Here is a 144179-nt window from a genome sequence, read left to right as displayed (position 1 = left end):
TTTTTAATCAAATATTTTGTCCCAGAATCTTTTAACTTATCTCGTGAAGATTAATAATGACATAAAAATGCTGCTTAGGTCAACAAATGGATCTGTAATATGTTGTAGACTTTCATATCTGGGGGATCTTGTGAGCTATCTGAAACCTGTGTGCAATAACACCGCAACAAGATATGCAGAAATGTTTTTGCTGACTCATACCGGCAGGTGGATCTTGGCCAGTAAAGACATGGATCGTTATTTTTATGTTGGGGGGAAATGGGAGGTGAGATAGATGAGTCCTTTAGAGTTTTGCTGTTGAAAACCCCAAGCTCTCGAGAACCAGTAAAACTCAGAGCACATCAGAACCTTCAAAAGCAGCAATTAAGCATTTGGTGTTTTCAGGGCAGGACAGTAGGTTCAACTTCACTGGGATACTTGCAGAGTGTTGTGGCTATTTATTTATTTATTTATTTATTTTAATCTCAACATTAACTGGTCATTACTTGGTGAAGACCTGAACAAACAGATCAACTTATAACGTGTCAGAATCTTTATAGTTTTAGAAAGGTCTATTCATATGGTCTGTTCATTTGTATGTAGCTATCGTGACTTGTTTTGCTTCAGGTAGATGTCCTAAGCTTTGCCTGTCCATTAATACATGCTTAAATGCATTTTTGTGGTTTTAAAACTGAGACCAATGTATATTCAAGAGGTATCGTTCTGTCTTCAGTGAGTGATGAAGCCTTTTTTTCTGACCTGATCAAAGATGGTCGTGAAAACATCAAGAAGCAAGAAAAATTGAAATATTACTTATTATCTCTGCTTTCCTCTTTTCTCCCTTTCCATTTTCCTGCCTTCCCAAACACTAATTTTCACATTGGCAACTGTAATCATACCTGTAATTCTTTGGTCAAGTGTTTGCTGATATAAAAGTTGAGTATTTTAGGAAGAGTCTTCACAAATAATGATTTCTGAGCAGACCATGTATTCCTTCAAGCTATTCTGCCTCTTTCATTCACAAATGTAATTTTGTGAAGCAAATTTTGAGCTAATGTATTTGAGCTCACTTAATATAAAAAGGCTCTAATTGCTTCCAGCAAGAAAATAAGATCATCCATAGAGAGACTGTCTGGAAAGAGAGAATTCCTGTTTGCCTTGTGAATCAGAGCCAGTTCGGGGATTATAACCCTAAGACCCCTTCTGCCACGCTCCCTGTAATGGTCAGTAAAGCTATCTGTTAAAGGCCCAACTTCTTTAAACAGCAGCGTAAGGTCCTTGTGTTGCTAGAGAATCACAGGCTGACGTTAGGGTCAGTGTTGAAGCAATCACTCGTCTAGCTGAAGGCAGCTGGCTGTCTGGAAGGAGTGATGACAAACTTGAGTTTGTCACGAGACAATTAGTCTTTTGAATATGGGGGTAGTTAGGAATATTGTAAGATATTAAAATAGAAAGAAAGGTGGACTCCCCCACTGTCAGTTCTTCAAAATCTTTTTTTTTTTTCCCAGCTCCTGATGTGCTTATTTTCTACTTGTTCTTAGGTTTATAAAAATACTTTTTGCTTAGAGTAATTTTTTAAAAAAGTATACTTAATGGACTTGTGTTTCCAATGAAGATATAAGAAGCAATCCCATGAGCTCGTTTCAGTTTGAGTACCCAGTCGCAACTGAGATGATCAATTCAAACATTCTTCTCACACCTTCCCCATCCAAATGCCCCTTCTTGCAGTGTCCTGCATGGCAATTCGTTATTTTTGTCTATATAGACAAATGCCTTCTATGGGAAATGTGTGTTTGTTTATTTATTTACTATCTTTTAGACAATTCTTAGTATTTGATTTAGGTTGTTTCCCATACAGAACAATACATTCCTCTTTAACTCTGTCAAGAGAAAGTAACTTATGGCTAGGAGCTACAGTATACTTGCTACTCCTCTGCTTCTCCTCTTTTCTTTTATCCAAACACTGCAGATCTGTGGTAATTATCATGTTATTAGCCTAAGGAAAATATATCTTGAGGGAGTATCTGTGCATTTAGTAGAGACATCAACTCAAAGGCACGTTTCTGTTTCACAGATCAGAAATATAAATAATTTTAATCACTTTTATGAAGATAAATGCGTTTCTATAGTGAAGCCACTCACAAAAAGGCAACGTTTTTAACTTCTATGAGGTATTAGCTTGAAAATGGAAAGACTCAAACCAGAACACGATGGATATTTTTTTATTTAGCTCTCATTGTTTTATTTAAAACTTTTCTTTTTCTTCTACATGTTTTTATATGGAGTTCTTGTTTGCAATCAGGCAAACAGTACATTCTGCGATCTGCTGTTCCATATATTTTCTGTTGCCTATAAAATGTAATGCCTTTTCCTACCCTTCTGCCGCAACCACAGGAATATCAAGCTCAAGTAGAAGAAATGAGGCTGATGATGAATCAATTAGAAGAGGATCTGATTTCAGCTCGCAGGCGTAGTGATCTTTATGAGTCGGAGTTAAGAGAGTCCCGAATGGCAGCTGAAGAATTTAAACGTAAAGCTACTGAATGTCACAACAAATTGCAAAAGGTAGTTTAAGGCTTTGTGGGAGAGGGGGATTGATACTTGCTTACTTTTCTAGTGTTATTTTACACACACAAGTTGTATGTGAGTTCTCTAAAGATTAGTGTGGCATTGTACAACTAATGCAAAAAGTCTTTCGGTTGTACTCTTGAAACAGCATAATTAATGCTTTGTGTAACTCCTTGTGTTTAATTTGCATGAGGTGATGCCTGGGTAGAAAACCAGTGCACTAAAGCTTTTCCCGAGACTTTTATATATTTTATATTTAAGTTACAGGTTAAAGATCAAGGAAAAAGTGAAGCAGGAGAGTTGTATTGCAAATTAGAGAAGGTATGCTACTTTAATGTCCTGGAGTTTGCTTCCTGGGTATTTTGTATTATGCACAGAAACCAAGAATGTCTTTGATTAGCCAGTGGCATGCACAGCCTCGCATCCTCCCCCTGCTCCCCCTGCACACACACCCGGCCCCTTTTTTTCTGGATTTTTTGTTCTTGGTGTGATTCATTGTTATTTCTGGTTTGATATAAAGCTCCGTTCTGGTGTCCTGTGCTTAATGGGTTGTGCTCTCAAGCTAGGCAAAGACAGGCCATTATGTTTAATCTGAATTTGGTGTTGGGTTAGTGATACATAAGAGTTTTGTTCATGAATAGAGAATAGCAAATAAAAAATAAAAATAATGCTGAGTATAGCTCTGTCACATTGAACAATCTAGTTGGTGACCAAAACATGAAATCAACCAGAGGTTAATAAAATGGGAGCGGATTTGCCAAGGGACATTTTGGATGTTGGAATTTATAGGGAGAAACAAACATTTTTAGAAAGTGAATTAAAATAAGTAAGGTATCATAAATCAAGAGAATTTTCTCAGTTTGGTTTTACCACTCACCTTGCCTGTCCTCGTTTCCTCCCTTCCCCCCAATCTTTTTATTTAACTGTAGATCAACACAGAGCAGCAGGCCAAAATCCAGGAGCTGCAGGAAAAGCTGACAAAGGTAATGTCTGGGTGGTGAAAGTGAATTTTCCACGAGATTTTCCAGTGAAACCTTAATGCAGAGGAGGGATGCACTTTGTTTTATCCTCAAAAATAGAATTAGTCATAGCATGGGGGATGATAAGGAAAAGGGGGTGCGAACTGGTATCTGAAATCATTGGTGTTCTCAATATGCTTTTGGTTCTTCAGACATGTCAACGGTGTTTATTTTTACAAATGAAGCTGAGTCAGAACTGGAGTAGTGTAGAGAAATTCTAATTAGAATGGCCAGTTTGGGTGTGCCGTATGCAATGCACTGGTCCCTTGCTTCTGAAGACAAGTGTTCAGATCTTTTTAGCTCACTAGTGTAAAGAAAAAAAGAGTTGGATTTGATTTAGTCTCCCAGCATAGTCTCTTTTAATTGCAAAATCACTTTCCAGTTCAGTTATTTATGGTAAAACGGTTGAATGATAAGGCTTCACAACAGAATTAAAATACTTCAGTGATACAAGCTGAAGGAGGTACATTAGGTATAATGTTTGCAATTGTGGTCAATCAGTCACTGTGAGAACAATGTGAGAACCTGTTTGTTCTAGATGTTATGCTTTTTGGGGGTATCTTTTAGCAGAAAAGAAAGAGGTTGGCATAACAATTCACCAAGAGAGCTTTATCCTCACCTTGACAGCTGCTCAGAAAGGGCATTTCCAAGGGTTAGTGGTCTGAAATATGAACGGGAGGTCAAAACTATTTAGAAATGTTATTTTTAATATTTCAACGGAGACTTGTTTTATCCCCTTTTCTCTTTTAGTTAATTCTATTATCAATTATCAGTAGGCCAAAAGGTTATTTTCCTAATGTTTTAGCAGGAATATTTTGTGAGCCCTATGCAAAAACTTGAACTGAATTTAGGGGCACACTTCATAAAACACAGTGAAAACTAGAAATTGCAGCACAGCAAGACAAACGTGTAGATCTGGATTTTCTGTGTTTTTTTTCTTTTTTTTTTTTTGTGAAACAGAAAAGAATTAGGTAACAGAAATTAGAATTTGGGTTCCTGAACATGTTTGTAGGCTGTCTTAATTTTAGACTGCTAGGCCAAAGTTCTGTAGCAATTTTGGACAGCACATTGACCATCTTGAGGTTATGAACTTCAACACAGTTTTTGTATGTGTGTTTTTCTTATAATTTTTCTTTTTTCCTTTGGACCTAGGCTGTGAAGGCTAGCTCAGAGGCAACAGAACTTCTCCAGAATATCCGTCAAGCAAAGGAGAGAGCTGAGAAGGAGTTAGAGAAACTGCAAAATCGGGAGGATTCTAATGAAAGCATGAAGAAGAAATTGCTTGAAGCAGAGGTGAATGGAGAATGTCTAGCTAGTATAAAGTAGTTACGGGGATGTGTCTGGGAACCCTCATCTGGATGACTGTAAACAACTTGTATTCCTGTAGTAACTCTTAATAAGAAAGAGACATTAGAAATTAATCAATTTTTAATTAATTATATTAATTAAAGTTTTAATTAATTAATTTGAGGAAAACTTACTGAGAGGCTGATTTTATTTTCAGTGAGGAACCAATAAGGACTTGTGGTTAGGATGAGGGATTTGAGCCATGATGAGGTTTTCAACTATAAAAGACGGCTTATTGCTGTGTGGTAATGCAAAGTTGGTTAGCCTAAATAACAGTTAATAATTGCTCTGCAGGAGCGGCGCCATTCTCTGGAGAATCAAGTGAAGAGATTAGAGACTGTGGAACGAAGAGAAAACCGTCTAAAGGAAGATATTCAGACTAAATCTCAACAGATTCAACAGATGGCGGAAAAAATTCTGGTGAGCAGAGGTGAAAATGAAAGATGAAGGGTAAGAGTTGGTAAGAAAGGAGTAAAAAAGGAAGAGAAGACACAGAATTGCATTGAATAAAGTGGAAATTGTTGAATAAAGGATAAAGGGATTGCTTTTGTATACAATAATACTGGAAAACCTGAAGTTTGCAAATTCTGTTTGCACCTTTAGTTACGAACTAACTCCTGTACCTGTAATCTTAAGACTATAAAATTCTAATCATCTAAGTAGAAGCACCTTAAAGTCAACTTATCAGTATTTTAATTAATTACCTAATGTTTTGTTTCAGAACAGGATACTCTACAGGACACTGCAATAATAAAAGCATTGATTTTAAACTAAATTGCAAAAGGAATTTAGAGGTCAAGTCTACGTGAAGTGCTTATACCTTGTAGCAGAGAGAAATAAGTCATCTAAACTGTTCTTCTCCAAAGATAATATTTGTCAAGAATCCATTTTCACCCATATAGCTCTGTTGGCAATTTCTTATTTCTCTCCTTGTTAAACCTATTAAGACTTTATAGTGAGTTGGTACTTGAGTCTACAGTGAACCCAACAGAAGGTGTTTCTAATACTTTTACTTCCCTGGGAGAAGAAGCATAATCTTGGAGCAATTACATTAATTTGCATTTCTTTCTGTGTTGCTAATATGATAAGGACAAAAAGGTATTACTTTTTCTTGGTAGTAATCCTGAGCATAGACAGGCCTGAGGAAGGCCAAATGGAAATATATAAAAGAACCATGTTTGGACAAGTGTGACCCATGCATGTTCTGAGTAATAGCTGCACAGGCAAATTTTAGCATCAGAATGTCTGAAGGGTCTCAAGAAAACATAGAATCAGGTCTTTGGTGGTGGTGTTTCTTTCAAATTATTTTGATAACGTGAATGCATGCTAAGTAGGAGACTATGGCTTTGCTGGGGCACAGAGACAACTTTGCATTTAGAAATAGTGGAAAACTTCAGATAGTTTCATAAGCCTCTTTTGTATATATGGAGATTGTTCCTTGATTTCGATTATATTTTCTGTGGAGAGAAATCTGGAAGGGAATGCAGAAATACCTAACTAATTGTTTTACTCCATGGGATATGTTTAGCAGTTCTCATAGATAGTTTCAATGGACTTCTGACAGAATGTTGGATAGTCTTTCCTAGTCCCTTGCATCTCGGATTTGGGAGCCATGGGTAATACATTTTTTTCCTCCTCTTCTGCACTCTTCATTCTCTCAAGTTGATCTCCTCAAACACTTTTGACATTTCCTGCTATAGAAAGGACAGAAAGATAGCAAAGGAGCTGGCAATACAGAATAAAATTAAATAGAATTGTATAGAATAAGGTAGAAATTGTTGAATAAGTTGGATTGGTTTTGTGTACTACTCCTTCAGTGATACTTTAGAAGACTTGCTGATCTGTCTGTAGAGAATTAAATAAGAAGTAAGAAATAAGTTAGGGAAGATACTACTTGAAATTGTAGATCATGGCTATGATGCTAATAACAATTGAAAGTTACAGCTACATAGAGAACAGTGGGAACTGGAACGGTTAGAGATTACCTTTTAAGCCCACACTGGCTGTTAAGTGCCACTTGAAGCTGGTGAATCTTCTACAATATGAGCAGTCTGATGCTGGTAGCTTTGAAGCTGCTGCTGATCTGGTTGTCTGATTCTATGCCAGGACCTGAAACGTGTGGGCTTCTGGGGGAGGTGAATTGTCCTTCTTGTTGCTGGGAGACGTATTTCAATTGCAAAAAGCAGCAATCTCCATTCCTTGCAGAAGTGTCGGGTACCAGGCACTGTAGATGACCTACTTTTGGTGAACCTCCTTTTTGATTTTCACTTCTGGAAAAGGAGGTCTACTGCAATTACTGGAGCGAGGAAGTCTTAGTATGCTCTCAAGATGAGGGAGGGAAGAGAGAGAGTACGGGAAATGCTCAAGTAGAAATATCAGGAAATTTTCCTGTGCTGTGCAGTAGTGGGGTAGGCAGGAGACCTGGATGCATCCCAAAACCTGAACTTGTCTGTGCAACAGTCAGCCCAGTGGTAGTGAATGACAGACCTGGATCTGCCTGTTGTACTAAAGAAATTGTTAGGATGGCAAATATGAAAATGAAGGAGCATAAAGCTCTAAGCTCAGCTTTTGTGAGGTGTCATGTTGAAAGGTGTTTATAGATAAATTCCCAATAATATATGCAGACAGCAGAATGTTCCTCGTACTAAAATAGCTAATTTTGGAGATGCAGAATTATCTAAGTCCTTACTGTGCACAGCTAAAACTATCAGCTGTGAGGTAAAGAGGTTAAAAATACTCTGGTACCATCTACTATGTATACTGCATCCTGTACTTCTCATTTTCAAAGCAATTTATAAACAGTTATTCTGACAACACTCATCTGAGAAATGTGGCAAAGTAAATACTATTCCCACTCTATGAATATAGAATGAAAAGCAGAGACAGCAATACCCCATTATTGAGTCCTTCTGTGACAAAACAGGTGAGAGACCTTGATAAAAATAGGTCTGAACTTCCTGTGATGCCACTGCGGCTATAAAGTGTTTATAACCGCTTGTTTTCATAAAACATGCTTGGCCTGTCTTTGGGAATAAGCTACTGGGGAACAAATTCTTATTGTGCAAGTGGAAATCGTTGACTTTAGCAGTGTGTTGGCTCTGCAGTGGATGGGTCAGCAGCAATATGCAAGGCTTAAAACTGATCACATGCTGCTGTCATGTCATTTAACTATGACAGCCATGGTCCAGAGATTTTCATAGTGGGGAGTCTTAAAAATGACAACAAATATGCAATACCTGTGCAACCCGTATGCACAACACCTATTTCTATGTCTGAATATGAATCTCTGCTGCTTTTAGGAGCTGGAAGAAAAGCATCGTGAAGCTCAGATCGCAGCACAACATCTGGAGTTGCAGCTGAAACAAAAGGAGCAATTCTATGAGGAAAAACTCAAAGTAAAATATCTTCTTACCTTCCTACAAGCTTTTGTGGTTAGAATGGGTTCAGGGAAAAACTGTTGCCTTTAGGCTTTGCTTTGTCTTATGAGTTGCCTTCTTGCTTACTGCTGCTGAAATGTTCAGAGAGATTAGTGAAATATGAGTGAGTTTTTCTTCTAGTCCATGTTATTATACCTCATCTGTTTTTAACATTGTATTAAAACAGGTGGCATTTGAAATCAGAATTACAGAAACCAGTTGCTGATTGTAACTTGTTCGTTGCTGACTAAATAATTCTTTCTTAATGGTGTTGTATCTATCATCCTGAAAAAGATTTCAGTTTCTACTGATGATTTTCTGATTTATTTAAGAGTATTCACACAGCCTACCTGCAAGTTTTAAATTCAGTAAATAATAGAGCGTTTCTGAATTTCCATCTTCTTGGAGCTGTAACATCTGCCAAGAATCCACAGAAACCACCCACTTTGTTTTTGTCTTTTCCAGGGTAGCATAAGACTTTAACATACAGTTAGAAATAGAATTATAGACACGATCTAAAACGAGGAAAAACAAATTGGGAAATGGGAGTATGTGCTGTAGTTAAGGATTTTTCTATAGAACCTACAGTGCGTCAGCCTGTAAATGCATTTTGTAAGGATCTTTGTTTCTACTAAAAATAATCTATTTTCAGCAATTTTTCTCTATTACATTTACCTAGGACTTGACTTTTACATTTTAGCTTAAATATATGAGGATGTAGTATTTAAGAGGAAAGAAGGAATTTCTGTGGGAGAAACATGATGGGAAAAAAAAAAAAAAAAAAGAAAGAAGATTTCCTGGCAGATCAGAGCATGTTTGTTCAGTAATGAGAGGAGGGTGACAGAAAGCAGGAGGAAGTAGAAGTAGATCTTGGGGAAAGGAGAAGTACTGACATAAAAACTGGAGAACAAGATAGGGCTTGGGAAAAAAGTTAAAAGAAAAAGAGAGACAGAGAGATGGTGATTTATGGGAACATACGATATAGGGTTTAGTAGGAGATCAGGAAGCTAGATAAAAGCATTTCAAGACACTGAATGTTTATAACTGGGACATTAAAGAGTATCCTGAGAGATACTGATTAAATAAGTTCTAGTAAGAGTCATGTCCATAACAGTTTTGTGCCTTTGAAAACTGTCCTTGAAGGAAATGACATTCAGTTTAACAACCGATTTAAAATTTTGGACTTGTGTACAGAACACACATAGCTTATTTTAAAAAATAAAAAAAAAAATAAAAAAAAAAAAGAGAGAAGAATAAGACAGTTAATTTACTTCAGTCCCGTTCCTAATGACAGGTGTTTGTGTCACAAAAAGAAATCTTAGCTCTTCTATTTGGTGTCTCTGACCTGAAGAATTCATGGGGTCTCAGTTAAGTTCTCATGCATATTTACAGAACTTAAAAATCACTTTTGAGCCATGTTGTTAAGGCAACCAAAGGATGCACAATTCTTTACCTCCTCTGCTTTACACACCGGGGTACAGGTTTTTTTATTTGTTTTCTGTTGCAGTAGCCTGGAATATTTCTTGAGCATAGATTATACATTATTATTATTATTATTTAGTGTCTCATGTCTTCATAAAACACCATCATTAAATTCAGTCTTCCAAGGTAGCTGAGGGAGCATTCTTTTTTGGAGTTTGCTGTTCCAGGGTTTCATGCCATTGCATCCTGGGTCTAATGTTGCTTGAGATGTGATGAATTCCTTAAAAATTCTGTCTGTCTTGATGATTTTCTCTCTGCTTGCCCTCTGCCCAGTGAAACGGATATAACTTAGACAAAAGAAATATCTTCATTTAGGTTTTGGAAAATCAGATGAAGAAAGATCTTGCTGATAAGGAAGCACTTGAGAATATGCTCAGAAGACATGAAGAAGAAGCACGTGAGAAATGTAAAGTCCTGGCTGAACAGAAGGCGGTATGTGTAGTTGAATTGGAAATCAAAGTGTTTGAAGAGTAGCTTTTTGAGGCTGTGATTTCTAAGCAAGATAATCTTGTTAGAGGTTTCTCATTGCTCCTGTCTTGAAGGAAATGTACTGATTAAAAGCTATTTTAAAAGATGTTGATTTTCTTACAAGGAATCTTCAAGAATATTTTCTGAAAGTGGCTGCATAAGTTGTTGTATACCACTCATTTTGTGCACTGACGAAACAATGGTTGTTTTTCCCTAATATTTAAGCAATGGAAAGCAGCAGCAAACAGCTCCAGTAATTGTATCTGTGATACTATTTTTCTTGGTTATTTGATCAATATTCTTTTATTTTTGTTTCTGGAAATTCTGAGACTTGTTTGTTTGTTTAATTTTAAACATTGCTTTTAAAATCACTTTTGTTGTGCAGTCTCAAAGGCACGTTGCTCTGTTTCAGATGATCAATGCAATGGATTCAAAGATTAGGTCACTGGAGCAAAGAATAGTGGAATTGTCTGAGGCCAATAAACTGGCAGCAAATAGCAGCCTTTTTACCCAGAGGAACATGTAAGTACAGCAACTGCTATCATGTTGGTCACTACTGAACATTTCTCAGTGAGATCTGTTCTGAAAACGTTAAAGTGATTCTTTGTTACAGGCTTGTTGTGCTTCCCTGCTTGTTTTCCTGTAATGCAGAAAATGTGCTTGTTCTTCAAATAGTTTTGGTTCTCTGCTTATTTTGTGTTTTCCGAAACGTGACAAGCAAAACTGATTTGTATTACAGTGTCCACTTTGGAGTCTTTCTTGAGGTTGGTGCTTTATGCAGGTTTACCAAACATTAAATGAATACCAATACATTAAATGTCTAACCTCTATAGAAGCATATATTCCTTTTTTAACATGTATATTGTTAATATATTTATATTTTCCTGGGTTCCTATGGAAGTTACTCAGTGTTGAAATTGAAAACATTACATACCTTTCATTGTAAACATTCTGTCCCACCCAATCAATGGCTGAGAAGACAAAATGAAAACTAGATTTTAAGCCAAGAGTTTTCCTGTATGTTTTTGAATTGCTGTTTGCAAGAGAGATCTTTTTTACTGCAGCGGGCAGAAATAATGTGGAGCAGGAGATATCTCAGCTTCAACTTCAGAATGATATTTCAATTCATTTTTTCTACATAACTCAGCTAGTACGTGAATATATTTTTTGTTCTCTCAACTTGAGCCTCTCTTTAGTCCTCATCAACGACCAGTGTAATAGTTCAGTGTTTTAGGGGATACTACTGGACAAGCTCTAATGTCATCTTTGTGTTGCTGTGTCATCAGCAATTATTCTTGTGAATTTTTCTTATTTATTAACACAGAGGAAATCTTGGACCTTTTCTCTTTTGTGTCAGACCTTCCTGTCTATTTGAACTTTATTTTGCTTTTCATTTTAGTTTAGTTTCCTTATTGTCTTTAAAATGCTTTTCCTTCCTAAATGATGTAGACGTTCTACTTCAAGTACAGGAAAAAGCACAGAGTGTTTGATATGCCTTGCGAGATAGTGCTAAAGTAGTATATGCTCTTACTGAGTTAAGAGATTCATCACATTTGGCTGTCTGCATAAATGTTTCCAGTGTCCATCAGCTGCTGGATGCAATGTTAGGCAGTATCTCTGTGGGCAGCTCTTGGACAGATTCACGTATAATATTGAATAGAATCAAGCAAGATTGAATTTTGGCGTAGAGTTGTTTTGTTTTTGATCTTTTCAGTGCTGATTATGCCTCCAGATTTGTAGTAGCTCCAATTTTTGTTATATTTCAAATATCTGGCAAGTTATTCTGGCTTGAACAGCCAAAAATAACCACAGAAGTAACTGAAAAATTTAACTGAGTTGCTTTATGCTCCAGATGACTTCTAGTTATCACCCAGGAAATCTGTCGAGGTGGCAAAAGCCATAACTTACCTTCAGTCTGAAATAAAACACAAGCAGTGTCTCAACATGTACCTGGGAAGGATATGCAGAGTCGTCATTGCTGCTGAACTGAGTGTAAGAACTCAGCTGAGCTAGATGCATCCTCTGATAGCAGGACACTTTCCTTGAGATGAATAGAAAACAAGAAAAAAATATATTAATGCTTTAAAATATGACTTTGAATAGTTTATTGTAAGAAATATTGTCAAATAACGTAATTTTGCAGGATTGGTAGGTGATATTACAGAATCAACAGCATTTTAAGAAAAAAATGCTTTATTATGCCCATGTTTATATATGCAGATAGCTAGTGAGTTTCTGCTTATTTTACGAATTGTGGTGGTGAATATGTATAAATCTGTTGGACTTCATTTTGAATCTACAAAGGCTACAACTAATCTGAGCATGTTTGAAGAGATGAACTAGTGATTAAACCCTTCAAAGGCTTGTGGAACTTGGTTAGCTTTTGTTCTGCCAGTATCTGAGTACCTGAGCAGGCAGCCCAGGAAACAGTAGAAAGCAAAATAACAGATTATTGACAGCTCTTGCTGCCAATAGTCTGTAGAGATAAATAAAAAGAAAAAAGAAAACGGGGGGGGGGGGGGGGGGAAAGTGACTAGGGTTTTGTGTGCAAAGCACAAAAATGTGAGTCAGAAGACAAGTTCCATTTTTAGTTTTGTTAAGTCTTCCCATTCGATCTTGGGCAACCCACATAATTTCTTTGGAATTGGATTAATAACAGTTTATCTCACAGTGAACTTCTTAAAATATTAATTCATTAATATACGTAAAGCTTTGTGAGATTTCTAAATAGAAAGCACCCTGAGGCAGAATTTTCCAATGCATGATAAAATGATTCCAGGAGTTGTAAATAACGTAGGGGTGGTTTTTGTTTGTTTGTTTGTTATGCATGAGGATATGCATTTCAAATTCTAATTGCTGCTTTTAGCAGACATTGCCAGCTCTCAAAATTCTTATGCACACAAGTAATTATTTTCATTCACTTTATAGATGGAGACTTTGATCAGAGACAACAAAGTTTTGCTTCAATGTAGGTCAAGTTTAGAACTTGTTCTGGGTCCATTACAGCTTTAAAGAACACACAAACTAAACACCCCTCCAAAAAAAACGTAAACCATAGGATTTCTCTTATCTCATGGAAATATATAATGTGAAAACAACTATTCTTAGCATTTATTTTTCCTGCATAGGAAAATACGTAACAAGGAATTGGTGAAATGAAAGCAATTAAGTACAGCTTAAATACTGTTGTAGACAGCCACATGTAGAATTTATTTTTCTGTGCAACTTGCAAATATGAAATATTAGTGCTCTGGGCATATGTCAATGAATCCACTAGTATGTGGATGTTTTGCAGATGGTAATGGAGTTGACTTACTTTCATGCAAGGGTGTAGAATTTAGGCTATTAACTTAACTGTTCTGCTTAATAGGGAGCTTGTGGTGTGTTCTTCCCTACTTCAGTCCAGTGACATATTTTAAGGACATTTCATGTTTGTCACTTGTGTTTTTCTCCTGTCAGGAAAGCCCAGGAGGAGATGATTTCAGAGCTCAGGCAACAGAAGTTCTACTTGGAAACACAAGCTGGAAAGTTAGAGGCCCAGAATCGAAAATTAGAGGAACAATTGGAGAAGATGAGTCACCAAGATCACACTGACAAGAACCGCCTGCTGGAGTTAGAGACTAGGCTACGAGAGGTGAAGGCTTGGGTTTAATCCCTCCCAATGTATTCCATTTGCTTTAACGTAACCCATTTGGACTATTATAGTAACAACTAGAAATAAGCTGTCATAGTTCTGTGTGTCTTAATAATGGTGTTTTAAGATGTAATTATTTATTATAGTCTAGCAGTATGTTCCTCCCCTGAGGTTATTATTTTTTTAATGAAAAAATAATAAAAACAAAATAAAAAGATTGCTCATTAGAGTAAGTATTAAGCTTTTAGATCATCTTGCTTTCTCAGAGACTTTTTTTTTTTTTGTACAATATCCTTATAATGTTTTCTAGCTAGAGTGGTAACGGGGTAGAGAATAAAAGCTTAGCTATGTGCAGTGACCAGCTTTACTATAAAGAGTCTACAGAATAGAAAGCAAACGGCGCGACAGAGGTGCTATAAGAACACAGGAGACGTAGCGCTTCATGCATATTTTGCAAAAGTTTTCGAGAAAACTAACAATAATATGAAAATATGCTTTTTAAAAAATAAATAAATTGTGAGCTTTGCTTCATTTTTAGTTCTTTAGTTTTGTATCAACTAGTTTGGATCCACTTCAGGTCTTCTTTTTACCTTCTCCAGTCTCACTCCACTAATTTTCAGCTAAGACTGAAATTTTGCCTTTAGCTAAGAGGGTTGGATGACTAACGTGTGTCCTTGTTTGGCCGGAAGTTGGTTGGGACCACTGTAAGATTTCTAGCGGGCTTGTCTTGCATCTGCAGCACAACAGAAAGATTCACAAGGGATAGCAAACAGCCTGAAGAAGGTACTAAGGTTTGGAATTGATTTTGAGCGCTGAGATCTGTTCTGCTGCTTGTTCATTTCTTATCCATTTCTGGAAATGAGATGTTTATCACTGAGGATGCCTCAATAAAACCTTGAATAGAAGCCATTTGAGTAAACCCAGAGCAAGGGGATTTGGTTGGTTTCTTCAAAAAGAATCTAAATGTCTACATGCACATAAAGATTAGTATCGATGTTTAGGCGTAAAGATTCTTAAATAAAATAACTTCAGTGAAGAAAGGTCATCACAAACCACTTCAGCTTTTCTGCTTTTCATATCAACATTTGATATGTGATATTTGAGTCACAGCTGGAAGTATTCTTGTGCCCATATTTTCATTTCAAAATGCCATCTTGTTTTTGATCTTTTTTAAAGCAAACCAGTCACTTTTATTAGGCAGTAGGCAATGCTGCATCCTTGACTTCTCAGTCACTTAAGCAATCTGTGAAGATATGATTTTGGGATAGAAACGGCAATGTCATCCTAAAGTGAGGTTTGAAATGAGATTACGTTGCCTGTATTTTCTTTGTTAGTAACTTATATCTGGATGCTGCTTTTGCATTCTTCAGGTTGGTCTAGAGCACGAAGAACAAAAGCTGGAACTCAAAAGGCAGTTGACGGAATTGCAGCTGACACTCCAGGAGCGGGAATCTCAAATTACTGGGCTGCAGGCTGCACGGACAGCCCTGGAGAATCAGCTCCGTGAAGCCAAAACTGAACTAGAGGAGACTACAGCTGAGGCAGAGGAAGAGATTCAAGCTCTCACGGTGAGCCCTGAAATTGGCACTCGATTAGAATTATTTAGGTGCACATTTCATAATGAGGTTAAATATCGATTTTTACTATATAATTTTTTCAATTTTCAGAAGAAGACATGAATTATGCCTTGTGTTAATAGAGGCAGGAATGGCTAAAATGTCAAATTTTCTCTTATTATCTTTAACCATATGTATGCTTCCTAGTAGTGGTTGATTGGTGCCAAAACTGCTCGACTCTGCAAGTGCGTTATTGCTTTGTGATGAGGTGAAAGTTGCATGTGAAGTTGTTATTGACAGAGTTCTGCTCTCTTATTTACTTATTTAAATAATTTATCACGAGTTTGAAGGTACTTGATGATCATAAATGATTTGATGATTTCTTTCTATGAGTTAACCTGCTTTATACTTGCTTTGGAAAAAAAAAGATCCTATGAAAATAATGGTAACAACACCCTAATTTTATTCCACCCTAATTTTATTTCATTAAAAATTGTCACCTGTATCCTGCAGTCTCTGGTGAGGTGTGTGAATGATATAAAGGAAAAAAGATATTCCTTCCTTCCTCCCTCTTTCCCTCCCAGGAAACAAAATTCTAAATTATATGCTGCTGGTTGCTGTCTCTTGAATACAAAAGGATGCTTTCACAGTGCTTGATTCTAAGAAATATTTTCTTCAGAAAGGATTCCCAGGGCAGTGGGGGGAGAGAGAGGAGAAAAGTGTGTGACCTGCTACTTCGGCTGACAGCTAACCCTCATTGAAGAGGCAGTCTTCAATGACCTCCGAATCCAGTTATTCTGAAGTGTTGAAAACGTGCATTTTCTTGCTCCAGTGATACAGAACTATTATTCTGGATATTTCTGCCATTGCTGTTTTTTAGAAGGGATAGTAGGCTTTGATGAGATAGTGTTTCTATTAGATGGATGCTTTGGGTGGGTGAACGGAGGTATTATGCAGAGCTGTTCTTAAGCAGGTATGTGCTGGGAAAGTACGGCAGCAATACCAGGCCGTAAGAGAAACTGAACAGAACATGGCTGGCATCGGTTTCTTTCTGCTCAAAATTGAGGTCGTCTTCCACCCAGCTGAAAGCTTTGCATAACTCCTAATATCACTGCTAACAGGATGATGATGTGCTTGATATCTTTACCCTATGCCACCAGTGAAACAGATGAATGTATATGACCTGTGTTCACTCAGTTACTGCTTCTGTTAATTTGGCAAAATGGTAGTGCTTTTGGACCAGCTGTTGTAAGATAGTCCAGTTCAGTGGGCTTGGAGAATTTCCGATACGGATTTTTTTGTATATACTTTTTTATTTTTCACATTGTGGTAAGATAATTTTTTAGCTCTCATTATTTGATTTCTGCTAAAGAGTTTGTCCTGTTTAGTCTCTTGGCTCTAACAAAAATGTTCCGAATAAAGAAAGGTAGCTGGTGCACTAGTGCTAGTGCACTGACCTTTCATTTGTTAAGGTTTCAGATAGCATATGACATTATACACTTGTAAAATCACTTTGTTAGTCTAAATGAATTTTGAGAGGGGCCATGAGGCTGAAACAAGAACTTTGCTTTGTCATGCTTTGCTTGTAAATGAGGAGGTAAAATGGTGCATGCAATACTGCTTTCTTTAAAATAAGCATTTGCCCTTTTCAGTGCTTTGGATGCTGTGTTCCAAAGAATTGATTATTGTGTTTCACCACTGCTGCTTAGAGAGGCTTAGGATTAAATGGTACTCTATGGTAGGATTCAGGTAGATTGGCAGAGCTGTTTGGGATAGCTTGCATAATGCTTCATTGTAGTTTTTCTTTGCAAGCGTTAAATTGTATGCAGTATTTATTTTATACAAAACACTAATCTGGGTATGGAAGTAAAAGCGACTCATGAATGTACAAACTTAACATGGAATCTATATATCATCAGGTGACCATTTATGATGGAACTTTTTATATAATCAGTTCTTGAGTTTGTACATTTTCCTAAAGTAGTTCAGAATTAGGAGCATTTGATTAAGTAGGATGTGACTTTTGCTAATCAGTTCTTTGCCACTACAGAGTGCTTTCACAGTGTGCAGCATCTGCCTTCCAAACTTTGCTTGCTGGTAGATTGTTCTGCAGTTTGTTTAGCAACAGCTGTTGGATTCTAATTCTAATGTATGAAAAATTGATGATTAACTTCTTACCTCCTTTAGGCACATAGAGATGAAATCCAGCGTAAATTTGAAGCCCTTCGTAATAGCTGCACAGTGAGTATTAAATACAGATCATTGAATTATTTTGAAATTAAGGATAAGGAACTAAACAACTTACTTATTTACTCCTTGATGACATTAGTTACTAATGCGGACTCCTGTCTTCAAGGTGTTAGTAGGAGCTAGGGTGATTGGATTTGATTCCTTTTAGGCTTGAGGTAAACCTCACTTGTGAGGTTTTATTTGGATTATGAAATTGATACTATTCTTCTTTTTGGAGAAGAAAGAAAATTAAAATATCTCATTGCAGTGCAGCTAATAAGAATGGTGTAGCAGCTGCAAAAATGATTGTAGGTAAAGATTTTTTCTACTCTCAAGGAGAAAAGATCTACCTGTCCAAATCCTGAGCTGCATTGTAGATCTAGGCCAGAGCGAATGGGAGAGCATTTATGCTACTCTGGGTTTTAAGGAGGATTTCAAGCCTGTTTGAAGAGACAAGAAAATTTATGGTTCCAGATGATGCAATGACATGTGGTCATCTGCTCAAAGAGCAGAAAGGACTCTAGTATCTTAATTTGCACCTTACATTGCCTGAGATCTTTCGACATGTTTTTGTATTCATTTCATCAGTCCAGGAGAGATGTCCTAGGCTTTGTGTATTAGTAGGTATTCTTGCAGATTACCACTTCAAACTTGCTTATGATGCTTGATGAGAACATCTGACTTCCAATGACATGAACTGCAGAAGTGTTGAATCCTCTGGATCAGCATTGGTTGCTGATCTCCTTAGGCTTTTTCTCCTTACACCACCCTTTAAGCAAGGCTTAACTGCTGTTTTTTTATCTTGATTGTTTCCCCACTTCCAGTGATTTCCTCAAATCTATTTTTTTGTGCTGTAGGACTAAATAAAGGACTAAATAAGTATCTAACAGACAAGTTTTCATCTTTCAAAAATATCTTTTAAGAGTTATTCTGTTTCCCTCAGTTACTCTTCAGCACTAAGCAGTGCTTAACTTCTCTTCTGTTAATAGAATATCACTATATTCTATTGAAGGAATGAGGAAGTAGAGCAAAATGTATTAACCTCCATCTAAAAGAAAGTCTTCAAAAGAAACTTTGCTTTTTGTAGTTGTCTTTGCTTGCGCAAGTTGGTTCCATATGTGTTGTCATGTATCCTACATCCATAGCTATATTTTGTGTTCTTTTGTTCTGTCTTGGCCTTTGTAAAGAATGACAGCTTTCTATGAAAACACTTATGTGATCTCCACGTGGGCAAAAACCAGTTGCGTTGGAAAATCTGTAGCTTCTTTTCACTGCGTGGTAGGCTGCCTTTCAGAGGTTGTAACTCATTATCTCACTACTGTAGGATTTTGGCTCCATAAGTGTGGCGAGCAATCTCCAGCAGTGAGGAGTGACCCATAGGATTACAAGAATGTCAAGAGCTTTGAATGTTCTGCATGAAAAGATTTTTAAGTGTTGTGCATTGTATGTCCTTTAGTGGGATAAGTGGGATCAGGCATCAGAAAACATCTTCATCAATAAGAAATTAATGAAATAGTTCCTACATGAATAATACATGCTCATCATACGTTCTCTTTCCAGCCTGGGAGAATGTATGTATAATTTAATTGACCATGGATAGAAGCTTTCTGTGTTATAAGTAGTTCTAGCTGTCCATCCTTTTTACTGTGGGCCATTGAGATAAATGATAGGACAATCTTCTATTGACAGTGAGGGATCAAGTAACGTTTATTATGGTGCCTTCACCAGATATTTCAGCCTCATTTTAATTGAATAGGGACTGATATGATGCAGGTTTCACTTCTTGGTGACCATTTGATTCTACTTGAAGGTGGTTAGAATATACACTCATTTTAAAATAGCACTTCAAGAGAATAATTGTAATATGCTGCTACTTATGCAGCATAGCAATAAGTAGGCTTATTCTTTTAGCAAGTTTTGAAAATACATCCATTTTGAGGTGAAACAAACTCCTTGAGCTATTCTGGCAAACTTAGTATGGAATTAATTTTTGGTATGGAATTCTGGTACGGAATTAATTTTTAGTTAATCTTATTAAGTAACCCAAGGCAGTGTAAGAAAAAATGAAAATAAGATTAGAGAGGGAAAAAAGCACATTATTGAAAGACTGCATTACTTTGATATTTTTCTTAGTGTTCAAAAGATAAATAAAAATACTTACTCTACTTCTGTAGTCTAGCTTTACAAAGGTTGCAGCTTCCAGTTATAGAGGAGGCTCACACCTCAGATGTGCATCTGCTTTCCTTGTACCTTCATTGCACTCCTGTCCTTTCTTTTGCTGAGGCCTCTGACCCAAGTCAATACTCTTTTAGGTTCTCCTATTTTCAGTTTTAAATTTGCTGTCTTTTGGGGTGTGTACATGAAGACCATTGCTATATTGTTGGTCTTAATTTCTTACGTCTTTCTGAATTCATATTTAATTGCTTTGGTAGCTCTGCATTGTTTCATCTTGTAACTTTTTTTTTTTTTTTTTTTTTTTTACTGTTGGGGTCAAAAAGAAAATACTAGCTTTTGCTTTCTTGTACAAAGACCTCAGTTATGCAAAAAATAATAAGATACATAATTACAATAAAAATTGCAAATTGTAGCACCTGCTCTACACACACAGAGATGCACATGGCCACACATGAAGAGTGATATTTTATCATAATCTTCTCACAATGATAGTTTATCCAGCAAATCTGTTGAGGGATGAAGGACTAGTTCCCTAGCTTTAAAGAATTGTTCTATCAAAAATATTAGCCATATGATCCATTCGAATTTTAAAATTCAAGTTATTTCCCTGGCAATCAGCAAAAACACTGGAAATAAAATACATTTTCTTAAATAGGAAGATTTACATTTCTGTCAGTTGTTTCCATCTGGCTTTTAATTATGGCTTTTTGTTGGATCATCAACGCATTTGATGTTAAAAATGATGCTAAGTTATCTAAATAATAGAATTCTTTTGAGAAGAAAACATTCAGTAAGGAGGTGGCAATGTGTATAAAAAAAAAAAAACAGAAGAAAAGGTATCCCATAAAGTATTTACAATCAGCTTAGTATAAAATACTATTGCTATTTCAGGAATCCACTGCCTGAATCTTCCTTTTTTTTTCAGGTACAGGCTATTGCTTTTACTCTAGAAAGGAGAATGGCATTTTTAGTACTAATTGGACGTTGCACTTCCATTTATTCAAGATTTCACCATTAAAATAAGGTTTATCTCTCCTCCCTGAGGTTCCTTCGTGATTGTCTTGTGTTGCTATCATAAGCATTAACATGCTTGATTCTGCACTTGTCTATGAGATGGGATAGTGGGGCATTAAAACTACAACAAGCCCTTAGGCACACGTATCACTTTAGTCATGCACGAAGTCCTTCTGATTTCAATGTGAGCTCCTGATCCACATTGGCCCAATTAGTTGGCATACAGGAAAAAATCTTTACGTATTCTTGAGAACTTCCAAAATTATATTCAGGCATGTTACATACTTTGCTAAATTATCTCTTGGAGTAAAGAGATCTTGCCTGCTGTAACAAGGCTAATACCCAGGCAAAAAGTTTTATATGGCTTAGTTAAATTTGTAAAACAAACAAACAAACAAGAATATCCGCACACATACATACATGCACGCATGTACGTATATTTATGTTATTGGCTGTTGGTTGGGAGGGGTTGTTCCTGATTTTCATTTCACAGAAAATGTTATGACAGGTGCTTCTTATAGGCAAAAATGGAGCTTTGTAGTTTTTGTAGTCTAACAAAAAGTTAGAGACTTTTAGGGTGTTGATGTGGTGTTAATGGGGCCTTCTTTATGGACGACATCATCGTGCTTTGAGGACAAGGCTCACGGTTGGAAGAGGCAGCTCATCTTCTGAGGAGTAGGACTGAGGAGTACAGGAGAGTGTATGTTTTAAGACTGAGTTGTTGTGAAAAGGAAGGGTACGCAGACCATGCAGTGTCCTCCTGCTTTGCAGCTACTAATGAGCAATGTCCCCCAAGCTAAGCTGTGATGAATTTTTGGAGACTGAGATCTATCACAGTGTAAGGTATGTTTCAAGTCGCAGAAGTTCTCTGATTATGGAAAGAGGAGGAAAGCGAGGAGTTGATTATTAAATATCCATCATACAGGAAGACACACAAGCGTGTCTGCATACAAGTATGCATCTGTGCCTGTGGTCATTAAGATGCTCGGTAATTTTCAGCTAGAACAGCTTGGTATCTCAGGTCCAAATGTGAATAGGTTAAGATGAAGTGAAGCTGGTGCCTGCTCCACATTCTTCTCATGATAATTTAGGGGTGAGAGATGGCTTTTTCTTTTTTCTTCCTTCTGACAGCTAACTTTCTAGTAAAGCTCAGTGATGGTGGGAGGAGTGGAAATGAGTAGGGTAAAACTATACATTAGTTTAGAAGTTCTGAATTAAGGTTGTACTAAAGATCGAATTAAACCCCAGAGAACGTACTGCTGATGGCATTCTGAAGCAGTTAACCTTGCTGTGTCCTAACATTTTCCTGCACATTTGTCGGTGGCATCTGAGAACTGAGGCATCTTCCTGAAGGAACTGGATAAGGTTTTGGAGAAGCTTGCGAACTGCAGTTGGGAGTATTCTAAAACTGCTTCCTTTCTTTCTTTCCGTCATTATTTTGCCTGTGGTTTTGACATGTGGAGTGTATGGATTAAATTTTGTACACTGTCTGATATAAAAATCTAATCATCACAGTCCTGAACTGCTGCTATACAATTTAATTTGTGATCACTGCCTGGAGAAGTTTTTTGGGTCAGGTATAATACCTATGAATCTGTGCAATCTCACAATATGGAAACACTGCCTCTGATACCGTGCAGCGGGGAGGGAATTGTGCTGAATATAATCACTTTGCTGAAGAGTTGTTATGCTTCGGGTGCTCCATAATATTTAAGAATGAGATACCATCTTCTATACCAATATAAAGATAAGTTGTGTGCTTAGATGTGGCATGTATTGAACAGTCTGTCAAGATTAGCGTGGTTCAGTTAGATTATAATCACAGTCTTCTGTATTTGCTGTGATGAAGATGTACATAGATGGAGGAGAAAATTTCAGTGGCTTTGTGAGAGGTGATACAGTGCCACAGATAAGGCTGTCTGTACTGCCTAGAGGTGCTTTTCCAAGCTTTCAAGTGTTTGGTTGTTTTATAAGCTTTAAATTTGAAGATTTTTGTAATTATATTTTGAGTTTCAGAAGGATATAACAGTGGATATAGTAGTGTTTCCTTGTAGGCTTTCTTTTAATATACTTAAAAATTTATTTCCAGCATAGCTCAGTTTTTTGTTTGTTTGTTTGTTTTGCCTGGGGATTTCCTTAACTAAAAAGAAAAATACCTAAAACTATTGACTCCTTTCAGGTACAGGATTCTGGTATAGTTTGTATATATGTATGCCTAAGATGATATCTCCTATCACATGTGTTTTCCTGATCTGTTTTCTTCCTTGTTGGTTCTTAGGACAGCCATTTACATCACACCTTGCCCCATTTTCCTGTGATGCTATTACCTATCACCATTTAGGCTTTACAGTATTTATAAATTCTGTAACCATATTGGGTTATATATACCAATAGATAGGTTTTTTAAAATTTTGTCAATAAATTTTCCCTTTCTCCATGAAAAAATGAACATTATACTGAGAAGAACCAATTATCTCTCTTTAAAATAAATAAATACAATCTATCTATCTAGATTGCATTACATAGGTTATAATATATTTGAAATTTAAGTCAAGCCATTTAGGAATTTTCAATAAATAAACTGTTAGGAAAATCCTCAAGAGAGGTTATCACATTACTACTTCTGGAACCCTTCTTAATTGCTTTGTTCTTTGTCTGAAATTTTCCAGAAATATCCTACTAGATTAAATGTAACAGTGAAATATCAGGTGATTTGGTTTAGTTTCGGTTATGTCCAGAGAAAGAAGACAGAATCTTAGAACCTAGAATAAAGGTCAATGGAAGCTTAGCTTCCAGCCCTAAAGGGATAAAACTGACTTGAAATACAGCTAATTTTAAATATGAGTCAAGTAGTTTGAAGTATTAGATCTGCATGCCACCTTATCCATTTTGTTTCCATCCTCTCTCTACTTTCTTCTATTTCAAAAATAGCTTAATATGCTTTATAGAAAGTACTTGCATTAATATATGCAATGAAAGCGGAAGAAACCGTAGCTGTATAACAGGTTCCTTAAAATTCCCAAGATACGTGGTGTGATTAAACATAAAATAAAAATAAAAGTAAAAGAAAAAGAAAGGGATTATCTGATCTGACAGCTAGTAGAAATCTACAATGTTATTTGTAAGAATGGTAGGTAAAACACTGGAAAAGCAGGCATTTTGTTCCTTTTTGTTTGTTTAAGTACATTTGCAAGCTTTTATCCCTACAGCAGTATGACATTAAGACGTCCTGATGATACAGTCTGGGTTCGTCAAAAACTTGACACATGATACAGAATAAAATGCATATTTTGAACAGTAGGACTGCTCAAGGAACAACCACACGATCAGATTTTCATCAGCAATGTTGTATTTTAGATTACGAATCACTTTGATTTGACCCAACACATGGGAATCTCCCCTTCACCCAGCAGGGAGTAATGGCAGTTGGACTTTTTCTGCCAACAGTTTAAAAATCAAATGCGGTTAATTTAGATCTAGGAGAGGCATGGTAAAAGGCAGCCAATATATGTGTTACAGATTCTTCAAAAAGAAATGGTTGTCATCTTTCCAGATAGCTGAGAAGAGATGTATGTGCTATGCTCTACTGCTTTATATATTTAAGTGCTTGGCTTGTGTAGGAAATTGGAACATTTAAATTTGAATGTGTGGCCAACTGTGTTCTGGGATTTTAGTTTGTCCCATTTAATGAAGTACATTATTCACTTTTCTTTGACATCTAGGCAAAAATGCCTCTTGAACATATTTCTAATAGTTGAATGTTAATTGTTTCTGAAATTCTATTTATTAAGCTGTTTTCAAGATTATTCTGAGGATCCTTTCCCTTCTGTTGTGATGACATTGCTTTTCAGTTAGGCAGAGGTACAGGTATTCATCCATCCTGTGTTTATGGCCTTTCATTCATAAAAATGAAAAGGGACTGTGAAAAGGGCCCGCTGTTGTTTGTATTTGTCTTTAAATTGAAGGGGAATGTGGTTTAAAGCATTATAGTTTAATGCTATTCTGATTTAACAAGTGGACGGTTCCACTTCATTAAAGGCAAGGCTATTGTGCTTGTTGAGGTTTTGCTTTTCACTGATTTTCTATTAGTCTGTTGTGCTGCCATGTTTTTTTCTTTCTTCATAAATCCTATGCTGATGTTGCTTGGACAAAATATTTCTTGCGTTTTTCCGCTTTTTCTGGCTATATATAGTGCTACTTATAGTAATCTAAACTACGTTTCTAGGAAGATTCGTCAGATTATGCTGCCTTCATTGCACCTCTTACTCAGTTTTCTTAAATATCATGCTTCAAAAGTCTCTGTGAGAAGCGTTATCCTCATTTCACTTAAGGGGAAATTGAGGCAAAAAAGATGAGGTGCTTTGGCAAAAGCACACTGAGTCAGCAGCAGATCTGAGAATACAACCAGAACTCCTGACTCCCAACACAGTACTTTATTATTTGAGAGAGAACTGTCACGTTAAATTGCATTGCAGCATATTTATACTCTAAAACCAATCAAAAAAATTTCACAGCATTTTGTGTAAGAAACAAAGCTATTCCTAATCTAAGTACACTCCCATGCATAAAATCTGCCATTATAATACAGCCTGTGTGTAAATCTGCAAAAGAAAGCAGCTTGTATTTGTCTGCTTGCTGGGCAATAAATGGTTCTGCAAGAGCAGAATACTTTTTCTAAAAGCTGTACTCACTGACATATAATCTAATATGTTTTTCTTTCTAGGTGATAACAGATTTGGAAGAGCAGCTGAACCAGCTCAGTGAAGACAATGCAGAACTGAACAATCAGAATTTCTTCTTGTCCAAACAACTTGATGAGGCCTCAGGGGCCAATGATGAGGTTGTCCAATTGCGAAGTGAAGTTGATCATCTCCGTCGAGAGATCACGGAGAGAGAGATGCAGCTTACCAGTCAGAAACAAGTAAGTAACATAAATCTGGATCACAGTCGAGCTAGATGATTATCTGAAACGCTAAAAATTCTTTTAAATCTGAAAGCCTGCGGGGAATGAATATGCCTTTACGGGCGATTGGACCGATTATTGTTTAAGCCTTCCTTCCCCATGTACTTGAATGAATTGAAATTTTTGGTTATTTCCCTTTGTGTTTTTATGCAACTTTATTTAGATATTTAGCGTTGTAAAGGTATTGTAACTTAGAATTATTTGTTTTAAGTTTGTGACCCTGGCAATTCCAAAATCTTCATAATGTGATAGAACTGACATTAAAGGCAATCACAAGTGAATGTATGGAAGCCTTGAAATAAATGGGTTGTGATTTACCAGCTAATGTTTGCTGCCAATTTGCATGTACTGTAAGTTAAATGGTAAGGCTGAAGCTTAAAGTGCATGCTTGATGTGGGATGTGAGAATTGATAGGAGGATTTATTTTTAGACTATGGAGGCCTTGAAGACAACATGTACAATGCTGGAAGAGCAAGTAATGGACTTGGAGGCCCTGAATGATGAACTCTTGGAGAAAGAGCGTCAGTGGGAAGCATGGAGAAACGTTCTAGGGGATGAGAAGTCTCAGTTTGAATGTCGTGTCAGAGAGTTGCAGAGGATGCTGGATACTGAGAAACAGAGCAGGTCTTTTCTCTCTCTATTGCACGTTTTTATTAACTTGTATGAGCTTCTACAAAGCATTTTTAGAATAGGATATGGGAGTTGGAACTAAATATAAATTCTTGTGAGGTAGTTCTAAAAATGGTATATTAGTTAATAGTCATTCACCAGTAATATTATTCCTTTTGTTTCTTTACAAGTGAGCAATTCAAGGGGAATGGTATTTATCACTGCAATTTATAAAAGTCTTGATTTTCTTTTTCTTCTACTTTGTTATATGGAAAATTAGTCCTTGCTCCAAACTGTTACTGTGGGGTCTTCAGGCTGCTTTTCTAGCAGGGGCAGGAACAGGGTTATATAATAAAAGTGTCACAACAAACAGGCTTTATAAAGGAACATCTTGAATTTGAGGCGAACCCTTGAAAGTTATTGATGCCACTGCATGCTAGGAAGAGGTCAAACCCAGAAAGGAGTTAAGTAACAGCGTTTTCCATTTTAATGCAGAGTGCGAGCAGATCAGCGTATTACTGAATCTCGCCAGGTGGTAGAACTAGCTGTCAAAGAACACAAGGCAGAGATTCTAGCCCTCCAGCAAGCACTAAAGGAACAAAAACTCAAAGCTGAGAGCCTTTCTGATAAGGTAAGTAACTTCCAGCCTGAAACTTTTATTGTTAGCTGAGATACTTGTCTTTTATAGAGATGTTACTTCTAGAAATGTGGTCTTGAGCAGCTTTTTCAAGGTGCTGGGGCAGATTAAAGATCACAGATGGGAGGTCAATAGGACAGAATTCTGTCTTCAAGCCAAAGACCTGGGATTTCATTTTAGAATAGATTAGTTCAGTTGGAAAGGACCTACAAAGATCATTCGGTCCAACTGCCTGACCACTTCAGGGCTAACCCAAAGTTAAAGCATATCATTGAGGGCGTTATCCAAATGCCTCTTGCCCACTGGCAGGCATGGGACATCAACCACCTTGCTCGGAAGCCTGTTCCAGTGCATGATGACCCACATGGTAAAGAATTTTTTTCTAACATGCAGTCTGAACCTCCCCTGGTACAGCTTTGTGCCACTCCTGCACATCCTGTCGTCGGTTTGCAGGGAGAAGAGCACCTCCCTCTCTTCTTCCCCTGCTCAGGAAGTTGCAGAGACCAATGAGGTCACTTCTTGGCCTACTTTTCTCCGTGCTAGACAAACCAAGTGTCCACAGGCTCTCCTCATAGGACATGCCTTCCAGCCCTTTTACTAGCTTTGTTGCCCTCCTCTGGATGCAGTATTTTTTATGTTTATATATACATGTATATATAATATTATTTATATTCATAAATTAAAAATAAACTATATATATATATACATACACACACATTTTTATTGTGGAGCCCAGAACTTCACATAATACCTCCAGGTGAGGCCGCACCAATGCTAAGTGTAGTGGGATAATCACCTCTTTTGCCTGGCTGGCTGTGCTGTGTGTGATGCACCCCAAAATGCAGTTTGTCCTCTCATACTGAGCCTCCTGTAACCAACCCCCCCGCCCCACCCGAGATACCTTTCTGCAGGGCTGCTCTCCAGCCACTCGTCTCGCAGTCTGTACTTGTGCCCGTTTTGAGAAAGACTGAAGGTAAAAACGGCCTGTCCCAGGAGTGTACAATGCATTCTGTCAATAACTTGATGTCCACATTTTTAATTTGAGCAGTGACATACCAAATTTTTGTCCCCCCACAGCCCGTTATACTAAGTAAAGGGTAGTTGTACCATTTCTCTTTTGTGTATGCTTTGTAAAGTTGGATTTTAAGATTGTGGAACATTGTTTATTAGCCTTGTCCTGATCATCTATCCCACCTGCCTAGCTCAATGACCTGGAGAAGAAGCATGCTATGTTGGAGATGAATGCACGCAGTTTACAACAGAAGCTTGAGACAGAAAGGGAGCTCAAGCAGAGGCTTCTGGAAGAGGTAACCTTGTAAATTCAAGTTATAACTTAAGAAGGTTCCATAGTGCGGGGAAGAAGGGAGGAAGTTGTGTGGGTAGCAGTTATTACATATCTGTTCTTCTCATATACAACTGTGGAGAATTAAGATAGGGGTTTTGTTTTTACTTAAAACTTTTCAAAATGGGTGGCCACAGCAGGGAGGGTAAAGGTGAACTGCTGCGCAAGAAAAGGTGAGCTGGGAGCCAAGAGCTGCCAGCAAGGTGGGCAGGGACAGGGACTTTGCAGCCAGTAGGCACAGTCCCACAGTACCCGCACAAGACCACCAGATCAGGCCTGGTGACAGTAATTGGGTTAAGCCGGTGCCCTGGAGATCATTGGACAAGCCTGTAGTGACAAGGTACATCCTAGGTCACCTCTGCAAGGCAGTGTTCATGCCCAGGCACAGCATTCCTACACAATAGTTCTGACACAGCAAGGGCAAGGACCATAGCTAAAAAACAGCTCTGGAGCCAATGTGCTGAGGGTGCATGGGGGGTGGAGGCCACAGGTGAGGCTTTTCATGGCTCTTTTTTCCATAATTCAGCTGGATTCACAGAGGTCTGATCCAAGGTTACACACCTTACACACCTGCACCATATCAGTGAGACGTTGAATGCAGGCCAAAACCTAGGTAGTGGGGGAAGAGTTTGTAGAGGAGGATTTGGGAGAAAGGTGGTTGCAGGCTGCACAGGGCAGTTAGAACCCATTGATGTACTTGGGGCACTGGCAAGTTACTGTAGAGTTGATAATTTCGTTATGAATCGCAGTGAAAAATTTCTGGCTCTTATTAATATCTGAGCATTGGTGGTTTTCATACTTGGGGATTTTCTCATCAAGAAAACTATTTAGGAGTAGTTGTATCATGTGCTCTTTTCTGTTGTTGTTTGGAGACAAAGATGTAGACGTTTGGACTTAAATTTCCTCATCTCATGTGAATAGAGGCAGGAGTTTATTCTGGTTTATAGGAAAGATCTTTTTTACTAGGAACAGCTGAGATGGCTTTTGGTGATTGCATAGAGGACTTGAGAAATGGCATGCAAATTACTTCATGTGTGTGCAGTACAATTAATAATTACAAAATTTTAAAATGCTTAAAAAGCAATTAGCTTGAACACATAGTTGAAAGAAATTCTGTTGCTATGAATTAATGTCAATACACTACATGGAAATAGTCATAATGCATTTTGAAGGGAAGGAAAACTTCTAGAATATTGTAGTTTTTTAGCTTTTAAAGTGTCAGTTTAGTTTTAAGTTGTGCAATATGCTTAATTACCAGGAATGTTAACATGTAATAGTTTTTTTTAAAAAAAACAAACACTGGCCTTTGTTTTCCTATTAACAGCAGGCAAAGCTGCAGCAGCAAATGGATTTGCAAAAGAATCACATCTTCCGCCTAACTCAAGGACTACAGGAGGCTCTAGATCGAGCAGACCTTCTGAAGACTGAAAGAAGTGATCTGGAATATCAGCTGGAAAACATTCAGGTGAGGGTGAGGAAACGGTGGGCAGGACTGTGCTTCCTCTTTAATGTGGAGTTTTGGGACGTGGCTTACTGTTTCTGTGTGACACTTCAAAATACACTGTTTTTAATTCCGTTCTCCTCTTGAGTCGTCTGTTTGTTTCTACTATTAGGATGAAATTGCTTACGTATTTGTTTGTTTGTTTCACAGGTTCTCTATTCCCATGAAAAAGTGAAAATGGAGGGCACTATTTCTCAGCAAACCAAACTCATTGATTTCCTGCAGGCAAAGATGGACCAACCAGCAAAAAAGAAAAAGGTGGGTGAAAAAGGTTTGAGGCATGGAGTTAAATGATGGCTTTGTGATTAGTTATGTGCTGTGTATTCAAAATATTCTGTTTTATCTTTCTTTGTGCAACACAAATGTGTCCTCATCTAAGTATTCAAGTCACTGAGCACAAGCTTTACAAGGCAGAATGTCTTTCACGTGGCCTTTCCGGTATTTTGTTATTCCCACAATACTTAGGTTACAACCCAGTAGCTACACATCAATGAGGCTGTAGGAATACAGAGTTTTAATTTAATTATATCATGCTTTTTTCTTTTTTATAACAGTAAGTATGTATGTGTGTATGAACATACTTTGTATCTAGAGTGGTTGTCTTGTAGCATAGGATTGATTAGTCAGGTGACGTGGCTTGTCACATCTGTGTCATAAGCAGTTCTGTCATTTTGAATTTAAATTAACTTTAACCACATATTTTGAGATCCTCTGTTTAGATGCTTTCGGAAACTCAAGGTGTAAGTACTAACAGGTAATGTTTGTCCCTCTTTAAATTAATCCATATCTCAACACTTTTTCTCCAGTGCCAGTATGAGATAAAAATCCATCCTTACTTATAACAGAATTACCATTAGGCCCTCTGGCCGGACTGCCACTAGCTAGTTTCACTTTGCCTAGTTTAAGCCATCTCTTACTAGGAGTTAGGAGTTGTCTGTGTGTTTCTGTTGCTAGGGCCTGTTTAGTCGGCGGAAAGAGGACCCTTCTTTACCCACACAGGTTCCCCTGCAATACAATGAGCTGAAAGTGGCACTGGAGAAGGAGAAAGCTCGTTCTGCTGAGCTGGAGGAGGCTCTACAGAAAACACGCATTGAGCTCAGATCTGCTCGCGAAGAAGGTAGGAGTTAGCAGAAAAGGTGAATCTGGAGGAGACGCACATTTTTGGTCTGAAAACATGCCTTTAATTGTATGCCACTAGAGCAGTAGTGTGTTGTTTAAGTCTTATCTACTGCTGTGAAGATGCAGTAAGGCTACACATTTTTCTGCCGGTTGCAACCATTGAATGGTTGCACAGAACCACTGCTATGAACTAGTTCTTCATATTGGTTATGTTGATGAGTGATATTTATCTCATCTGTAGCTGCTCATCGGAAAATATCAGACCACCCTCATCCATCCACTCCAGCCACAGCCAGGCAGCAGATCATCATGTCTGCCATAGTCCGCTCACCAGAGCATCAGCCTACTCCAATCAGTCTGCTCGCTCCACCTTCCAGTCGCAGGAAGGAATCTTCCACACCAGAGGGTAGGTCCTTGGTGAACTTCTGGTTTTCAAAGGAGTATGTTTTCTGTACTGTTCTGTGCATTGATCAAAAGGATTTATGGCTGTTTCCTTAGCAATTAAAGTTTTTACGTGTCTAAGCTGCATACAGATTTGTTCTGCTGAGCAGAAAGATTCTATCAAGATTTTTGGTAATAGGAGAAGACTTGGGTTAGGCATAAGTGGAAGTTACCAGGTCAAAGATATTGATACCCTATTAACTAGAAGAAGGGGATACGCTTCCATATTACTGAGAATGGAAGGGAGAGGGTCATCAGAAAAAGTAAATGGATTAAGGGCTCTGCTCTTTTATTCTTAACTAACTGGTATTCAAGAATGAGTGTCAAACCTAGAGACTCTGAGCTACAACCTTGAGTCTTTAGAAGAAAATGGAAAAGACAAAAGCACAAATAGGTCCCACCATCAGATACTGGGGGGCACAGGGTGCTGTAAGGATGGGTAGCATCAGCATAGGAAGATGTCTTCAGTGGCAGATCATGGTCAGGAAATAGAATCACGTTATTCAGTAAAAGAGCATGCCTTGAAGGATTAACTCTATTCCTTAATGACCAAAAATACAGAATAGATCCACTAACAGGGATTTTAGGTATGCTTTAAGATATGCTGGCACTGATGGTTAGTATGAAGGCTGTATGGAAACGGCCTGCTGTGTATTGACTACAAAAGTATAGGTGCTGAAGGGTTTGTTATCTATAAGCAAAATTGTGATTAGTCTAGCACATTATAAGAATTGCAGTTAAGTGCAGACTTGAAATTCAGTTGGATTGATTGGCATAATCTTGCCACACCAAGCAGTAGCAGTTTCAGCTCTATGTGCCACTTGAGAACGGTCTATTCTGTGCACCTGTATAAGGTAGTCACTGAGGTGGAGATGTAGTTTAAGATTTGCAGATTGCAAAGGAAAATAGACAGTGTCTGTGTTCACTGGGGCTTTGATAGGGATGTTCTATCACTTTTTAATTCCTTTGGCTTTAAAATGCCCGAACCTACTATAATTTTCATCCCTGTTACAGTTTGAATCCTGATAATAGATATTGTCCCTTTCAGAGTACAGTCGGCGCCTGAAAGAGCGAATGCATCACAATATCCCACATCGTTTTAATGTGGGGCTAAATATGAGAGCAACAAAATGTGCGGTATGTCTGGATACTGTGCACTTTGGACGGCAAGCATCTAAATGTCTTGGTAAGAGCAGAGCATGTGCGCGAATAGAGTGTAACATGGCAGTAGAATGAAAAAGGATCAGCTGTCTAGAATAGATTTTCAGTGAAAGTTGAATAAACGACCAAGCATGAAGATTTTGAAACTTCCTGGTGCAAACATTCTACATTAGAAAACATCTGATGGTTTAGAGTAGAAGGAAATTCTTATAAAAGCTGGGGGTTGTGCATTAGAAGTTGAAGCAACTGTGCCGTGCTTTTTTTGTCGTTTTACATAAGTTTTTCTCCGTCCTTCTGTCAGAATGCCAGGTGATGTGTCACCCAAAATGCTCAACTTGCTTGCCAGCTACTTGTGGACTGCCAGCAGAATATGCCACACACTTCTCTGAAGCATTCTGCCGGGATAAAATGAATTCTCCCGGTCTGCAGCTGAAGGAGCCAAGCAGCAGTCTACGTCTTGAAGGGTGGATGAAAGTGCCAAGGTATAAACATAAATCTTGGTGCCATATCAGGTGCTGAAACATTTGGAAAAGTTTTATATATTATCCTGGCTCATGTGAGGTGATAATTGGTACATGCCCATTACAGTTTCTTACTATCACTGAAATCTCTTCCTACAATTTGCGTGTTTGTTTTGTTCATAATCCAGGTAGAAAATCCAATGCGATTTTGTGCTTATTTTCTTCAGGAATAATAAACGTGGGCAGCAGGGCTGGGACAGGAAGTATATTGTCCTGGAAGGAACAAAAGTGCTCATTTATGATGCAGAAGCAAGAGAAGGTAACAGCATTTCTAGGAAGAACAATTTTTCTTTCAATATTCAGATATTGTTTGGAGAGTCCTAAGGATTGTTTGCTGTGGCTATACCTAATTAAGTTACTCCTTTGTAATAAGGCAACATAGTTGATTTTTTTTAGATCCCTAATGGTTTTATTGGCTGGTATGTCACTACAGTCCAGCTGGGAAATATCCAGGGTGTATGCGCTTCATTTTGCTATCACAGGTATTTTCTCACTACTTATTTGTTCTTCTTAGTCCATCTCCCCGTTCTCTCTGCAGCTGGACAGAGGCCTCTGGAAGAATTTGAACTCTGCCTTCCTGACGGTGACGTAACTGTTCATGGAGCTGTAGGAGCTACTGAACTTACCAATACAGCAAAGACAGGTGAGAATCTATGTACGTGAGGTCAAATGGATTTCATCTGGCTTGACATCAGTTGGCATTCTGTTTGGCTGAACAGATTTTTCTCTCTTTAACTTTTATTTTGTAACCGTGCAATTATGAGGTTACCTCTCTCTGAATTAGGTGAATAGGTTAGTCATCTAGATACACAGGCCGTTGCTTCTGTCATGGTACTTGAGATGTGAATAAGATAACCATCAAGCCAAGTGGAAGTAAATATTAGTATTTTGTAACATACTTAAAGGCATACTTGGTTTATTTCAAATTTCTTTGCTCAGTGCTCGCTATGAAGTGTGAAATTTTGTAATTCATGCCACCATTGTACTCTAACCAGAAAGCTATTAACTTAGAAACACTGTGGGGTGTATATACAGTCTCATTATTAAAAAATGTTAATGCTTTGATTTGTATGTATTCAATAGAACTGATGAAAAGATTATGTATGTCTTGACTTCACCATTAAAGGATACAGACTGTTAAAAACAAAGGTTTCCACAAGCAATTTTTATAGATTTTTCTTGAACAGTACAGGGAAAACTTTAGTTGAGTGGCTGGTTTTGTACTGCTTTCCCATAATGTTTCTCTTTTGAATAAAAGACAAGAAATGATTCTTATTTATTAGAGACAGCCTTGTAAGTATGGTTTGCATACCTCTATCTACTACTTAGTTTTAAGTGGCTAGCCTATGCAGGACCTGTAAAGGAGAAACCTATGTATAAATTGCCATGGTAACACATCCTGCTAAATACAACTTCTCTCCAATGACGCTGAAAGGTGTTGATATAAGTCCACTGACAATATTCTGAAAACTAATCTAAGTCTTATTCTATCTATACAACATCTCAGATGTGCCATATATCCTAAAATTGGAGTCTCATCCACACACCACTTGCTGGCCTGGTAGAACACTCTACCTGTTAGCACCCAGCTTCCCTGACAAACAGCGCTGGGTCACAGCACTGGAATCAATAGTGGCAGGTGGGAGAGTTTCCAGAGAAAAAGCTGAGGCTGATGCTGTGAGTATAAAAGTTTCTTTTAATAATAAAATATTCTGGGAGGGAGCAGAGTGTTTGAAAAATATTTTTTTTTTGGTATTTGACACACTGAGGTTTAACTGAAGGTAAGTTATTTCTGCCTTGAGATGGACAGTATGAGTAACAGGAACTAGTTCCTTGTGAGACTGAAGCTTTATATTACAATAGCCTTCGTTAGACTTGGGGCATATAGTAAGAGGACCCCAAAATGATCTCTAATTCCAGCAAACAGAAGGAAGAAACAGCAGTTAGGATGTGGTTTAAATCTAATCCTCTAATGTACCACATGGAATGAGCAAACCTTGAAAGAAGAAAACAAAAAGCTCCTTCTTCCATTCTTAGGGAGATGGGATTTCCTTTTGTTTCTTGGGGGGGAAGTCTGTGTTTGTTTTTTACTTTTAGTTTTATTTCTGATAAGAATAAGAGGTTAAATTGAGTTGTTTTGTCTCTGGATAGCCTTTTTTTAACACTGTTGTACTGATAACCCTTTATTTTCTGATAAAGGGAGAATTGATTCTATGGCATTATATGTTAAAATGTTAGCTCTGGAGGTAGTGAATATCTGACGAGGGGGAAATCATCTCTCATGCTAACATTTCTTCCGTCTCTGAGAAAATATATGAGCTCCCACTGACATTTGGACTTTTTTTTTTAGTCCTTCTCGAAAAATGTCACTGCTCCATTACAGGAGATGGAGGGAAATGGAAAGGATAGGGACAACAATGGGTTCTGTCTGAGTTTAGGTTAATTCTAATTGTATTTCATGTAGATGAAAGTATACTAATTCTTTTGTAGGAGGAAACCCTGCAACTTTTAGCTTTCTCAGAAAAGGAAATCTGTGCTAAACTTTTCTCCCATCTGAAATGATGACTTTACATTGTTAAAATACTAGTAGAGAAAGAGATCAAGATGAACTCAACAAAAAAAAATTCTTTCTGTCATTTGCAGAAATTGCTTGGAAACTCCCTGCTGAAGCTAGAAGGTGAAGACCGTTTGGATATAAATTGCACAATGCCCTTTAGTGACCAGGTAATGACAATGGTCAGTTGAACCTTACTGAATATTTTATTGTTCTTTCATGAAAATTGTATCTTAACATGTGTGTGTGTAATTGTATACTTGGTTATTGATTTGTTTTTTTCCTCTTCACTGGTAAATGAAATTATTCAAGCTTGCTCTTGGAGCATTCCTTGTTCACCACATGTGCTATTTTTCTTTTTTTCCTGTTTTCACTGCAGGTAGTACTTGTGGGTGCAGAGGAAGGTCTCTATGCCCTGAATGTATTAAAGAATTCCTTAACGCACATCCCAGGAGTGGGTGCTGTCTTCCAAATTCACCTCATCAAGGATCTGGAGAAGCTACTCATGATAGCAGGTAGGGGGCTATCTGCTGCCATATATGCCTGCAGTAACTTTGTGGTAATTGTGTTGTATTGGTAGGAGGAAACTCACCGCCCTTCCTTTAGATTAATTACAGAATTTTTATTTATGCATTTATTTAAATCAGCATATTATCAGGAATCAATTACTGTGCTTAACGCAGCATTGTCTGATGTAAATGAATATCTGATTGAAGGCTTAGTTAACCCTCCAAGTGACAGAAAGCGATTTCTCGATTTCCAAAGTTGAGGGAGTGAGGAACAGAGATAAAGTTTCCAGCTTTGATTTGTAAAGAGGTCAGTCTTCATTGGTTTTAGTTCCAAAACGTGTCCCTGTTTTCTTTGTTATCTTAGCACTCTTGGTGTCCATGGGTTTAAGCCGCAGTTACCCGTTTTGTTATTTTCTCCTTTTTATATGACTTTCATAGGCAAGTGAGTGGAGCAGCTAGGTAATTCAGCTAGGCTGAAATCAAATGGAACTGTGTAGCCATTCTGAGCCCTTTGCAGTTCAGAAATAAAATCAGCCTGTTCCTCTTTCCCCTGCTATACAGGAGGAGGAGACACTGCAGAGCAGCTGCAGTAAAGGAGGAGCAGAACCTGCCTGGAGTGCTCGTGTCCTCTCTGGGGCTCCACAGAAAAGTGGTGGAGGCTTGAGAAGGGTCTCTGACTACATCCTAGAGCAAACAGCCCAATGCAAGTTTATAAAGTGTTGAGCTAGTTACTGAGCACGTTCCTTCCTAATCCGTACATACCATCTTTTTAACATAGTCAACAAACTGAGGACCATCGTGTGATCTCTGTGGCCTAGGGCCAACAACGACTTTCAACCTTTCTTGCTCTAAACACTGATGCACGTAACAAAATGGGGACTTGTTAAAGTGCTTGTTTAAGATTGCCTTATGAAAGAAACACCAGCATTCTCTCCTTTTAGGAGAAGGCTGTGTTACTGAGTCCCTAGGCTTCTTGAGACGAATAAGGCTTGGTCTGTAATGCAATTTATTGGAGCACTTGGAAACCCACTGCCAGTTATGTTGGCACAGAAAGGTTAACGAACCTTTCGCTTTAAGGAGTTCTAAAGAATAAAAAAAAACCTTCCTGGATAATTTTGGGTAGTGTCCTAATGAGGTCATTATTAATGATGTTCTACCAGACCTTAGCAACACTAATAATCCATGGTTGTTATCCCTGTGGATTTACTGCTGGTTGTGTGGTGTGTTTTTTTTTTTTTTTTTTTTAAGTTTTCTGTTTCACTTTTAATAAGAATTATATTAAATGAATTGTACATGGTACATTGTGGCTGTTACTGTGGTAACAGCCTGTAATGATAAGCTGCTGCTTAGGTAACAGAACAGACCTGTAGAGAACAGGGAGCTTTCCCTTGACAAAATGTAACCGCTTTTGTCTGCAGGAGAAGAAAGGGCTCTGTGTCTCGTGGATGTAAAAAAAGTGAAGCAATCGCTAGCCCAGTCTCACCTCCCAGCCCAGCCTGATATCTCACCAAATGTCTTTGAGGCTGTCAAAGGATGTCACCTTTTTGCTGCTGGCAAGGTAGGATAGAGTTCCCTCCTGCTCCCAGACCACTCTTTAGTCTATACCAAGTTTAATATTAATCAAATCAGAATCTTTATTTCACTGGCAACAAATCCAAAGTCTGTATTCCTGTTTTAAATCTTTTCCTTGAAATAAGACGAATACAGATGGAAAAGAGACTGAGCTGGAGCCAATTTGGAGGATCTACTACAAATACAAATAAATTCAGTTAGGATGGCATGATGGTATATCCTGAACTTCTACATAATAAGAAATCCAGCAAAGCATAGCATGTCTCCTCACAGTTGACTTCAATTTTAAGATTTATACTTAGTGAAATTCATCCGCTATTTGTTCTTGAATGTCATGTAACAGTTTCCAGGTTAGCAAATTTATTTACGTGCTTGTGTCAGTTGATAACGTTTGATATTTCTGCTAATTCCCAGTTTCATTATGGAACATCTAGCCACAGTAAAAAATAATAAAAAAAATCATCTCATTAACAATTAATTCTGCAGACTACTTTGATAACAAACGAAACATCATTCAGTTCAAAGAGATGTTTAAGATAACAGCTTGAGGGGGTAAAATTAAACCTAACTTTTGTCAGTTTTATTCCTTTTAATGAAACATTTTTCTGTGGAGAAGCTTCTGATTTTTATTAACTTTTTTCAAGTATAAAAGAAATGATAGCAGCAGTTCGAATTTACATTCTGAGTTTGAAGAGGCTTTTCATTATTTCACCACTTTGCAATAACTACCTTACTACTCTGCAAACTTCTTTTTGTGTTGAGAGAAATTTGGATCTGTTCCATACACTCAGCATTAGAATTTACTCCATTACCACCCTAAACTTTGCCTGTAAACTTCCCTACAGGTCGAGAATGGTCTTTGTATCTGTGCAGCCATGCCCAATAAAGTGGTTGTTCTGCGATATAACGAGAGCTTGAACAAGTTCTGCATCAGAAAGGTAAGCTTAGTAATGCTCTTCAGTAGCTAAGGCAATTGACACCCTGCACTAAGACTTTGCTTTGCTCTGGAGTGAACACCTTAAACTTTTTGTGTATCCATAAGGACATTTGCTTTCCAGCTAAAATGATAGCAAACTGCAATGTGCACAGACTAAAAAGAAAGCAGGCAGCAAGTTCCTACACCAAGGGTTGGCATATTTGGAGAGATGCAGAACAGGGAATTGGGATTTTTTGAGATACCGGACACAGCTGTAATTGTACCCCTGCTTATTTACCCAAGAAAGGCTTTCTTCTTAGTTATCCAGCAGTGTTCTTTCACCTTTATTCCCTTTGGAGAAATCCTCAACAAATGACCTCTCTTCTTTGCAATTAAAGAAGCAATAGGTATCTGAATTTGTTTACTGTTCTGAGGGAAATCAAAGTGTATTTGGTATTATCCCATCACAGGACAGGCAGCTGTTTGCTATACTTGCCCTGATACACGCATCCTTTCTTCTGGCCAGCCAACAAGGCAGTAAGATACAGACCTTACACAGCTGTGTGTACACCTCCTGTGCGTGGAAGCATGTCTGCCTGCACCACTGGTACTGCGTGGTACTGGCACACGTATTGCTTCATTCTGCCAAGCGTGGATATGAAAAGCAGATCCACTGCAACTCCTTCAGACCGCCAGCTGCAGGCACACATTCTTTGCGCTGGCCTCCTGGGAAGTTAAGATACATTTGTTGGAGAAGATCTTGGCACAGACAATGAGGATAACAGCAAACTTGGAATGTGTACAAGCTTTGTAGCGGATATCAAGTCCTGCTCACAATGGAGTATGAGCTGACAGAAAACTCTGAAGATGCACAGCCACCACTCTGCTAGTGCTGCCATTCAGCTTCTCCATGGTGCGGAGTGCCTTGACAAGGGCTTACAGAAAGAATGTGCAAAGGCGTGCTTTAGAAGACAGGTTTTCCTTATCTTCACTGATCCAGACAACTTAATTTAGATCCTAACAAGATGGCAGCAAGCCCAGAATATGCTCTTCTGTGCTGCCAACTAAATTTCCAGATAAAGTAGGGTAAACAATAGACAGTAGAGATAAAAGAAGTCTAGATCAAATCCGTGACTCTGGAGACAAATATTTGAAGTGATCTTTACAGCTTAGGATGGAGGCAAATCAAACTGATTGCTATAGGGTTTCATGGTAAAATGGTGGGCTGGAATGTACAGATGTTAGAACGTCCTAATTTATAACCACATCAGTTCTGTGATCCAATGAAATCCCAATGAATGTGGCAGTAGCCACACTTTATTGTAGAAAAGAGAACGGCAACTTTCATGAAGGGATTCTGTTTTCTGAGACCTTTCCATCAGGGACTGTTATGGATTAATTGAAGCAGCTTGGGGAGCAAATGTGGGTTATGCAAGGAGCCTTATCCTCAGAAGATCTTAAAGTCTGTGTTGTCAGTCTAGCCTGCAGAGCTTTTCTAGGTATTCAGTCATAATGCAAATCTTGGTGGACAATGTACTGTGTTGCTTTGCACAAGGAAGGAAGGAAGACTGTGTATGTTTGTCGTTGTCATCTTTAATGAGCCATTGAGCTAATTTCTTAGTCACGTTCACAGCAGAGATGCATTAGTGAGCTGATTCTTTCTGTTGGGCAAATCACAGTGGTGGGCATGACTACTGACAAGAGTTTTGTTCCTTGTGTTGTAAGAGTTTGGGACTTGATTGGGTCAATCCTACTGCAGTTGTCTTAGGATCTTCTGTCTGCCTTTCTAGCAGCTGCTCTGAATCCTAGCGACTTCCAGGCTAGGAAGTGATTGTTTTAACACAGCTATTCAGGAGTTGGGGCAAATTTAACTGATATACTTCACAGTGACATCTCTCTGATTGAACTCTTAACTGCTCAGTCCTGCTCATACGTCATCTCCAGACACACTGTTCAGATGTGCAGCTGTCGGTGTGGCTGTGGTCTGCTATGAATAAGCAGGGAGCCACTCCCTGCTGCTACAGAAAACTGAGCTACACAGCAGAATGTCTTCCAGGATGGTGCATCTTCAAGAAAGGAAGAGTTTCTCAGTAAGGTTAGCACCCGGAGTTGAGCTGACCTACAATTCTATATTCAAGCAAATGTCACTTGCAACAAAATAAAAACATTTCCTTCTAACCATTACTTTTCCATGTTTTTGAGAGATGGTTAATGACTTTGGGGTTGCTGTCTGTTTTATAAGTGTATCAATGTATAATCTTCCAGAATAATTAATAGCTGTAAAGAATTACAGGGAACTAATATTGGTCTATACTTTCCTCTTTTCCAGGAGATTGAAACCTCAGAGCCTTGCAGCTGCATACATTTGACCACTTACAGCATCATCATTGGAACCAACAAGTTCTATGAAATTGAGATGAAACAGTATACGCTGGAGGGTAGGAGGCATTTCCTAAGGAATGCACCAAATGGCTCCACAGATTCTTTTGGTGGAGATGGAAGTACGGCTTTGGGGGGGAAAAAAGGGTGCTGATCAAGCTGGTTTTCCCATTCTCTTTGCAGAGTTTCTGGATAAAAATGATCATACTTTGGCCTCTGCTGTGTTTGCTGCATCCACCAACAGTTTCCCAGTCAGTATCATCCAGGTGAACCCAACGGGGCAGAGGGAGGAATATCTGCTGTGTTTCCATGGTAAGTGTGTTGTATGATTGTACTACACCTGCTCTTGGTTTGTGAACTGTCAGAAGGTACTGTTGGAATAGAAAGCTGAACAGTTTACTTCCTGTGATTTAAACAGTAAGATGCACAAGATGCTGGTGCTACAATAACCATTCCTGATCCAGTCTGCTGAAGCACTTTTGATCAGCTTGATTCTGACTTAAAAGTTCTCTGTGTCCGTGGATCAGTTACCACAAATAGTCTTCTGTGCCCAAAAAAGAAGGGATTGTAGTCAGTGTTCAGTGCAGACAGATGTTTGATCAGCCCGATAAAACATTAGGGGGTTTTCAAACTTTGGAATTCTTGTCTGGTTTCCATATATATACATGAGACCTTTTAATTTTCTTGTGCTGATAAAAAGAGGGTGCGTTGTTTTTTCATATAGCTGCTTTTATTGGCTCTCTAGGATAGTGTCCTGGAAATGCACAGGAAGTCTTCAAAAGCCCAGTAGTAGCAATTCTGAGCGAGTTACAGTAGGAGTTTCATAGTTTTCCCAGCTGTAAAAAACAGATGAAATAATGACCTTACCTTAATTGGTATAAACAGATCTAGAAGTTAAGTACCTTTTGGTACTGCAAGTTCTCCTAAATCTAGACAATGCAATGTCAAGGCACTGTAGGACATGCAAGACAGTGAGCACCTTCTCACTGTGAGTCAATACCCAGACACTTGCTTATGACATAACACTACTTTTCTTGGCAGAATTCGGGGTCTTTGTGGATTCCTATGGAAGACGCAGTAGGACGGATGACCTGAAATGGAATCGCTTGCCTTTAGCTTTTGGTAGGTGTAGAGGGACATTCGCTGGGATTATGGACGTTACTGAAACAAGAAAACGCTCGCATGGGAAAGACATTCTGCACCCTCAGCAGTTCTCTTTCTTCTTCCCTCTCCCAGTGCTCCCAGAAGCTATGGAAATTTTTAAGATTGTTATAAATCCTAATGGCAGACCACCTGAGGTGTAAACAATTAGGGAAAAGTAAACCTAAGTTATGTATTTCCTTAATGTTCCTAGTCTGACAGTGACTAAACTGGCTAGTGGAATTTTTAATGATGCTTGAAAGTTTCTGAAATAGTCAAGAATGTATCATTCCAGTGCGGATCCTTCAGGCCTTTCGCTCTACCTAATGGATTTTGTGCAGTTAATAGCACACTTTAATGCCTAATTCATAATACTTCAGTTAGTAAAATTGTTGGGATGCAGGTAGTTTCAGAGCAATTCTCTAAGCTTCTATCTCTCTATTTAGTAATATTGTCTGTCTTATTACAGGAAACCTAGTTTTCCTGTTTTTTCTCCAGTGGGCTGCAGAGTTCTGTTGTGTTCACTGATGCTTTTTAGAAGTTTTTAATAGAGAATTTTATATTGTGTTTTACTTGTTTCTGTGATGTTCCTTCAGCCTACAGGGAGCCCTATCTCTTTGTGACCCACTTCAATTCCCTTGAAGTGATAGAGATTCAGGCACGAGCTTCTCTAGGGTAAGTAGTTCTTTTTTCATTATTTTGAACAGTATGTGCTGAAGAATATGTGTACTTCCCAGGAAAATGTGCAGAGTTGTCATTGTAAAGACTTTTTCCTGCAATTTTACCCAGAACTCCTGCACGAGCCCACTTGGAGATACCAAATCCACGGTACCTAGGGCCTGCAATTTCATCTGGAGCTATCTACTTGGCCTCCTCCTACCAAGACAAATTAAGAGTGATTTGCTGTAAGGGCAATCTGGTGAAGGAGACCAACAATGAGCATCACAGAGGATCTTCTGCTACACGCAGGTATGAAAAAGTCAGTGTGTTACAGTCCTTGTGTAAGCAAACTCAATCCAGAGGGCTTTTACCCCCAAATGTTCGGCCTCCTTCCATTCTTGGAGTTGTTGTAATTCTGGAATGGAACAAGGACTGGAGTCGCTCGTCTTTTAGAATCCAGAGCACTAAGAAACATTAACTCTGTAGGAGCATGTGGGTAATCTCTTCCACAAACCCAAGTAAAAGCTATTTTGTGATCTTCAGCTGTTAATGTTGGTCCGCTGCGACTTCAAAACTTGGTGACCTTAGATGATACTGATGTGATGCTAAAAATCGACTTTAAGAATCTTTAAATCAAGAGTCCCTTCCTCTTAAAAGAGCATGGATGTCTTAAGGAGACAGTGTTCAGCAGAGCAGATACTTCAGCTAAGTGCATAAATACTGCGGTTGGTAGTGCTGCTGTGCATTGAAAGCTGAGGAACAGAGGCTTGTAGCTCACCTTAACTTGGCCTAGCATCCTGGAGCTAGTGACAAATTTTGTATGTGAAAATGAATGCATCAAATTTTAGTGCACTTTTATATGGAAAATTATGCTACTTATGTACATAAAAACATGTAGTTTTGTGGCCTGTTACATGCACATGATTTATGTTAGCAATTTATTAAGGTACCCTACCAGTGTCGCTAATGTAAGGAGTGCTCAGCTATCAAAGCTTCTTTGCACTTTTCAGCTTGGCCTAGGGAGGTGTGATGATTTTTCACATAAACACTGCTGGCTGTTAGGATAAAGCTTTATTTTTGCTAAAAGAAAATTTAACGTGAGGTTTTTGTTGCTCAGCTGTTCGCGTCCATTATTTTTGAATGACAGTAGCCCTAACAAGAGAGGTCCGCCCACATACAACGAGCACATAACCAAGCGGGTTGCATCAAGCCCAGGACCACCAGAAGGTCCAAGCCACCCTCGAGAACCAAGCACACCACATCGGTACCGTGAGGGAAGGACAGAGCTGCGGAGGGACAAGTCACCTGGGCGACCACTGGAGAGGGAGAAATCTCCAGGCCGGCTTCTGAGCACCCGCAGAGAAAGGTCCCCTGGAAGACTGTTTGATGAGAGCAGCCGAGGACGAATGCCCGTGAGTGGTGCCAGAACTCCTCTTGCTCAAGTCAACAAGGTAAGTCGGGAGCTTGGAAACTTCTCTGTTCTTGTGAAAAGACATGGACTTCAGAAGGGCTGGTGACTGTAAAGTATAAGAGCAAATCAAATCTCACCCCAGTTCATTTCTGTCAAAACACAGCACACACAAGTTGTGCAGCTCGCTGGCCCTGTGAACACCTTCCTGTGTGCTAGTTCTGTAATTGCAAAAGCAGCTTGGCCCTTGAACAGGCTAAAGTCCTTCAGATGTGAAAGTGCAGGTGCATTTACTAACATAAATTGAGTTACTGAGGACTTGAGGGGGAGGTCATTTCTGGAGAAATGAATGCGGGAGCCTGCTGTGATCAGGGTGGCGCTGATACTTGCTGTTGTCAGTGGTTTAAGAATGATGCCACCTAGAAGCAAGTAGCCATGCAGCACTTGCTCAGCAGTAGTTAGCTGATGTACTGCTTCTGGCACCTGTGCATATATGAGAAAAATATGTGCAACGTTAACTGTCATTTTATTTCCCTGCCAGGTCTGGGACCAGTCTTCAGTGTAAGTCTCAGCTAGACAAAGTTATTCATCTTGACCTGCAGGAAAAAAAAAAAAAAGAAAAAAGGAAATATACTGAGTATATGCACTCCATGTCTGCTGCCCAGTTACCAAACAGCATTTCTGGGCCAAAGCTAGCTCCGCATCAGGAGATGTGACACTTCTGAAGATTGTTCGCATCTCAGTTAATTTCTCTGCACTTTCCTGCACTCCTGTTTTTGCACTTTGTACTACTGTTACTCTTTCAAGCAGTTCATGAACTTTTTGTATTCACTTTAGTCCCTAGTGCTTCATCAAGGAAATTAAATGGGACTAGAGTCCCACCCCAGATCTTCAATGTGGTTAGCACCCCTTACCAGATAATTGATCATAGTTCTGAGATGTGCTGGGAATTCCTGGTGGCCTGGAAACAGAAGGGCCAAGGTCGTTCAATAGAAGGTGTGATTGGATATTCTTTACAGAACACAAAAAAATTACTTTTGTAGTCTGTTCACCTGCCACTTCTGAGAGTTATTTTGTTCTCACTAAACTTGCTCTAGAGCAGCTCTGGGGAGGGAGGAACCCTGCTTTGTGATCCCATGTGCCCTACCCCAAGACAAAGTGCATTATCTATAAGCTACTGGGGCGTTAAGACTTTATCCAGGTCTTCTGCATGACAGTTCACTGCATGCTGCTGCACCATCACTGGCTGCTCTCTCCTTTTAGGTTGCTTTGCTGAGTAGTGTATTGTACCTCACTTGTAAATTAACTGAAACCTCTAGATTACGCTGCAAAATAATCGTTAATTACTCTGGAAATTTGGCAATGAAGAGTTAACAAGCCTTATTCTATGACAAGAATTAGTCACAGTTGTGTTCTCCTCTCAGCATTAAACGTAGTCCTTTCAGAAATTACACCACAGCCCCATCTCAAAGCCCACGAAGAGCCCACGTTCCCCAGGGAGAGGAGCAGCCCAGAGCTGGCTCATCCCTGTGAGCTGTAACTTGCCGTACAATAAGCACCAAATGTCACGGCACAAGAGGATACTCACAATGAACAGCTTTAGCGGTTACTGAACACACCTTCGCCTTCGCTTCCGCGTATCTAACCTCGAGCCATTTATTGCTTTCTATTCTCTTTTGCTGTGAACATGAAGCAGAGAGCAAAAGATTTTCAAAGCAGATTTTTGACCATTCAGTCTGCAATAGCAACATTCGAAGTGAACAACCATGTTCTTTACAACTGGAAAGAGCAAAACTGCATCCAATCTTCCCTTGGCCACACTCTTAAACTTCTGCTAGTCCCTTGCAAGCCCGTGCTAACCTGTTCTAAAAATCCCTAAGAAGTCAAATGCCTTGTCAGTGTCCTTTGGCAGGTTTCATGAATATTGTATTCTGTTCTCTTGTCTGTTGGGTTATTTTAGGTCAGATGATATGGCAGGAAACTTGCTGAAAGTTTTGTCTTCTGGTCTGAATATTTTGAAAGGTCACTGAGATCAGTCTTTAAATCTTTGCATCTCATGGAAGATCTTCAAGACCTCAGAAATGGGCTTGTTGAGTCCTGAAAGTGTATATCTTGTGTCTTGTTCGTGAAATGCTTCCTGCTATAGAAATAGCTCAAAGGACTGTACATATTTACAAGAAACTTTATATTCGTAACAAAAGGGAATTGAATTGGTTTCTACTTTTTTATTGTAAACTGTGTTTTTCAACACTAGCTTTTTTGTTTTAATGGTGGTTGTGGACAGCCATCTTCAGACACTGGAGGGGCCTCAGCTTAATCCTCCTAGCTCCCATGAAGAAATATTGTAACATTAAATTGCAACTGAAGCTTGTTAGCATAAATGAGGTTTTAGGTATCTAAAAGTACAGGAATTTTCTTCATTACCTTTTTATTATTGATAAGGGAGGGAACTAGAGGGACAGTTCAAAGCTCCATCTGGAAAGTATTGAACTTTGTTGTTGAACAATAACCAAATAAAACAAATAACTATCTTGACTGGCATGGTGAAATGAACGCTTCCTTCTACACAGAGAAACCCGTAGCCATCCTAATACTGCACCCAGCATTTGAGGCTGTGTAATCTATAGGCGTCAGAGCTTACCAAAGAGCTAACCGTGACTATTTAGCATTTTAATAGTCGTTATGCCCTGAACTAGTAGCATAAGTGGCTTCACAAAGGCAAAGCATGTTCACATGAACTAAAACAGAGGGATCTCTCCAACTCTTTTACTCTAGCAGCAGTCAGCTGCGAACACCTACAGCTAAATTCTGCCCTCACGTACTAAACTAGTGATGTGGGTAGAGGTAAGACACGTGTGAGTATATGGGAAAAGAATGTGGCCCTGCTAAATGACCCGTGCATTTTGAGCTGGAAAAAAAACATCTTAATTAACAATAGTGTGATCTAACGACAGGTTTTGGGATTTATCCCAGCAGAGTACTGGTAGCAAAGGGGACAGATAGTTACTCATCCCACTGCTGTATTATGCTGGTGCTTTAAGGCCTAATAGCTGCAACTTTTTAAAAAAAGAAACATTCACAAATCTAATTCAGATTGAGTACAACCTGCAGAGTTGCTGTACATCTTAACTTACACCTGCTGGGAAAACTTGCTAGATCAGACTTAAATGTAAATACATCTATTTTTAACTGAACCAGTTTTTACAGGGTCTGAAGTATTCTTTCACAGGAAGAGGTTTTTAATATTCACACTGCTGCCTACAGTAACTTAATTTGTCCTCCTACTGTTCAGTGTTTTTGGTTTTGTGCACATAGCCGCCCCCTTACCCCCAATAAAGGGCTTGTTGGAGGGTGTGTGGGAGGGTTACTAATAGCTCCTATTACATTTTGGTCTACATGACATTCTTCATGAAAATGCTCTACATAAAAACCAAGCTGCTTGATTTATCTATTGTGCCTACTATCTGATGTATATGATGAAATGCTAACTTGTTAAATGTTCCTTTATTTCTATTTTACTGTGCACAAAGAATACTTATTTAAAGCTCATTGTTGCAGTCCTATGATGCATGATCAGAATTGTAACAAAGCTAAAATAATCCAGAAACTGGTGGAGTAAAAAAAAATTACTTATTGAGCCTTTTGATTATCAAGAACCCTGCACAAATCCACTTCAGCACAACCACCCCATGTCATGCTGAAATTTAGGGGGGTGGGGGAAGGGAGTTCCTGTTATTTATAGAATGTAATGGCTTACTCCAGAGTCCCAGAATGAAAGTAACAAAAGGCTCTGCATCTACCTTAAAAAAAAAAAAGTGTTCTCCTAGCAACAGCCAAGAATAAACATAACAGCACAGACTGTGAGAGGTGGGTGGGGAATGTAAGCGAGCTAATAAATCCAACACTTCATCCAGCTTTTGCCTTTAGAGGGATTTGATTCATCCCATTATAATAAGGGACTGCATGTGTGATCAGCTAATTCATTCACCTCTCAGGCAGACAACTACCCCCCTCCCCACCTTCAAAGAGATCACCCCGCCACCACTTACCTCTGCTGTCAGCCCTCGGGCCTGAGTCCTCAGTCCTCCTGCTGAGGAGGAAGGGATTTTGGGGGGCTGAGGTGTGGCAGGGGCTCACCTGGAGGAAGGCTGTGGCTCCTGGGAGATGTTCGGTGAAGCCACAGGTGCCAGAGGACACCACGTTGCCACCCTCTTCCTTGTGGTTGGGAGGGAGCCCCCCCCCCGCCACTGGCCCCCAGCCTTTGGGCAGCTGTGCTCACCCATCCAGAACAAGCACAGATGGACATGTTCACAGAGTAATTGCACTTGCAAGCCCCCAGTGGGCTGGGCTGGGTTGCTTGCTTGGTCAAAAAAAAAACCACCTGGGGCCCTTCACCCTGGGTTCTGAAGGGCACAAGCAAAGCTTTTTTTTTTTGGGGGGGGGGGGGGTGTAGGGGGGAGGCAATAAAATGGTGCCAGGTGCACCCCATGTACTAAGTACCCTTTGCCTTCTGAGAGCTTGCTATATTCTGCACATTTAAAAAAACAAAGCACAGTTTTCTATAAAATGTTTGGCTCTGTCCTGTCGTTCCATCATCTCAGCACTGATGAAAAGCCTGGAGTGAGTCATGCAGATATGTAATTAGAAAAAAACAAAGGTTAGCAAGAACTAATGAAACCATGGCCATAAATACCGCTGTCTTGCATATGACAAAAATGGCAGTTTTGACTGAGCTTACATTTCAACAAAAGGCGATCCTGTTAAAATTAGTTAACTGGAATTGTTTCAACCTGCTTGCCATTGCCCTTTGCTGTTCTTTCAATTTTTTTTTTATTTTTTTTTAAGCCCTGACCTAACTAGCTTGAGCTCAATGGCCCCTCTACACCCAGGCAGACTACACCTACAGCATATGCGTCTACCAGCTCTGCTCATGCAACCCCCCAGCCTCTTCCCAGACTTAGTATTGTCTGATGCTAATAAACTTACATGCAGGCTGTCCCATTGCACAGCTGAAGCCAATGCTGTACCTGGTGTGCCTCTGACACCACAAACCCCAGCCCACCTGCATTACACACTGCCCAGGAGAAAGGCGCAGAACAACAAACGGTTTGCTTTAACAAAAAAACAGCAAGGGGTGGCTTAAGGCCAAGATCAAAATTTTTTTTTTTTTTCTGACCTGATCACTGGGGCCTGTAACAAATAATCGGACTGTAAATGTTGCATCACAAATACACACTAACACATCTTTTAACAACTTAGTAACTGTGAATGACCAAGCTGCATCTCTGGACAAAAAGCTTGCCCACTCCACCAAGGCATAAAACGCTAATCAGCTAATCACCACTTATAACAAGTAACGACTCAAAGAAGCTAAGGTCACCAGAAATGGGAAGGCTAATAACAGCACCATCCGCTTTTCTTGAAAATGTTTTATTTGGTTCTAAAGAGGCTGAAAACAAAAGCAATTCCGTATTTCAGAATACCAAATACCATCCATAGCACAGAATGAAGAAAGTTTTCCAAGAAAACCATTGCACTAGACCCAGATCTACTGAGCGACTCAGAATATTGCAACAAGGCTAATGAACAGAGAGGAGGATGGCAAGCCACCCTCCACTGTGGTTCCACTGAATGCTGGCTGCGGCTTTTGTCCCCCCTGCTTTGTTCCACATGCTCTTTCCCCCAGTGGGACTGGGGCTGCTTGTCATTGGCACAGGCACTCAGGCACCAGCCCTGAACAGGAACAGACCCAGCAGGTCAGCTCCTGGGATGGGTTCTCCAGGCAGGCCCGAGGCACGCAAGCAGGCAGTTTTGCATTAGTGTTACATTTATTTGGGGATTAAACAGGCTGTAAATACCACATACAGGCAACCTGGCATTACTATAATCACTGAGAAAATAGAATAAAATCTGCAGCAATTACCACAGCCCTGGCTTTAGAAGTACCAGGGATTTTACACCTGTGGTCAGTGCTGCTGACAAGGAGGCCCAGCGCCAGCCCTGGGCACAGGAGGTGCAATGCTGCTGCATCCAGCATTATTACAGCCACTCACAGCAGGAGTTTGGCCACTTGGATGCCGGTACCTTACAGTCACCTTTGAGTCAGCTGACAGCAGCTGTTACTGAAGAACTAATCCCTAAATGGAATATCCTGATTTCATTACAGCTACCTAACCCAGCTTGAGGAATTTATCAGACAGCAAGGGAAAGTGGTTGCAAAAGCAGATTACTGCAAGACACATTTATGATTTACAGAAAAACCCAGCCAGTAAAAACAACTGAAACTGCTTCAATTACAGAAATTCCACAGGGGAAAAGTTATATTTCAGTTCTCATGAAGAGAAAAACTACAGAGCTATTCACAGTAGAAAGAGAGCACCCCAATCTACTGTAAAATAAAAATGAACGCGCAGGTGATTGTGTCAATGATTTTGCCTAGAAAAGACGCTACAAAATAATTATCACTCCTCACCCTTATTTCAGCCATACAAGTGTGAAACCTGCTACTGAAATAATTGTGACTTTGATGCACATAAGTTATGAAAGCAGTCATGGGCTTGCTTTTGCTGATGCTGAGCTCAGATCAGATTCCACGAGAATCCTGAACTCTCTAGACTTTTGGCTGGCTTGTTTATTTCTTATAGTCTGGCTCTCTGAAGGTCCTTAATCTGTTGCTGCCCTCACATTTCTCAGCCTTATTGAATCAGTGTGTTTTTTAACTGAACTGACAACGGACAGTGACACCTTTGCCATCAGTCTCGTTGCCATGGAGCTGCCGTCTCCAGGAACATCCAAGGTGGGACTGGGAAAATAAGGCAAATATAGGAGAACTTGGAAGTCTCAGAAACAATATGAATTTAGAGTTCATTTGCTACAGCACAGAGCAGGAATACATTTGGTAAGAGAAGCATATTTTTTTTCTGAGACTGCACTGGCCCAGAATACTTGGTCGCAAAGTACTACGATGTTCATATTGGCTTGTACAGCAAAGTAGTCACGTATTTCTTCTTGTAACGATGCGTAGCACTAAGCACCATCACTCCATCCTACAGGAGATTGAAAACAAGTGAGCATATTATATAGTTATCTAAAACCTGCTAGTGTGAAGTATGTGTCCTGGCCTCTCACCTTGATAGAAAGTGCATAGAGGTGGTTCAGCATGACATGGTTGGGTTCAGGGAGTAAAGCAGGATCGCACTGGAAAAAAGAGAAAGTGAGACAGTGTGAAAATAACAGAACTCACAGCTTACTTGTCAGAGCTGATGGGTGATAAACACCATCTGCAACTAGCCACATGCTCAAATGCATCGTACTGCTTCTTGCACACAGTCCATCAAAAAAAGCAGACAAAGTTTCAGAATGATACAAGATCCCTCCAGCGTGAAACCCTCTGAATCCTCACTGCCATCATGAAACAGATCTCAATTACTTCTTATGTGCTCCTGACATTTAAGTAGTGTTGCAGTAGGAAGATTAGGGTTTGGGGGCATAAAACAGCAATCCAGTTCTCTTAAGTCAAGTAGAAAGATAAGTTGCTTCAGATGGATCCACCTGGTCTTAATATAATATGAAACTTACAAACATGGCAACCACTGTAAGGCTTTTCCTTCAGTCTTCCAGATTTTCCCCCATCCATTCACACCCTTAAGGCCCTTATTCAGAAAAACAGACTGATGTACTTACAGAAATGCCTGTGTCCTTATTCAGGATGACCTGCAGCAGGTGTGGAGGAAGAATGGGTGGAGATTTAAAGCGTTCCTCTGCCTTACAAACATAGGGCTCCTGGTGGTAAGGTCCTGGAGGTGAACTCGACAACTCTGCCAAAGAGATGTTAAATATTTACTCTTAAAATAGCCTGTAAGAATATCTGCTCATTACAGGTATGAAGTGGATTCGCACATCCAGGAACACGTGACCAAAATAAATCAATGGCATGTAAATACATGAGCTGCAGCAGTTGATGCAATAAAACAGGATTGGTCACTGCCCAAGATGTGATTTAAGATGGCCAAAACCTGTCTGCTTTGAGACTAGCTGTGCAGATTTGGGCGGCTGAGTTCTAAGCGCCTACTGCACTCCAGATCTTCACTGTCATCTCTGCCTGTCACTTCTGCATCAAACACTTAATATTAAGCATTGAGCCACAATGTTACCTGCAAGGGAAGTACCAAACACAAAGGAACGCACATGTAAAAGGTGTTACTGCAGTGCAGGGACAGCTTAATGGAAAGCGCTTTTCAGAATTTAAAGCAAAATAATGAAAGGTTTTTACAACATGTGGGTGGTGCAGGGGCACGGTAGAGCTTCAAGTACTAGAATCTCCTCCTGGATTCTTGTACCGCCCAACTCTCACAAATTACACTTTCTCCAAAAAGGCTTTGTCCAGGGCAAAGTGGTATACAGCAAAAACAAGCCAAAGGCATCTTCTGCCTCAGGCCCAAAGGACAGATCTTCTGAACACTGAATAGAGTCACGGTCTCTATCCCTACAAAGGTCTACAAAGGACAGCTGGCAAGGCTGATTTCAGAGATGATTAAGCTCAATCTTACCTCTCTTCTGTTATACTAGAACCTGAAACATCAGACTAAAATAACTTTTTCATAGTATTCTGATCTAAGATATAGATCACTTATACTAAACTGATAGGATATGAGATATTCCTCAGCCCATAGTAGCATTACTAAGATGTACCTAATTTCTGCCTCTTGACACACAACTTGTAACCTCCTCAGCCCATCTCCTTAGCAGAGCAAGATGTTACTAGGAACAATATAGGCTGTCAACATTGGTTCGATGTTGTAAGGTACAGACTGATGCACTACCGAGCATGCTAAAAACAGTCATTTCACATTTCACAGGCAAACAGCTATTAAGCACACACGACTTCCTCCTCAGTCAGATCTACTATGAGCTCTGTTGCTCTGTCAGAGGTGTCTTCTTTTGTGCATTCCACATTCTTTGTTTGTGTCCAGAGGGCCTGACAAAAGGGGAGGTTAATCTATACTGGAGCTTTAACTCCAGACATAAAGGAAGACAGAAGTTTTAACAGCTCTAAGAAGTGTGATATAAAATTACTATTTTATACTGCTCATACCAGACATGTCTGAACATTTCTGGGAGTCCACCATCAAAGCATCAAATACTTCAAAGTCAGTTTTCTTCACCTGGATGATGTTGTTGACAGTACCTAGCTGGCTGGTTACTACTGGCTGGGAAGAAACAGGATACAGAAGTCAGAATAAAAAAGCTTGCAGGACTATTAGAATTCTCAAAACTATGCAATCAGCATTAACAAGAAAGAAGTATTTTGCTTTTAAAATAGGCTGATACCAGATAAGGTAGGATCTCACTAGTGCTCAGTGTTAGGTTAAGGGCCAGGTGCAGGATTTAGAACCAGACAGGGACTCATGTCAGTTGAACCTGCTAGGTCCACATGACTCTTGAGAGATTCTTTGGCTATAGACAAGGCAAGGATTAGGTTTGGGCTAAAGCTAACAGTGAGGACAGAAGGAGCTAGGCTTTACTTTTAGCTTCTGCAGGCCTTTCAGAGCCAGGCTGGTATCTGGTAAGGTTGGTATTGCAGGTGTACTGCTAAAGCTAGGACTAGAGTCCAGCGCAGAGGGTTCTAAGAACTAATTTTACTGTAAAGTAAATTCTGCAAGGTTTGCCAAAGCAGCAAGAAGACTGCAACCAGAAGTTGTGCATTAGTTCTGAAGCAGGTAGGGACTGCTGGGTGGGACAGGGTTAACACTCGTTTTATAGTGGAGGAAGAGGAAATGGCCTGGTAAGTTTTGGCACAACTGGCACAATTACTGGATGATGGAAAGTTCTAGACCAGCAAGATCAACTTTCTGGCACAGACAGCAAGTGTAGCACAGGGGGATTTGGGCTGTCAGCAGTGCTATAGTGCTTTAAAAGATGATTTGAGACCAGACAAGGACAGCTCACAATCTCTTAAAAATGAAGACCCAAGAGACCTTGTCACCCATTTGTTACAAAATCTCCTGTCCTTTGAGGCTGTCAGTCTGACGCCACCACCTAGGCCAGCAGGGATCAGAACTATCTCAGCAGCTTAAACAATCCGTTTCTGTTAATAAATGCCTCCTCTCTGAAAAGACCAGCTACTGGTGCAGAAACCCCTCAGTTTCTCCTCTTCAGACGCCTCAATGATTAAATATAGCAAATTGAAGAAAGCATTACCTCTGAAGGATCGTGTGTCCACTGCCCATCGACAAAGAACTTGTATTGGTGCTCTCCCTCTGGCAGGTCCAGGATCGCTACAAAGTTGTTGTGACTGGAATTTAAAACAAACAATCTCTTCTAAAATGCTCTGAAAAGTGCATCAACATATTAACTATGACAAACATTGTAACACAGAATACAAATCTCCTTAATATGTGAAAACTTAAAAAGGCAACACCACGTTTAAGAGACTCTCTGACAAAATCTAAGGTAAATACTCAAACTAGAGTTAACGTTAATAATAATTTCTTCTGTGACAACACATTCAAAATTAACATCCACAGTCCTGAAATCCAGGAATTATTAGCACTGGGCTTTTTAAAAAGTCATTCTCACACCTTTGTGTTACTCGTTAGTATCCAAGACTTCATTTTATCTGCAAGTCTCCTGTTAAGGGAACAAGATCAGCTTACTTATATTGCCTTGTCTTTCCGTATTTGTCATCACAAATTGCATTTCAGAAATGAAATGAATGAACAGCAACTGGAAGATGAAAGCAGCAACTCAGTACTTCTGAGGTATTTTGGGTTAGAATAGCTGCTGCGTAGCAATTTTCATACTGTCGTGCTATGAACTTCCTGATTCTTCAGGATTCTTTATAGGCATCTCAAAGAAGCTGAGAAACAGTTGATGCTATGTGAGCAATTCAAACAAGCCATGCAGTGCCAGTATTTCTCTTTACTTCTGTTCAAGTAAGCAGCACAATGAACTCTTCTACTTCAGCATATTTGATTCTGTAACACATATTTTATTCAGCCTTTAAAGAGGTTCAGATATCTCCTTCCCCACAGTATGTAACTTGACAAGAGATGAACCTGCTTTTTTCAGATTTTGTGAAGAACCGTTTTTGGCCTTCTTCCAGATTGATTTCACCATTTCCCATCTCCTAGGCTTTCTACTTAGAGAATGACTGCAATACTGCTACAGTACCCTTTTTTTCCATCCAATACCATTTATTTCATCAGGCCACCATGCTCCTCCCTCAAGTTTCCTAAGAGATTAAGACACTTCTGCAACAATTACAATGCAAGCAGACACCCACTGAGATGAGAAACTCCAGAAAATGGCAGGAGAGCAAACTGTCCCAAAGCTGGACAAAAACCAATCATATGACAAGAAAGTATATGTGCCATGAGAGACACTATGCTTAAAAGAAGCCTCGTTTTACATACCCCAAGTCCATCCCAGACAGCAGACTCTGCGCAGCAAGAACTGTTTTGGGTCATTCAAACATAGCAAATGGAGAACAAACCTCTCCTTAAAATTGACACACAACCCAACCGTCATTCCCAGCCATTCAAAAGTCAAAAAATGAAGAGAAACTCAGATTCTTGCCAAGAGCTTCAGGAGAGAAGCAGCAAAGTGGTAAGCACTATACTGATCCATATCCAAGTGCTATACCAGTCTATCAGCTGACTATCTTTCTCACTTCTCTAAGCATTCCCAGTCCACAGGGAATATCATTGATCAAAGAAGCTTATTACCTCCTTGTCAAAGGAATTTTACTCCAGTTGTTGAAGGACCCAGATAAATAAACTTCTTTCCCTCCTCCAGTCCAGCGAAAGACTGTTGGTCGAGCTTGAGTAGGGGTTTTATCACTCACTTCCAGATCTTGTTGCCAAGCTAGGAATTCCTCTTTCTCCAGTGGAGCCTACAAGCACAACATTTTAATCAATATGAATTCCTTCTTGGCAGCCTTCGACAGCTGATATTTCACTACACATATTTTTGCACTTAGGCATGATTCTCTAAGGTATAAGTCTATATGTAGTTTTTGTCAGAAGAACATTAGAAAGTGGGCATTTCTAGATACTGTTCATTTGCAAGGATTTTGCAAAGCTGTTAAAGCTTTCCAAATTTACAGAAACAGTGGAAGGCAAAATAACCCCCCTCCCTGAAGCCTAACTTAGGTTAAAAAGAGAGATGAAAGAAAGATAGTTAAGAAGAAATACACTTAAGTATTTAGATTGCACAAATGTGGTAGGCACAAAATTTGTAGTTGGATCCAGAAAGGTTACAAGTTGTTTACAGGATATGGCTTTGTACAACAGTAAAAATCTAACAGTGTAATTTATTGTTAGATATTCTCATGAAACACATTGCACAGCAAAAAGTTTCTACCAATCACCTAATAATGAGCAAAAAAGCAGTTAACAGATCTTTTAATATGGAAAATAATAAATTAAACATTGTGGGTGACTGCAAGAGCATCAAGGATTTGAAGGAATATGGGTCACTGTAGTTAGTTGGGCAAAAGCTGAGAGTTTTTTCTTATACAATTAATACTTGCTGAAAAACAAGACATTACACATTTTATCTGTTTGAATATCAATGGTATATCTTTCCTTAGTGTGGGAAACGAGGGAAGCAGTCAATTTTGTGTGTAAATTCGGTTACAGAATAACTGTAGGTTGCTAACAACTGTGTGGCATTACAGCTGGACAGGGTGCCCAAGCCAGTAATGTCAGAAGGCAAGAACCAGCCATACCTTCATTTCCTCTGAATGGAACAAGTCTGTGTCTTCAGGACTATCCATTAAGATTTTTGGTCTATCACCCTCTTTCGTACTGATGGCTCCTCCTGAGTTGTCACCTCGGGATGCTTTATGCCCATGACGCTCCAGTCCAGCTCGCTCGCTGCTTGTGTTCCCCATTTTTAAGGGCCTAAAACAGCAGAAAAAGCCAGATTGGCATATGTACTTTTGAAGCCAGAACACCATTAGGCAGGAAAGCAGGATCATCAGTAGTCCTGGGTTCTGAGCTGAAGTGTAAGAACCTCCATTAATCCAATGTACTAGCATCTCAGAACACTGACAGTAAATGACGACTTTTAACTACCCTTGAATTGTGTTACAATTCAATATCCTAATATCTCTGCAAGACTTGGCCACTCTAAAAGCTCAGCAGGCAGGTATCTGTCACTGCAGCACTCATATTCTGCCTTCGCAAGCTGAGTGCTTGTTCTGCCTTTTGAAACACCCATACATACAATGTTCTACTACATCAGTCAAAACATCAGCAGAACTTAACTGTCAGAGCGCTTCAAAAGCAGCCTGTTAAAAATGTGACTTCAGTAGAAAATAACAAGTTAGCTCTGGTGGCGACCTGCTGAAGGATCGTTACAGCAGCTGACTGGGGCTCGGAAAGCAGAGCCGGCATGGCCCCACTGATGAGGCTGCCTCCAGTCTCCACTCTTCTCTGGGACAACCAGGGCCCGCTGCACGGGCAGCACGACAAACCCTCCAGCTCCGGAGCCCAAACCCTCCAGCTCTGGAGCCTGTGCAGCCCCCCAGCAGGGAGAGGGGTGACAGTGGGTGCTCTCTGCCTCCTGCAGTAACATAGCCCATCCTACTGAGAGGTTACAGATGTCTGCAGGGCAGTAACTTGGAGATGTCCCAGGGGGCCATGTGGAACCATGCAAACAGGGCCTTGTGCAGGATGCATGTAGGTACACACGCTACTGCCCCCATAGCCTCCCATTTCGGAGGGTGCCTGACTTTTACCTGCAGAGATCTCAGCTCAGTCCCACCCTGAAACGAGTCTCGGCGTGCCGGACCTGGAGAAGCAAACAAAACAGCAAAGAATTCATCCGGAGCGGTAAAAAAAAACACGGGGGAGCGTGACCACGGCAACGGCCCCGTGCGGCAGGGCGCACGCCGCTGCTCCTTCAACGGCGCCGGGGGGGAGGGGGGAGCTGCCCCTGCCCGGGACCCCCCCACGCCCCCTGGGACAAGCGGCAGGGTCCCCCCGGCGCCCCCCGGCCCCCACAGAAGCCCCCTGCACCCACCGCCCTCCCGCTCCCGGCCCCGGCCCCGCCGCCCTCGCTTCCGCTTCCGCGTCCCCGCTGCCGCCCCGCGGAGCTGCCGGGCCCTGCAGGCCCCTGCCCCGGGCTCCCACAGGCAGCTCCTGGCTCCTCTCCGGCGTCTTGGGGCTATTTTCCCCCCTCCAATCTCCACCACGGGGTTTTAGAGAGCCGGGGGGAGCGAGCCCCTGGGTCCTGATCTAGGGGAAAGGCGCTGCTGCTCCTGGTGAATCCGGAGCGAGAGCCGGCAGTGTGACCGCAACTGAAGGAGCATAAACTAACAGCACCCGGCTCTGCTTCCCACAGAGAAGGTCCTGAACTAATAAATGTTTTCCAAATTAAATTATACACGTGTATTTCTCTAATGTACTTCTCTAAGCATTTCCAATTGCACTATCTCCTTTACCCTTGGCTCTCCATCTGCTGCCGCTGTCTTTCTTCTACTTTTTTGACAGGCACGAAGCTGTGAGGGCTGTGAGTTCCCGGGTTGGTAGTTCTTGTCACAAGGGAATTGCTTTTGTTGGTGGTGCTGTTTTTTTTTTTTGTTTTTTTGGTTTGTTTTTCCTTACCCAGTCGATGCAACCTGCAAACAGATAGAAGGTTTGCTACCAAATCAGAGCGTATCTTCGTGGCATGCTGTTGTGTGGTGGGAAGAATTCTGCCGGGACAGACGGATTCACCGTGTGCTGCCCTGAGTGCTGGCTCCTGCAGCATGTTTTGAGGAACAGCTGCTGCTAATTTGTCATTCATGGGTGGAATACCTCAGCACGGGACAGCCTGTCAGAGGGGCTGAGAGGGGAATGTGTGTGGGCAGCTCTTGCCCAGCTCCTGCAGAAGTTACACTGCTATAAAATGCAGCTGTTGTTATTTTGATATTTAACACAGCTTAGCACTCTTAAATTCATCATCTACAAACCTGATTGTTTTGTTTCCCCAGTTCTTTTTTGGCCGGCACTAACACACATGCCTCTGCCTGTGCTGGTTACGTCTGCAGAGCTGGCTGCGGTGCAGGCTGGAGATATAACACATGCTGCTTTGTCCTACCCTCACTTGCCAGTGGGACCATCGCGATGACCCACACAATATCCAGCCATACTCATTGCACGCAGAGGTACATTCCCATTAGGGCCCATTCTCTGCTTTGCAATGGTTTTTGTTATGTGTAATGAGCACAGACCAGTAATGAACTCTGGATAGGGACTGCTAATAGCTCATGAGGCTGTCATTAAGTGGTTTATGGTAGGTCCAAGCATCACTCAATTTAAAGTTTTGGTATTAAAATGTCGTGGTTCCTCCCTACACAGTGAGGAACCACCTCATGGGGTGCTACATGCCAAAACCTTTGGGAGTTACTGTGGACAGGACAGAGGCAATGGGCACAGGCTTCTCAGCCTCTTGATAACAGGGCTTCGATGTTGCTGCCTTCTCCTCCCTCTTACCCCATGACTGCTTTCTCCAACTGATTGTCCTCACTCACTGCCACAGCTGGGACAGGTGGGAGCAGCACAGTCCTGGAGGAATCAGCCTGTAACTTTTTGTTAAGTGCCTGGTCCCCATGAATTATGAGGGCTGGCTGTCTTTATACCACGAACAATGAGTCTTACATGGGTGGCTGCCCAGTAAATCATCACCCCACCTCCTCATGTGCATGTCTGTATGTATGGTCCTCATAAGCACTGGAGTATTGTTTTCTCCTATCAGCTTGAGTGGGAGCCCAATTCCCTTACAGCTGTTCATAAAGGAGATGTGGGAAGTGAGAGATTAGCTGAAGACATGCCACGATGGCCTGGCAAAGATCATCTGCCCACTGATTTTCTGGAACACGGGAGTTTTGCTCCTCCCTTTAATAGCATCTGTGATTTTTTGCCTCCTTCCATGCTCTGCAACCTGAAGGGCATAAAAACTCCCCTTCTTCCACTTCATCCAGGACATGTCTGTCTCCACATCCCAAAGGAAAACTAGGAAACACCTTTTCTACTCCTGCCCCTTTACATACCTGTCTTAACCTTCCTTTCGTTACTGCCAGATGGGGAACGGGTTCACATTCTTCCATCAAAACTTCTGTATTTCCTACATCACAAATGAGGTTTCCGGTTAACTTCCCTAGTGAGAATGTCAGAGGTGTCACTTGCTACTGAAATCATTTACTATGACAACTGTTGACAACTAACAAACTTTGGTCTTCTAAACTGACATTTTCGAGATGAAGGACTTTCACTGAGAAGAATCAGACAAAAAAACCTTTCTTGCCTCTAACACTAACTGTGAGCATAACTTTCAAGAAGGCTTTTAATCGCTTTTGCCTTTAGCTATTAGCTTTCCATCAGGCAAATGGAGATGACGCTAGGCTGAATGACTACTGCAAAATCTTTTAGTTAAATACAAAAAGAGAACTGAAAATTATTTTGTTCTGGCAAATTCAGGACCCAGCTTGTGTTAACTACCCACATTTCCAGGAAACGAGTACTCATCTTAAGTAAACATTAAATTTAGACATCACACAAAACAAATACAAAATTACTTTGGTATTATTGATCACAATGACAATTTGAATACCCTAAGATTTATGGTTGTGTGCTCAGGAAAAGAGTGGTATTATGGAAATTGCACGGTGAATCACAAGGAGAGTTTAAATTGCAAATGACAGCTTCAAGGTAATAAAAAAAAATCAGGGGAAAATGTAACTTAATAATTTTAAATAAGAAATTCACTTGGAAAAAAAAAAGAGCTCAGCTCACTTTCAGATTTTCCATGACCCCATAAAACAATGAATGCTTTCTCAGGTGTCATGACTGTCCTATACCACTGCATATGGCAATGTGAGGTTCTATCAGGAAATGCTTGTAAAACAACTGCAAGATATTAGGAATTAGGTGGTCTCTGGGTTATTTATCATATCACTAGCCACACATAATGGTCAGCTCCTTCTTCCCTTACTCACATCTACCTTCTTTAATAAATATGAACTAGGCCTGGCCTATTAAAACTCACACAGAGCATCCTATACAGAAATTAATTTTAAGGGATTTTAGTTGTTGGCTCATAAAATTATGAGACTCAGCAGACTTTGTCAAAGTTCTAACAGTCATGACAGAGCACTTTCCGTGCAGTACCAGCTGAGGAGTCAAGTGAAGTGTCACCTTTACCACTGAGTCACTCTACCCTCTAAAGCTGTAACTTATCATCTGTCTTCATCAGATAACTCATTTTTGAAGAAAATAAGGGCCAAAAAAGAATGGAAATGATGTCAGGAGAGAACTGTATTATGGGTACATTTGTCTTTGATTAAATGGGGTGAAGACAATAGCCTTGTAGACTTGTAGGCACAAAAAGTCAAAGCTGAACTCCTGTGCTAGCCCCGGGGAAGGGATAGCACTCACCAGCATGTGCTCTAGGTCAAAATCCCAGTTTCCCTGTTTGGGTTATCTCCTGGAGTTAGTTAAAATCAAAAGGCAATTAAGCCCCCATCACACACTGGTTGAGATATAAGTGCATGAGTCTGCTACGGCTGACCGCTACCCCTCAAGCTGCTGTGCATCCTTTAATTTCAGTGAAGTGTCCCCTTCTCTTACCCCAGAGTAAGCGTTGAAAAAAGTGCAATGGCCAAAAGTCTCCAACTGTGCAGTTTAAAGTCCTGATGAATCTGTTGGTATCTGGCAAAGTTCGTTTTCCTTGACATGACACAAGCTTATTTAGCCAAAGAGACACAGCAGCAAGCTAAGTGGAAGCTCACTCAGCTCTGCAGCTTGATATGACAAAAACAGAAGAGCTATCCTCAGTCATGAGCTGGTAGATCAAATTCAGACATGACACAGACTGCATTAAAAAGGATATATGAGCAAGTGCTTCTCTTAGCTTCTGTGCCATAGAGACAAGTGAGTTAGTTGGTAGCAGCAGCAGAACTTACCCTGGAGCTCAAGACAGGAAAAATTAAACTGCAGAAACCTCCCCATTAAAATTCTTATTATAATCTTCCTTCTTACCCTGGGCTCCCAAGTTTGTTCTTACACCTTTATAGTGGCTGAGTGATCCATCTCCTACCGCCCTCCTCCATTTAGGTCACTTCTGAATTTAGCCCATTTTGCCAGGTTGCCAGGGAGTGATGCAGAGGAAGTTGGGCGCCCTCCTTAAAGGCTCACTCACATTTCAGCAGTGCATGCCGTTGCTGTGCGTGCAGAACATGCCGTTGTGCTTGGGAAACGGAAAACCATGAGTGCACATAAAAAAATCACTCGTAGACAGACCACTGCATCCCATCGCAACTCCTCTACTCCAACACAGCAATGCACACCTTCAGAGACCTACTAGTTACAAATGAGGTAGGAGATGGGAAGATAGTAACAGAAAGCCAACTTTCAAATAGTGTTTCAGCCTGAAGGTACTGCCTATGAAAGACTCAGGGCTCAGTCTCAGAAGAGCTGTAGGTTAGGCAGACGCCACACAGACTGTCCTGCACTGCCCTTCCCCATGTGACTTTGCCTGGAGGTATCTTCTCCAAAGGCAGTGCAGGCCCCACATCTATTCAGCTTCCTCTTAGTTACCCCATCATCAGGAGTGAAGGTTTGGTGATATGGACCCTTCCCTCCATGAAACAACATTCTCTAAAGGCCCCTGAATAGCCTTGAATAGTCAGGTTACCAGGATGTGGCATCACGTTGGCCCCAAATCAGCCCAGTGACTTTTTTTGTATTTAAATCTCACTTACTTTGTGAAACCTAGTACTTCAAATGTATCCTCTTGTTTATATATGCATACACAGTGCACACAAAATACAAAATAACTTGGAAAATGACACAGTCTTTTCCCTACTGATGCAAATCAGGAATAAAATCCATCTTAAATAACTGACAGACAAAGACAGTGTCCAGATAGGGAAATGAGCCTACAGAGAGATGTGCACACACTGTCCCAGCAGAGGTATCTGGGCTGATTTTGAGAGTGACAGACACTGTGGTAGCAGTCAGATACAACCTGTCTCCAGGCTGAGAGGCAGAACACGGTTCATACGGTGAGCACATATCCATAGATATGGGTACAGAGGCAACAGCTTCTGGACACCTGAGGCACAGTGTTCATGAATTGTAGCTACAACCACATAAATTGAGGAGCCAGCGCTGATCTTCAAGTCAGAAGATGTGGACTCCTGGTTGTGCTTGCAGGGAGGCACCCAAAGAGTTTCATATTCTCCTCTTGATGTGATTTTTTTTTTTTTTTTTTTTTGCTGTGCAATCTGATGAAACATACACCACATGCTAGCTGGCTGGCCCCCTTCATACAGCAGCAAAGAAACTCCTCTTATATTTAGAAGCCCTGTTCTAGGGTTACATATCAAGATACATACACACTGCTGTTTTGCAGAATGCAGCTGCCCTGTAAGAAGCGAAAGATGCTAATCTGATCCAGAAGCTGAGGCCAGCAATTTCAAGTTTCCATCTGTCTCTGCCTGTAATACATGCAGGAAAGAAAAGAGAGCTGGACTTCAGACTTTAGTCGTGCCTTCAGCATGCAGGAAGACTGCAGAAAAAAATGGAAGCCTGGAGCAGATTTGTGAAAGGAAGACTCTGTTCTTTTCCCCAGGGCACAGACATGGAGTTGAAATACATTTTACTGTTTTTTTCCCCCTCTATTTCATGAATTAGCATAATTCAGAGCATACATGAGAGCTCTTTTTTTTTTTTTCTTCATCAACCTTGGCAGGTGCAATGTATAATGGTAATGGGTCAAATCCAAACCTAGAGGGATGATGATGAAGGAAAAGTAATTTCCAGTGCCTATCATAGATACTGATTTTTTTTGTATGGCCCTCAAAGTATAAAGCAGGCACTAATTCCTCAGCTGGACAACTGCATTTTGCCTTCCATAACTACTGCTGTCACCCAGGGGTCTTGCTGATTTGGGCAGTAAAATGTCATTTGCTCTTCTTTCTTTATCGAAACATTGGATACCTCACTTTGGGTCTATCACAGAATGATTTGGTTGTACAAGGACCACATTTGTTTCCAGCACAAGTGAGGTGAAGCTGGAGAAGGACCTGTGTTCGACTGCATTTCTCAAACACGGTTGAAAATGTATAGAAGCATAAATAAATGAAGAGAACTGACACCAATACATTAGTAAAGCAAAAATAAGATTTCCTATGGCATAGACGCACTAAAGGACATTAGAGGAATCACTATATTTTCCCCTATCTGTCACATTAAGTGGTTTAATATAAAGCTTTTATTTTTATACCAATCAATAGCACTGTAAGGTAGCAACATTTCCTTTCAGAAGTACTGAAGATACAATGGCTCAATTCTCACTTCTATTAAGAGTGAGACTTCAAAGATATTTATGAGCACCAAGATGCAAGTTAGATTTCTGGTATGGTTTTCAAAAGCATCTGAACAAGGCAGCTGTCTAACTCCTATTGATCTAAATTCTTGTTAGGAACTTTGAAAAAATACTTCAAGTCACGTATCCCTACCCTCTAATGCTCAAATAACTTTGAAATTCTTTCTCCCCATCACCCCTCTAGTGTTGGTTTAGTTTACAGTGCAGGAATTTAATGTTTAAAGCTGAAACTTTTTATGCACGCTTTGATTTTTAGTATGCTGATGTACAAAAGTTTTACTACAGCAATGCAGGGGTGTTTGCTTTGATGCCAGCAATGCAAGGTAGTGGGCCTCTGACCTCTGTTACCTGTTGCATGACCTCCTTTAGTGAACTCATTTGACCAAAGCCCTAAAGAAACCACTGAATGTCCACTTTGAAAAGGCCTCAAGACTCTTTCTCTGGATGATATTTTGAAAATGAAGCAAGGAGCCTGTCCTGCTGATATTTTGAGTTCTACCTTATCTCTAAAACTTCTGCATGTATTAGCTGCAGTACAGGCTGGTTGAACAGTATCACGTAGGTCAGAGGTCCTGTTTTTGTTGTCACTGATTTCATTCTGAAATTGTCCGATAGGTTTGAGACAGGGAAATTACTCTTTAAGATAGGAGAGGCAACAAAAGTTAGGAAAGAACTTCCCACATACCAGAATGGACGTGAATTAAAAGTAATTTTATTCCACTTCTCAATGACAGTTCTATCATATTTGATAATAAGGCAAGCTACTAAAAGTCCCACAAGACATATCAGACTGTTGAAATAGTATTCAAAAAACAGAGAAGTTCACAGGACAGCCAATTCTTGGGATCCTCAAAATCAGTGGCAAGATTCTCACATTGACTAATTAGATCAGTGTAAATGCTGAAGAAATCAACTGATTTCACTGATGTGAGTGAAGTTTTATACTGGAGTAATTAAGGATAGGCTGTGCATCACTGACTTCAATGAAAAACAGAATCTGGCAGAAAGAAAAGTGAAAAAGCACATTAAAAGTATAATACCAAGGCACAGAAAATACATGCTACTTCCAGGCATATGCTTTAACAGGTACAGATTTCTGGGAGATTTTTTTTTTTTTTTTTGGCAATAGGTGTACTTCTGCCAGGCATGATGCATTGCTCACATGCACCTGTAAAATGCCCATGCATTTCTGGATCCAGATCCACTCGATCCAGATCTACATTAGTGCAAGGAGAGTAAGTGTAAGTTGGCATAGCTTGCTTGAAGATGTAGTAACAATTAAAGCAAATGGAACAACTGCCACTGAGGATGTAGTCATCTGTGTTAATGCTCAGAGTTTACTCCTTTGAAAATGGAATATTGGTGTTACAAAACAAACGTACAAACAATTTTCAGCTAATAAAAAACAGTTGTCCCATGCTAAATTTTCATAAAGTGTCAAGAAACTGCTGTAATTTAGAGGCCATCAATTCTGTAATCTAAGGCTGTTCACTGAGAAATAACTCAGGATCAGCAAGAGTCTACATAATGTCAGTAAGCATAGAAAAGTCTGTCCACGTCTAACTGCATTGATATATAGACTATTCATAGCAAGACGAGAGGATGAACTAAACAAAAAAAGACATGAACAAAGCAGAACACAATGAAAGTATATGACTTGCTACAGGAACAATAACAAAGAGATGAAGAAGAACATCTGTTTAAAAAGATCATTTGTGAGATTAAAAAAAGAGAAACTTCTTACACGAAGTTTAAAGAGGAAAATATGACCAATGCAACTCTAATGCAGGACTGGAGCTAAGTCAAGGGAGTTCAACAATGAAAGACAACAAAACAAGAAGAAATCATTAATAAAAATATGGATGCTATGGAACAAAAGAGTCTTCTAATAATTAGGTGATTGAAATCGGTCCCAGACGGTGAAAAGTCCAATGGAAAGACCTAAAAGCTGAGGGTGACAGAAGAAAGCAGCCACTGAGTCAGAGTACACCCACAGCATTATAAAACCACATAACAGGATAAAATCACAAACCCATTGTTATGATTATGCTATATTGAGACTATTTTACAGGAATAAAAAAATCCTTAATGGCCTGATCCAAAACCCACTGGAAGTGACATGATTTCTACTGGCTTCAGTGGGCTGTGCATCAGATCTTACATTGCACACTACAAACAGTCTGGATAAGTTGGCTTTGGGTAGGCTCAGCCAGGGAACATCATGGACCCAGCATACATTATTCCATGTAAATGAAAAAAAAAAAAAAAAAAAGGAGTTGTTAGGGCAAATCACATTATATATTAGGGTAAAAGAGAAAATGCTGCTTTATACCAAGATTCATTATAAATAAATAATTTTGAAAACCTGGTCACGCCATGCTGATTAACTAACTGGGCTATCATTTCATCCACCAGCAACATGCCTCTGCAGACTTGTAGGGTCAAATCTAACAGTCTGGAAAGAAGGGGTTCCTTCTCTTCTTCTTACTTTTCCCCTCCTGAGATTTACATGGTGATATACTCCAAGTGCAGTCCTGGTCTTCAGATAGCATGCTGCAAGGACACAAAAAATATGTATTTTTAAAGAAGGAAGAGACAGAGTTTGCCTTGTGAGTTTAAATTATTAATTCTATAGTGCTAATGGATACATTATTTAGTGGCACTTGTTCTCTTAACAAACAGCCCTCTAGATTAGTGGTTCAATACAGTTTTGAATCAAAGCACTAAGCTTCTAATGGCACCAGTCATCTGTCAATTTGAACTGAATTTTTAAACTGGGTTACCTGAATCAATGCAAGTTAAGATCTTTCATTGCCAGGAAATGGTCTCTTATTTGCCATACTTTCATAAGGGCAAGAGCATCTCTGCTTCCTTAAAGCGGTACATAAAACAGTCAGGCAGGAACAATACTCTCAGTAGTAGACAACTTGGTAAATACAACAGCAATACATGACAATTTTTAAAAAGACTGGGATACCTCTTCTCTTGTGCATCTGTGTTAGGAGAGGGAAGATCTGAGAAGTTCCCTCAAATTCTTTTGTTGTGGGTAGCTTTCAGACATTAGCCATGGTTGTACTGATCTCACTGACTTGTCTCTGGATTATGGGCTCTCTACTGGAGTCTTGAGATATCTTTTCCATCAAGCAGCTACTTCTTAGCAGCTCCTTAAAAGGGGACCCAATACATTGGGCACTAACCAGTAAATATATGGGGTAGATAACATTAACTCCTTTGCTGATTGTGTCTTGGACACTACTGAGGACTCCAATGGGCAGAATCTATTGTGGGAACATTATCTCCATACACAGATAAAAAAAAGCTTGACCAGATTTTTAAATGTGGTTTGCTAAAGGAATGAGGCTAAAGCAATCACATTGCCTCTGTACCTCTACAAGTGTGTCTCTGCCCACTACCCAGCTTTTGAGCTCACTGGACATGCTTGACAGTAGTATCACTTGACACTAGAAAGTATCACTTGACACTACAAAGCCTAAGAGCATGTGCTATAAGAAGCTGTGTATTGTTTCAGACCACTAAGCAGCAAGACTGGTAATGGAGTAAAAATACAAGAATACAAGCAGGAAGTATAATATCATGTTGCAATCCAGCTACAAACAGGGTTTGGGATACCTAAGGCTTCCTTAACTAAGGAGGTCCTAGCCCAGGATTATGTTTTCCTGTATCCTGCTAGTGAGACTCAAATAAAATCCAAAGACACCAAGCGTCTCGTGTTATCAAAAAGTAAAACAGAACATAATTTGGAGACTGGTCCAAAAATCTGGAGACTGATCTGAAAACCCAGATCTTCAATTACTGGAGAATGCTCACTGATGAAATTATCAGCCTTCACTGACCAAAATACTTAGCAAGAAACAGGAAGACCTACTCCAAATCCATTCAAGTCAGTGGAAAGGCTGCTAACGGGCTTCATGAAAGAATATAAAAAGGATGGTACTGGGTTGGAGCAAACAGCCACCTCTGCAGCATCCTGTCTCTGACAGTGACATGTTGCAGATGCCTACAGGGACTGTGTAAGAGAAGACTAAATCCAGGGTGACATTTCTCCCTTTATTGCCTTCCTACTCTGGCAATCTGCAGCTTAGAAACTCTCTGAGCCTGAGATAATATCTGCATCTTTGCATGTAAGCTTTCTTTTGTAACTTCTCTGGTTACTCTTTCAAATGAAAGTTGGTATCCATTGCAAAGGGCAGAAGTAAGTTCCACAGCTGCATTGTGGAAAAGTACCTCCATCTCATTTAAAGCTGCTTTCCTCTGATATCTCTTGACCTCATTCAGAAGAGACATCAAATAATCACTCTTTGTTTACCTCCTTTCACTGCCTTTAACTACCTGTCTTAACTACCAGATTTCCCCAGCCAAAGAGACTGTGTTTATTTTATCTTTCCACAACAGAGTTTTTTTCATACCTTTCAGCCATTCTCCACCATTATTTTTGTCTACCACATCTTTTTTGAGTCAAGAACATCAGGACTAGAGGCAAAATTCAGATTGTGGTACACAGCTGTGTCACCTGCCATTAGGTATCTTGCCATTTACTCTCGAACCAGGCATATCACAGCAGACTAAGGTCACACGCAGGCTGCGGCACACAGCTCTCTGCACTGTTTCAGTTCACAGTGATGTCTCCTCATGGAAGATAAATACGGCTCTTCTCTTACTGCAGTTCTTTACAGACAACATGCCTATGAGCACATATGCACGGCTAGACTCAATTGTGACACAAATACTGTTTTAAGTTCATCTGAGCAAGCAGTAAAAGTGTAATTCAGTGCAATGGACTGGCAAGGCAAGTGTGCAGGAGAAGTGGATAGGAGACATTAAAAGTTAGAGAATGGCGTAACAAGAAATTGGGCCTAGTGTGGAATGGGTGACAGCCCCATTCAGCACAGGCTGCAGCTTAACACTTGGTGATTCCTCCACGTAGCAAGGAACACGCCAGTTTACATTGATCAAAACAGATGAGTTTTATCGCTGGGCTGCTAACTGCAGTGATGCAAGTGATGGCTTCCCCTTGTCTACTTTCAGGGTTAAGACTGCAGAAAGTAGGTGATTTCCAAGTGTTGGGTGGGCCCTGTTCCAGGCTATAGCCCTATATATATATATATATACCTTAATATAAGTTTGCCATAGATAACATGCTAGTATTAAAGACAAATGAGGCTCTCCAAGGCAGCAGTACAAGCCTGGAGCTGGCTTAGCACTGAGTAGATCTTCAAAACAAAAAGCCAGTGCTGTTTCTTCCATGCAGACGTAGGTGTCTCCTGCTGTTCTTCCTGTGTCACCATTCCTGTGTAAGCCAGTAAACCAAGCAAGGCATGCAAGGACACTCAGGGCTCACAAGGTAGGACCTTTCTGAAAAGTGAAAGGATCTTCCTCCTCCTGAGTCCACCAGTCCCTTCTGATCTTATTTAAGTCAGATGCAAAACAGCCTTTTGGATGTTCCTGTAGTCTGTGAATTGTTATGAGACACAGGTCCGTGATCTCATCCACCAGATCCCAGACAGAGAGCTTTGAGGTCAGTCTACTCCAGCTCACTCTCCTTCGCATGCGATCTGAGTGTCACTGACAATGACAAGCTACTGCAGTAATGAGTTACGGGCACCACAACTTAACTGTATCGTGTTCCTTCCTATTCGTTCCACAGTTCATAAGCAACAGATTTGGCCAGAATAGTCCAAGTGAACTGCAGCAACATGCATGTCTAATCTTGCTGTCTTACAAGAAATTATAATAAGTAATGGAGGAACATCAAGCAGGTAGGAAGGAGCAGCTCTCTGGAAGGCCATAGAGCAGGGTGAATCTGCTAAACCTGCCCCGCGAGCCCTTACAAAACTGAAGGTACCATTTGGCCATGAGACCCCTATGGAAACTATTCACTGAATACAGAAAGTAATACCCCAGCAGTATGCTGAGGGTTCCTAGGTCCCTGACAATGCTTCTATCTAATGCAGGTATTTTTCTTTAAAATTAAAAAAATCCTGAAAAGACAAAACTTAAGAAGAAAAGCAATGAAGACGTATTATACTGATTTACTGCTGCTTATTTCCTTGGGGGTAGGATAGAAATACTTACAAATTGTACCTACACGTAAAGTGCCAACTACTTCTAATATCTGGCAGTAGGCACAAAGAAGCATTCACATTCAGCACACAGGGTCTCACTGTAGGGAAAGTGAAATATTGACAGCAATTAAATATAGGTATTTGTGCCCTAGTTAATGTGAATGCTTCAAGTCAGTGTTTTCTACCACTGCTCATACTGCCTTTCTTTCCTCCTACCTAAAAAAAAAAAAAAAAAAAAAAAAAAAAAAGGTCTGGGCTGCTATCCTTGTCTGAAAAATGATGAGTAAGGTAGTAGAAGTGAACAGAGGAATTTACTGCTGCCATCAGTTACAAAACTTGGCACTCCCAGCCTGAAGTGACTTGGTTTTAAATTTGTGAGGGCTGAACAAACCAAACACAAGCTGTACTGAAAAGAGATCCCTGCTTGCAAAATGCAAGGGAAACTACTGAATGATACAGTAAGCTTCTGACTCTGTGGCACCACCCACTAATATCCTACAGAAATGGACACCAGTACCACTAACTTCCCTACAGCTCATACTTTAAGTTTGTGTCTGAAAATGTTGCACATGTTTAACCAGCTACTTCATTCCACTCCCCAGATATGTCTGCATTTCAGTGGTGACTGAGGCGATCTCAATTTATAGTTTATATGTAAGTTTGAACATGTGCATTGGAAGGGTTAGGGAAAAAAGGTTTGCCAACCTACACAGCCATCAATAAATTGATTTAAATTAGCTATTTTATCGGAGAGTGCTCATTACTAAGAAGACATATTGTTGCACAGAGTATGTGCAATGTATGTTGCACAACCTTAAGAAAGGATATTGATGCCCTAATTACTTTTGTCCTGTTTTGCTAATAAGCTTGCAATCCATCTGCATAAACACTGAGATTTTATTTGTCGAATTTCTTCACTACCATTCCAGATATATGCATGAAGGTTAGTTACAATGCACTGAGAGTGAACAACTTTCACCCACAGCAAGTCAAGTAAAAATTAAATTTGTGGTCACTTTTGCTAAAGTTATGACCACCATAATATCAAACGGTAAAATAGTAATTGACTGTCTTCTTCTTACAAAGCTAAAAAAAGAAATGTTGGACAGATTATGAGACTGAAAATTAGCACCTCTGGGCTCCATTGCTTGGAATCTAGGGATCTCTATGCACTTGGTCTTGCAGATGGAGAAACTGAGGGGCAAGAAAAAAAAAAAAAAAGCAACTGGCCTAAATTTAAAAGATCTATGGGAGCTGCAAGAATTTCCAGAAATTCCACTGCTGCTAACACAATCTTTTGTATTTAACCACAGAAAATAGCATTTTCTAAATTGCAAAATAAGAAAGAGCAAAAATTGATCTTTTGGAAATCCTGTACGCGTCCTTAACAGAGTCAGACTCTGACAGTCTTTAGTTTCTTACTCTGAAGCCCTTGCACAGAGAAGAACTGTTTGCATTGGAACTGATAGTATTTTGCTTACCGTTGTGAAATGAACTACACAGTAGATTCCAATGATGACAAGGCCAATGATAATGGATGCAACAGCAACCCAGAGTGCATTGCGACCCAGTCTTTTTGACCCTTCTATATCTCCTTGATTATAACTGTTTAAAGCCTGTAGAAGAGAAACAGAGTTTGTGATTAAAAAAAACCAACAACAACACAGAAATCTGCACACAAACCAGTGTAACTGCTTTGAACTAATGATAAGTTCTATGCACATTGACACTGTAGAAAGAACTTCAGAAAATGATTATTTGCTTTGTAAAAATAAATTTCCACTGATAACAGTCCAAGGTAACCAGGGAGTCCAGCTATCCGCTCCACTCATTTTCAGTACATTTCATTGTACCTAGATGTGTTTTATTTCAGTAGTGAAGCTATGCTCATATGGTTAGTTCGCTTGCACACACCAGCGTAAGAGCTATCATATCAGCGCTAATCCACCCACTTGCATAAATCACTGGTTTTTATCTCTGAAAATATTTCTGTAATATATGTGAACTGTTAAGTGTATACAGTTGAACAGAAGTTGGCCACTTCACCAGCAATGAAATAAACTCTTACCCTTTACAGAACCATAAGCATGTAAATGAGTATAAATAAGCTGCATTTTTAACAGAAAGCCTCAGTAAAACTGGTTCAAGTAGGCTTACTAAATTTCTGTTTTTCCAATGTTTTAATTTCAAAGCAATAGGTAGTTTGCAGGTGATGGAGAAAACAAAATGAAGAAAACTAGATCATCTGAACAACACATCTGAGTGCCATCTTCACAGGCTAGAAATTCTGTCCCTTTGCATTTTTAGAATGTGCTGATAGTTATTATGTACATTCAGAGGTGTGCATAAGAAATACAGATATTTTCTCAACAGCCTAAGTTTATCTCTATCCACCCATGATGTGGCAGATGCTTTCAGTTCATCACATGTAAAGATTGCAAGGTGTGATAAGACCACTCCGATCTTCTAGTCTTTCGTGAGACAGACTGTAGGGTTTTCTGAATTGATTTTTTTTTTTTTTTAACCAGGGAATATTTTTAAAATAGAAGATCCAGCAGACACTGAAATATTCCAGTATACGAATCTAAGAGAGTTTGTAGTAACCATTTCCCAAGAATAAGATGCTATCGAAGAGTTTTTAAAAAGGGTGTTATTGCTAAGAATTTATTTTAAAAGATCAGGAGAGTTTGAATTCATAAGCCATGACACTGAGTCCAGATTTCTTTATCAGACTGCACTATTGAACTATCTCAGTATATTTCCTCAGGGAATCAGATTAGTCATGATCTGTTCTTTAGTATCTTATTCCAGGAAGTATCCCCAGAAGGTGGGGGATGGAAGTGGGGGATATGGGGACCTGATCAAATGAACTCTTCTTTGGACTAAGTAATACAAGTTTTCTTTAGAAAATGACTGCATGAGGTATTGCCAGCTTCTGTTATTAAAGTGTTTTGTTTATGAATCATTTTTTTGTAGCAAAGGTAGGACAACAATTAATTCACCAGATCTGAGACTTGAGAGCAGGAAATGAATGAACACTGGTGATAACGACACAGAGTTAGAGCAGCAATATGCCCCCTATATGGGTCATTTTTACCCCCAATAAAAGCCAAATTCTAGCCCTGCTATGGCGATAGAAGTGCCTTCACTGTCACACACACTTTAGAGCTAGAGAGGTTTTAAACCTAATCTGAGATTATTCAGACAAATCATTTTACAGCAGTTGAACTAAACCAAAAGAAAGAAGAGCTGCTCTGCAGAGAGGAAATTACTTCTAATACTTTGCCATCATTTATTTCTTTAAGAATTTGGCTGAGATCCTTCAGAGTAAAGCTCATTTGAAAGGTCTGATGAGAACAAGGGCAAAGGACCAAAGGCATTCAGTGATTTCCTTCTCGTGAAAATTAGTCTCTCCAAAGTACATGGGATTTTAAAGGTGATGTTGCCAATGATATCCACTGTAGGAGCCTAACCATGTTGGCTACAGGACAGCTTCAGCATCATGCACCTTTCCCACATCAAGCACACCGAGTTAGCATACTTCTGCCACTGCGTGGAAATGTAACCATCTCAAACTTAGGAAGCCCTAGTGTTGTTCCTAACGAGACTTGGGTTACCACTGTACAAACAGGAAATCCCACAGTCTGATCCAAATGGAAGATTTGACAGGTTGATTTATTAGCTTCCATGGGCTTTCATTCAGGTCATAAACACTACCACAGTAAGGTATCAAGAGTTGCTGAGATTTTCCTCAAAATGACACGAGGAACATCATTTAGTTACATGACCACTATGCTATATGCTTTCAGAAATCTGTGCTTCTTTTCAGTTTAGCCTTAATGCTGAATTTCATCTTCTTTTAATGCTATTCACCTTCCTATACTATTCTATGTCCAGACATGTATAACCATGAACGGCTACGGCAAGCTTGGAAAAACGAAACACCTCACTAGATAGCTTTGTTGCTTTTCAAAGAAAAGCACTTTGGCTGCTAAAGTATACTTAGACTTCATGGGATACCAAGAAGAGCCTTTTTGCCAAGTGGAAAAATAACTAGGGACATTATCTGTGTATGTTCTGTCAATTAGCGTACACAGAAGTTAATGGGCTAGATGCATTCTTGCTGTTAGCACTGTAGTAAGATCACTTGTGCCAAGGCAGTCCCACAGCACTGAAGCCTATATTCCTAGAATTGCATCTCAAGGATAAGTACAGGTACATATTCTCTTGTGTCTAAGAAAGGCTGAGCTGCTGATGCATTTTTGCCCTTAAAGAGAGCACTGATACATCTCTTCCTGGCAGCCTATATGCCTAAACATTTCTCTGTTACAATTCTCTAAAGAATATCTCTAATACCTCTGCTTTGCTGTCAGATTTTGTTGAGGTTGGATAGTGGACTTAAAGGATATATAATGGGGAAAGTGAGAAGAGATGGAGATGAGAGACAGACACAAACAAACGGGATGACCGCCCAAGCCTTGTTTCCTTAGAATATTAGCCTAGCTACACCTGATCACTCAGGCAGAAAAACAGTGGCTGTACTAAGGCACAGTCACCCCTGATTCTCCACCAGTGCAGCCTCCTGTTACAAGAGCTGGCTGGCACAGTTCCTCTCACCTGTTACACCCCTGTTCTCAACAGGCCTGTCTACAGGACAAGACCTTTCTTATTTTTTTTTTTTCTCCAGAAAAAAACTTTCAGGACGGTCAATAAAAGGAAAATGGCCTGGCTTGGTCTTGAGCAAGCTGACTTCTTCTGTCTCTGCCAGCAATTATAGCAGCTATGAATGTGACTGAGGCTACAGGGAGAAATATTGCAAAAACATCACTGATACCCCAGTCCCTACTTTGCTCCCCTCACCCACAAAAGGACAAGCTTTCCATGACATCTAGACAGTGGTCCTGCAAACACTCTAAGCTCAGATCCCCAAGAGGTCTCAAAGCAGGGACAGAGTTGTAAACAACACGTGACAGCAATAAACTTGCAGTTCGGGAGCATTTTGCTAATGTATTGAGGAAGCCTGGAGAATGTCCATGCAATTCCTGCAGGTACCACATAAATAATTCACCCTGTGCACTTTAATAAGTACTGTCATTTTTATAAAAATCCACAATGAAGAGGAGGAAAATAGCATTAATGATAAAGAAGAGGGTTTGGGTGAGACAGGAAGGAGACAAAAGCTTTTTTATTAAGAGGCTTAAATGAAATGGTGCAATTTAGACAGCATTCGAGAAAAAAAATAATAGGTTTGGGGAGTGGTTGGGGTCTGATGTAAAGCTCTTTGAAATTAACTTGTTTCCATGTATTTCAAAGAGCCCATGGATCTAGCTTTCAGTTTTCAACATGGTAGACAACATTAACTGTTAAAGCTTTAAATGTTACATTTATTTCCAGTGGCTATGCAATATATGCAGAATACAGCATCTGCGTGCAACATTTGGTCTAACTTCTACAACAAATTCCAGCCATTTTCAGCCTAATACCATATGATTTCTCAAGTTTCTGCTACCTCATTCTCTGTGAAGCCAAAAACTAAATTAAAGCCACAGTTCTGCAGCTGCTTATTTACTGGAGCAATCTTAATGACTTCACCAGGTTCACACACATCTATTTGCAAAAGATATTCTCAGTTCAACAATGAACCAACTTAACCTCATATGAACAGAAATATGTTGAATTAGCTACAGACTATTAATCCCTTTTAACATACATTTTCTGTTTCACACCCCCAGAAGACCATTTATGGCAAAAGCAGAAAGAGTACTAAATTACTACAGAAATCTTCTTCCACGTCTTTTACAAATCTGGGCAGAACAGACTGGGGTGCTTTGATCAACATTTGCTATGCTTTGGATGAGCCAGGCTTCAACAAACCTTATTTGGCTGTGCCTGGAAATGAGATACTCTCTCTAACTCAGACCAAAGAAAGAACGAGATGTGCTGGCTCAGTATGACTCCTCACTGTGAACAACAAACGGGGAAGGAGTAAAAAGAGGGACCTGGGGAACAACTCAGAACCAGGCTTGATCTCTGCTTTTCGAGAAATGAAGCAGGCATGTGATGAACAGGACACAATGAAAGGAGAGTTAGTTTTTCAGGCTGTATAGCTATATGCAGATGTTGTACCTCTGCAACTCTGGGGACAGGTTGAAAGTATCCTTGCAGAGGAAAGGCATAACCAGTTTGCAGAGATGAGGGCTGTGTGAACATGCTTAAGAACAGCTGTCAAGTCTTGTTTAATATTACTGAGTTAAGTACATAATGTTCCATATGGTGTTACACATCCATGTACCTATAAGCTACTTAGAAAAGCCACATGGAGTTAGATGACCAGTCTGCCACACAAATCTTTGAAATAAAGGTAACTGAAGGTGCTGTCCTGAGAAAGGCCAACAAGGTTCATTCAACTATGAGACCTCAGTGACGGTATTAGAGACATCCACACGATTCATTTTTTCATCCTGTTCCACAACCACCACTTAGCTTTGATTCCATGTGTCAGATACAAGTTCACCTGAACCAATCCTCAGATACAGCTGGCAATCCACCGCCAACTAAGTGTTGTTTGAGTTCATGGTAGGGGGAAAGACACCACTGCAGATAAGGAATCAAAAAGCTCAGTGGCACCCTGCCTAGCCACAGACCCACGTCAGAGAAGCCTCTTCTGTCACACGAGCCTCCTGACCTGGCACCCGCACTTCACCCTCCTGTCTTGATGCCTGTTGTCTCACCTATGTGAGAAAGAACAGGGAAAGTCTGAGTTAGGCACCTCTGGGGTTGAGTAAGCCTACTGATAGTACAGCAATACAACACAGCTGTTGGAAGCAACAGGAAGCAGGAGAACTAACAGCATCTGGTTGGAAAGGCAGAAGAGCACTGAAGAGAACAGCAATCCTACAGCCAGGAGCCCTAGGCAGGATGCTGAGGAAAACAGATCTCCATTTGCTAAAACTGCTAAGCAAACCTTACACCTGCAAGTGACCAGGACCTAGTCTGAGGGGGCAGCTCTTGAAATGCCAAAATATCAACGCACTGAGGCCATTAGCCACCCATTTCATTGGCTATCCTCTTACTTCTGTTATGAGAAATAGATTTCACAAAATGGGTAAGGAACAAGAAGTTTATTATCACAATAGGGAGGACCTGAGAGAAGTTGACTCCAAAAATAAAGTCAAGAAGATAGATCTAGAATGGTAAGATTTGTGTTCTCACAGGTGAGAAAGGAGTGATGAAACCAGTGCCAGAGCTGTAAGCGGGGCAACGGAAGAGACTGAAGACAAATCTGTCATTTAATTTGGGGGTGTGTTAGAGCCCAAACTCTACTTTTAGCGTGAATGCTATTTTCATTGTCTGAATTGAGAACACTTAAAGAGGACATGACACACACAGACAAACAGGGTGCTGAACCATGCCCCTCTGGAAGCCAACATGACTTTTCATTTCAGGTTCATTCTAGGCAGTGGAAATTATTAAAGAGAATTCTGCTTTTATGGGTCTGCACCTCTTCTAACACAAGGTCTCAGGCAACCTGTGCAGACTGCAAAGGTATCTTCTACAAGGAAAGAAAAAAACCCACGCTTGTACCTCAGCATTAACCCTTAGCAACTCTAGGAAATACACTGAGAGAGAGGGAGGATGTAGGTTCCAGCAGACATAGAGATGAAAGCAGCACAAGTTAAAATGGAGAACCAGCAGTAGTGGTGAATGGAGCAGTTACAAGTTGCAGCTCCAAAACGCAAGGGAATAGGGCTGTGGAAAATAAGTTTGGACATGTTATCTTCATGGAAAAGGTGAGATTTTAGGTATGAATAATGTTGAAAGACAATCACACACAATGGAGGTTATTGGTTTAGTTTTGGTTTCCTCCCTTTAAGGGAATGGGCAGCTGTGACCTGCACAGACTGTTTAGCATTCAGGAAGTGCTCTTCCCACCCTGGTTTCTATATATCCCACGGAGACAGTTACTTAAGCCTGACTCCAGAAGCCTACATGAACTTCAACTAGGGCGTGGGTAGACATTTCTCCATATGGGGTGCAAAAATCTTTAGAGGCCAGGTTCTGTTCTTTACAGTTAACTTCTGTGAAACCCCAGTGCTTTGGTGAAAGTACTGTCATAGTGAACAGATGCCCACAGCCCCAGATTGTCATCTCATTACTTTATATAGCGCCCTATGTGTCCACTGAAAGAAAGGTTGCTGGGTACCAAAATCAGTAGATATGATCTTTTCAAATCAAGGGAAAGAGCATATTGCATAATTAGTAACAAAGAAAACAAACAAATTGAAAAAAATAAAATGACAGCTAATACTTTCCTTTTCTGGACAAAAATGGTTGTGAAGATGGTTTGGGAATGGCTTCTTTAAGTAATTTTTTTTAAGCATGGATCCTAGTATCAAGGTCTGATTACTAATCAATCTTACTAGTTTTAAAAGATTATGTTTGCGTATATTTTGCATATAAGTAATTATTGTAATAGCTAATTGCAAAAAGAAACAGCTATATTTTTGCTTACCTTTTCAGCCTGTCTGTCAGAGAAAAGGATGAAAATACACAACATGTTTTAAACCCTTTTCAGCTCCTAAACAACAGAAATACATTGCAGTATTACTGATTACACTGATCATATATCCTATTAGAAAAGTCTGGACCTGACTGTGCAACTTTTAACCAAGAGAAAAAGATTCTGTTCTAACAGTCCTTTTAACTTTAACAGGACGACTGCATTATTTAGGACTATGCGAATGAATTACATAGGAATAAGCCTGTTCTCTCAGCATACTTGGTACTTATTTTATAGGAGTTTTTGCCAACAACCTAAAACCATCATTGGTTTGTCTACTTTTCTTGCAAATAAAATCACCATCATGCTAAAGGGCTTATTCACTGAAAAAATAATAAACACACTATCAAATTTGGTTAGTTGAAGCAGAAAACACATCCACTCCTTTGCAAATCTGATTTATGCTCCCCAGCTGCTTTTCCACATACTTTGTATGTCCAATTCAGTGTGCAAGTTAGTTGATGCAACAAATCTCATTAACTGGAATAAACTTCCCTCCCTCACATAGCCTGACATTGAAAACTTGACTTGAACTGCCTTTCCCTCTGCATTTTATGTCTGATAATTTTTTGAGCTGATACCTGCTGGGATAGCTGTATGGACCCCCTGATTGAGCCCTTTCTCATGCTCTGTACCTCACCGAACTTTGTCCACACACTGGGGACAAGTGCTTACAGAAGCAGTTGGATGCTCTTTATCCAGATAGCTCCTCCAGCCCCACTCTGCTCCTGCAGCTCCCGACAGGGAGAGCCCAAGCCTGACCGGCTCCATGCGGGAGCAGACAGCTGGGGGTCGCCTGCCACATACACTGAACCCCAAACCGGGGGGGGAATCGCGGTCTCGGGCCGGTCTGCAACTCACCATGACGGCAAAAACGAAGGCTACGATGTTGACAGGATAGGCGGGGCAGAAACAAGCGAGGATGCTGAGGAGCAGGTAGTTCTTGGGCCGCGGCTGCGGCGGTCCGTCGGGGAGCTCATCCTCGATGTTGGTCTCGGGGCTGTTCTCCAGAGCCCTCTTGATGTCGGTGCCTGCGGGGAGAGCGGACATGAGGCTGCGGCGCGGCGGGCGGGCGGCTCGGAAAGCCCAGCGCCGCGCACCGGGCAGGCGGCACCCACGGCGGCACCGAGCCAAGGGAGCCGCCCGGTGCGGTGCGACGCCTGCGGGGGGTGTGTGTGTGTGTGTGTACGGGGGGGCAGCCCGCAGACACCTCCTCTCCTGCCAAATGTTTTAACACAGCAAATTCAAGGAGGGAATACGTACAAAACCAAGCCGTCGAGAGTGGTACCGTGGTCTGGCTGCGGATGGCTGGAGGCACGGCGAGGGGTCCCGAGCTGTTGCTGTCCCACTCTTCAAAACGTCCCCCGGGACATGCTGCTGCTGCTGGCACAGCAGGGCCCAGAGCCACATGACCCTTGGCTGCTCCCCCGTTTTTCTGAAACTTTAACCAGTACAGTTAAAAGACTTTAACTCTGTGTTATCCCTGGGGAGAACTTCGCTGTCTTCTCAGATTCTCGTTTCTGGTGTCAGTGAGCTCCATCAGCAAGTGGCATAAAGTCTGCAAAGGCATTTTCCTTTGATCAAGGGAACGGGGAATTGATGGGAATTTGTCATCTAACCCAAGTGACTTGCTAAACTTAGCAAAAATATTAAAAGTTTGGCTGAAAATAGCCTACTTAAAAAGTTTGGTGGCTCAGGCTCAGAGTATTTTGGCCAATTTTTACCAAGTGGTTCAGTCCCTACTAAACATTACACCTGTAAGGTGGAATCCACTTTGGGGAAAGCTTGAGGGGGAGCATGGAAATCAATCAACCAAAACCAAACACAGATCAAACATATAAAGACCTGGTTCCATTATGGCTTTGAAGCTGATGAGGAAAAGGAAAACAGCCAGCGTCCAGAAAGGAACGGGCTCTGATCATGCCATGTACCATAAAAAAAAAAAAAAAGAACTTTATACCTGCATGGAGATTCAGCCAAATGGAGGGACTTCTGGGCAGATGAAGGTTGGAGTTGAACATTTGCACTGTGTCTGGCTCCTCCTGGAAGTACTTCATTAATTCAAGCTACAGCAAACAGTAAAGTATGCTTAGAGCTTTGTGAAGGAGCTACCTTTATCATTGGGAGTTTTGCAATTGACTTGAATGCACACTGTTTCCTGTTCATGTATGTCATCCTACAAGATATAACACAGACAACATAGTAAAGACCTATGTAAGTGCAGTATTTTTACTTCCATAGACATTAATCACTTCTCAGGCTGCATCCCTGGAATATCACATGGAATGAGAATTTACTGATCTATCAAGATGTTGAAAGAAAAGATTCTGTATCTTTAGGAAACAGTAAGAAATACCAAAGTTAAAGCTGCTTGTCAATTTACCCATTAGTGTAAAGAGCACAGGCTCTTTGTAGCTCTTTGTAGCTGTAAAATCTTTGATTCTCCCCTGTTCTCAGCGGACTTTAAACATACACAAGACAAGCTCAGAAAAGACAGTTTGCATCACATTGCACAATTACTTTTAGAATTGATTTCAGTAGGGATGGAGACCATGGACTTACCTTCTGCAAGTGACCAGCATCTTTCAGGGCCACACAAGCCTTTAATCCATGAAAACATTTTCTGGGAAACATTGCAATGGCGTAATGAGTTTAAGTTTGTCTGTTTTTAGTTGAAATGCTCACAGGTAGATAAGAATCTACTATCCGGCATGTGAATGTAAACATCTCATTTACGTGGGACAAGTTGAGCCATTAGCATTGAACGTAAACAAGCACAACAAAAAACTGTGAGCAAATCAACTCTAAAGAGAAGGCAAAGTTGTGTGCAGAGACCAGGGACTCTTGCAACTGGGGTATGAAGACGGGATATATATTCTTACTATCTAATGTCAGACATTTAGTTTAAGTGCCTTTATGGGGAACCTCAGAGAAGGTGATTCAGATAATGATGGAATTACCAGCCACAGCAGGTTAACAATCTTCCACTGTGGAGCATGAACTACAGGAGCAATTTGGGCTCTGTTAAGCTGGACTATGTGAATCCCTTCCCAGGTCTCTCAAAGATGCAGACCTAAAAGTAGAAGCCAGGATTCTTTGTGCATTTCTAGGAACAGCAAAGTCTAATTGTGCAAATGATGCTGCTAAGGCATGCTAATGGATTGGAAAGGAAGCAAGAGACAGGAAGTGGTGAGATGGTTGTAGCTATGAAAGATGTTATAAGATATTCAGGGGCAATTTGTGATAATGAGAGCTCATTAAGAGGTTTGTGAGACAAAGGTTCTGTCATCAAGCAGTTAGTGTAGCTGAATTTAGTGGTTTGTTTTATGTAGAAGATGGGTTGAAATCCAAGAAATATATCACGCTAGGACAAGATGGCTTAAATTTTAAATGGTACTGACTTGTAGCCACTTACTGAGATAAAGAAAAAAAAGGAGATATTCAGCCAATAGCTTGGTTTCACATAGTGTGGTGATGGAGGGTGGTTATATTCCCAAGAACCCGGGAAAGGTTTTTACCTCAGAGAGAAGAGGTGCTGAGGTAGCTCAGCAGAAAGCTGTGAAAATTCTTTAAAAGCATTAACTGAGAGTTTTAAGGTGTAGCTCTGTGGAAAGGAATCATAAAAACAGCCCTCCAAGAGAATGAGTCAGAGCACCCAATATACTTGCTTGCAGCCTTGCACTTGAAGCTGAGTCTTGAAAAAGAAACATAATTTTCTGTCTGATCACTCTGCACAGAGCAGAGACTTTCCCAGTGATATGAGTAAGGCAACATGTTGGATAAATTGCTTATCATGATGGGCAAAGCAGATGGGCTACAGACATGCAGTTTCAAGATTTTTTGTTAAAGGTCTTCTTCCCCTGATTTTGAATGGTGCTATATATTGACAGCAGGATTTGTCATAATACAGAATATGATCTCTCCACCATGCTTTGCTGTATTGCTGACTGGTAGAGCTCTCCTCAAAAGCATGCTCATGGCTCACAGTTGTTCTGAAAAGAAGTTGTAATGTCTGCACGCACAAGTCAAAGTCCAGAGAAAGATCAAAAATAAGAATTTAATGCTCAGAGGTTGTTTGGGGCTCATGTATATGTCCAGACAACATGATACAAGGAGCTTCCTCATTGGTTCTCCACAGCATTAAGGGAGCAGAGACTTTGCAAATCACGATGAACTCTTCTCAAGTGCACTTGACATCTGAAGTCATGCCAGAAGGACCAGGTGAGATGTTGTACTGGCCTGAGAGGCTGGTCAGATAAGCTGGGCTTCCCCAGCTCAGCGTAAGGTAAAGGAGGCATTTCTAGCAATGTAGTTCTTTCTGGAACAGCATGGCGATGTGACATCAAACTGACCTTACACGGCACACTCAATCCCTACGGCAGCAGAGCTGGTGAGGGCCCAGCACCTCATTTCAGATCATGCTATCTGCACTCACGATGGCAAAGATGAGCACGTTGCCTTTTTCCAACTGCTCTTAGAAAAAAAAAGAGAAACTGAAGGTTTTTAAGAGAGTGTAGCATGCGGGATAATGACAAACTAATAACCCTTTATCCAGGAGACTGAAACTAAGCTTGCTTGAGGGCCCTTACATTCCCATTGATTCAGTGGGAGCCTAGCAAGGGTGTTATTAATTTATGACGTTGAATCAGATAGGTTGAGTTCATTGGTTTTCACACATATTAAATATTCACACAGTTATACTTTTCCTTAGACAGAGAACTGCTGTATTATTTAATTGAATACTGTAGTCAAGATGTTACAAGAATAATTTTGATGGTGATTTCTCATCACCACAGTAGTGGGTGGGCTTATAAAGAAGATAGAGACAAGTTGTCTGAAAATTACTTATTTTCCATGAGAAACAGAAAGAGTCAACATCTGTGCATGGCAAGACGTGTTGAGTCAAGAGGTATATCTGCCCTTTAACTCTTTGTCATAAATAAATGAGAACATTCAGGAATCAAAGGCCAAAAACCAACTTGCTTTATTTTTGGCCAACTTGCACATATTTGCATTACCCTGCACTTCAAGAATTAATTCAGACTATTCCCTAAGTCTGTTCATATCACTGTCATTATTTCTTCTAGTATATAACCAGTTAGGTCACAGTGGGGGCATGTCTCACCTTTTCTGCTTTTGAAGTGGGCAAGGTTTAATATGTGTCATATTAAATAGCAGAAAGTGTACTAGCTGGAAGTGTGCATGTTCCCTTCCTTAGAAATGTGGATCAGGATTTTTTTTTGCTAATGTATTTTTGTGGGTGTTACTGAGTCAGCAGTGCCTGAGGGGCTGATGCATTATTCTACCACTGGGACTAGTTTCTGCTGATGTTCTAATAGGTATCATGAGAGAAATGCTTTTCTTAGCTTAAACATAACTTTTATTTTACCCTTGCAACGATATACTCTTACTTTTCACTGTGGATTGTAACAGTAGGCTGTGGCTTTGCAAACATCAAACATCCCTGATGGGCTGTTGCTTTGGTAAATTATTCATGGTAAATTAATGTGTGATCAGGGAAACGTCCAGATAAAAACTAAAGTTTCCTTTGCAGTCTGAGACTTTTTTCACTCATTGTTAAACTTCTGAAATACTATCATAATTTGAAGCCAATAAATAAGTTGTCTGTACAAACCTGCTAGTGCCTAAACACATGTGAAGATGTCTTTATATGTTTGTCATGATCTATCCTTCTTCTATTCCATTTCCTGGCTTCTGACCTGCCTGATCTCATCACACATCAGCATCAAAGAATCTGTTAATGCAGCTCAGACGGCAACGGGCATCTGCTCAGTGCTGTGGGTGACCTGTGTTGTGCTGTGAGGAGTCCTTATTTTATCTCACTGTTCCATTTTCCTGGAAATGAGTTCATATTCTTGGAAGTTTTTCTCCTTGTGATTGACAAGACAGTCTGTTGTAGCAGTCCCCTCGCAGCACTGAAATGGCAGGATTTCTCTTACCTCACTTTAAACATCTCAAAGCTGAGCATCAAAGCTCACCGACATCCGACTTCTTTTAGAATCCATGGAGAAGGCAGCACCCAAAGAGTCTGTGTGTATTATGATTAAAGTTAGGGGAGAGAAATTCCAGCCAGGAATTTTGCTTATAAGTCACTTGTAAAGCACATTTTGAATCCATTACCATGCTAATAAGTGTTTGTAGCAGAACTTGAGCAATTCTGAAATTTGTGAGGTATTTGTGTTATCAAAGAAACGGCAATGGTAATTTGCTGTCTAATTCTTACTTAGCAAACAACAGAAAATTGCTGTTTTGAATAATTTTCATAAATTCTCTGAAAGCTTTTTATGAAAGTGTTTTAAGATTATTTATTATTGTTTCATCTCATTCTGTTAATTAAGGCATTTGATGCAGACAATGAATTAAATTGGTTCTCACTCACCACAGAGTGAGTCTGTAATCTTTTCACAGACTACTCTGAATCAGCTCCAGCTTCACACAGGAACAAACAAGAGCAAGACACAGGCATGGCTCTGCATATTGTTCTACGGCTGGACTAGGTCAGTAACATTACCTGCGAATAGAGTAGGGTTTGAACCAAAAGGCTAAATGCACCCATTAGGGAAAGTCTGGATCTGGATTCAGATCTGAACTTGTGGAATAAGCTGAATACTAATTGTTCTATAAATTATTAATATATTTAGCACTTTTCCGCTGTGTAGCATCCCAAAGGACCATCTCTCCTTTTCTCACACATATACACACGTACTCTCCTTTCATTAAGGAGAAACAGAGTAATTAGAACAGTCATCTAATTTGGATCTGACTGATCAACACCCCTGCAGCTTTACTTCAATGAAATTGCAGTGTCCTAGAACACACTGGTGAACACAGCCCAAATCTCATTGAGAGATCATTTATCAGGTAAAAACGGCAAGCAAGACAATGTGATACGTAACCCACCAGTATTTGGAAATAACCTGGATGTACAGGTAACAGGACATTATTCTTCTTCCTCATTTATACATTACATTGGATGACTATTAAAAAAAATCTGTTCAAGTGTATAAACTCAGTGTTCACTTTTGTCCTGTGATGTAAAGTCAAGTTGCAGCACTGATAAAACAACTGTGTTGATAGGAGTACATCAGATTGATAAATATGCAAATACTCCATTTAGGGACAGAATTGCCACACTATTCTCTATGGCTGTCAAAAATCCTGGTACAATAAATACTATCTCAGAAAAGATGCCTCTTTCAGAATGCACCTTGAAGGGGTACTTGGAAAACTGAGCTTTAGCTGTATGCCTCTACTCAGGTAACTTCTCTTAGTCCCCTCCATAGCTAAGAGACATAACTGCTTCTCCAGAAGTGACCGGAATCCAGAGTACTTACACTAACTTGTGTGGGTACCCTTGAGAAGGGCTTCTCATCCCCTTTGACTGTAGAGGGGGCTGTAACTGTAGAGAAGGACTGGCTAGTTAATGTTCCTAGCATGTGAAGGAGGAGTCTGACTGTCCATTGCTCATCCCCATGCAGCTTCTCATGTTAAGTGATTGTTTTGTTTAAAAATTACAGTGTTTTCTCTTTACACTTCATGCTTGAAAAAATCTGGTAATCCTCTTGAAGGATTTGGAGAGGGCTTCTCAGAAAGCTGAACAATATTCTGTCCTTCCTCATGTCCTCATGTTCTGAATTCTTTTTGCAAGGTTGTAGCAGGATGCACTGCAAGCATGCAGTAATCAAGTCTTTTTTTTTTCTTTCTTTTTTTCAAAAGCAAAAGATTGCTTTTTGTCAATTTTATCTCAGCCTCTTAGATTATATGGGTCACAGTTGTTCCTCTTTTCCTACAACAAATGGGAACAGTTGGGCATTGTAATCTTTCCTCCACACTTTTTGTGTGGAGTTTCCATTACAGACCATACGTATTTCCCTTAGCTGCAACCTGACCTACTTTGTAAATATGGTTTAAAGAACCGTAGGTAGGAAATAGCCTGTTAAAGGCATATATTTGTTAGAACATTCTGGGAAACATTCTAATAAATTATCTACATAAGACAATGTTTCAATGACTGTTACAGTAATCTAGCACTGGAAATAAATTAAATGCCATATTTGTCAACTACAATGGGTTCTTTTAAAAATCCACTACAATTTATAGTACAATGACTAAATCCGTCATATATAGTTAGGTGCAATTTACAATGCAATGTACTAAAGCACAGCCACCCTAATAAAAAACTATATAGATATACAGAAAATGAACAATCCTTTGTCAGGAAAAAAAAAGGAAAGAAACGTCAACAAAGAAAAAACTCTCAGCCTTTCCCTCCTTCAGAATTTTATTCATATTCTTGCAAACTGCACTGCAAAAGTCCAGTTCAACAATGGAAAATTGGAATCTTGAAAACTGACATCGTTAACTGTTGTTAATCAGGACTGACACCATTGAAAATAGTGTAATTGTGTGCGGATGCTGCAGTAGCCAGACCAAAACCTGCAGGAGATTTGCGCAGCTACAGCATGCAGCTCCTTTGGAATTCATATTCTCATGAGAAAGAGTTACCTTTGAGCTTGTGCAGAGATTCTTGTGACATTCTTTCTTTCCTAGTGGAATATGTCTTTTATTTCTCTTCTGCTCAACTGCAGAATAATTTAGAATCTGACTTTTATTCCCTAAAACTATCCTTTAGTATGGAAAAGACCACTTACCTTGAAGAGTAAGAGTCACTGCCAGCTGTGGTGTCTTCCTCAAAACATGGAACTCAGTAGCTGGATTAATGCGAGAAATGCTGTTGTTTCCCTGCACGGCAGCAAAAGAGCATTCCCCTCTTCTCACTGTTGAAAGGTCTCCTGAATGAACATCCTTCCTGCTTACTGTTACCCTGGTGAATAGACAAATACAACTTGAAACGTGCTACAGTGACGCTGCTATGCTGGACCTTCACCCAACAGGCTCAACTTTTCCCTTCTTCTCCAATATTGTCATAAAACACAAGCATCAGGTAGATCAAAATCCATCTATGTTCCATCTTTGACATGGACCAATAAAAAATGACTAAGAAGAATACAAGAAACAAGTCACACAGGGTGCTTCAGGCCCCAGCACATCCTTCCAGCTTCTTGCTATCAGCTGTTTATGGACTTTTCAGGAGGAGGTTAGACATTGATTTATTTCAGCCAGTAGTCAGTTAAATCAAAGAAGCCAAGGTTTTGGTAAAGGAAAACAACCCCCAAATACAGAGCTGCAAATTTTAAAACAGGAGGAAATGTGTTTCTTACCCAGAACAAATGAAGAGTGAGACAGAACAAGCCATGCTAACCCTTGCTGGTTGTAGCAGAACAGAAAGGTAAAATGTCTGCTTCCAAAACCTTTTCTTCCAGGTTCTCTACGTGATGGGCCTGATGGGCTGGCTAAGGTAGCAGACTCCGTATCAGGGATGACTATTACCTTCAAAGGTGCAATTCAGTTCCAGACAAAGCAGGAAAGATTAAGCTTTACTTCCACTCACCAAACTCCAGGCTCTGGATGGAGAACAGTCCTACCTACACATACATTTGTGTCAGTATTTCTGCTCTGATGATTCAAAATAGCTCTGATTTTATTTTCCATAAACCAGCCTTTGACAGTACTCTTAAAGGCTTCCAGTAAAATGCATTATGAAGGTGTCTCTGAGCCTTTTAGCACACGCAGAATGTTTGGAAGTCTGTAGACAGAGAAGTAGGATGGGGACCTTCAGCAAGAATGGGTCTGTACAGAAACCTCAGTGCCACTGAACAGCTAAAGGATTTGTCCAGATCAATGACCTCTTGCCTTTGGTATGAGTTCAGCACTGGTCCTTCTTTGGAAGCTGTTTTTAGGCACGTGAGAAGAAATCTCCCCAGAGACAGGAAATTAAGGTTGGGGCATCTGAGAATCCTTCCTAGCTGCATTCCTTCTGTCACATCTTTTTATTCACTTTGATCCCTTTCTTTTGGTGGTCTGCCAGTTTTTCTACTGGGAAGTGTCTTTTTTATTTTGTGTAGGCTTGCTGCATAACAAAAAGTATGGCTACAGACTCCCAGTGCCTTGAAGAAAAGATTGGGCTGCTGGTTTTAAGATCAGCCTTTGCCCTTGTCAAAACAAGCTATTCTCATTTTACAGTAATCAACACCAAACAAGGTCAATCAGAATCTTTCCACTGACCTTATTAGAAGATAAATCTGGGCCCAAATATCCTGGAGTTTGTTAGCCTGAGCTTTCATCTTCTGCAATACTGCAACAGTGATATTTATTAAAACTTAGCAAAAAGAATTGCTGTTATTAATGTCTGAGGCCAAATATAGTTACATCTCTTTAACACACAGGCACGAAGACATTAATTTACAAGACAGCAGAATAGAATGGTGATACATAAAGCTGGAATTCCAATTAGAAAGACGTATACTGGTTTCTGAATACCCCTACAATGACTGTGACATTTATTTATGGTAAAACAGCCTATCTCCGAGAAAGAGATGTTTATTTTATAATCCCTATTTATAAGATGCTGCTTTTTATGTTCTAGGTAAAACATAGTGGGAGTATTGCTGCTGATGTAAAAGAATGGCTGGCTTCTTTTCTACCATGGTGAAATCTTTCCTACACAAAGAGCAAAGATGACAATTTCAAAACCACTGTGAAGCAGAAGGAAAGGGTGAGCTGCGAAAGAGGAATTACTTACTCTGTGTTTTCCACTTGCCAGCCTAATAGCCAAGCAATTCTCAAACAACAATAACTTTCTGCCTTGCTACTAGTAAGACCCAGAAAATGTTCTTATTTCAGTTTCACAAAGGTGTAATCTGAGGAGGGTGGGATTTGGATGACACTTAGAACATAGCAGGCAGTGGGAAACAGCAAGATTCTCTGCCTGAGAGTTCATTGCTTGAATCCCAAACATCCCTCCAGTGCATGAAGTAAGCGGCCCACCCAAGCTTGCATGGTTCATTTGGGCTAAAGGCATTTGTGAATGACTAGTCTATTTGCTGAAACTGTAAAGGACCAGAACAGAATTGGAGGAAGGGTGAGCAGGCAGCACTAATCCAGCAGCTCTACCACACATACTGTTGACCTTTGTCTTGGACTCTTGGTGTGTCCATCTCCAGTGTGTTAAATGGGTTACATTAAACCTACCTTGCAAGAGTGGACCGAAGGAGTAAGTTGAAGACTGTGAGATGTTCAGAGAAGTAATCTCTTTGCATTATTTTAATCCTTTAAATAAGCAGACAGAAACTTGAGTAGGATTGAGGATCTTGTCTAGCCAGTAATGAGGCAACTAAGTTTGTCAGGAAGCAGGAAAAGGGAAGCTGCTATTTTTCTACAGAGAAGCTCTTTCCCACCTCAAGATAAAAGCAGCAGAAAATGTTTCATTAGGATGGTGCCAGAGGAGGAGAAAAGATGATCTACTTTCTAGAGGAGGAGTCCCTTCCATTACCTGGTGACAACAGGAGAGAGAAGAGCCATTGTCAAACTAAATCATGTACAAGATTATTTTATAATGTTACAAAAACTACATTAGAGACTCCTAACATTCAGGATTGGCTTCCTGCTTTTGGAGCTCAAATTACTTCTCAGACATTACCTAATTACATTTGGCACAATCATCTCATCTTACACGCAGGCAGACACATTAAGTCACATGCTCAGCTTTTATAAACTGCTGATTTCAGCAGTATTGCTGATGTTCTCCAGCTGAGGACAAGTCCATTACCATTTCTTATATGTGAGGAAAACTCATAGCCTTTTCATTGGCATCTTCCATATAGAGAGGAATGGCTAAAATGAAGGTTTCACCTTGTGTAAACACAGATCAACCAGAAGCTTCCAAGCTGCTAAATTAAGATTTCTTTCTGTTTGCGTGTAGTATCAGCTGTCACCACAGGGTGACACAACAGCACAGACAATGAAACTCAGATCACTGAAATGATCTCAAAAGGGCAGTAGATGTAGAGGTTCTCAAAACCCATGGAGGCATGCAAGGAAGTTGTTTTTGTTTAAAAAACAAAGCAAAACAAAACAAAAAAACACAGTGAACATTCAGAACTGAGGTCTGACAGGTCAGACTGAGACCTGATCCTGCTTATCTGGTAGAAGCATTGACACTGATTTTATTGGGCACTAGATCTGTCCTACAGCATTTGGAGATAAGTTGGCCATTGGATTTTAAGAAGGAGGGAAAGAAAATCTGAGACAGGAAAATATATGGCTTTGCTATCAGTAAAAATGCTAGGCTACCACCACCACATACAGAGTGAGAAAAGTGGAAGCACAACAAAACTTTTAAGGCTCACTTTTTATGATGGCTGTAAGTAAAAGAAAATTGTGGTTTTGGTTCTTTTCCTTGAAAAACATTCACCTCTTGTTATGAGATTGAGGAAGGGAACAAAATAAGGTTGTTAATCAATAACATGTTACACATCAGTGGTCACTATACTCACCTGACTCCTGAGTTGGCAGTGTTTTTCCTTATTGCAGCCGAAGGATTAACAGCCTTTCTGGCAAATGGGCCTTCTGGAAGCTTTGACAGGCAGGTAGGCAGCTCATTAAGATCATCAACTTAGAAGGTCATTGATTCCACTACCCAGCAACTGTGACCCACCACAAAATAGATGGTTAAGCCCAAAGAGATTCACAGAGCTCCTGAATTATCACTGTCTCTGAGTTCAGGGGTGCCATTCTACTGTTTTACCCAGCAGAGTAATGGAAAATATATGCTAAAGTAATCAGCAGAAAGCACATCTTCAGGTAAAAACTTGGAAAATGCACCTAAGGATGCCTGTTTTTTTCAAGTGATTTTAATAAGGCAAGAAATTAAGCCATAATCACAGAGTAACTACAAAATAAACTCAGTGGAAAAATAAAACATCCAGATTTCAGAAAATAATTTGAGCAAAAACCAATCATCTTAAAGCTTACAACCTCCGACATTTGGGTTATGTTTTGTAAATAGTAGGTAAAATGAAGAGCAATCAGAGACAATGCTATTTGGATATGACAACTGGTATATCTGTAATGAGGAGATGCTTGCTATACTGTAGGTAATGTTGGAGAAGTGTTTGAAGAAGCCACCTGGCTTGTGATTAGGAACTCAGTCTTCATCCTAAAAAGTTAGGTGAGATTAAAGTTTGGTGGTGAGTCCAAGACATCATACATGAAGGAGCAACAGCGTTGAGCTTTTATTTTCTGTGGCTGACCACGGCCAGCAGAGCACTGTACAGGGCGTGCAAGAGTGGTCAATAGGACTTCCTGAAGTTAATTAATTCCGCAGCCTTCCTTGAGGCAAATCTCAACAGACAGTAGGTTTTCTGCTTGAATCCAGACAGTTGTAGCTGGAAAACACACTCATCTGGCCATTTGATTAAAAGGTAGAGGCCCGTGCACTGAGAGGGGCTACTCTTGTCCGAAACCACTCACTGAAATCCTCTTCTGGCATCTGCACAATACTTTCACGTACAAACTGAAACAGAAAAAGGTTCTTTCCTGAGCAAGTTTTCCTTGATTTTATATGTAAGAGAAAGACATAACATGCGGGAAAAATTGATCATTGTGACAATGGAACAAACATACTGATTTCTGCAAACAGCACAGCGCTTTATATCACCAAAACATTTTAATGCAATTTTCAGAACATCCAGATTTGCTCTAAAATGAATTAAAAGCAAAACTCTACAATCTTCCTTGCCATTTATACCCTGAATCCTTCAAAGTCAATTCTTGTGTTTTTAAACATATGTCTGTCTCCTGCCTGACATAGCACTACATACATTAAAGCAAACTGGAGTTAAATAAAAACTTCATCTGGAATCTGTGTTAGTTTATATTAATTGATGCTCTTCTTGTTCCTAAAATGCTACAGTTTCCTTTATCTATTCCGGTCAGAAGGAATACCAAGGTCTTCCCTCCTCAGTGGCTATTTTTGAAAGATGTATAAATAAGCAGATAGGAGATTCAGCAATGCCTATATCTTTTTCTCTATTAATACTACTCTAACATGTAGGGTCAAATGAAAAGGAAACAGAAGGAAAATAGCAAAGAAATAAATCTAAAAAGAAAAACAAGCAACAGAGACATATTGAACATCAAGATAAGGCTGCCTCTCTGGTTAGCAACAAGATATGCACAAAACAAAATGGCTATTTTCATAAAACATCAAGAAAACGCAGGTAGTCTGATCTCAACACATTGGGTGCTTTGCTCTTGTAAGGCATCATATACTCAGTAAATGAAGATGCACACACACTGTAACCTGCTGCCCCTCTGAGATTACTGTTGTCTTGCAAATGAGAAGAAAGAACTGTAATAAGAACAAAAAACAGAAGGTGGAATCGTTGCCTTTTTTGATCTGGTTAGGCTACGTAGCAGTATACATTCTAAATGTATTCTGGTTTCTTTCTTCTGCCTTTACTTTCTGCAAATCACTTCTACAACTACAAGAGCTGAGCCCAAGTTAAGATCTTGAGAAGCAGATTATTTTGACATGTTGTTGAAGCAAAACAAAGATATCTGCAGAATTCCTGAATCAGTGGCGTAATAGCTCATAGATAAAACTACTGGGAATGACAGGCCTCTTCAAGGCACAAGAAGTGAATGTTTCTTGTCGAGCATCTTAACAATTTATGACAGATTTCACTTTCACTGTGGCAGTAAATAAATCAACGACATAATAATAGAATTATACTGATTAATAATCCAGTGCTTGTCATAACAGCTTTCTCCTGCAGAGTTCAATGTGCCTTTTAAAAGGTTAATAGTACCATCTTCAATAATGAGATCCCAAATGATTTCATCTGGTAACTTCCCACTGCGTGAATTTCACCCATAGGTGTCTGCTTTCCTCAACCTTATCATACAGAGAATCAAGAACTGGACTTGTCTCACCTCCACAGCTGCAGCAATTTCTGGAGAACACAGCTCCCACACCTGTAGATCAGTCAAAGCCTTAAGAAAGGTGTCATGATGAATTTTTAAATCAGGAGTCATGCCAAATTTTTCCAGTTTCTTTAAGATTTTCTTCACGTAATGGTCATTCTTCACAGACTCTGGGAGTCTGGCCAGCAATACAGGAAACCTTTAGCAGAAAGAGGAACAGCAGTAAAAGAGAAGCCCTAGGAACAAATGCTTATCTGATGGATAACTCTAGGTCTGCCTGACACTTCTGCCACTTTGCCACCTCCATGGCTTAAAAAAAAAAGTTATTTGTGGAATGCAATACGCAGTGTAATTCCCATTGAATAATACAAAGGAGCTTTATTTAATAGAACTTGTGCACAATCTCCCTTTACAGGGCATTAAAATAGATGCTTCTTCGTTGTTCGTTTAAATTTTGAATGACGAACTTTGTTATGAAAGCAAATAATAATAAAAAACTAAACAATGTTTCCATTTTTACTAGATATGTCCTCTTCAGCTTTTCCCCATTTATGTTTAGCCTCTACAGATTTTCTAATGCAATCAGTGCCTTCTCTGAAACACTTTCTGATTTTCTTTACTATTCCTTTTCCCCCCGTTAACATCATTCTTCATTATGTGCTGACATAAATCTCACCAATGTGAGCATGCTGTAACACACAGTCTTTACCATTGTATTCTGAATATAGAGAGCCAGAAGGAGAATTACACATTACAATAAAAATAAAACTCTTGTAAAAAGACTTCCATTTTTTTTTAATGTTCTGTGTAAACTCTGCAGTGCTGTTTTGACAGTCCTAAAGACTGATGTTCCAAGCCCTTCCAGACCATGCATGACTGGGGTTTGCTGGCTGAGGATTTGGCAGCACACCAGCAGGAAGTGCTGCCTCCCGACAGTTTAGGATGCACGTTACTGGTACAGCAGGAGAGAGGTGAGGAATTTCTTCCTTAAATCAGTAAAAAGGAAAACATAGCTTCTTGTCTTCAATAGAGCCACTTCTATACTCAGTTGCATACTGCTGGTATGGCTGTTTAGCCAACTCATTACTATCCCAGTTACCAGAACTGTGTCACAAGAAGGTCTTATATAACCCATTCATGCATTAAGATATTTTCTTTGAGAAAGGAAGCTAGGGCCAGTAGGCTCATATCACACTGTTCATATTTTATTTTTATTTTTCTCACTTCTTGAGAGAGAGAAAACAACTAGACTGACAGCATAACATAGTAAAGCATTCCTACTGCGATTCAGCTTTCCTAGCAAGGCAGCGTTTGCAAGAGTATGGGAAAAAACAGCTGTGTTGTAAGTGAAGTAAGTGCTATGGTGAAAGCAATTTCTCTGTCATGACCTAGTGTCTCCACAAGGGGGTTGACCAGCTGTGTCAGAGATTTCACTCTTCGTATACCTCTCTCATGAGCACTTTGCAGGACAGGCAACAGAAAGGTATCCTCATCTAACTATGCTGGCATAGTCAAAGGAAGACAAGCCTCCTTACTATGGAAGTATGATTTTTACATGAAGGAATAGCTGGCTGATAGTACTAGTCTCATATGGGGGAAAAGTGAAAAACTATACTGGTGTAAGTCTCCTTTATACTCATGGAGCTCTGTCCACGTTAAGGCTTTTCGTAGAAGAACTGAGCATATAAAAGCAAACCCACATTCATTCCAGTTTCAGGGCTTATTTACATGTCAGAACTTAAATCTAGTGGACAGCTGGAACATATGTTGGAGAACTAAAATCAGAGTTTTGCTATATAGGCCAAGACTAGGTTTATTCATTAACTCATGACTGATGAGTTCCTGGGCCACCTGCGTTTTGGGCCTGAGATAAGAAATTGGCTTTTCATTACTGCTAGATGTGAAGGACAGAAGGCTTACTAGCAAGGAGAACAAAAGAGGGTAGGCTGAAAAACATGTTCCATGCAGCTTGCACTCTCTGCAATTCCATGTCTTTGCTTTGTGTAGAAAGAGAATTTTTTATTTTTATTTTTTTTTTTTACTAATGACAGCTCTGTGACCATGACCATCTGAGGGTCTCTGTGACTCCTTACCATTTTATTTCATCTTCAACATGTTCTCTTTCAGCTCTCATGTCCAGCTGTCCTAGTCTTTCCATGTCTTTTTTAAAATACTTCAATCGTTTCAAAGCTTGGTATTTTTGAGAGCATCGCTCTTCCTGGCTCCTACAAAAAAAAATAAATAAATTAAAGCCATCCTTGAAAACTTACCACTCCTCTTCACAGTTGATTCGGAGGATACTAAGGAAGGCAGAGAACAACGAATGTGAAGAACACATCGCATGACGAGTCTGTGGACACTAATAAAACTTCCTATTTCTTCTACAAGCATATTAAAAACTGTTTACGTTTTATGTCAACTCTAGGAGGTAAGAAAAACTTCAAAGTCAAAACACTTAAATTGAAATTTTAAATTTTAATTGAAAGCTCCACTTTCTATAAGGTATCCACTACTTAAAAACAAACAAACAAAATAAACAGTAATGGTTCACAATGATTTAGGGTAAAATTGTCCTTTCATACTGAAGAATACTATCGGAATGATTAGTTCCTTAGGCAGTCACAACAGCTGTTCAGGGAAGAAAGTAAGAACCCAGCTCCAAAGAAGGAAATCTCTGGGGCAAAAAAAATCTAACTACAAAATGGAACAAAAGATTGGAAAGAAGAAGGAAGAGAAAAGGGGAAAGAAAACTGTGCCTATAACATCCTGCAGAACAGCCACGTAGGGAAGGATTTCAGGCCTGTTGCTTATTGAGAAAAAAAACAATTTGCATAACTATCACCCAGAAACATTCATCTGTGAAAGGAAAAGGAAGACAGATTTCAGCTGGTCAACAAAGGAGAAATGTCACTGATCTGGGAAAAGGCATTGAGAGAGGACATTGCGACTGTTACTACGAGAATAGTCAAAGTAATGATGAAGAACAATACAGTGATCTCTGAAATGAAATTACAAGATAGCCATGCAGACTATATGTGAACTGAATTTATTATTCTCTCTTTGGGTCTAAAGGACTATGATATTCAAAGTAAATATATACAACGTATTTATCAGAACTATGTTCCACAAGAGTCATTCAGAAATATCCCAAAACACTGCCATAAGTTCTTAACCTGTAGTATATTTTTTGTATGTGGACAGTCATGAAGTTTTCTAGACCATGCCTTTATTCTTATTTTTATGTAAATCAGTAGATGCATTTTAAAACATCTGAAGACAAGTCCTAAATCTGGTGAGAAGCAAGGTGCAGGGTCCTTTAAGGCTATACAAAAAAGAGTCTCTTTTTACCTCTCAAGGCTCTCTAGGGTGTCATGTAAACAACAAGCTGCTTTTTCAAGTATTTCTGCAAACTTTTGCCTCGTATCAGCCCGCAAATTAGATTTTCTTTTAATGAAAGAGCTGATATGGCAGCTGCAAGTAAAACAACAAAAAACTTGGAATTAACATCTTGTGGTAACCATCTTGTGACAAGCATCTGTGTTGCTTACAACATACAGCAATGTGAATGCACGTCAATTTTGAGATCTCATTCACAGTAAAATCCAAATTTAGTATCTACAGTTTTTAATTCATGAAATTTACAAAATAATTTGATTAAAATTATAATCTATATTAAATTCTGATTGTTTCCAACTTTCCTGCCAGTCACTTTCTTCCAGGAAAGTCTTTTTGCACTGCATTGAAATGTACTAACTGTGCTGCAAGTTTTTACTGGCTTGCTCCGGCCTCACTATAATAAAATGCTCTCTGACATTTGCATGCCAAACTTTTTCCACACGTTGAGCTGAGTTTATACAGCATATAACGTCCTTCAAAAACAGATTTGTAAACTCATCCCTGCCTTCTGGGCCTCTGATTCCTTAATATTATTCTCTCTTGCTCTTTAATGAATGGCATGTTTACTCTGTAATCCTTCTGAGCCACTAACAGCAAACTGTAAGACAAGTTTTAAAATAGTGTACAGTATGGCTTCTCCAGAATGTGAGACATCCTACAGGTGCTGATAAAACACTCTTAATATGACAGACTTGCTGGAGTTCCTTGCTATCCAGGTACAAAGTTTACAATTAATTTTTCTCTTGATCTCTACTCCAAGGAAAAAAAAATGCTTCAGCAAAGTCTAATTATAAGAATAGTTTGTTGTGTTGGTCTTACAGCTATAGAAACCACCACAGAAGTGAGTAATGAAGGAACACACCTAGTGTAAGTTTATTCTGCCATCCATGCCAAGAAGTGTTAGTATCATTTGAATTCACTGAACACTGAATTCAGCTGTTCTGAAAAAAAATGCTTAAGCTCTGTCCTGGTGAGTTGCTTCTCCTAGTCATTCAGAAACACATTGAGTAACATACCTCTGCAGTCCAGTCTTCTCAACCATATCTTCTTGTTCAGGGACATCTTTTGACACGTCGCCATGTGGTATCTGGATCAGCTTCTGCAGGGCTGATAAAAAAAATAATCTGTAAAAACATGCTAACTCAACAGTGCATTCATTCTTCTCCTTGCAGAGAGGATGTCACATACATTGGCCCAAATGAAACATCCTCAGAGACCTAATATTTAGTACTTTAAAAAATTTATGTTTCTTTAAAAAATACAGACTTTTAAAAGAGGTTTCAAGATAGGTAACCAAATACAAAGGCACCCAAATCATTAATCCCTTTTGAAAGCAAAAACTTTGTTCTTTTGAGCTGTGAAAAACAACAAAACAAAACAAACAAAACCAAAACCAAACAGCCATCAAGTAGGAGATAACAGATTATTATTATTATTATTATTTACATTAGATGCTTATAAAAATAGTACATTAGAAAACTGGAAGATTTGAACAAAATACACAGAAATTCAATCTTCAGTTCCTGTATTGTGCTGTTAGTATTCTATTGGCATAATTGTCAAGTCTTCTGAATTTTTGAGCCTACAGCATCACTTTGCCCTTCTTCTTTCAAATGTCAAATGGAATTTAATACGTTTAAAACCAACAGGTATCCAGTTACATCTTTGCGTCTCCTTATCGTCATCTGCTAAAACTTAAGACCTCAAGTAGTCCTGGTCAATTGGCTATACGTTCCAGACTATCCACCTCTGAGCAGATCTCTCTCACTAACAATGGTCTCTACTCTTTCTGCCTTCCACTGTAATGTGAATGTTTATATTCTCCTCTCTCAAACACCTGGAAAGCCAATTTAACTCACTGTTTTCCTTAAAATTGACATCTTTATTTTCCTGTCCACTGCTGTTTCATTCCTGCTTTTATGCCAGCCCCCGGGAAAGACACTGAGATGGCCATCTTCTGTGCATTATTCCCTCCAAACACCCTTATTAAAAATCCCAGTGTTAGCTGTCAAATTCTAAGTCATCCTTTGAGGTGCTTGGTATGTCCCACATGGTAGTAAGTGGTATTGTATTGAGCATTCAGCACCTTGAAGTTGCAATCCTCAACTTCAAAAGGTCATTTTTCTGTATTTTTGTGAAGCACCACATATACTGTAATAGAAAATGACTGCTGAACGTTAACTGTATTAAATATCAGCAAAAACTACTTCCACTTGTTAAAAGTACAGATTTGAATATTATACTGTGAATTTATAAATGTAAGACATGGATGCTAGAAATTGTTGGACACCAGCTAATGGACTAAAATTTTAAGAAACATGCTTATAATACAGATCCTATATTAGCTGTGGCCAAGGTAAGTTTCAAGAGTGCCACACTCCTAGCCAAACTCAAAGCTCTACCATTGACTAGTTTAAATGATGGCTCCCCTGTGACTCTTACTAGTCAGTGTGTAAGCCTCTAAGATGCTGGCTATACCACTGAACCTCCTAGAGCTCTAGAACTGAGAAGCAGTTTGAATATTAAGGTTGACTCCCATGGGGTTGGAGCCTCTGCTCAAAATTGAGCTTAGGCTGCATACAGATCTCATCTGTTCTGTTCTTGGCACGTATTGCCAAAGCCCTTCTAAAAAGAATCCAATTATCTTTTCTATTCATGGTTACCATACAGGCAGATGGAATAGGTGGATATCTGAAACCCATCTATGCTGCTGATAATGTCTGTCTGGGGGAGAAGAGCTGTTCTAAGGAGTGGCTGCAATTGGTGTTTTCTCCAAGATGAGCCGAGTTGTCTCAAGCCAGTCCTGATAGCAGCCCAGTTGGCAGATTTTGGAGAGAGAGAACAGGAAGCAAAGCACAGCTAATACCACAGAGATATAGGTCCTCTTTTTGACTATCAACAGAAACAGAGGGCCTCAAGGAAGTGGTCACGGTATCAAGCCTGATGGGGTTCAAGAAGAGTTTGGACAATGCTCTCAGAAATAGGGCTTGATTTCTGGGTGATCCCGTGTGGAGACAGGAGTTGGACTTGATGATATTTGGATACCTTCCAACTCAGGATAGCCTACAACTCTATGAATATCTCCGTGCCCTCCATTTTATAGTATTAGAATCTGTTCCAATTACCAAGTTAGGAAAACTGGGGAAATGAATACTCCAGCTTGTCCATATTCATAATATTTTTGAAATATTAACCTCCATAGCTGTGAGCTAGGCAGACATTAATTAGAAATATGAAAAACAGCAGAGACTGTAGTAATTTCACTAGACTGCATTTGCAGCAATTGGTGTTATGATCTCCAGCTCTCCCACAGACAAGCTGTATGAGTTCGGCAATCCTCCTTGATTTCTACATCTTAAACATCTGTGAAACGGGGTACAAATATATACCTATTATGTAGGGATGTAACACTGATTAAACCATTGAAAAGACATTGATCAACCCTAAAGAAAAGGCCAAAATACAGGTGCAAGCTTTATAATTAAGAACCTTTGCACAAACATGCATATATCCTCTTTCAAAAGTTTTTGCCTGAGAATTCAAAGCCAAACTGCTGGCTGAAAAGCTTTGGAGCTACAATCCAGCTTAGAGCTTGGGGCTAAGACCTCTCAGATACAGGTCTCGTTTTAATTTTCAATGTGAAGAAAACTTATGTTGTGAACTGATTTGCATATATGTATATTTTTGCAGTAGCCACAAAAAATTAGGTTTACATTTCATACATTTAGATCACATATTATCTGTTTACACAAAAAGATTTTCAGATGTGGCAAAGGAAACAAGCTTAGAACACTAATCTGCTTTGTAAAACCTTTGACTGATTAGATCGGGACAGAATGATAAATGAGCCAACCTCAGAAGTGACCTGTTGCTATACCACAGCTGCAAGCGCTGAAGCTTTCACATTTTCCTTTGTCAACACGATGTAACATTTAAACTTTTGGACTAGTACAGGTCCTCACTCTGCCAACAGCTTTGAAAAATCAAACTTGTATAAGCAGACATTCGACAGCAGCAGTACTAAAACCACAGCATCTAAATTAATGGAAAGCCTTTTGTCCAACTGCATTTTGAATTTTTTCCTTAACATAAGTATTTCTCTAAGAGGCACACTCAGGTGTAACTACTAGTTAGCTGCCTACTACAGAATCTTCCCCACTTTTAATATGTGCTTACATGTGGGTACATGAATTGTATGTACTCTTAAAATTTTGTCTTTATGAGTTACATGAAGTTTTGTGAATTCTAGGTATAAGGCTACTGACTTGTAATCTATTTCTGATTTGTCCCTGTGCTTTTCTGGTCTTGACTTAGGAGGAAGAGAAAAGACTGAAGATTACCTAGTTTTGTACTAAAATGCATTGCAGAGCTGGCAGATAAACTATTCTGTCAGGTCTATCAAGCACAGGTAATCACTAATGGATGAGTAAGAGGAGTACAGAGTAACAAATACCTAAGTTAAACAGACATGTATTTAGTGGATCAGTTGTTTAAACCACAGAACGGTTTTGCTGTTTTTACCTCCTGTTGAATATTATAGATGTGGATGACAGTCTGATCATAAAACTGCTACAACTAACTACTAATTAAAACTCTTACTTAATATTCACATGGGACTACACTGTGTTTAAACCAATTTGCTAACGGTGAGGGCGTAAGGAACTCTGTACAAGTCTCCCTAAGTCTGAAGAGAAATACACTTGTACATCTAGCAGTGTCTTTGAACTAAGTACTCCCTAGTAATGCTGAGAGCAAATCTATTCGATATTGGCAGTCAAGAAAAGAAACTTACAGGGAAAAAGATGATGTTGTTCTTTAGTTTGCACTGACTCACTCATAACATCAGACAAACCTCCATTCACGTTGACATTGTCTTCAGAGCAAAGCACAAGGGAATTTACACTACCATGAGGGGTTTGACCATGAGAAGACTGACTACTAAGCTGAGAGATGACTGGAGTAGATATCTTGTTTGTCTTCCTGCTAAGTGGACAGTGTCATGCTTTCCGCATGTATTTCTGTACACAGAAAAAAAGAATAGAAAGGATTTTCAACATCAAATGTCAACAGCAAAGTTTGTTTCAAATTTCTGTAGCAAATTTGACAAGAATCATATTTCCATAACTAATCACAGCAGAAGGTCTTTCTAGCCTTCCCGTAACCTCAAAGATTTTTCTTCAGTGACTTCAACAAAGCAGTGATTTCTTGGATCAGTCCTCCTTTAATTTATTATCTTTCTTTGATATTCCTCTGCTGAAGTAACACTGAAGCAGCGGAGAAGGTTGGTAATAGAGCAACTTTCTCATGTCCATGGAGGAATAGGTCAAAATGGTTTGATAAATGTTTGGGTCTCCTCCCTACACCCAATAACCTGGCAAATACTGTGTCAGGAATGCAGATCTGAAAGCAGATTGAATTCTGCAGGTTTGGTAATCGGAACACCATGCATTATAAAGCAAGTACCCCTGGAGAAACCCAATAATTCCACTAGAAGTTTCAAACCAAATATGAAAAGCAGTGTTCAAGTAATAATTAGTGTAAGTGACAGAGAGGAAATTATCATTAAGTCAGGAAAGTTATTTCAGAAAAATAATCCCAGCAATATGGATGCTAAAAGACACACAAGGGTTGACACGCACTTTGTTTTCCTCTGCTCATGTTCATTTGGACCTGACTTTAGAGAACAGATAAGACTATATGGAAAAGTCAGAAAGCCCTCTATTTAGAAACACCCCTGTTAATTCTGTGACTTGCTGACTTTGCTAACAGTGAAAAGAATATTTGCATAAAAACACAATTTTTGTCTTTTAGAAGTTTTACAACTCTTGCTGCTTATTCCCCAACAGCAATCTTCATCTTCCATTAAATCATTTTTGTTATTATGTCAGGAGGGTACAAGCTGCAAGTGCTGACAAATAACAAGAGCAAACAGCCTGCATGTAACAACAGCTCATACTTCTAAGAGTGCCTCACCTGGGGCTTTAAAAGCCTTTTACAAAACTTCTTTAAATTTGCCTTACAGGGGGCAAAGCAAGGAACTAAAATCTTAGGCAAACTGCTGAATATCAAAATGTAAGATGTGCTAGAGTGGAAAATATCAGAATCCACTGTTTCCTTACTGAGCTCTTCTAGTTATGCTCCTAAGCCAAACTCATTCCCACTTTATTTCCATCCATTCACTTTAGCAGTTCCAAAAAAAAAAAAAAACCAAAAGAAAAGTCTTGCTGTGGTTTCAGAAAGATGGACTATCATAGTAAAACAGTTACCAAGTGTTAGAGATCATTTGTAGTGTTTATAATGATGTTTGCCTTACCAGATTACCATCCTCTAGGATAATAACTTTATTTATCTTTTAAAAGGCTTTCATCTGAATTGCTTTTCTCCTTTCCTCGGCTTTGCTTTGAATGTGCCAAGTGAATCCTGCTTTCTTTAAATAGGAATTTAGTTTGAATTTGTTTCAAATTGATCTTTACATTCTGCGTAAAAAGGCAACCAAACATATTGTGACTAGAACTTACTGGGACAAGGTCTTCCAGGATACTCGTCTGAAATCCCCGGGTGCTCAACTCATAAAGAAAAGGGGGCAAGTGCAAGCCAAAGGCTACATAAGTTTTAACAAAATATTTAATTACTCCCACATTGGTAATTATCTCTAAGGCCAAGCCACAGTTTCAATCTGCAGAATAGCTACATGTTGCTTTTGCTATTACCTAGCATCAAACTGTTATTCATCAAAACCCAGAGAGACAAACAATCTGCTTTCACAGGATCCAGAGTATAAAACATGGTATCAGGAAGTTCAATTAGGTTAACAACAACAAAAAAAAATGCTTGAAAAGTTAGATTAGTTCCCAAGGAAGAAAATAACAATGAAGTTACCTTTGTATTTGTAACAAAGAGCTCCCACATGAATGCTACCAACTTTTCCTCTTCCATTTCTTTCACTGTTTTTTTACAGCCACCAGGGTCCCTAAGTGAAAACAATTTAATCAGTTTCTCATTTCAAGACTCCTTGTTTTATTACAACTTCTTTTAAAAAATGTAGTAAACATATAAGCTGTGATTATGCTACAGCCACAAGTGCAGATGAACCTAAAAACAACAAAGTCATTTTTGCAAGATATCACGCTTGTACTGGGTCAGATTATGCTCTCAACTTCCTCTGTGCAAGTACTGAAGAATCTTATCCAGTGTAGCCAGATTTCATGGATAGAAATGACAGGAGGGTCATACAAGTTTGATTTTTCAAAGCTGTTGGCAGAGCAAGGACCTGTACTAGTCCAAAAGCTTAAATGTTACATCATGTTGAAAAGGAAAATGTGAAAGCCGCAGCGCTTGCAGCTGTGGTATAGCAACAGGTCACTTCTGAGGTTGGCTCATTTATCATTCTGTCCCGATCTAATCAAAGGTTTTACAAAGCAGATTAGTGTTCTAAGCTTGTTTCCTTTGCCACATCTGAAAATCTTTTTGTGTGGACAGACAGTATGTGACCTAAATGCAAGCCTGATTTTTCATGGTTACTGCAAAATGAAGTACGTGTGTATGCATATCAGTTCAAGTAACTTTGAGGAAGAGGAGTGGTGGTTACAGACTGCAACAGAAAGCAGAAAGTATACAAGAGACAATACCACTTTTGAACCTGGAAATGAATCCAGAGTCTTTATACTCTGCTGTCAGCCTGTATTTGTGAGGTTTATTGACAAACTGTTCCTCTTATCCCAGTCTATTGGTCGTTCCTCATATGTAAGGGGTTGAAAAACCCATCTATGATACATGCTGGACTGGACTGATTCTCCTGTCTAATTTATCAGGCTAATTCTACATAATGCTACTCTGCCACTCTTGTTATATATAAATGCAATTTGTCTTGACTGAGAATATACAGAGAAAACAGAAGAGCTCTGCCCTGTAAATCAGAGCATAAACTGTTCAATGTTTTACCAAATACACACGAATAATCTAAAAACAAATTTATGTCAACATTGTTATATTTATTAACTAAAAGTGCTGAGAACTTAAATTATTATTTACTTCTAACAGCACAAAAATTCAGAAGCAACACAATGCAGTTTTGTTAGAAGTACCATCACCATCGTACCGTAATTGATAGAATAAAAACAGCCACTAAGTATCACGATCTAATAGCTGGTTTTGTTCTGTAATTATAACATTCCTGGAATTCCTGTTGTGTTCACTGGTATAACCCTCTAAAGAAGGCTCCAGGAATATGCATACATGTATTAATACATGTATTTAATTTTCATAATTATTAACAAAAGAAAGTAGGAAAGAAAACATAACTAAATTTGGTTGGGTCAACTCAGTATTTTCTGCTAGTTCTGCAACTTGCAACAATAGAGGACCATGCTGTGCTACTAATTTGACTGTACAACTCCCTGCTAACTGCATGGGGGCAACGTCAATGCAAAATTTGTTTATGCTGCATGGCATGGAATTAATAACATTTCACTCAAATATTACTTGAAATAAGAGAAACAACTATGTATAAAGGACAAAAGATTCCAAAACCCTTACTCCGAAGACTACTATGCATTACGCACATACATTGGATTCCAGCAGGTTAATATGGAATGCATCGAACTGTTGGATTCAAGGGTCAAAGCTTCCAAAAGCCAGTGTATGGCACACAGTTGTCGGAAAAGATGTTCACTATAAAGTGGAGAAACAAATGTGTTATGCTACAGTTAGGAAAACATAGATAGTCTAACAATAATAGCTCTTGTTGATAAAAGGCATTTCTGTAACAAATTGTTTATTGTCCCAGTGAATTCTGGACACCTCTTGAGGTTTTTGCAATGTTGATGCATATTTTTTGGTGGGAAATGTTCCAACAGACTTGCCTTTGTGATGTACTCAGTACTTTCATACCTATGAGGGTTCCAGGATTTATGACCTCACGATTTGGATTCTTATGGTTCTTTTGTGTGGGTTTTTTTTTTTTTGGATTCTACAGTAGCTTCTAAGGCTTTGCATCTGAGAAGAGGCAATGTGTTAGTTCAAAATGCCAGGCTGATCTTTTTCTGAACTAAGATTATCTTTAGCATTTTAACTTAGTCCACAGGCAAGTGTGAATATACAAAGGTACTTTTGGTGAGCAACAGGTTAATAAACAAAATAGTGTACACGATATGTGTACTGTCTTTTTCCTCTTTTTCCTAGGCCTACCTTTTTTCTTTTCTTTTTTTTTTTTAAACTAGACAAATTAAATATTAACTTTTACAGCCTTTCCTTAAGATAAGCCTTATCTCAAAAGCTATACCATATATGCAAATAAGTCAGAATTTTCTGAATCAAAATCTGGAGGGCAAACAATGTGTGTTTGTTCACATGCACCCACACAGGGTTTTCAGTAACTTATTAGGATTCAAACATTTACAAACGAAATTTAATAGTCGCTGAAGACTGATTATTTTGACTTACCCTCATGAAATTCTCAGGAATCACAGAATCATACAATGGTTTGGGCTGGAAAGGACCTTAAAGATCACCTAATCTTGTCCACCAGTTAAAGAGATGAATATGCATTATGGGTCTGTTTTGCTGTGAATTCCCCTGGTGTCCCACCAAGGAAAGTATGACATAAATCTGCCTTCAAATATACCTTTTTGCTTCAGGGGGTCTTGGAATCAGGACACTGGTATAAGCAGGAGTGAAAGACCGTAAGGTCATCTTTTTTTTCTTCTTCCCTGACTTCTTCAAGTGGTTGCCTTCTGTTAGAGAACAACTATAGGAAAGAACAGAATAGAGTTAAAAAAAGGAGTATGTGAAATGAAGACAGAACCAATAAAATCATTTACAGTGTTCACATCACCACATTCCCGCTCTCCTCCTCACATTTAAAAAAAATACTTAACTGTTTCTCTAAACTGGGGATTACCACACATATATTTTTAATATTGCTAATCAGATATTTACCAGAATGTATAATTATTCATAGTATGTTTACGATAACTTATAAATGTTATTATTTGTGTTTACATGTTTATACTACTACTTATTATTAGCAATTGAAGATTTATTTGAAACTGAATTTGGGTGCATGCACCCAGCACAAGAGGGACATGGACCTACTAGGAGTCCAGAGGAGGGCCATGAAGATGATCAAGGTTGCTGGAGCACCTCTCGTATGAAGGAAGAGAGTTGGGGATGCTCAACCTGGGGAAGAGAAGTCTCCAGGAATTCCAGCAACTTTCCAGTACCTAAAAGGGGACCTACAGGATAGCTGGGGAGGGACTTTTTGTCAGGGAACGTAGTGATAGGACAAGGGGGAATGGCTTTAAACATAAAAACCGGTAGATTTAGATTAGACATTAAGTTCTTTATTCAGAGGGTGGTGAGGCACTTTACATACGCTGCCCAGAGAAGCTCAGAATCCCTGGAAGTGTTTGAGGCCACGTTGGATGGGGCTTTGGGACACCTGGTATGGTGGGAGGTGTCCCTGCCTGTGGCAGGGGGATTGAATTTAGATGATCTTTAAGGTCTCTTCCAACCCAAACCATTCTATGATTCTATAATTTCTACAGAGCTATGTGAGAATGCTTTCAATCCCAAATTCATTCACTACATGTATGCTGACATTTATATCTTGAATTGAGATAAACGCTATGTCTTAAACCCATCTATACTATTAGAGAGCCTGTCTGGGAGCTTCCTGAAGATTCAGTGAGTGTCACAGGATGACATCTCTGACCTTATGCCGACATACGCAGCAGCTCTTAAAAGATCTGTCTTGGAAAGAGCTGAGAAGTGATAGAAAGCAGTTCCCTAAATCACTTACTGAATGCAAATCTTTGGTTTGGAGCCCTGACTTACTCCTTTGTGTCTGCACAGGAGGAAGGGCAGGGTCAGCCTCACAGCCGAAGTGACGGACTGCTTCCTCCAGTGATCTACCTATTCAGACCACACCTGAGTACAGAGCTGTTCTGCACTAGGACATGGATGCATGGATGGCTAAAATGTCAAGTCAAAGTGTGGGCCCAGTATGACACAGACAAGCCCGAACCTTTTATAGAACACGACATGACAACTCCCTAGTAATAAGGTACACATTTCACTGAGTTGTCTGCCAAATAAAAAGATATTTCTTTTCCTTACATTCAAGACTCTTTACTTTTTAAACCTTAAACACTTCAAAAATTGCCTTTAACCTGAGAACAAAAATTGTTGCTGATAACTCTGACAGAATGAAATTGTCTTATAGGAGCATACAGTCTGTCTGCAGACACTTTCTAAAGGGCTCTGGAAAAGCAGAATTTGCTCCTGCTAGTTTAATGATATGCTTCAATCTTTGCCATTTTTTACTTCCAAGGCCCAGATGTAGACACAAATGCACACTGTAACAAAGACATACTAGATAACCAGAAAGTTTGTTTTCCACAGGAAACAGAAAGGAATCAACAGAGAATCTCACACAACAATCACAAGAACTTAAAAATCACAGAAAGCAACCACATAAAGTTAGTGAGCACAGCATGCAGAGCTGAACGTGACCTTTTCTACAGACCTTTTGGTCTCTAAAGAATGAACAAATTACTTGTCAGTAAACAGGAGTATGCCATAACCTGTTTTTCAAAATACATTCCTCCGGGATGCTGAATCAGGTCCTCATGTCAAAAGCACCAGCTCATAGTTCAAAGGCAGCAAAAGTATATGAAAACCTCATATACCTTTCCAAAGCAGAGAGAGCATGATTATGGAGTTAGTGGAGATAAAATACAGCATCTGTTCAGAAATACAACACTTTTTGCCCACATCATGTCAAGACCACAATATGAAAAATAAGGAGAAATGCCTACAACTGACACAAACTCCAAGTCTCTATCACCTAAGCCAAGACAAGTGAAGGAGGCTTTTAAAACTGACAGTACATAGGGCTGTGTAAAGTAACTGTGTGCTGCAGAGAAGGAGTTAATGAAGACAAGAATAAACAGAACAACCTTCCAACGGTTCATCACTGCATTAAAAATTAGTATGATAGTCAAAGAAGCCAAAAAGAAAAGAGCAATAAGAGTGAAGCATGTCAGATATATCTGCAATAGTTTGCTTTCTCCTTCAGTGCAATTTAGAAGAGTGACTGAGTGGCACAGCTCTGTTACATGAGACAGGAGATCCACAGAGAAAATAGAACATGAAATACTGTAAGCTGGATAATAAATTAGTATAAAACTGAAATGATATTGGCCTTAAACAGGTGAGAGGTTAACTGAGAACTGGGTGGAGCGTGAGTCTTAAAGTTACATGCAGATTTCTTTAGCACAGACTTCCTAGATGGATGAACAATTGTGGATTAACATTTCCTTCCTCAAACTAAAGAAGTTTGAGGGTGTCAGCTTCCTATCGCCTACTACAAACTAGTAAATAATTGGAACAAGGGCTGGGGAGTGTGTCCCCCAAGCATTCAATTGCTACACATTTTCTAAAGCAGCAACTGTGAATAGTACATACAACACTGGCATGGGCATTTCAGCTCTATGTTCAGGGACCTTTTCTTTTACAGAGATCAGTGCAGCTCTACAGCTAACTAAGAAATGAACGAACACATTTATTATTTAGTCTAACAAAGGTATCTAAGAATCATAAAAACTGGCAGGTGTTCCTGCTGTCGCAAAAGAAATGTCTTAAAAAAAACCTCATTAAGTGAGGTAAGTATCTTCATTCAGATAACCTTAGCTAAATTTGTACTTATTAGAGATAACCAGAGCACATGAATTCCACGTACTTTGTTGTTCAGAACAACATGCCTGTTTTATGCTTCCTCAAATCACTCTCCCAACTTCTTCTTTGTAGTCCTGATGAACAACAGAATACTGGTACATACAGTGGGACTACTGTATACGCGTTGAAGTCCTCAATGGAATACCTATTCCTACTGAGTGGCACTTTGCTTCTACTTTGTCATGTGTTATGAAAAGAAACTTACCAAGTATGAAGCGCTCATATATTTAACACAGTTGATTAAATGTTATTTAATGCTATTTAATCAACTAGCATTTAATGCGATTAAATGCTAGAATTAAATGCTACAATTTACGTAATAGCAATAAAAAAGTCCCAGCAGGGACTTAGTATTTGCTTTTGTCTTGTAGAGGAAAAGAGGAAGGGGGAGACAGAAAATGCCTAGATCCATCACCGTGTCACACCTTCAGTGGAATCTGTGCCTATAAAACCATGCCAATAGTTTCAGCTCTTGAGAATGACTGAAGCTAGACATCATCTGTTAAAAAGTCATTTTGTGCTCCTCCAGCAATTTAACACTGCTTCAGAGACTTAACTTATTCCATGAAGTTCCTCATTTTTAAAGTCAGCACTGTGAAAGCTGGGAGTGAAGGAAGTTTCCACAACAGATAATGATCTGTATTTTTTATCTAGACTTTTTTTTTTTTCTTTTAAACTGCCTACCACTGCGGACAAATATGTGTAAAACATCACATAACTGGAGCTAACACCACATGGGTAAATTACATGGGACAGTCTGAATGAACAAAGGCACACCTGACAAGACCATGCATTCTTCTTTCACTTGTTTCAGTGTGTCCTCCTGTGCCACCCAACACATCCTGGAGTTGAGAAAATTCTCCATAACCCCCCCTAAATTTTGACATCTGATCATATTCTAATGACTTCCTATTAGAAATGTTGGCAGGTTTTAGAAAGCTTTACTCTAAAAATGAAATTAAACTCTCAATTAACATGTTAACATTTTGCTGTGTTTTAATCAGCACAGTGAAAATATTCAAGGATAGCAGGCTTACAGTGGCAACTTTTACTACTGTAGAGTTTGGGGTCTTTTTTTTTTTTTTTTTTTTAAAGCTATTTTTACAACTGACAAACAGCCTAGTACAGACATAAGATTAAAGTGGCTTTGTCAGTATTCACCCACAAGCCTGGAAGACTCTGCACTAGAAGGTTTTTTGTTGTTGTTGTTTTTACTGCTAGAAGAAGCCATTTCTACATAAAGATAATTTTGTCTGTATGACTATACCTTCATAAAGGAAAGAGGAATGTTAAATCTTTTTAGGTCAGCCCTGCTATGTCTAAACAGAAGCAAATAAATGCCTTCAATGATCTGAATCATCACAATAATAAAGGCAATGATATTTTTCATATGTGCAATATTTTTTTTCCTGTGCAATAAATGTGGATTATCTGAGTTACGGATGATAGAACAGTTACATACGAAAACGAATAATAAGCACTGAGTTTACAAAAGGCTTTCTGGGAGGTTATGTATTCAAGAATTTATTTTCATTAAATAATCCTGTTTACCTGAAATGTTTATGTGGCCTTCATTATCCTAGGCTCACAGTGCTTCACAGAGCCATTTAAAAACATGGTTGTAGGTGACTTGGTTAAGGTAAGAAGAAAGTTTTAGATAATGCAGATAGAGGCAAAACTTCCAAAATACTTTGACCTCTATACCCTATACCTTTTCTCCTTCTGTAACACCATTTATTTTTCAGTAACATGCTATTATTTTCTCATCTTTTCTAGCTATTCAGCTAGTGACCATTTAGAACACTAGATATTAAACATGACTCTAGCAAATATGATACTTTTCTGTTTGAAAACTCTCAGCCTGTCTGTGCTATTTATCTGTGTTTTTTTTGTGTGTGTTTGGTTGGTTATTTGGACTGGGTTTCAAACTAACAGGAAAAAAAATCTTTTTTTTTTTTAATAACAGTTATAAATTGTCAGCTCACTTTGTGACTAGGGTCTGACTGCATCTCGGATGACTCTGGAGACTGAATTCTCCAAGTTGAGAGTCAGCTCATGAAAGACAGGTGGATGAGAGGAAGCCAGTACCTAGGTTGGACAAAAGCCACAGCAAACTGTTGAGGAAAGCATAGTTAACTGCAGTCCTAACTCATAATGGCAACATCGTGCTGTGACTTCCTGGGAAATCTTTTATAGAAGTCAGGCATACTGGCATTACAATGCTGTATTGATTTTTAGAACAAACTCCAAATCCATTTTGATCATCAGATTAGCCTCTGCCTCTCGTTAGTCTTTTTATCTTCAGATAAAACTGAAGTTGGAAGTACTGGGGACATAGAGCCAGCCATGGAAAACTGTTAGATGTGAATGAGCTTTTGATGCAAGCTCTGGAATAGCCATTCTGTCCTGCTGAGCAAGTATTTAATTATTTCACCACCTAGTGAGGATTGAGAGATGGAAGACAAGTAGAACATCACAACAAGCATTAGAGGTGCACTGAAGAGATCAGACTGAGGCAAAGGATTGAAACCTATCTAATGGAGAGAAAACCAGAGGAAGCTGGTAATAGGACTGAACTAGCCAAGAAACACATTCTGCAAGCCAAGCCACTTATTCTGCATGCAATTCTTTATTATTCTTAGTTCTGTGGTCCTATTTTGGGGACAAAAGCATGCCAAATTCTCACCAGACCTCCTCCTCTTCTCCTCAGAGAATCAGTTCTAAGTTGGCTCTGAAACCTTTCCCGAGTTCAAATGACCTTCCACCTTCCAAACTTACCCCTTTTTAACAGTGCCTCAAACATTTTTTGTTCCATGCTCGTTAAGTTCAGACGTATTCACACAGATTTTTAAGCATTTTTTCTTTTAGTTCACACAAGTAGTAATATTCTGGCTCAATACCAAGTAATGACAGAAACTAGAGATTGTTACTTTTTAAAATCACTGACCTTGGACTACCAAAAGCTCTCTGAGTTGACTTACGTGCTTATTTCTTCCTCTGACTCCTCTGGATCCGAGAAATATGTGGGTGGCTGGAAATCAGTTCCCCATCTCATTCCCTGAGCCTGCTGTTCGTTCAGTATGTTCTTCCTCTCCAGTGATTCTTGGTGAAGTATATGGAAGTATGCTCCACCTTTCTTCACAGCATTGACATGATGCCTGCCAAAAATCATCATAATTTGGCCAGTGTACTAAAGACACATTAGAAAATTAATTTCTATGCAGCCCACCAACTGCACTTTTAACAGATTTCACATTCTTCTATATTCAACAACAGTATTTCTTTCTGCAATATGATAGAGGACAACAATTCCCCAATATGAACTGGGAGATCTTTCCATTATCTCTTTCAGCACAGGTTAACTATTCAATGTTGGAGGTTAACTACCGAACTCAGGATACCACTATGTCCGCTACTTGAGTTAAAAACTACCTGACTCATTCTAATTTACAGCAGCCAATTGACCACTGGGCCCCTCACTGTCTTAACTCAGTTGTCAGCAGCTGACAGGCAGTACCCTGAAGCTACCTGTTAGCTGCTAAATTCCACTTGCTGTCAGAAGGCTGAATTGTTAGTCAAAGGGAAGCTGCCAGAGAAGGCAGTAAGTGAGCTGAAGACAACAGGAAGCGTATTACTGCAAGAGAAGGAAATGAAGAAACCATAATGCACTCCTTAGAGGATGATAACAGAGACAAAAAAAAGAAAAGGTGAGCTGGGGAGGAAAAGGTGTATGGCACACCACCACTTATTAACGTGTTACCTAGAATGTAGCAGATGATCTAAGTCAGACAAGGGCATGCTATTCAAGCATGGGATGGGGCCCTTTAAATTAAGGCATTGCTGACTTTTGAATTAAGTGTCATCAGGCAGTATTGATTCTTTCAAAAACAATCTAGTCTTGAAAGCTGGGTCTTGTTTCTTTTACTGAGAAGTAATACACCCCCCTCCCCTCCTTTTATTAGCGGAGATGCATTAAAGCACCTGAAGATCATATAGGGTACACATTTCAGGAACGAATTAACTAATTCTCAGGTGGAACCGTTTACTCCCTCCTTGCTTCCCTTGATGAAAAACCACTTGCACAATTTAATGGTTTTGGGACTGGGTTTTGTAAACTTTAAGTCCAGCAATCACAAATGCAAGTCTGAACACCTTTCATTTTCAGATAGATGGCAACCCAACTGCTAGATATTTCTATGCTAAAAAAATAAAATAAAATGAGACAATAAATGTCCCTGACAAGAGATACTGCATACTTTAGAAAAACATGAGGATTTCAGAGCTTTGTCAGACTGGATTGTCTTTTTTCTTCCACAAGAACTTAGTATTTTGTATAACAGACACACCTCAGAATACTAGAAAATGTTTAGTAACTGCAAACTCCTGCTTTCTGATCTTTTCCAGTAGTTCTCATGCTCTCCCTTTTCTCCCAGCCATCAAGATACTTATATGTTAAAAGATTTTTTTCCCTCCATAGTGCTTAGGGAACAATAGGGAACAATAAAGTTATTTCATGAATCAAAGATAACTGATAAAGATATATAATTATAAACTAGAAAGGATTTGTTTGTTTCTTTTTACATTAACAGCCATAACCAGTACTACCAGAGAAAGATGTATAAGTGGCAAAGTGCAATCAGTATAATTTTTTAATGCTTATCTAATGCATTTAATATATGTATAACAAAATCAATGATCACTCTCATATACCAATAGGAACAAGAAAAGTTACGCATGCTTGTGAATGAACATTGAGTCTGTGACTTCCTTGAAGTCTCAGGTATCACAAAAAGTAGCTCTACAGTCTCTAAGTAAAGCCCTCTCATAACTCCATAGGATTATTTCTGGCATATTTGTGAATTACTCCGAAGGTTCATGGACTCTTTTTAGGAAAACATTAAAATAAACCCAAGCTTAAAATATAGAGGTGGCAAGTGTACTTTTCTGCACTGTAGATTTATAGTGTATTGCTGAAACAGGACATCATATATTTCTGCATTTTAATTCTGGCATCAGGATACCCTGTTTGTACAATAACTTCATAAATTTAGCTATGTTGCCTATTTGACAAGTTGGTGAGAATCATTCATTAAAATACAATCAAGATAAAATTTGGCATACATTTATTAAAGTAACTGAGTATCAGTCAACTGTAGTCACAACACAGATTTTCAACTGTTTCAGATAAAAGGCTGTCTTATTTTTTAAGTTAATATCTTTGTCAGTATGAAAATTAAAGGAGTTTCCTGAGCAGTGATAATGTACCATTGAATACTTCATTTTTTTCAACAGGAAATTATTATAGATAAGCATCAATGACATGCACAAAGGAATGGCCCAGTAGTGTACTACACATAAAGAAAACTGTTACAAGTTTGGTACGATTATGTACTTATTAAATTACTCTTCAATTTACTCTTTAGGGACTAAAGGTGATCAGTTAATTGGAATACAAAGCCATTGAAGTATCGGGGAGTTGAACTTCTACTGCTGATATGTGACTCTTGGTACCTTTCTTTGAGCAATAAATGACTCACAAAAACAAAAGGATATCATATATTTATCTTAATCATAATTTAGGTGCTAGACTAACATTAAGAAGCTATAATAATAATACCAGAAACCTTGCCATTAGGGTAAAGACAAGCTAGATATTTTCCAGTTTTTTTACATTCTGTTTAAATATATCTTATTTAAGTGCACCGCTCATCTTCACTAAGTTCAAAGGAATCATACTAAGGATCTATTTGTCCCAGAAAATCAAGATCTACAGTTAACAACCACCTCACATTTACTTTGCATGCAAACAGGTTCTGTGGGAGGTGATTTACTAAATGAATGATATATACTCCTGAACATGTGATGCCAAGTTCTTGCTCAGATAAGCTGGTGTAACTCCAGCCTGAACAGACCTGCTGGAAAGAAGGGCAGAAGGTTGCATTACCATGTGGCTGCTCATCTATTAAGCAGCTGTATTCAGTGCAGCAGGTGGTGTTACTGGGGACACCTGAGTCTCATTAATTCTTCCTGCTAGTCTTCCCCCATCCCATTCCCGAGGTGCAAAGAAATAGCAGTCTCTATGTACCAGCTTGATTCTTCCTCTAAGGCCTCACATTATAATCATGGTGAATAAAAATTGAGTTGTGAGCTGTAAGGAAAATAACTATTTATCTATCAAACAATTACTACATATGCTTTGATCATGGAAATTGTTAGTCACTGTTTCATAAAACAGCTTATATAATTTTCTTATCTTAATGGTTACAGCCTTCATATCAATAAAGCTAATGACAGAACATCTCCTGCTCCAGACACTGTACAGTAGGCATTTAGCCTCTTCCAGAGGCTTATAGCCAATTGCAAATATAAATAAAACCAATGTCGCTTTACTCTAAAAGCCACTGAAAGCACATGCTTTCTAAATGCCATTTCCTTTCATTTCATAAAAGCATTTCAATTTGCAACTGCAACAACTCCCTACAAACCCAGTAAAAGCTTCTGGGCACAAGACCAGATTCTGCTGAGGGTGTTGCAAGGTGAATGGCAGCTGGGAACTGCCGAACTTTTAGCAGTTGTGACAAATTCAATAAGAGCTAAGGCTTCTCAAATGAAAAGCAAGTGCAATTTTATGCACACTGCCACTTTAAGGCATGCTGAGTGAATAATTTCTATAGCAGAAAAAGTAATACAACCCATATCTATACAAAACAGCACAGGAAGCAGTAACTTGGGAACTACAGTAAAGACAGCTAAATTGTATGCAGCATTCTGAATGTTACAGACTAAACCCATGAATTAAAAAACAGCACAAGTCTTCTTAATGAAAACTTTGAATTATCTGCAGCCATGCCATCATAAGCTGGGATCCTATCAAAACCCTCAAATGAGGCCGATGAGCGGCTAGATCCTGAAGAATTCAAAGAAATATCCACAGAAGGAAGTGGTGAGAGCAGTTCATGTGTATTAAACACTTCATGTGTATTTAAAATTAAAATCTATGCCTTAGCCTAGGCAGCACTGTGGTAGCGGACAGGCTATCTTCTTGAACTTAAAATGAGATGGAAGTTCTGACTACCTGAAGTCATTAAGAATCCCATAGCAATCTCTGCAGGTGCACAAGTGTTAATGCCTGCATTCTCATCAGATTTCAGCTGATTAAATGTTACTGTCCTGACAGCTGTTTCAGTTGGAATAGGACACTTCTTTTTTTTTTAATCATTCCAGTTCCCCAAAATATTATGTAGTGTGTATGTGCAATAACACATCAGTCTTCATTTGAGCAGTTGCTGCATCCTAATAGCTGAAGCAATTCTAATATGTCCTCTAACTGTCTGACAAGGTGCTGTAAAGCTTAAATAGTATCCATAAAACAGCAGGAAGTGCGGAGATAAAAGAAAATCCTTATGACACATTACTGTTCTCATTTACAAAGCACACAGAACAACAAGAGAGTAAACTCCACATTTGTTGTAAACTGTCAACACTGATACAAATTCACACCAGTGAAGAACCTGTTCCATTCTCAGTAAATACTGGATCTGCTGACTATTCCACTCAATTCTTTAGTGCCCTTACATTCAGTATGGTAATGCATATGTATCTATGCCTGTATGTCCCTAAGTTATTTATTAAGAGTGCTTTACACATTTGGGATCTTAAAGAAGTAAGACAGTCTCATTGAAAATGAGAATTAGTGCACTCTTCACTTAAAGTATAGTCGGAGAGTTATTAAAAAGTGCTTGCATGACCCCCCTTCTTAAATTACCAAAAGCCACAAGTGGTGAGCCTCTTCTTGAGCTCTATCTACATGGCATTTAGGTCATGTCCTGAAGTCTCATCTTGTGGGCAGAAAAAGCTTGCAAGTATTCACAATTAATATATAGATACTAATGTAAATTAATTAAGAATTCTGGTTTGGTAGTGTTTATAGCCAAATTACAGAGAAGCAACTGTATATAAGGCAACAGAGAACCAGGAACACAATGCTTACTACTCCTACTTAATGTCTGAGTAACCACACAGTAAGAAACTAATAGGTAAATATTCATACATCTAATCTTCTTAAATTCAGTAAAAAAAAAAACAAAAAACATAATTACATTAAGTTCTATTAAATGTGGTTACTAACCCACAGAAACTCAGACATATGTTATCATTTACCATACTGAACCATTAACCATTCTGGAAAGGAACTAAAGTGGTACCACATCAATATCTGGCTTGAACAACTGAAGGCATGGATACAATCTGGAATACCCAGATTATTTCAGATGTAGATTTCTGTTTTATCCTCCTGAAGATGAGTACAATACTCTGTACTCAAACATGTTTGTTAAAAAAACAAACACACACACCAAAAAAAAAAACCAACAAAAACAGGCTCTGCATAAAAGTGATGATGCATATTTTCAAATGAAAATCTGAGTATGAAGTCATGAAACAAAATAAAACATGAATAAATTTGTGGTATGTTCACAGACTGCAAGAAGAAATAAAGATCTTCTAGTCAAAACAACATAACACTATTATAAAAGATGTGACATACATTTAAAGATAATTTGGAGTGGTTTTCAATTAACTACAAAGACATTAAATAAAATGAAAATGCTGCTTCCCCTGTGAAGTGAGGAGAGGTTCTCTAATGTGGAAAAACGCAATCATGTTTGGCTACCTGGAGGTACAAAGTAATATACAAAAGATCTTATTTTTACATGTAAATGTGTTCTGAACCTAGAAAGAATGAAGGGTAGCAATTTCACTTTTAAGAAGCCGCAGAACACAAGAACATGCAACCACCACTTCTGGAAGTATATACAGGCCCTTCTCCAGTTGCACTGTGCTGTAAATTCTATTCTTGCTGATTTTGGTGATGAAAAAGTTGCATGCAGGATGCAGGTACGTTTAGGTTTCCAGCTCCTGGTGTCTCTGGAGAAGTACATAAACTAAGGTCAGTGGGGGAAGTAATTACAGAGCAACACAGAGAAGATAGTTTTGTACTGATGAAGGGAAGAAAAATTTGTCAATTTCGAGGCTTTGCTTCAAATTCTTCTCCCAAAAGCTTTGGGGAAACGATTACTTAAACTTCAGAAGGAAAGGAAAAAAGTCATCTGAAGATTTTTAGGCTCACTTTTTTTTTTTTCTTTTTCCTGTAAGAATGTACAATAACAACTTTAAGTTTTTAAGTTCATGTTACCCATAAAAACTCACTTCTTCTTAAGTGGAACTCCAGTGAGGTCCCGACCCACTTAGAAATACTGTTGGTTCAGGATATTCACATGAAAGTAGAATCTACTCCTCACAATCTAGCATCTTAACTTACCACACAAAGGTATTCACAGAACAATGACATTTACTACTAAATAATGGAAAACCCATTTTAAGTGGTAGCTTTGTTCAAACATTGTCACAATGTGTCATTTTTTGTCACAATACAAGCAATGAGACTGTCATGTTTAGGTGGTAAAATCTAATACGCAATGAACTATTTCCACTTACACATTTTCAAATAACAAACATATTTTTGCACTAGAAGAAAGGAGATTGAGACTCAAATGAACAGCCTGGAAAGACAGAAATGTTGATGGGAATAGCAGTCTTTCCAGTGATTGATGATAGAGATAATGATTCATACATCCATACACTTAAATGGATGTCTTTGGCCATGACTGCTGTCTAATTAATGTGAGCCATCACTCATGTAAAGAAAATTTTTGCTTCTGGAAAAAAAAATGCTGCAAACTGCCAGCAGTGACAGTGCTAGAAACATGCCAATTAGAGTGATTTCTGCCAAGCACCAAAAGGGCACACAACACTGGTTTCCAAGCAACTGACATTAGGAAGTATTAAGTACACTGGAAAGTAATATTGGCAGATAGACATTGCACCTTCTCAGTTCTGCCTGACTTTTTTGGTTTGTAACTACGGTCTTCTCTCCACTCTCACATGCTCCACTGAATCATTTAGTAATCCATACACATTAATGAATGCCAATATATCAGAATCTCCACTGAAGTTTTCTTTGCCTGTATACATTAAAACAGGGTTGGTATAGATTAACAGGTAAGGACGGTCAAGATTCATAACCAAAATTCCAAACGCAACTCATTTCTTCCCTTTTAAAGTCTTCCCATAGTAGCTACCTTTTCAATCACAAAATTCAAGTGGCTTTGTATTAAAAAGCATCCAAAGACAGCCAGTTACAAAGCCAGTAGCAGGAAGAGAAGTAGCCAAAACAGCTCTCAGGATATGTCAGTCTAATTGCTGTTGCAGGCATAAAGAATGCATTAGTAGAGCCTGAGCTTTCAGCAGACTGACTTTTAGAGATCTGCCTTCAGGAAACTTGAACCACATTAAAGAAACATGCAGTTTCTAATTTAAAACATAAAAATCAGCCACTGGAATACTGCAAAATTGCCAGTAGTTTGACATTTAGTTTTATTCAACTAACACTACTAGAACAGAGGCAGGGGAGCCAATTTTCTTCAAACTATCGGAAATGCAGTACGTCTACAGAGGCTTGGCACATCCATTTTGCAAATAAAGGCTTGAGTGGCTCACAAAATGGCATGAACTCCTTCCCTTTGGGCTTGTAGCTCAAAGCTGTCGATTCCTAGGCATTACTGACTAAGGATGACCATAACATGTCATTTTTACATGGGTACCAGTGCTTAGATAAGTCACCACACGTGCAGTTGTTGTCATCTTACGTTGACAGAGGTAAGGTCCATTTTTTTCAATTTTTTTCTGATACTACGTATCATAACCACAAGCTATCTTACTGGTATAGTTGGAAGCCATAGAAAACACCTGCAATTTGTGATAATAGAAGTGCTTCAATTTAAAGAAAATAGACACACTTACTGAAGTAAACACATTTTTTCCTCTCCCATTTTCTTTGCCAAAAGTGAGCTAGAGTGCACTGGCAAAGCAGTCACATCACCTCTGCTTCCTTTCCCATGTAGTTTGGTCAGCCTTGTTAGACTAAATCTAAAAAATACTTCTGCTTTTCAAGATGTAGCTCTGTTTCATGAGAAGTAACTATTTAGTCTAAACTCATTTAATTTCCTCTACAATGTGTATCTTCCTCCCAAGTTGAAGGCGGACTTTAAGTTAACATAGGATCAGAATCATCCTTCAATACATCTATTTCTATCCAATGGCAGAAGTAGTCTAGGGGGACTGGGCTTCCAATTCAGAAAGCTCAGGTAAATGTCTCATTCTAGATGAAACAAATTCAGGCCCATGCCTACAGTCAGGTATTTAAACTGCAAATCCACCAGTACAGTGACCTTCTAATAGGCTACTCTATCCCTGTGCACCTCAGTGCATATCCTCAGCCTTGCCAAAGAGCGGAACTGGGATGTATTAATCAGTTCGTGCAGGGAAGAGGAACACAAGGACAGCAGTCTGGCAGCCTGCCCTATTTGTAGACCTTAGGTGAAAAGAGACTTTCAAAAACATTATCCCTCTTCTCACCTTTCTTGGCATCAAAAAAATCTGTATTTCTACCTCGTTCGGGGGTCAGTGAATATAATTACCAATAGCCTGGCAATCCGTTTATCAGAAGGACTTAACTGAGGCAGAAAGAAGAAAAACAAGAAAACATTTGTCTCCTTAATGGAATTGAGATGTTTCCTTTGTAACACATTCTGTTGGGTCCTGTTTCCAGTTGCTTTCACATTTTGTGCCTCCTTTTTACACAAAGATAATATTTTCAAGTAGTCTCATTTTAAGCAATATATTTATTTTTAAGCTCTACTTTTTGTGGTGATGTTTAATAACGAGTATTTTCAGCACACTTGCATGGTCTTTCTGGCTGAGTTAGCTCACAGAAGTGATTTATGGCTACCTGCTTTTATTTTGTATTAATGACTACAAGCCTCCAATGCTTTGGTAATCTTTTTTTTTTGCTGTGTAAGTGTTCCTACATCTTGCTACAATTTATGATTAGTTACGAAGACCTCTACTTTCTTGGTTCTCATACAATACATCCTCATGCAGCTGTGGATTACTTAACATTATTTCTGGATCACATTTACAGATGTCATTGCAACAAAGCAATAAAGAAGTATCTCCTTCAAAGCTGAATGTCATTTCAAAGTGGCTGTACTTCTTCAGTTTTCCTTGTCTTAGTAAAAAATAGCAATAGAATATTTCCTCTTGTAGAAATGAAAATATAACCATTAGATCAAAGCTAAAGATATTTCAACATCTTATCAGTGACAGACTGCGACTGAGTGCACCCCCAGCAAATGTGCAGATGATACCAAGCTGAGTGGTGCAGTGAATACAACAGAAGGAAGGGATGCCATCCAAAGGGACCTGGACAGGCTGGAGAAGTGGGCCCACGTGAACCTAATGAGGTTCAGCAAGTCCAAGTGCAAGGTGCTGCACCTGGGTTGGGGTAATCCCAGACATGAGTACAGACTAGGAGAAGAACTCATGGAGAACAGCCCTGCTGAAAAGGACTTGAGGATTCTGGGAGACAAAAAGCTCGACATGAGCCAGCAGAGTGTGCTGGCAGCTCAGAACAACTGCATCCTGGGCTGCATCAACAGAGGAGTGGGCAGCAGGTCATGGGAGGTGACTGTCCCCCTCTGCTCTGCCCTCATGAGGCCCCACCTGGAGTGCTGTGTCCAGAGCTGGGGCACCCAGCACAAGAAGGATGTGGACCTTATAGAGCAGGTCCAGAGGAGTGCTACAGAGATGACCATAGGGCTAGAACACCTCTCTTATGAAGAAAGAGAGCTGGATGTTCAGCCTGGAGAAGAGAATGCTCAGGGGTGACTTTATCAAGGCCTCCCAGTACTTAAAGGGGGCTTACAAAAAAGATGGAGAGTGACTTTTTACACAGGCAGATAGTGATAGGACAAGGGGAACAGTTTTAAACTAAAAGAGGTCAGATTTAGATCATATGTTAGGAGGAAATTCTTTACTCTGAGGGCAGTGAGGTGCTCAACAGCTTGCCCAGAGAAGCTGCAGTTGCACCCTTCTGGAGGTGTTCATGGGCAACCTGGCCTAGTGTCACAGATAAAGGTGTCATCTTTTCTGCCATACTGTATTCCAGCCACTGAATCAGACAATGAGAAATGCTGAGCCAAGTAACTCAGGACTTCTTTGTGTCTACATGTGCAACCTCCACTGGAACTAAGATGAATTGATCCCTGAAGAAGAATTAACGTTATCTACAGATTTCCCAAACAGAAGAAGCAGTGTGGCCAGCAGGTCTAGGGAAGTGATTGTCCCCCTGTACTCGGCTCTGGTGAGGCCGCACCTCGAGTACTGTGTTCAGTTTTGGGACCCTCGCTACAGGAAGGACATGGACGTGCTCGAGCGAGTCCAGAGAAGGGCGACCAAGCTGGTGAGGGGTCTGGAGAACAAGTCTTACGAGGAGCGGCTGAGGGAGCTGGGCTTGTTCAGCCTGGAGAAGAGGAGGCTCAGGGGAGACCTTATCGCTCTCTACAGTTACCTTAAAGGAGGCTGTAGTGAGGTGGGGATTGGTCTGTTCTCCCACGTGCCTGGTGACAGGACGAGGGGGAATGGGCGAAAGTTGCGACAGGGGAGTTTTAGGTTGGATGTTAGGAAGTACTTCTTCACCGAAAGGGTTATTAAGCATTGGAACGGGCTGCCCAGGGAGGTGGTGGAGTCACCATCCCTGGAGGTCTTTAAAAGACGTTTAAATGTAGAGCTTAGCGATATGGTTTAGTGGAGTGCTTAGTGTTAGGTCGGAGGTTGGACTCGATGATCTTGAGGTCTCTTCCAACCTAGAAATCTGTGTCTGTGTCTATCTTTTTATGCTACAAAAAGACACGCAATTCCTTCCTATATTTTAACTTGTAGTTTAGTTAAAATGGTAACCTGCCAGCTCTCCGATACCTCCCTAAAGTGATTTGGTACAACTCATTAGCTGGAAAGCACTGGTAAGACTTTCTGCTTAGGACCAGAGACTGATATTTATGAAAGTTGACAGTCTGAACAACCTCTGCGTTGTCATCATCCTCTTATATATATCATCATGAAGAGCATCTTATACTTAAAGAGAATATTACTGAGAGGAGGTATGAGTTCATAATTATATGGTTTATCTGCACTTCATGTTTTTTAATGTTTAAAGTAGAATATTAAAGCTTTATGAATGCATTTAAGTCTATTCTGGTAACGACTTCAAACATTTTTGAGATAATTTTAAAATTCATACTACTATGCTATGTCACTGTGATTGTTATTCCTAAAAACTTCCTCACAGTTTGTTCCATTATACTCGTTAATACAAACAAGCTGCAAGATCACAGACATTACTTTCCATGAATATGTATCAATTAACATCCAATTAAGACAACTGCTCGCTGTTCCTTTTCAATCATAAGGAAAGGCAGCAAAAAAAATCCACAAAGGTCATTTGTATTCACTGACTCCCTGTAGTATGTATTAGCATTCTGCTCCGCTAGCCTGACTGCTTTCATTGAAATAAAAAGTTGCTGTCCTAATGATTTACACTCCAGTTTTCTTCTTTTGTGCATTTTCCACTCTGCTTCCCCCCCAGAAAACAGCTCCTTTTCTGTAGTCTGAATTTGTTACTAAGAAGTATTGCTGACATGCTCTTTGGTCCAAACCATCAGTACAGTAATTCTCACTTGAAATTATCTTTTCCTGAAACTCTATATCTCAATATTTGGTTAAAAAGTCTGCTGGTTTCATCTCCTTGCTTTTCTTACAGTTCTTTTTATCCTACATGCAGATTTAGTTAAAGCAGCATTGTACAAACACTCAAGATGAATGGCTAGCACTTTTTCATTGTTAAAAAGTCATACAGTGACAGTTGAGGAATATCTAGGCTTACACAACAGAATAATAATTAAAAAAAAAACAGTTATCACTTACTCTTGATTTCCAGATATAAAGTATGTTGGATATATTTCTGCATATCAGGTCATTTGGCTACTGCATATTTTAGAAAGCATTAGAAGATGCAAGTCTACATCTCAAAAATCAGTTTCCCCAATTCTCATGCAAATTTCTCCATGGCCATTGTAGTTCACATCATACTTCACTTCTTAAATAATATAAGGCATATAGGATTTGTGACTTAATTTCCACAGTACATAGGATAAACTATATTAGATGTGCTGCAGGATCACCACTGGGATTACAATGTAAAGAATGTGTGGTATTACACAAAATGACAGGCAAACTTCATTTGAACATGTATTCAGACAACAAATGCTCTCAAGAAACAAGTGACCATTGCCTACACAACAGTATGCAAGCACATTTGTCATGAGCTTGCTAAGAACCTCTGATTAGGCACTGACCAAGCTAAATTTCTGATCTTCAAGAAACAGAACAACCAAAACTCAAATGTGTAAATTTATCATTTACTGTATGAATTGGGTTTACATGGCAAGGTTTTGGTAGCAGGGGGGCTGAGGAGCTGCCCCACATTAGATAAGAGCCAGTCCCAGCCAGCTCCAAAAGGGACCCGCTAATGGCCAGAGTGGAGCCATTAAGCAATGCTTCTTGTGCCTCTGTGAGAGCAGATTTAAGAAAGGAAAAGGAAAAAAAAAAAACAAAAACTGCTGTGCAACTGCATCAAGGTAGAAAAGAGTGAGAAAACAGAGAGAGAAACAACCCTACAGACACCAAGGGTAGTGCAGAAGGAGGGCAGAAGGTGCTCCAGGTGCTGGGGCAGAAGTTCCTCTGTAGCCCATGGAGAGGCCCCTGGTGGAGCAGGCTGTCCCCCTGCAGCCCACAGGTCCCATGGCAGAGCAGATCTCCATGCTGCAGCCCATGGAGGAGCCCCCGGTGGAGCAGTTGGATGGGACCGGGAAGAGGTTGCAGCCCATGGAGAGCCCCTGCCCGAGCAGGCCCTGGGCTGGAGCTGCTGGCTGTGGAGAAGAGGCCATGCAGGAGCAGGAGGTCTTGGGGGAACTGCAGCCTGTGGGGGACCCATGCTGGAGCAGTCTGCTTCTGAAGGATCAACCCCATAGTACAGACCCATATGGGAGCAGTTCTTGAAGAGCCGCTGCCTGTGGGAAACCCACATAGGACCAGTTGGGGAAGGACGGCATCCTGTGGGAGGGACCCCAGTTGGAGCAGGGGCAGAGAGTGACCGTGAAGGAGCAGCAGATGATGAAGTGTTACGGACTGGCTATAATCCCCATTCCCTGTTCCCCTGCACCACTCGGTGGAAGGAGGTAGAATAGGGTGGATGGGGATGGGAGGATGTTTTTAGTTTGCTTTTAGTTTCTCACTGCTCTAGTCTGTTAGTGATAGCCAGTAAGTTACATTAATCTCCCTATGTTAAGTCTGTTTTGTCTGTGATGGTAAATGGTGAATGATCTCCCTGTCCTTATCTCAACCCTCAAGCTCTTTTTCATTTTATTTTCTCCCCCTCTTCCTTTGAGGAAGAGGATTGAGAGAGAAGTATAGTGGAATTTTGCTAGCCATCAGTGTGAAGGCACCACACTGTGCTGTCAGTGTAAAAAGTAAATATAAATTTGCTTGTGCAGTAACACAAGATTAAGTCTTCTTTTGCTTTGTGTTCCACCTACATTTCAACGGTGATGGAAAACCAGTGGACAGGAATAGATCCCACTCAGGCATTTGAAATTACATGAAGCCAGTATTGCATACAACTGAAAATTAAGTTTATGGAACTAGAAAAACATGGAGGAGTTGGAGATGCTTTAACAGGTATATATTTTCTTACCTGCCAGCACACCAAATTCTGCTCGGGATATTAAAATGGAGTTGGGGTCTTTCCATTTTCTGCATCAGTAGTAAAATAACATTCTGCGGGCCAAATTAGATGTTTAGGAACAACATGTTAGGAACAAGATGTTGTTGCCCAACATTCCTGTGCTCTGTGGGTGTGGTACAGGTACGACTGATAAGGACTTAACAGAAAATTCTGCTGATAATGTGCATAAGGGAATAAGAACTTCTCTGTCCTTTTAGCTGTATTGGCTTCTAGAGTTGAGAAGTGATAAAAGACTAAAAGCTGTTTTTTTGTTTTTGTTTTTTGGGTTTTTTTTTAGTCACTCAGAAAACATAACATCAAAATACATTAGGATCAAATCTATTCACATCATTAAAAGTCTGCATTTAACATAATTTTGCAGATTACATTACCATTAAACATCCAGCTGAAGGTGAATCTGCATTTATGATTATGTGAAGCATATGTCTTGAGTTAAAAGTAGGCTATACTAAACACTTCATCTATTATAGGAAACAACTGCACTCACCCAGAGTGATGGACTGGATCTCTTAAAAAGTCTTTCCCTGGAGCTTCTGATTTAGTGGCCCAATTTTGAAAAAGAATCAATCAGAGAAACAGAGACATCACTGAAGTCTAGAAGAATAACTCAAGTAATTACTTACCTGAGACACCTGAGTTCCAGTTACAATTGTTCCAGTGACAATCTTACATCCACAATCTGGTTTTTTCCTATTACCTATCAGAGTAATAATCATCTACCTAATACCCATCAGAGCTGTGGAGATGACTTAAGACAATGCTTGCATGCCCTGAGTGCTAGGCATCATACAAGTTTTCAAGCTAACATCCCTGAAAGCATAAGATAATGGTAATAAGACTAAAAATAAAGAATGTAAATACAAATGGTTAAAAAAATCCCTATATGTTAAAAAAAGCAATTTTCATTCACACTCTGCCATCCATGCCAACTTAAAAGCTATATATTTATGCAGTGAGTTTAGTTCAGATACTTTGCATTGTTTCCAATTCCAATTTACTTGACAGAGGTGCAGTGAGGTCAAATGATTTGCACAAAGGTACATAAAGAGCTGCTCAGCAGGAGTTAGGATCACCATCTTGATACCCCCACCCCCAATTTCTGACCTCCCTATTCAGCACTCACCACAATGCTATAATGCCCAGAAGCAGGGAGCAGAAGGTGCAGGAAGGGTGGAGAGGCAATCTACATTTTTCTCCTTCTGGCATGAACAAATCATGTCCAGCTGCAGTTTGTACCACTTGTCCTACATGGAGCTTCTTTAGCACAAAGCAAAGCCACCTTGGAAAAGCATGGTTTTTCTTGCCACTGAATCCTTCAGATTCAGTACTCCTCATCGAGAGCTCAAAACACCAGGTTCTGTAAAAACAGCCCTATATTGTCCATTACTCACTCTGATATGCTGAAGAAATTATAGATATAAAATCAAGTTTAATTTTGTATGTCTCTACAATTATATAATTAGAACCTCACTCAGTCTACTTAATTGGAGAGAATTTCAACCATGTGGAAAAGCTCCGTTGATCCTAAATATCTCTATGTTGGTCAAGGTATGCAAAAATACTATGTAGCTCCTACTGACATGTCAAAATGTTTCCCAACAAGTAACAAACCAAGGCCCCCTCAGGTTAACCTACTAGTAAATGACACTCAACTCCTTTGAACTGTAAATTATAATGAGAAGAATGGTCCAATTAGCTTCATCCAAATGCCTGGCAAATCAGTTGCATCAGACTTAAAAATCAAGCCTTTTCATATCACGGGTGATGGTAAATTTCATCCTACAAAACATTTTAAGTATTTTTTATCCTACTCATTCAAAATTAAAGGATGTAAAACATCCAAAAGCAAGCTGCAAGCACCTGCAAATCACAAATCAAGAAGAAACTGACCTCTGGCAGTTTTTCATCAAAAGAACTTTTAACTTGACTTCAAAGAGACAATGCCACTAATAGTTAGCAATGAAGGCAGACAAACATAATTAACACTGTATTTACAGCAAAACCAAGCCATCCTTTACTAAAATGGCTTATTCAACATTCAAAGTATGCAACAATTATTATTTTGTTTATGGTTTATCACCTTTTTGTCAAATTTATAAAGTGAAAATTCACAAAAAGTGAATTAACAAAATAAATGAAAAATAACAAGTAAAATAAGGATAAAAGGGAAGAATGTGAAATTTAATGTTATAATGAGTAACTAGTATACAGTTTAGTAAAAATGTTTATAGTATACAAGGTAAACATTTGGAAATATTTATAAACACTACATTGTGAAAAGTAAAGTTGTGATTCCTCTAGCAGATGCCAAGAAGCTTCTTTTCTCTAACTTCCTTGACTTCTGCACCATTAAAATCTTAATCAAACTATCTTTAACATATTATGAATTTACAATATCACGTGTTCTCTTGACTGGCAGACTTCCTTGGGCTTAACCAATTAAATTATTAAGTTTTCATATAAATGTCTGTCTTATTGCTGTTTGCTTTGATTCAACTATTTTTATCTAGTGAATGTTCTTCAAAGGCTTAAAGTCTACAAATCTGGTAAACACTCATGTAAGCTGTACCGTGTTGGGGCTGGCAGCAGCAATTTGTCAGTTTTATTTGCAGCAGGCTGTAACTAAACCTTGCCAGATGTAAATCACCTTTTTGTACTACTGCTTGCTGTTTCAGTTGCAAATGATTCTTGTTTCTTAGATTAATACTCACATCAAGAAAGCTAGAAGGTTCCAGGAAAATGTAGAAAACTCTAGAGTCACCTACTGCAAGACTTAAACAGTTTAGCAATTATTTAAGCTAATACTTAGCAAATACAGTGAATGGTTTCTGTAGGCAAGTTTGGAGTGCAATCAGAATGTATGATTGAAACAGAACAGTATATTTAAGCCTCAGTCTCATCAACTTAAGCAGCAGCTGTAGTGACAATGCTGAAACACAGGTGTCAACACAGCATAAGTGCATTTAAAAGTATGAGTACCTAAATTGGAAACCACTCTTTGCTAAAGCCTATGACTAATAGGCTTCACTGTTTTTTTTGTTTATTTTTTTTGATGGGACAATAAGAAATGCCCTGCAGAGACAGCTTACTGCATCTCCGACAGTGGTAATAGAAGACACATTCTAAGAAAAGCAAGCATGCTCAACCAATTTCTATGGTCAACCCCCTAAATCAAATCATGGTTGTTGTCCAAACACAGTTGTGTTGTCCAAACACAGAAGGCTACATAGGATCCCAGATTTATGTCTGATTAAAACATCTCCGTTCCCATCAGCTAAGGAGCACAAGAGTCTGTTCGTACCAAGTCAGCATCTTCCTGAGACTCAAGTTGGAATATTCCGAATGAGTCTCTGCATGTATTTCTGTTTGTAGTGAGAATATCTACCACTATATTTTCCATCACAGTGGACATCTTTGCTCATTGCTGACTACTTTGATTACCAGATCTTGGCACAATACTGTTTTATGCAAAAAACTGCAAAGAAATAGCAAACACCTTCATAACGAACACTTAAACAACGTAGTATTATAAACAGAGCTATCAATCATTCCTCATGTACCAAAGACAAAATTTTGAGTATACACAGAAGTCCATAAAGAGAAAATTATAAGCCATCTTTTCCTAAGCTGTTAGTACAGTTGATTATTTTGCCTATAATCCAACTGCTGCCACTGCAGAACCAACAATTCTTTTAGTCTTGACTGGTCCATTTCTGTGTGCTCTGGATTCCCTTACCTTGACTGAGCTAAAGCTTTACTAAGAGTCCTCAGCTCCTTTCCTGTCTCTCTAAATGAGGCGAGTCTCTTCACTGATTCCGGTGGATCAGACTGAAAGTGATAAAGTCGATAATTAACATTAAGGTATTAATAAGAGCTCAGCACAGATAAGATATGTGCAGTCTCAGAGTTCAGCTTTAATCACTAAATATTGTCTGAGATGGTCAGAAAATATCTGGGACAGCATTAGGACACTTCATAAGCATGTAAACAAATCTTATATGATATGTCTGTGTAGGCACGTGTTTCAACAGCTTTTAACTCATTGGCTGACTTTGGATTTAACAGAAGCCTTACAAGCAGTTAAGGACCTGTGAGATTCATTAAACTATCAGACAAGAAGAGACTGTTCAATCGCCTAGACTAGGGGAATGACTGCTGTGACTGCTTATGCAAACTACAAAAAGTATACATGAGAGAGAAATATTTTAGAAGTTCCAATCCAAGAAAATTTTCAGACTCAAAACAAGGAGATAGGCATTTTTAAACGAACAAACAAAAACGAAACAAAAAGATGAAAGCAATACGAAAAGTTCCACAGATGCGGCTGCTTTTGGAGCATAGAACATAATGGTTTCTTTTTTATTTATTTATTTTTAAAAAGAGCGTATACACAAGGTCAGCAATTTCACACAAGGGAATTAAAATCATCTACTCAGTACATTGTTCAAATGTGTGCAACATGTTTTCTTCTGAACATCTATGCAATTGAAATATGTAGGAGATAAAAGGTTACATTTGTTGTTGAACCATCCTTGGGGCTTCCAGAGAACAGCTGCATCAATTTCATAGAATGATGACCACATGCTGTGCGCATTCAGTACTTTTGCATGTGTTAGTTAAGCTAATAAAATACGCAGCTGAGGCAGCATTCAATGTGCAACCAGTGCATGGCTGAATTGCCATACACTGGGAAGCATAATATTGGTGTGCACAACCTGAGGGGCAGCCCAAGGTATTCCTTTGGGCAGTTGTGTGCATCTCGTAAGTTGTCCTAGGGTGCTGAGAAAAATAAATTCCCAGTAAAGGAAATAAAGATGACCAGCACCCCTTTCACCTACAGATTTTTGAGATATAAGGATGTGCAATACTGACCTACGTCCTTCAAAAAACAAAATGCTTGAACAGTCATTCTGAATATGTTAGTCATTTCTGTGCTAAACTGTTGTATAGTTTGAAGGTTGGCCTTCCAGAGTTGATGAATGGAATAACTAGCACCACTAAACTGAATTTTCTGAATATTATTTTTATCAAATTACACTATAAACTTATCTCACTCATTAGCAATCATTTTACTAGATAAAACCTATGATATGTTCATCAGTCAGCAAAAAGGCTGCTTCCTTCTGTACAGTAAGGCTTTAAGCCTTGAATACAGTGAACACATGTATATATTTTAAACATGATGTCTGTCTGTTGGCTTCCTTAACTCGATCCTGAATCAAAGCTTCAACAGTAATTAAACTACGTAGTCTTACCTTCGGATTGAAAGAGTACTTGTTAGTAGGAACCTTCGCTACTTCCTTGCATGGTCTTTCCCGCACGTCTTTTTTCGCTGGTTCCTAAAATATTAACAAAAGCATGTAACCATATTTGAAATGCTCATTAGCCATACAGTAGCTGGTCACCATTTTCAAAATTAAGTGGTGCAAATAAGTTTTCCTACAGAGAGGCAAACTAAAACAAAAGTAATGGCTAGTCTTACGTAGAAACACTTAAAACGTCACTGGGTAACTATGGCACAGAGAGGTTCTCATGTGAAGCACCTGTGGAAAAGCTACTGTGCAAAATGCATACGCGCTTCCTAAATTACTGTGCTTGAATGTTTAAAAAACCGCTTTTCTTATGGAAGATTTATCTACTGCGTCTAACATAAAAAGAAAATCCAATTTCCAAAACAGGAATAGGAAATTACTTACCTGTAATTGTTCTTCCCTGAAGATAGATACTGCGCTAGATCACTATTCTTGGGTCTGTGCTTTCACCCCCAAGGATGGCACAGACTCATGAAAAGCCCTGAAGTCAAACACAAGCCCATTTTTAGTTCTCCTTCAACCAGCAGCTTATTCAATGGAAGGAAGACAGATTCCCTCCTATTAATATTTTTATATATACATATATATGCAGGTAGATTAATAAAAGATTTTAGATCACTCAGCAGTGTATGGTGCTCAGGCTAAAAGGATATGGAAATAGTAATTCCTTCCTGGAGTAGTTTCAGATCAAAGAGCTCATTTATTGATTCCAAGCAAAGCAAATCTGGAGGCCCTAGAAAGCCACATCCATATAGCCTGGGCAGAGCTGATGTACAACAAAGTCTGAAAGTGTCTGCACAGCAAATTCAGAGCTGTGGATGAAATACTTGCTACACGAAATAACTTTTGCACAACAGAGCAAAGCCTGGAAATATTCAAGTGTTTTAACAATCCCTAAGAGCACGGCACTTTGCTTATTAGAATCTTGACTTGGGAAGGCACAAACTGCTTTCCAAATCTATGTTTCAATGTAACATTTCAGCAGAACAAAGGCTGAAGGTGTACGGAGCAGTATTCTTCACCCCCTAGAAAACTGCTAACACCAGCATTCTAATGTAATCACTGAGGCAGCCCACAAACAAAAGACTGAAAAAAAAAATTAAACAGCAATGGTACTAAAAGCAAAGTAGCTGGAATAGAAATAAGATTTTCTGCAGCATGTAAAGATGAACTAATAAAATGTCAAAGACAAGCGTCCAAAGGCTCTGCTATTTCATGCAATTGGGGAGCACTTGAACAAGACTGGTCAGCAGCAGCAGGGACAGATGGCAAATTGATAGGGCTTGGGAGTACAAGTCTTACAGAGGGACCCTGATACACCCGAGAGCTGCCTCCGTGTGTGAAGAAAAGCTCATTCACAAACTGAACGAGAGAGGAATCATTTTACAGCCTGAGCAGGCACCTGTATTTCACTCCATCAGAGGAGATTACTGGAGATAAGTATGCAGTCAGTAAAGAGAGTCTTAAATTTTGTTTTCCCTAAAATTCAGTGCAACTATTTGTGATTATATGCCATAATCAATATATTTTGTCTGAATAGTCCCATGTCTTTATCTATGAAAACAGACTTTCAAAAGTAGACTGGATTTCAGAAATTTGTTGCCAAACAAAACCCAGTATTTGTGGTTTTGATTTTTTATTTTCAGCATAAAAAACCCTATATTCATAACTATATGCGTATTCATGCACACAAACAATCTATCTGAAACATAATGCTAAATGATGTAACTATTATTTTCCTCTGATCCACCCTTCTGAACTTCAGAGTACTCTTTATGGTAGAAAGGTGCCAGACAGATGGGTAAATGACTTCCTAGGTGAAACAAGTCTTCAGAGAACCTGGCTTGGAAGCAATTTCATTTCAAAATGTGAAAGGTTTTCATCCTCCTACCCCCACCCAACATTTTAATATTTTGAACAACATTTAAGTTATATTAGGGCACACATCATTTTGAGATTACAATGGAAAAAATAGCTCCAAGAAATTGGAAGTTTTTTGACACAGTAGCAGAGAAGGAGAAAGAAGGTTGAACTACTTCCATCTGGCTCTCTCCTCTGTATTTGCAGTCTGCAATGCTAACCACCAACCTTATCTGAGCATCATCCCATAGCATAATAAGCAACAAAACCCAAAATTGTAAGCTCATGTGAGTTCTCATCTTCTTTGCCACAGGAATAGCATGCAGACTGATGCTGGTGGTAGTTTTTCTTTTTATTGTTTTGTTTTATAATTGCAAACATTTTATCTGTATTTAAAGAGAAAGCTATAAGAAACCTGATTTGGACTTGGAGCAGAAGCATCTTAGGCTTCAGAAACAGCCAAATTTCCAGTCTGATTTGTTCCTGACATTATTTTTTTCTCCCAGCAGAAGCAGCAGTATGTTGGCCATGGCCAGCTACCATTGTTTTTACAGCTGGCAATACCTTGAATGACGTGATTAAAATCAATTAAAAATCTCTCAGAATAACTCACTACTCCAAAGACTTCAATGGTTTGGAGGTACATTGACCACCAGTATAGGCTTGGAATCCATTTAGCCACATTCTTTGCAAGTGCTCAATGCTGTAGAGCACTGGGAGAAAAGTTTTTTTCAAAGAGAACTTTCAGAGATTCCTGGATACGATGGGAAAAAATAAATTTGCGACCAACGTTTTACAGGGTGCAACATTATCCTGCATCCCACCTCTGGTCAGGCAGCTCTGCCAGTTCATGAGGAAAGACAAAAGAAGAGTTGTAAACCTACCTAACCTTTGCACAGTTTCTCTGGAAGAAAGGGGAGGGAGGTATCACATATGCTACCCTTCCACCCAGGTACTGATAATGTGATTCAATCAGCCTTATCATAGAAAACAGAAGGAAATACCTTCCTTTCCTACAACGATATCTTTCATTACAATGTCGTGTATTGAAAAGGTGCAACCTGAGCTTAAAGCAGTAACAGTACATAATGATAGAACAGGAGAATTCCATCTTCATAATTTGTAGTGCAGATATAAAAGACTGAGATAAAAATGCTGGCATGTCTAATTTGTTAGACTCAACAATATGTTATCATGACAAGCTGAACAATCTTAGTGCAGAAGCAGTGAATAGGCTTGGAGGTCCCCCTCTGCCCCCCCCCCCCCCCCTTTTTTTTAGTGTTTCCAACTTAAGGAGACTGTTATCATAGTTCATCTAATTTGCTTTTAAGCTATCAAAGGTTTGTTTCAGTGATCATTTCCTGCTGTCTTTATAGTGAAGTAACACAATAAGACACAACTCTGTATGTAAGAAAGAACAGCAATTTAAACAGATACAAAAAAAATCATACAGTAATATAGGAAACATGGTCCTAAGTGAGATCCCTTGAGGAAATTAACCCAAAAGTTTCCCTGAAAATGATGGAGGTCGTTCATCTTGAGATCACACCCAGCAGCTCTCAGTAAAATGAACTACAGAGATAGTGCAGCAGGTGGAGCTCGATGCCACCTGGTTCCCTATAAACTGCTCCTGTGGACCTGGAGGCAGCCCCTTCCAGAGCTATTGCAGGTGGCACACACAAAGGTCTGGCATTCCTCCTTACTGGCTTAGGCTGCTCTTTGCATGTCCTCTTCAACTTCAGAAAGCAGACTGAAAGCTCCAAGTATTTTTGGATGAATAAATTCTTTTCAATAGCTTGTTTCAATCACAAACCACCACCTCCAGACACTAGATTTCATCCAAACAATCCCAGATACTTCCACGTTCTATTTTAAATTCTGCAGAATAGAATTTGTTCAGCTGACATTTCCTTCCTTTTAATAAACACACTTTCCATTGCATACACTTATCTTTGCAGATGTCGTTCTGTAAATTTTGAAAATTTCCAACTTTGTTTTCCAAATCCTGTTGTGGAAAAATGCTGAGTTGGTGATTTGCATGTCATCTACAGATGGGAGAGCTGAGGTACACCAAGCTTGCTTTCAGGTTGTACATTTTCAATTTGATTAGGCTGGTGAAGGAACTTCTTTCCTTGGCAATTCATGAAGCTTTTTTTCCACCCTGGTCAATCCATTTGGTTGGTATGTTATTGTGAAAAATAGCAGGTTGACACACCTCTTGCACTCTTCTTTCTAATATCGCTTGAACAGGAGCGTTATGATTACATTTGCAAAAGGTGATTGTGTTTTGATGAAAATAAATCAGCACAGCTTCATCACAAGCCACCCATTTAGTCATCCAGATGCAAGACCAACCTGGTAAAATGTATTTTTAATTTTACAAAAACATTTAGAAAGCTCTTGTGAAGCACTACATGCAGAGATGATTACTGCTGTTCTGCAGGTAGCATTCTAAACGTTGATTTTTAAAGAAAGCATTCTAGCCAAGTACTCAGGGTACACTTTTTTTTTTCTGCTTCTGCTGCTGCTCAGTACTGACCCTTTTTGCCCTTTCACTAGAATGCGGGAACATGGAACAGACATCAGGGCCAAAAGAGAATTTTAAATTAAACACTAGAGACTCCTAGGCAAAGGACTTCAGTAAGAATATTCTGCAGAAAATTAAGATTGCTCTAGGAGTAATGCTATTTTAGTGCTCCAGCTTAAGCTATGCCACAACTAAATCTGCAGATGCAAATATATCTCAGCCTCAAACACAAGACACCTGATTTGTTAAGGTTGTGCTGTATCATATCAATAATTCAAGGCACTTTACGGTCGAGAATCTCTGCTGCCAAGGGGAGCACTTGTTAAGTGCTATTGCAGCAGCTTCCATTCCCTAGTCTCTGGTCAGAAATGATCCCGCTATCAAAGGAGGGGGGTACTCATCCCTCTGTTTCACCATAGTGGTATTAATGAGGGAGGGAGCTCCAATCCCGTCAGCTCTCCTTCTGTGCTCTAACAAACACATTACCGTCAATAAAGACATATCAGGAAAATGGAAGGAGGCAGCTGAAAAGTGAGAGAAAGGTTACCAGTAAAGGTGTAAGAATGAAATTTAGAATAAGTAGATTCAATTTCACCTCTATCAGAAACTTCCTCTGACATCCTAAATAAAACATTTAACACCGTATGTCAGCCAATAAGAGCTTTTCCCTCCCCTATCCCGCCATGTGTTGTTTTTTTTTTTTTTAAAAAAAAAAGCTATAATGAATTTTGGTACAAGCATCTCAGCTCACTAGGCCTCTGTTCCCCATATCCAAAAATGGGGAAAACAACATTTCTTATTCATTAACTTTTATGAAGCATTCAGGTATTATAGCGGTGGAGAGCATATGTACAGAAAGACCATTGCTTTCATACCAAAACAGAACCACAGGATCTTTTGGGCTGAAAGGGACCCCTAAGAACCATCTAGTTCCAACCCCCTGCCTTATAGCTTATTATTGTTTATTCCATCACTTTGCCTCAGCTTATCCTCAGGGAATTTCTCTGGGAAATCCTCTTTTCATTTTATTTTCTCCAAAGAATATTTACTTAATTCTGATAAGGGATAAATTATGTAAAATAATTGGATCAAATTAATCTCGACTGTAATGCCATTGTTGCCATTGCATTTACCCCCCAGTTACTTTTAACCCCTTATGGTTACCCCTTACATTATTTGACCCGCCATCTTTACAGTCTATGTAAAACCATTTCATTATAGGATGATCTGAAAACTCCATGATCTAAAGGTTTTGAATTGTGTCCTTACAAGTCAATGCAAGTAAACATATTAAAAAAAAAAAAAAAAGACTGCTTCTATACAACATCTCTCTTTATGCCTCTTATTTCTGTCATTAACCTAGTCTCTGGGCAACATGTCAGTAATTTAGGTTTATGCAGCTCTCCCAAAGCCTTTTATTTATATTTTTGGTGGCGTACTGTCAATCAAAATAATACTCAGCCTTAGCTAATGTTGTCTAGATATTTCCCTCTACTCAAGTTAGAATTATAAATCTTGTCCCCAGAACTTCTTACAGAAAACCAAATGTCCTAAAAAGCTTTTGGATTGCCAAAAAGTCCGTTCTATTAGAAATTAATGCAAACAGTATTTAACTGAGAAAATAAAAACCTCATGTACCGCAATAGTGCTCATTTCCTTCTTGCATTTAGTAGTTTAAAATAACTTACAGAAGTGCTGCAGAGATCCACTTAGTAACAAAGCACACTCAAAAACCTGAAACCCTTATTAACATCTCTAAAAAATTCGTTTCTTAGTTCTGCTAGTCTAACACATGCTTTCTTATTGGAAAGCTATGCTAAAAACATGAAAGTTCATGAACCAAGGCAGGAGTACATAATAAAATTAACAGATCAATATCTTCTACAGCACAGAGTCACTATTCAATCCAAAAGCAACAAACAAAATAAAGACCATGCTATTCTGTTTTATTTCATAGTGAAAACAAAGTTAATTTGAGAATGAGTTGGGGGAACACACAGCTGGAAAGCAGAGGTACCAGCCTCAGGAAATTCAGGGAAATGTAATTGAGAACGAATTATCTCTTTAATTACTTTTGACCAAATCAATAAAAGCCACAGAATAAAAAGCATGATGACTGCCACCTGGTAGAGGACAAAACAAAAACTGTAAGTTACTACAAAACTCAGTCATATTAAGAACAATCAAAGAACTTTGCTCTTACAGGAAAAAAGAAAGAGGGTTAGGGTATTGGTTCAATAAATAAGCAGTGCATACAAAAGTTAATAATTGCTTATTTTATTGGTTTTGATGGTTGGCCAATTATTGATTGGCCAACGCCCACTGTTCTCAGCTGTGAAGACTGTTAACGCTTTACTTGAATTTCAAACTGTCCAGTCACCACTTCAGGATTAGCAAAGCAAAAAGCACCACCTGTTTCCTTCTGAACTTCCACAGTTTCTCCCATGCTTTCTTTTATTTACCAAACAGCAATGTAGGAATTATTTGCTGTTGCAGTTTGTTAAGGCATAGCACTTACTCTTGTACTTGTATTAATAAACAGATCAAGATCCTACATCTCCTTTGGCTTCATTCCCACAGACGAGTAGCAACAGTCACACCTGGAGGTCACAGACAAGTAGCCAAACACAGCTGGCTTTCAGCACGATGGACTGTCTACAAGCAAGGCAGAGATGGAGGGACCACAAGGGCTACACTGGCATCCAGGAGCACAGAAGACTCCAGAACCTGTTTACCTGTAACACCTGCAGGGTCCCCATTACTACAGCAGTTTACCACCTAAGATATTAATGATTGCAATATTCTTGTCAGTGTGTTGTATTTTCCTATATGAAGGATGAAGGTACAACCAGTTAAGTGACTTGTCCCTGGTCACATAGGATATACACACAAAGGGCATGGAATTGAAAGCAGGTCTCTCAAGCTCAAAAGCTCACCTCTTGACTTGAGCTGGAAGTCTAACTCCACAGTCTGACTGAATCTTTCAGCACGTCTGACTATCACTGAAGAAAACTAAAGGAGGCAAATTTCTGAATATCTCCTTTCTTCTCAACCAGGTTTTAATTTAATATGCCACAACTGTTGATCATGTGGATGCTGAACATCAAATTAAAGTGAATTCCAGGTGTACTGTTAGTACCTCGCTCTCTTCCCTTTTCTCTGTGCCCTCCACCACTCCTCGTGGACCTTAAGATCTTCAGTTTCAAGCAGTTCCTTTAAAAGTCTTGGCATTCATACGTGAGCAGGACAGTGTAGTTACTCTATGAGTTTATAAAGTAAAAGAAATTGTATTTTGACATGACCTTTTTTTTTCCCTCACAAGCCTTCTAGTCAGGAGTTACTTTAACTGGCAATGACAAAAGACTGCAAAATGCTAAACTGGCTCAAGAGACTGCGACAAAGTAAACCACTGTGCAACAATCTTCACACTGCCCTGTGCTGACTGAACGGCTTAAAAGAATGTTTCACAGAAGTGCAATTAGAATGAATAAAAACAGAGGCTCTACAAACAAACAAAAAGGTAAAGGCAGCTTTGGATGATGGAGATACCTCACCTATTTTTAAACAGCGAGCTGTCCTTTTGAGATGTACCATTTCCCTAGCAGTAACTGATTTCTTCTTCCCCTCCTGCCCAGCTTATACCTTAAAACCATGTACAGAGTAAGTCCTTCACTCAGGGGGTAATACGCCATTCCACTTTGCCAATGCCAATTTAATGTGTAATCCTTACACATTGGACAGAAGAGGCTGGGCAGTGATGAAGGAACAATCCAGCAAATAAAGTGCATGAAGATTGGGCCTTTTCTTCTCAAAGGCCACAGTCATGTTAGCAAGAATTTCAGAATAATTCTTAATTCAATATTACAGCACTTTTTCCCCCCGGGAATATGTGTCATGTTTTTTGAATAGGCCTGATTCAAGGCAGACATACCTAAAAAGTTGATTGGCTTTTTCCGTGAAACAGACCTGACTTCTACTAAAAGTACCATCACTGGCCCAGAAAAATCTTCAGCACAATGAGCTACTTCCTATATCACTGTCAGACCTACCATGGAAAAAATTCAAGTGACAATGTCTTACAGACATACACTGAGATACGTTATACAGCCTGAGGTAAAAGAAACTCACTTCAGAGTCTTTTAAGTTGCTGTAGCCAATTTAGAGAACAAAGATTTGGGGCCAAAAGCAGTACCATTACTGCATCTATTCCTCCTGAAATACATTCTCTGAGAAGCAGTGGGAGCAAACATGCAACACTCCTACCGGTTTTGTCAATAAATAGCAAATCTCATTCTGTATAGACTTAATTGAGCATTTTTCATAAGATCTAAATTCATTTTAAACTCCAACAACAGAGCAAAACACATTATAGTACAATATGACAAGCTTTATAGCACAATTTGCTCAAACAACAGCTGGCCCAGTACGTCAGAAGGAAAGAAGGAAAGAGTTGGCTGTGTTTTCTGAAGCATGTTGTTTCAAACAAGCTAGATATCAGAACTTCCTTGATCTTAAGAAATAAGATTTTTTTGTAGTAGGTATGAGGACACAAAAACTATTGAGTGAGCAACTGATTATCCTGAAGCTGGCCTGTAGAAGGAATTGGGGATGCATAAGCAAGCCCAGCTTCACCTCATGAGCAGTACATACAGAGTTCAGAATTATCAGTTTTACGTGGTTGATTTTAATGATGTCTTAGGAAAACCTGATAGCTTATGTTTATAAGGTTTATTAGAATTCAGTTCACGCACCTGTAAATGAGTAAAAATGTTAAGGAAGAAATTTTTCCAAGCCCTTTCTTGTACTTTGAGTCAAATTACTAGCTGCTAGGCTCCTAATTATGGGAGCCAGCTGTGTGTCCACCTAGCACTTATTTCTGGAATGGCTCAATCTGGTGGTATATATATGTATATTTAAAAAATAGTAGACATTCTCTACGTTACTTAAATTTTCCAATACTAATTGCACTACTACAGAGGTACACTCAGAAGAGATAAGAGAATCATCTAGGATCAGTGCATATGGGGCAAACAGGGCAGTGGTTTGGGACACACCGGCCTCCTGCAGCAGCCATGGGGGGTTCCTGGACTTCCAACTTAGCACGCTGTCGTGCCACCTGAGTTGATTCCTCTTTTGAACAGTTCCCATGTAGATAAAGCCACTCAAAGTCTGAAAGCTTTCTAATGTGAATGACGACTTAGAATCCTCAGAGGGGAGTAAGGTGTAATCTCTGGGCAGCCAGATGCAAACATGGCTCATGCCCTGCATATGAGACCGAGGTGATTTGCAGAAACTGTTCTTAAAGGAGGATGGGCAGGACCAGTGGGAGCTTGGAACAGCAATGACATGGAAAAACATGTCTGTTGCATAAAATGTCCTTAGCTTCCAGAGCTCTATGTCACTCATTACTCACAAATAGCACCTACAAAACTTTAAAATCTGCAGTCAAATGTTTATTTTGATATCACGGCTAACAACTTTGAGGAAAAGTGGTCGCTGATGTCTGTAATCTTGAGCCTTTTGGGGGAAAAAAGAAAAAAAAAACAAAAACATTACATCCAGTTCAGGGAGAGGGAAGGTTGGGAGGATTCCTCTCTCTGCCCCCCCAGACAGCTAAGGCTCACTGACTAGGAAATATAAAATCCTACAAACAAAGGGTAGAGAAGTTTAGCAACAACAATTCTCTTCTGCCATCACAGCACTTTATACTGTTATTAAAAGGGATGCAGATTGCTAGCTACGCCAGGAAAGATAATATTCTAATGCACAAATTCCTATTAGAGATTCTCTCCTCTAAGAATTCAGACACGTTAATCAGAATCTGTAAACGGGCTGACAAATACAATGTTGGTTGGTGTTACTCTGCATGCGGTGCTATACCTAATTTCAGGATATGACCCTCCATATGGGGTAGGCAGACAATGAGAATAATATAGTATGATCATTATGGAGTTTATCTATCATTTTAATTTTGAAAGACAAAACAATTTGAAAAAACTTCTGTATTTATTTTGCACACTGTCTAATCTTTTGGATATTCCAAATCATACTTTAAAAAACTCAGATGATTGAGTTTGTATAATGAGAAATTTAATGACCTGTAAAATGAACAGAGCGCATCTGCCAGCCCTAAAAAAGTCATCTTTTCACCACATGCACATCACAATATGGGACTGACAATTCCAGTCTATTCTTCCAAGCAGCCACTCTTGTTACTTCCCTAAAACAAATATGGATTTTAAAATGCTTACATATTTCTTCACATTTTTCCAGTGTTTCCAACTTTCAGAAGGATATTCAAAGAGTATTCACTGGTTACGATGTACATGGACATTCTACCAACCTAAACTGAGAATACAAATTTTACAAGCAAAAAGATAAGCAACTTCTGAACCATTGTTTAATTTCACTCAAGTCTATGTTTTTTTAAAGGGTCAAACTCTGCTGGAATAAAGTTCCTGACTAAGTTCATATTTTGACAGGGATAAATACAGTCCATACCGTGACAGCAGCATGAAGGGTACCCACAGTCCAGCTGGCACCAACTTTGTCCATGACAAACACGGACCATGTCAAGACAAGAATTATTCGCTATGTTTTTTGCAAGATCAGAGTACCCTTTAGTTCTGATACAAAGCCCCAAGTGCCATTGATAGCTACATTAAGGTCCTAGCAAACAGCTCTGCATGGGTTTTAGGCATAACATACTGAACAAAAAAAGGGGATTTTTAGTAACTCATACTAAAACACTAGCAAGCATGCACACCTCAATTATATCTGGTGTTGGCTGGCTCATCACATGAAGCTAACTAGTATTCTTTCATAGATTTGACTACGTTATCTGCAAATAAGCCCTATACTATTTTATCTGTGACTTAAAAGAAAAAAAGGATTAATATTTAGGAACTACTCTACAATTTTGACAAAAGAAATCCAACACAAATTGCTAACATTTGACACAAATAAGGGAATAAGCCACAGCTAAGCCACAAAAACTTGACTTTCCAGGGGACAGCTATTTTCAGAAACGTTTTGTGATAGCCATGCCAGCTGCACACACAGACTGCATTGCATCTGTGGCCCATTCTCCTTAAGCACTGTCTTTGTTTTGATTTCCTATTTTGTATTCCATTAGTTTTAGGGCTGTATGTCATTCTGCCATTAAATCACTGTTTTCAAGCAATAGTGTCTTCTAGTTGACCTCAGAGCAAGACAGGACAAAGACTTCCATTCATACAATTTGCCAGTACAGCCAATAGGTGATGGAAAGCCTTGCTCTAGAGCCCATATCTTACGTAGCCAACTCATTCTGACTTGCCAATTACTGCCAGGCACCAATTCAGACCTCAAACACCTCATGTAAATGATACAAGCTAACAGTATTTGATGAGAACAGCTAGAAATG

At 39.3% G+C, this 144179-nt stretch overlaps 4 protein-coding genes across 23 annotated transcripts in view; 1 reads left to right on the top strand and 3 right to left on the bottom strand.

The window, feature by feature from the left end:
- Positions 1-46854, top strand: part of CIT (citron rho-interacting serine/threonine kinase) — a 122799-nt gene extending 75945 nt beyond the window's left edge. For 11 of the 17 annotated variants that reach the window (XM_040576544.1, XM_040576545.1, XM_040576546.1 and 8 more), the window contains 35 exons: positions 2374-2544; positions 2809-2868; positions 3477-3530; positions 4719-4859; positions 5208-5333; positions 8213-8308; positions 10127-10243; positions 10692-10801; positions 13739-13913; positions 15284-15481; positions 17657-17710; positions 25611-25808; positions 26281-26474; positions 26955-27090; positions 28299-28403; positions 29763-29903; positions 30090-30197; positions 30894-31056; positions 31300-31464; positions 32548-32685; positions 32962-33142; positions 33349-33440; positions 33720-33824; positions 34689-34858; positions 35825-35905; positions 36115-36250; positions 37663-37802; positions 38662-38754; positions 41062-41170; positions 41295-41423; positions 42153-42233; positions 42848-42926; positions 43041-43220; positions 44029-44362; positions 44861-46854. In XM_040576544.1, the coding sequence (XP_040432478.1) occupies positions 2374-2544; positions 2809-2868; positions 3477-3530; positions 4719-4859; positions 5208-5333; positions 8213-8308; positions 10127-10243; positions 10692-10801; positions 13739-13913; positions 15284-15481; positions 17657-17710; positions 25611-25808; positions 26281-26474; positions 26955-27090; positions 28299-28403; positions 29763-29903; positions 30090-30197; positions 30894-31056; positions 31300-31464; positions 32548-32685; positions 32962-33142; positions 33349-33440; positions 33720-33824; positions 34689-34858; positions 35825-35905; positions 36115-36250; positions 37663-37802; positions 38662-38754; positions 41062-41170; positions 41295-41423; positions 42153-42233; positions 42848-42926; positions 43041-43220; positions 44029-44362; positions 44861-44884 (4584 nt within the window). In that variant the 3' untranslated portion in view covers positions 44885-46854. The remainder of the gene's footprint in view (positions 1-2373; positions 2545-2808; positions 2869-3476; positions 3531-4718; positions 4860-5207; positions 5334-8212; positions 8309-10126; positions 10244-10691; positions 10802-13738; positions 13914-15283; positions 15482-17656; positions 17711-25610; positions 25809-26280; positions 26475-26954; positions 27091-28298; positions 28404-29762; positions 29904-30089; positions 30198-30893; positions 31057-31299; positions 31465-32547; positions 32686-32961; positions 33143-33348; positions 33441-33719; positions 33825-34688; positions 34859-35824; positions 35906-36114; positions 36251-37662; positions 37803-38661; positions 38755-41061; positions 41171-41294; positions 41424-42152; positions 42234-42847; positions 42927-43040; positions 43221-44028; positions 44363-44860) is intronic. The other 6 variants (XM_040576553.1, XM_040576558.1, XM_040576555.1 and 3 more) reach the window with 6 other exon arrangements.
- Positions 46855-49733: 2879 nt separating this feature from the next.
- PRKAB1 (protein kinase AMP-activated non-catalytic subunit beta 1) lies at positions 49734-58950 on the bottom strand. Of its 3 annotated transcripts, none has more exons than XM_040576565.1 (9): positions 58932-58950; positions 58064-58116; positions 57050-57224; positions 56046-56212; positions 54520-54613; positions 53414-53528; positions 52003-52136; positions 51448-51516; positions 49734-51365 (listed from the first exon to the last, which is right to left on the bottom strand). In XM_040576565.1, the coding sequence occupies exons 3-9, from the start codon at positions 57212-57214 to the stop codon at positions 51288-51290; spliced, it is 822 nt and encodes a 273-aa protein (XP_040432499.1). In that variant the 5' UTR covers positions 57215-57224; positions 58064-58116; positions 58932-58950; the 3' UTR covers positions 49734-51287. The 3 variants fall into 3 exon arrangements, with proteins under 3 accessions (XP_040432499.1, XP_040432500.1, XP_040432498.1); XM_040576566.1 differs by lacking the exon at positions 58932-58950 and adding an exon at positions 58769-58788; XM_040576564.1 differs by lacking the exon at positions 58932-58950 and adding an exon at positions 58348-58453.
- On the bottom strand, positions 58932-90859 carry TMEM233 (transmembrane protein 233). 2 transcript variants are annotated; one of them, XM_040576568.1, is made up of 9 exons: positions 88011-90859; positions 81451-81514; positions 81299-81380; positions 80602-80779; positions 80200-80369; positions 72260-72394; positions 62346-67248; positions 60359-60432; positions 58932-58945 (listed from the first exon to the last, which is right to left on the bottom strand). In XM_040576568.1, exons 3-7 carry the CDS (start codon positions 81302-81304, stop codon positions 67237-67239), a joined length of 501 nt encoding a protein of 166 aa, XP_040432502.1. In that variant the 5' UTR covers positions 81305-81380; positions 81451-81514; positions 88011-90859; the 3' UTR covers positions 58932-58945; positions 60359-60432; positions 62346-67236. The 2 variants fall into 2 exon arrangements, with proteins under 2 accessions (XP_040432502.1, XP_040432503.1); XM_040576569.1 differs by lacking the exons at positions 58932-58945; positions 80602-80779; positions 81299-81380; positions 81451-81514; positions 88011-90859 and having other exon boundaries at positions 80200-80495.
- A 1609-nt stretch (positions 90860-92468) lies between these two features.
- Positions 92469-139220, bottom strand: CCDC60 (coiled-coil domain containing 60). The gene is given in 13 exon segments (XM_040577570.1): positions 92469-92773; positions 94195-94384; positions 96279-96410; positions 97534-97656; positions 98598-98688; positions 102374-102599; positions 104461-104551; positions 106147-106251; positions 107204-107326; positions 113298-113474; positions 130812-130903; positions 132331-132414; positions 139131-139220. Coding segments are annotated over 13 exon segments (1623 nt in total). The 3' UTR covers positions 92469-92674.
- Between the last annotated feature and the right edge of the window lie 4959 nt (positions 139221-144179).

This window comes from Cygnus olor, chromosome 17 (assembly GCF_009769625.2).
Source record: "Cygnus olor isolate bCygOlo1 chromosome 17, bCygOlo1.pri.v2, whole genome shotgun sequence".
NCBI classification, from domain to species: Eukaryota; Metazoa; Chordata; class Aves; order Anseriformes; family Anatidae; genus Cygnus; species Cygnus olor.
The sequence above is the reverse complement of the archived record's forward strand: the minus strand, read 5'-3'. Positions and strand labels throughout refer to the sequence as shown.

Excerpts from the sequence above, each read along its gene's own strand:
- PRKAB1 (XM_040576565.1), bottom strand. The coding sequence starts at position 57,214 with ATGGGGAACACAAGCAGCGAGCGAGCTGGACTGGAGCGTCATGGGCAT. Across the intron at positions 53,529-54,519 it reads GGACACACGATCCTTCAGAG|CCAGTAGTAACCAGCCAGCT; the intron begins GTAATGCTTTCT and ends GTTTCTTCCCAG. Across the intron at positions 52,137-53,413 it reads GAAATGTTCAGACATGTCTG|AGTTGTCGAGTTCACCTCCA; the intron begins GTATGAGCAGTA and ends TCTCTTTGGCAG.
- TMEM233 (XM_040576568.1), bottom strand. Across the intron at positions 80,370-80,601 it reads ACTCTCGACGGCTTGGTTTT|GCACCGACATCAAGAGGGCT; the intron begins GTACGTATTCCC and ends CTCTCCCCGCAG. Across the intron at positions 72,395-80,199 it reads CCTTCGTTTTTGCCGTCATG|GCTTTAAACAGTTATAATCA; the intron begins GTGAGTTGCAGA and ends TCTCTTCTACAG.